The 144179-nt window shown below is 37.8% G+C and overlaps 2 long non-coding RNA genes and 1 pseudogene across 4 annotated transcripts; 2 read left to right on the forward strand and 1 right to left on the reverse strand.

Annotated features, from left to right (window-relative positions):
* Positions 1-11977: 11977 nt before the first annotated feature.
* Positions 11978-27931, reverse strand: LOC139356686 (uncharacterized). The gene is made up of 3 exons (XR_011608987.1): positions 27764-27931; positions 12662-12848; positions 11978-12023 (listed from the first exon to the last, which is right to left on the reverse strand). It is a non-coding gene; the product is annotated as an uncharacterized lncRNA (long non-coding RNA).
* Positions 27932-28032: 101 nt separating this feature from the next.
* On the forward strand, positions 28033-96659 carry LOC105483751 (uncharacterized). Of its 3 annotated transcripts, XR_011608986.1 has the most exons (6): positions 28033-28248; positions 30838-31024; positions 33536-33573; positions 89003-89084; positions 94626-94762; positions 96435-96659. It is a non-coding gene; the product is annotated as an uncharacterized lncRNA (long non-coding RNA). The 3 variants fall into 3 exon arrangements; XR_988548.3 differs by lacking the exons at positions 89003-89084; positions 94626-94762; positions 96435-96659 and having other exon boundaries at positions 28036-28248; positions 33536-33776; XR_988549.3 differs by lacking the exons at positions 89003-89084; positions 94626-94762; positions 96435-96659 and having other exon boundaries at positions 28039-28136; positions 33536-33776.
* Positions 64117-64579, forward strand: LOC105483750 (bromodomain and WD repeat-containing protein 1 pseudogene; annotated as a pseudogene).
* Positions 96660-144179: the final 47520 nt, after the last annotated feature.

Raw genomic sequence — 144179 nt, forward strand, 5'->3', positions numbered from 1 at the left:
TCCAAGTATCTTCCTTGTCAGACCTAAGTGATCTTAGGAACATGGTTAATGCCTTTATGTTTGACCGACCTTGATAATTACTGATTTATCTTGACTATTTGATCAAGATCCTGGTTTTGCCTCACAGCATATGCTCACCAATTTACCAGGAAATTTGGTACCACTATCTTAGTGGTACCAAAACCTGCTTTTCAGTCTTCTAACCCTTTGTCATAATGAGATAGAAGCCACAACCCTAAATTCTAATTGTCCTTTTTGACAAAAATAGTTTGAAGATGCTCCATTTCAGTCTCAAGGGTAACTCTGTTATCATCATCACTCTTATCATGAACAATGATGATAGCTGTGTACCAGCTACCACTCTGAAGAAGCAAACGTATTTGTTGACAGCTTCATTTCTCTTGGGTTATTCATTCACTAATTTATTTAACCAATAAGCATTTATTGAATCACTGTTGTGTACTAGGCATTGTTCTAAATGTTAGGGATATAGAGACTAATAAGTTACCATACTTCCCTTGAGTTGTTTATAGTTTAGGAAGAAAGATATCAAGGAAATCTATGAAAATGTATGCCATAAATCAATAATATAAAACATGTAAATCCAAAGTGCTCCATTTAAAAGGAAGGGATATGTATCTGGCTATCACTTCTGGGAAGCTGTAACAGCCTCATATTCCAGGTGGGACTTAAAGGATGCATAAGGCAGCAGAAAATTCATTCTTTCATTCAACAAATTTTTATTCAGTGTCTACTACATTCTAGGAGCTTTTCTAAACACCAGAGATTCTGCAGTGAAAAAAAAAAAAAAAATCCTGCTCTTATGGGACTTTTATCATACCAGGAGGAGACTAATTTAAAAAAATAACTAAATAGGTCAAATAAATGGTTTTTCAGATGATTATAAATATCATGTTTATGAAGCTTTTTAAAAATGAAGAGAAGGGATCAAGAGTGTCAGGCAGAGGTCAAGCATAGTGGCTCAGGCCTAGAATCCCAGCACTTTTGGAGGCTGAGGCAGGAGAATTGCTTGAGGTCAGGAGTATGAGACTAGCCTAGGCAACACAGTGAGATCCCCATCTCTACAAAAATAATTTAAAAATCAGTCAGGTATGGTGGTATACCTGTAGTCCTAGCTACTTGGGAGGCTGAGGCAGGAAGATCATTGGAACTCATGGGTTTAAGGCTGCAGTGAGCTGTGATCAGACCACTGCACTCCAGCCTGAGTGACAGAGCAAGACCCTGTCTCAAAAAAAAAAAAAAAAGAGTGTCAGGCAGGAGTGAGAGGAGAGGTTGCAATTTTAAATACGGTGGCCAAAGAAGCCTCCTCTGAGATAATGACAGAGCAGAATCCCAAAGGAAGTAAAGAACAATTCAGGCAGATATCAAGGAAAAGAGCCTTCAAGGCAGAAAACATTATGTGCAAAATCCCTGAGTCTGGGGCATGACTCTCATTCTTGAGAAACAGCAAGGGAGCCAGTATGGCTAAGGCAGTGTGAAACAAGATCATGAGGCTTATGCTGAGAGTTGAATAGGACCTTGGAGTTTACTCTGAGGACTCAGGCTTTCACTCTGGATTCTTCAGGAAGCCGGCAGAAGCTTGGAGTACAATGACTCCATCTGCTTTCCATACTGAAGGTATCGAGAATAGACTACCAAGGAGCGAGGGTGGAAGTGAGGGGCCCAATCAGGAGGCTACTGAAATAATGCAAGCTGGAGACGAGTCTTGATTCAGGAAGGCAGCAGAGAAGGCAGTGAGAATTGGCCAGTTTCTAGGTATGTTTTGAAGGTAAAACCTACAGGAATTATTGATAGAGAGGATGAAGGCTATGAGAAGAAGAGATTCAAGTATATCTCCAAGCATTTTAGCCAGAGTTAGAAAAATGGAGTTGCCTCTTTAAGAGCCCACTCAATTATGAGAGTGAGAGAAAATTTAAGCATCTCTATGTGTTAGGGTCTGCAGAGAGGAGAAAGGGTAACTGAACAACACAATTTATCATGACAACTTCCACCGCAAAGAGGCTTTTCTCTAAATTTTAATAAGAACAAAACTCCATCCTCAGCAGAGAAAGAAACAGAATCAAAGCTACATTTCTGATCAGGGGCTCACTGATTCAGGGCCAAGGGAGAGAAAATGCTCAGTGATGTCAGGAATTAGACGCAATCCTCCCTCCCTACATTTCCCGGTGATTCCAAACTAAAAGGTAAGAACTAAATCCTGAGGTTAGACTACAATCCTATAAGAATGAATTGGAGAAGTAGTCATAGCTCAAATAAAGCTAAGAGGGAACATAATGTATAAACAGAAAAATAACAATGTAGGTAAAGTTACTTACATTAGGAATGCCTAAAATGGAAGAGTGGGAGAAAAAGTTCTCAAAGTAGATTATAATAGTAAGAGGTAAATGCAAAAGAATATTGTGCATGAGAAGGAAAACACCCTCAGCTAGGAAGTGGAAAGTCTGGGTTTTTTCCTAATGTTGACAATGGGTCAAATTAGTGAACTCGTAACTTCTAAACAAAGATATTTTTACCCCCAGGGAATGTACTAATGTGCTAGAGAATAAAGGTTTAATATTGCATTTAAAATGTCATTTAAATTCTGCTGATGATAAAAGGTTTATCTTAAAAAAAAAACAAAAAAAGGCCAAGTATGACTATATTATGGAATAGAAAAATAATTCTTAGGGTTTTTTTTCCCATTCATTCATTATTTATTTATTGAGTACTTACTATGCACCAGCAATTATTCTAGGCAATGGGCATATAGCACTGAACAAGATCTAGCACTGAACATGATAGTCACACTCTGATTCTATGGAGCTTATTATTTTACAGTGAAGACAGACATTGGACAAGTAATTGTGGGACAAAGCATGAACTTCGAACAAATCTCTTAGCCGTGGCAGGCCCCAGAGCATCATGGGTGGAGAGTACATATTTATTCTTTTCTAACACCAGAAGTGTTTTGAGGAAATGTCTGATGAAAATTAACTTAAGTTATGAATCTCAGCTTGGAATGGGAAAAGTATTTAGAACTGTGTTCATTGGGTTTGCTATAAAGCAGCTCCCAAGAGCAGATTAAATGTGCAAGCATTTTATTCAGGGAAATGCCTACAAGAGAAAATAGGAAGCTGGAGGAGGCTGGAAGAGTCACTGGATCATGATGCAATCTGACCCCAGTGAAAGAGCCAGACTGGATGGAAAGTTGAGTGGAACCATCCTAGACTGCCATGAGGCCTAGGGAAGATTCGCCCCTAAGCCAAAGGCGAACTGCTTATTATTCCTGCTGCCCTCAGTTCCTGGCTGGAAGCTGCCTGTGGGAGGCATGGCCTCTGTGAAAAGTGGAGACAGTTGTGTTAAAAGTGGAGAGCACAGCAGCCACATCTTTGGCCAATGCTGCTTGGGGCTCTTTGGCCAATTATAATACTTACAGTAGGAGGTCTTTGGGGTGCATTGTCATGGCTGCTGAAACATTTTTTTTTTTTCTTAATGAGCATAGTCTTTGGAATCAGAAATAACCTTAATTGATTCCAGTTTCAGCCACTTAATAATTTTGTGACATTGGGCAAATTACTTAAAAGTTGATTATAAATGTTAAATGAAATAATAGCTGTAATGTGCACCATGCAGTGCCTAGAACATAAAAGATGATCCACAGAGGTTAGGCCTGCCTTCTTTTCCCTTTAGCTGTAAAACACTCTCATTTGTTCAACATGCATTTTTGAGGAACTACTATATGCGAAGTAAGGAAACAGTGATTATGCAAAGGGCCCAACATATAGTCTCTGCCCTCAAAGTTGAATTTATTTAAAAAATGTAGAAGCATAAGGCACTACTAAATACAAAAATGCAATGAGAAGAAAGGATCTTCAAACAGGAGAAAGGAACATTTTCATTTTACATGAATTATTATTTAAGTTGACAGCTTAAAAATTCTTAAAGACAATTCCACCTTCTCAAATGTGATTTTCTGATACTTGGATGAACATGTAGGTGTACAATGTGGGTTTATAAACGCAACTCTGGCAAGACCCTTAATGAAGTGCTGATGATGCATCCTCACTTACCCAGCCCCTTGCCATATGGATATCTGGCTTTTCCAAGCCATTATGTTGCACCTGCCAGCCCTCCTATCTGAATTATCTGCATGTTACGCTGAAGAAGGTACTGTGTGTCAGTGTGCCTCTCAGAATGCTTCCCAAAAGCCCTTTCAAGACCCTTTTACTGTCAGGGCAGAGCACTTGGCTCATTGCTCCAGGCATGTGAATTTGTACTTAGCACATCCAGATGGTACCCAATCAAAATCAATTTAGATATGGCTTGATTATACTTCAGTGATGTAAGAACTTCTTTCCAAGAATATGGATAACTCAGTGAATATTCTAGGAAAATATTTGTAATAATAATCAATCAAATAAGGCTCAGCTGGAGCTGAGAGAACCTGCTTCAATTTTTAAGAGGGTTATAGACTTGCTATATGACACCAGGAGAGTCATTTGCCCTGTCTTGGCCTGTGAAGTCTGTGTGTCCTAGACAGTGGGGGAAGCAAGGGTGGAGAAAGACAGCCGTCATTTACTGAACACCTCAAATGTGCCAAGTACTAAGATAGGATTTTTGCAGTCATCACCTCAATTAATCAACAAACAATCCTTTGAGGGAGAATCATTTATTCCTCTATGCATTCATTCACTAAATCCTCATTAAGAGCTTACTCTGTGCTAGTCACTGTATTAGGTGCAGAGTAGAAGACAGTGAAGTGAATAAAGTTGCTCACCTCTGTGTATTATGATCACAGTTTCAAGTGGAAGACTTTTGAAACAGAGAGATAAGCTACACTGGTGATTAGTGGGCTGAGACTCCTAATAAAGTCCTTCTGACTCCAAAAACCAGGACTTTTTCTTCCATAGCCAACAGTGTTTCCCAAACATTTTGTCATAATAATGAAAGTCTCCCTTACCCACAAAGCCTTTCTGAACAATTTTTTCCTATTCACCCCTATGAAATAAATGCTATATTTTGTAACAGAGGTTTCAGCTTTGGAGGGTCACAAACCATTTTGGCATCTAATGTATTTTCACCCTGCTCCCAAAATTCATTTTTTCACCTGGTTCCATGTGTTATTCCCCTGTTGAGACGCAAGCTCTATACCATTTCCTTTACATCTTTAGAGACACTATTTTTTAGGCTCTATGAGCTTTGCAGTAAAATTTAAAAAAAAAAATGTGAGATATTATCTCTACCCTCAATCACATCATCAGGCTTACAAAACACCCAGCCACAGGATCCCATAGCTCCAATTCTTGATATATTTAGGATTACTTAACATGAATTACAAAGAGAAAATGAGCTACCTATTCAGTAAACAAGAAAAGGTTTTGTCAGCACAGTTACTGAGTAATCGTGTAGTGACCTCTGAATTTGGAGCCTTTAAAAATAAGGTAGATTCTTACTTATCGTGGAAAGCCAAGGGAATGGATCTGTTAGCAGCCAGATTGCTACAGAGGGTTGCTCCTCTCTGTATCTTTTATATCATCACTATCAGCTAGAAGACCTTATTGAAATTCATTTGGCTCATGACTCAGCTCATCATAAATAATACAGATTCCTCTTGTATCGCTCACCTCCTCCACATTAATGACACAGAATGGGCACCATTAGGGGCTCTTCTTTAATTCAGAAGAAAGGATTTTGATGAATCCACTGCTTACAGGCAGAAGAAAAAAATAGCAATTCAAAAACCACATTTTGAAATTAAACCTTCTGTGGTCTGAAGAAGCATGATTGTCAGTTCTTTTATGCGTTTCCAACGTTGCCACAATTAATATTTTAAAAAGGAGCTTCACCAGTGACATATTTAGAAACAGAAATCTTATTCTTTTCCCGGTAGCCACATTCCATTGCTCAGCAAAGTGAAGGAAGCCCCGTGGAAGCAGCAGCAGCCCTGCCAGTGGAAATTGGGGATATGACTGCAAAGGCTTATACTTGAGCCTCTGCAAGTCCTCTCTGCTGCTCACCTCCGGAGAGATGCCCAGGTTGCAGAGGAAATAGGTCTCCTCTTCGCCCCTCCACCAAGCTTATGCCTGGCACCCACGGGATAACCGCAGTTATTTATAGATAATCCCCTCTTGGAAAGGTCAGATTTTATGATGTGTTTATGACCCTCTCTGGGCAAATATGTTCGCTTGCATTGAATTATCTGAGGCAGGGCAGGGGGAACTAGTTTTAAGCAGATTCAATTAATTTCCAAAGCTCTGTGCCTAGTATCGGCAAAGGAGGTTTGGCTCTGCAGCCAGCACCACAAACTAAGAAGGAGCTGACACTTTAAAGCCACATTAACTCCATCTCTCTTTTTCCTGTTTTAGAGAGATTTATCTGCCTCCATTCACTGACTTTTATTCACACTAAAAGATCCTGAGAGTTGACTCTTTGCACACCAGTCACTTGCCAAATCTTTACTGAGCAATGAAGAAGTCTAGTGTCACAAATCAGCCAACAAATACATATCAGGCGTGGACTGCAGTTTCCCGTTGGCCAGTCCTTTCTCAAGCTGAGTTGAGAACCAGCCCGTGGGACTGACTAACCCTGTATTGGTTCCTAAATGCCACGCCTTTGACTTCAACCTTCACCTCTAGGCAGATGATTTCCCTATGTTCATCTCCAGTGCCCACCTCTAGCCTGAGCTCCAGGGTCACATTTCCAACTCATTGCTCAAGGTTTGGGGAGTATCAGAATCTTTATATTTAAAACTAAATCTGCAAATTCACACCCCAAAAAGCAAATCTGCCCACTTTTATTTCTATAAATGGCATCATCATTCCTCTAAGTCATCTAAGCTCAAGAACTTGGAGTCTTCTTTGAATTCTCCTTTAACAGATTTCCTAACCCTGCTTACCTCCTGCTCAGCTAATGCTTTTGTTTCCCTCCTCTCCCCTCACATTTACCCTCTGTTGTCTGTGTTATTGCAGGACAGCAGTCAAAGACCTTCCCTTGTGCTGTTGTTCCAGTTCCTCTCCCTTCTCCTCCAGGGCTTCACTCCATTCATTACCCTCATCTCTTTACATTCTTCCTCTCCCACCAGCTCCCCATGAAACAGAGCTTGGAAGTCTCTATCTTGCTCTGCCATTTACTCTCAGAGTCCCTGCAAATTCACTAAGATTAGAAATAATACCTTCCTCACATGGGAATTATGAGGATAACCCCAAAGAGCCAATTCCAAGTGCCTGGCTCATTAGCGGCCCTTAAATTCACTCATTCAACACAAATCTTATTAGTTTCCAAACACTTAGCTAGGCACTAGAAATAATAATCAATAACATTTATGGGCCTTCACTACTTGCCAGCCACTAAGTGCTTTTCACACATTAAATCATTTAATAACCACAACAAATGGTTACAATTATTACTAATTGTAGAAGTAGTTACAATTATTAGGCCCAGGCATCTTGAAACCAAGACATCAAGAGGGTAAGATCAAAAAGGGGTCAGTGGTGATGACTAGAGTTAACAGTTTTAAGTGTTCTCACCACAAAACAAAACAAAAAAATAAGTATGTGAGGTAATGCATACATTAATTGCCTCAATTTACCCATTCCACAATGTATATGTCTTGCAAAACATCATGCTGTATATGATAAATTTGTAAAATTCTGTCAATTAAAAATAAGCAAAAAAACTTTTTAAAAATTTTAAACAAACTGATTATTAAACCCAGACAAATCTTAACCACTGCACCATATTTCCTGTAAGAGTGTCACACTTTCTGGCCTCTCATGTTCTATTGACAGGTAATAAGTGCTCTAATTCAAGGCATCCTGGGGTGTGATGGGAGCATGAAGGAAGGATGAATATTTGCTGAGTCAGCAAGGCTGAGCTTTGAAAAGCAAATGTTAGTTTCCTTTTGTCTTTTGATCTCTTCCTCATTCAACTGACTCTGATCTTACCGCCAGAGTAACCAAAGTACAGCTCCTGCTCAAACCCCTCAGGTTTCCAACACCTATTCAATAGTCTAAGCTCCGAAAGTTGGCGTTCCTGTCGTCTCTCCGGCTGGTCTCCAAATATCTGTCTTTGCTTCTGCACCCTCTCATCAACCCTTTGTGCTCAAGTCCTCCCGATTCTTCAAACTCAAATGATTCCTCTTCCTGTAAGCTTTCATTAAACTTTCAACAAAACATCATCCTCTCTCTCTCCCCTGAAATTTCATGACCTCGTATTCAAACTGGTATTAAATATTTTTACGTTCACATGTTGTCTGTTCTACTGGATGTGAAGCTCCTTGAGGACAAAGACAGTTTCTTTCACATCTTTGTGCAAGACACAATGCTGAAACTATTTTAAATGGAGATCCAGAAACTGGGAAAACCTACAAGATCCTTTTGTCTCTCACAGCTCTGCCCTTTCCTCCAACCCAATCATTCACCAAATTCTATTCTCTCTTCCTCCTCAGTACTTCCTGCCCCAGCGTTAGTTCAAGCCATTATATTCTATTACTTCGACTCATGCACTATTTAAATAGAGAAACTTTTACTGCAAAAGGTCAGATGGTAAATATTTTTGGCTTTGCAAGCCTGTGTTACAACTACAGTCAGCCCTCCGTATCCACAGGTTCTGCATTTGTGGATCCAATAAACCAGGGATAGAAAATATTCTAAAAAATAAAAAGTAAAAAAACAAGAAGAAATTATTCAAATAAAAAAATACAGTACAGTCATGTACCACATAATGTTTTGGTCAACAAAGGACCGCATATACAATTGTAGTTCCATAAGATTATAATGGAGCTGAAAATTTCCTATCATCTAGTAACATCATAACCATGCTAACATCATGGCATAACACATTCCTCAGGTGTTTGTGGTGATGCTAGTGGACACAAACCTCCTGCACTGCCATATAAAAATACAGCACATACACTCATGTATGGTACATAATACTTCATAATGATATTAAATAACTATGTTACTGGTTTATGTATTCACTATAATTTTAATCTTTATTTTAGAGTGTGTAGCTTCTACTTTTTTTTTAAGTTAACTGTAAAAACAGTCTCAGGAAGGTACTTTAGGAAGTATTACAGAAGAAGGCATTGTTATCATAGGAGGTGACAGCTCCATGTGTGTTACTGCCCCTAAAGACTTTCTGGTGGGATAAGACATGAAGGTAGAAGACAGTGGTACTGATGATCCTGACCCTGTGTCGGCCTATGATACTGTGTGTGTTTGTATTTTAGGTTTAAGCAAAAAACTTTTAAAAGTAAACATAAATAAATAAAAATAGAAAAACCTTATAGAGTAAGGATAAAAGGAAAAAATATTTTTGTACAGCTATCCAATGTGTATCCAAAGCTAAGTGTTACTACAAGAGTCAAAAAATTTTAAAAGAATATTTTAAATGTGTAAAAAGTTATAGTAAGCTAAGGTTAATGTATTATTGAAGAAAGAAAATTTTTTATAAATTTAACATAGCCTAGATATACAGTGTTTATAAAGTCTACAGTAGTGTACAGTGACGTCCTAGGCCTTCAGATTCTCTCCACTCACTCACTGACTCACCCAGAGAAACTTCCAGTCCTGCAAACTCCATTTGTAGTAAATGCACTTTAACATTTTTTTACTTTTTATACTTTATTTTTACTGTACCTTTTCTATGTTTAGATATAGATACTTACAAATACTTACTGTGTTAAATTGTTCTAGTATTCAGTACAGTCACATGTGTATGTACAGGTTTGCAGCCTATGAGCAATAGGCTACATCACATAGCTTAGGTGTGTAGTAAGCTGTGCCATCTAGGTTTTTGTGAATACAATTTGTGATGTTCACACAAGAATAAAATAGCTTGTCTCAGAATATATTCGTATTGTTAAGTAATGCATGACAGCATAAAAACTATTTACACAGTATTTACATTCTGTTAGGTATTATAAGTAATCTAGAGATGATTTAAAGTATACAGAAGGATGTGCAAATACTATGCCATTTTATACAAGAGATTTGAGCATCTGCAGATTTTGGTATTCCTGTGGGTCTTGGAACCAATTGTACTCAATTCTTTCCTGGTTGTATAAAGGCAAGCCACAGAAAACACATAAACAAATGTGTGTTGCTGTGTTCCAATAAAACTTTATTTACAAAAACAGGTAGTTGTGGACCAGATTTGGCCCTGGCAGTAGCTTATCAAGCCCTAATTTAAATAGATACCTAATTGGTCCCAGCACTGGCATTGGAATTCATCATCTAGGCTAAGTCAAAGTGATGTTTCTAAGTGCAAATCTGATCATGTTCCCCAACAACCCATATGAACTGACCTTTGCCTTTGTTACAAATCTCATTTCCTTCCTTTCCCTTCCCCACCATCCCACCTCCATTTTCCCTGTTATCTATCTGACAAATGCCTACTCATCTTTGTATTTTTGGTTTTTGTTGTTGCTGTTTTTGTTTGAGACAGAGTCTCTCTCTGTTGCCCAGGCTGGAGTGCAGGGACGCGATCTCAGCTCACTGCAAACTCCACCTCCCGGATTCAAGTGAGTTTCCTGCCTCAGCCTCCCAAGTAGCTAGGCTTAACAGGTGCCCACCACCACACTCAGCTATTTTTTTGTATTTTTAGTAGAGACGGAGTTTCACCGTGTTAGTCAGGATGGTCTCAATCTCCTGCCCCCGTGATCCACCCGCCTTGGCTTCCCAAAGTGCTGGGATTACAGGCGTGAGCCACCGCGCCCTGCTCATCTTTCAAGATCTAGCTCACAGAGCTCAACTCTTCCAGAAATTCTTCCCTATCCACCACCCTCAAAGCTAGTTACAGACTCTTTTTCTCTATCCTAAACTTAGTATAAGCTTCTTTTGATTTGAGAGTCTCACAAATTGAAATTGCAATATTTGTTTTGTTTTTTGGGTTTTATTTATTTATTTTTTTTGATACGGAGTCTCGTCGTGTTGCCCAGGCTGGAGTGCAGTGGCGTGATCTTGGCTCACTGCAACCTCCACCTCCAGGGTTCAAGTGATTCTCCTGCCTCAGCCTCCTGAGTAGCTGGGATTACAGGTGCCTGCCACCATACCCACTGTTTTTGTTTGTTTGTTTATTTTAATTTTTTTAGTGAAGACGAGGTTGCATCATGTTGGGCAGGCTGATCCTGAACTCCTGAACTCAAGTGATCCACCTGCCTCATTCTCCCAAAGTGCGGGGATTACAGGCATGAGCCACCACACCCAGCCTGAAATTGCAATATTTATTTACACGATGGTCCCACCTACTGTATAGGGAAATCTTTGCAAAGAGCAGAGACCATCTCATTTACTTCTGTATCCTTCAGTTCGTGGCACATATTGAGCATTCGACAAATGTTTTCCCCCTTGTACAATGGTTGTTTCCAAGAAAGAAACAGCCACTTCCCAAGACCCAAAGACATGCTTGCCTCAGTGTTGGTTAGATAACATCAGGAGAAGTCAGGGAGTGGCTGAAGATAAAAGGCAGTAGCTGAGAATTCTGTTCAGGGACTAGAGAAGAGGTTCTTTATGGAATACTCAGAACAGTGTGTGGCAATAATTGTCTTTTCATTCATTTTCACAAAGAATGGAAAATCTCACGTCTTGCCAAGTGGCCTTGCAGATATTTCCTCATCCAGATTACCTACTCAGCAAATTGTTGGTAGGCACGAAAAAAGGCCAGCTTGAATGGGGATGGCAAGCAGATCACGTATGAGAAGGAGGGGGTAGAGTCAAGGAAAGGACAATGAGTTAATGCAAGATAAAACAGAATGGGAGAAAAGCATTTTGTTCCTATATAAAGGCTGTAATTTTCTCCATGTACATTCATAAAAGGACAAGGAAAAGACAATGAGTCTCTCTCTCTCTCTCTCTCTCTCTATCTCTCTCTCGTGTGTGTGTGTGTGTATGTGTGTGTGTGTTGGATCAGTTGGATAAGGGCATGGTAGCATGACCTTGAGAGCAAGGTCAAGTCTCTTTATGTATGAGATGGATATATCATAATCTGGTCACAGATGTATTCCTCTTTCCTTTGAGAAATGCCTGTAAAGAGAAAAAGAATAGCCAGGGGCAAGATCAGAGGACCCACAGTGAAAACAGTCAAAACCAATTTGTAAACCATAAGCCCACAGCCCCTGAGACAGGTTCATTGGAAGATTTCTATCCATAGAAGTTACATTTTTGAACAGCTTTTCTTTTTTAAGTTATGAATTCTATGTATCTCTAAAATCTAAATGTCAAAACTTAAAATCTAACTCCAACACTGCTCTTAGATTACAGAAAGAAAAAAAAAGTCAGAAAAATAAAAAGTCATGTCTATCTTTGGGTATGCTTTTTTCTTTACGAATTGTTTGGTTTGTAGGGCATGGGATGTCCATGTTCTGCAGCACCTTCTCTCTGGAGCACTGTGAAGGGCAAGCTCAGCAGATGGCTCATCAGTTTGACCAGGACAGAGAATTGTATGGAGAATTCAAGCCAAAGGAAAGCCTACTCAACAGGCTGACATATTCTGACTGACTTTCCATAGTGGTTAAATTACCCAGAAGACTCTTCAATCTCTCTCCTAAATGCTATAAAATAGTGGTTAAATTACCCAGAAGACTCTTTAATCTCTCTCCTAAATGCTATAAAAACAGAACTCTGTCACCATTTTATCCAGCTTCAAAGGCGAGCTCACTCACTTAAATAAGCAATGTTTATTTCTTAATCTCTACTGCAAGCCAGGGAATGTGGTCCAAATTACAGGTAACCGACATGTGAAGGACTCTTGGGCATGGCCCATCTTTACTGTTAGATTCCACCAGAAGAGATATAAATCTTGAATGCATTCTTTGAGGATTACTGCAGAATTGAAGAAGCCAGCTTTACCTAAAACAAAGTGAGGAAAAGGGAAAGACCAGTACACAAGATTATATAATCATCTATCTAATGGTACGGTGATTAAGAGAAAGCTAGTTATCAGAGCTGATTTTTTCCTTCTGCCCTGATTAATTAACCTTTAAGAGGCCTGAAGTTAATTTATATTAACCTCAATGAACCTCTGTTTGCTCATCTGTAAAGTGGAGCTGTTTATTTCTGTGTCTCATTCACAAGCTTGAGGAGAGAATCAAACCATAAATATGTATGAAAGAGCACTGAAACCTACAAGATACAACAAAAGTTATATAAATTTGGAAATTTTTATTGTTTTGTTATTATTGATATATTCTAAAGAGCAAATGGTCACTGTAAACAAGAAAAGACAGGTGTCTTCTAGGTCTCTAACCTGAGTGATATCAGGAATAAGTTTCTTGTATACTTGGATGGGCAAGTATGGGCATAAGTATACAACTAGTTCATCCACTACATAAAGGTGACTGGTAAGATATCTTCCAACTTCAAGATTCCAGTAGAATTCCTGAAATCAGTGTTCCCTGAAATATCTTGTTCCCATTGGGTGGCCAGTCTACTTGCAAGAATTTTTTTTTTTTTAATTGAGTGGTAATAATTGCCTTTAATAATATCCACCCATCACTTACTGGAATGAAGATGGGAGAACTTACGTTACTGAAGCTTAATTACCTGTGACCTTCTCCTGAAGCATTTTAACTGCCACCTTTAGGTTGAAATTCTAAACTCTTTGGCTTCCATCTCCTACTCTTTCCTAACTCTCTGGTCACTCTTCCTCAGTCTCTTTCTCTGGTTCCTTTTCCATAAATATTCCTTAATTATTGGTGTTCTTCAAGCTTTGTTTTAACCTTCTCCCTGCTCACCCTGAATGTTATCATTGGATGACTGTGACTACAGACAGATATGTGATGAATACAACCAGTAGGATGATAATTATCAAATTATTTATTACCAGCCAAACCATCTCTAAATTGGCCTTGTGTTTCCAACTGTCCACTGCACACAAGGATCCTACTATCTGGCACTACCTAAATTTGAAGCCTTATCTCCTGCCATCGCCTATATGTAAACAAAGATTCAGATAGGAATTATGTTTTAGTGAGAATGCCTGAATATTAGCTCAAACTAACTCAGATTCAAATCCTAGCTCCACTGTTTACTTGCTGTGACCAAACAGCCAAATTTTCCATTCCATTTGAACCTCATATTCTTAATCTATGATTTTTGGGGGGAATTAAATAATTAAATTAATCTAGCTCAGCTCCTAACACAAATTAGTTGTTCAACAAATGTTGGTTCCTTTCTCTTCCTCTCCAGAAAAGTTACACTGTTTAGATTTTCTTCATCATGCCATGATTTATTTTCTACTTAACTTGTGTTATTGCATGTGCCATTCCCTTTGCCTAGAAGGCCCTCTCTTCACCTCCCCAACCCTTATGCCTGCCAGGTAAACTATTACACAACTTTAAAGAATGCAATTATCAGGAAATATTTCCTCAACAAGACCACACTGCAGTCAGAGCCAGGTACTTCTTCCTCCAGGCCTTGGAAGCATTTTATCTTTGTGTCTATCACTTTATATCACAAATGTTTATTTATATCTGTCTCCCCGACTAAGCTGTGAGCTCATTAAGAGTTCTAACTAATCCAAATTGAGCAACAGAATGTCATAATTCCGAAGATATTTCAAACCACTGAGTTAATACAAGCAATCTAAATACATAATAACAAATACTATGTTAATTAAACTATATTTTGTAGAAACAAATTATTCAATTTCCATAGTAGGTACTGGGAACACAAAGTATACCTAGATATTGTCCCCACCCTCTGGTGTTGACAGTGAATCTATTGTGTACAAATTTAAATTTTCAAGTGAAATAAAATGTTAATCTGTATTTACTTGTTTTTTACGGAAAGTGATGCAAATGTTTCATGAATTTTAAGTTTCTTTTTAGATCTACTATGTTCATCACCAAGACTTGTACTATTTGTGTATGTCATCACATTTTTTGAAACAAGTAATTAAAAAGTCAATAAGGAAATTTATTGAATCAAATAAATGAATGTACAGTGAAGAACAAATGTAACAGCTTCTCAAGCAAGTCAATAATATGATTGAGGACCTATATTCTTTCCTTCTCTCCAGTTTTGTGATTGCAAGATAATTGCCAGTAATAAGCCAGGCTGCATGTTCGTTCCCCTTTCTCACATCTAAAGGGAAATAATGTATGCCTCTTCCCCAACCATGGAACAAAAGTCCTTCCTCAATCTGATTTGGCCAAAAGGGCTCACGTATTCAACCCTGAGCCATTAACTGGCTCCAGAGGAAAGTCATGAAACAATTGGCTTCGTTCTGGGTTCTTAAGCGGGTGCTAGCAAGGGGAGTAGGATTCTATGATTAGATACAGCAAATCAAAGTTCACCTGGAAGCTGAGGTCAAACTACACTAAAGTCACATACTGGGTGAGGGTAGAAAAGATGTTGGGAAGTCAAAGGCAACATCCACATGCTACACTGTCGTAATTAAGTTGTAAGAGAAAAGGGTGGTGAATCTTGAGCACACACAGAAGCCCACAGAAGATTATTGTGTTTTAACAGTTTATTAATGGTTCTTTATTATGGAGAAAAATGAATGGCATTTATGTTATTTTACTTGATTAATTCATTTAGTATTTCTTCCTTACAATAAAATACATTTGCAGAGTGAATGTTTGTATCTTCCCTCCAACCAATTTACAGGTTGAAGCTCTGCCCTCTAGTCCTCTAAGGTGATAATATTCAGAGGTAGAGTTCTGGGAAGGTAATTAGGTTTAGATGAGGTCATGGGGGTGGGGACCAAGATGGGATCTGCACCCTGTCATTTAAGTGATCAATTTTTTTTTTTTTTTTTGAGAGACAGAGTCTAACTCTGTTGCCCAGGCTGGAGTGCAGTGGCTCCATCGCAGCTCACCACAACCTCTGCCTCCCAGGTTCAAGTGACTCTCCTACCTCAGCCTCCTGAGTAGCTGGGACTACAGGTCCATGCCGCCAAGCCTAGCTAATTTTTGTATTTTTAGTAGAGATGGGGTTTCTCCATGTTGGTCAGGCTGGTCTCAAACTCCTGACCTCGTGATTCACTTGCCTCGGCCTCCCAAAGTGCTGGGATTGCAGCTGGGAGCCACCAGGCCCAGCCTTAAGTGATCAGTTCCATGGTATTTTGTTATAGCAGCCAGAGCATACTAAGACACAGAATGTGTGAAGTGTTTCTTTTTTTAAAAAAAAAACTAAACTAAACTAAAATCGACTTTGAGTGTTCAACATCACTGTGGCTACAGGGTTATCTCTTTATTAATTATGTCAAGTACCTAAGTCACCCATCTTAATTTTTTAAACAAACGTCTCAATGTCCAACCCAGCTGTTACAGCTTATTCATTGGAAGCATTTTTTCAAAAACTTCAAAAAGAAGTTTTTTGTTCACTAGAAAATGTCTCGTTTTTTGCAACTGTCTCTCCTCTATTGTCAATACACTGACATTTAAAAAATATGATTAATCAGTTGCTTTGATTTCTCAGGAATACTACTAGTGAAAAGAAAAACTGTACTTTTAAAGAAATTAAGCGAATTAAATGATAGAATCAAAACAATAAAAATGTACCCCTAACATGGAGAACTAGCCTTTCCCTACCACAACCCACACCCTCCTTTACCTCCACCACCAAATATGCGCGCGCACACACACACACACACACACACACACACCCTTCTAGAATTGAGAAGAGAATATACCATTAGGAAAAAATAAGGTTTTCGTTCTCCAAATTAGACTTTTAGAATGTTTTACTGAGCAAATGAGTATGCAATTCTCAGTTCTTCCTTGGCAGAAGAGGCATGCAACATCAGGACAGTCTCAGTTACCTGATTTGACACATGTGTATTCCATGGCTGAGGTCCCAGGGTTACAGGGTTGAGGAGTTAGAATGAAGAGGAGATCAAATATCTCAAGAGTTTCTCTTTTCTATTAAATGTCTTTGGAAATTTGCTGTTAAATATAGGCTGTGACCTTCATTCACCCCCATAAAAGCCTTGATAAATGTCCTAGAGTTTATTTTTTAACTTTCATTCTCCCTATGACTGTTTAATTGTCATCAATTATCGGTTCTCATTGTTCTCTTGAACAATCCTTCTGTTTCTTAAAAAGAACTTTTACTGATAAGGTCAAAGGATGCCAGGTTTCAGGTTTCTGGCTGAGGGCTGTCACTCACTTGTTCCGTTTTCTGCTATTTATGTTCTACCTTGATCCAGGCTAGTATGTCAAGGAAGGGGTCATCTCAGTTTTTTCACGTCTTGAATGTAAAAGAGGCAGACTTAGCTGTGAGATTCATTCTGCAGTGATGTAACCAGGCTGCTACTGCTATAGAAGCAACACAGATCTGTGTTTTTGAGGAGCAGATTTCAACTATGGAGACTGCTAATCTTTCTTCTCCCTTCGGAAGAAGGAATGTTCCTTCCCACTGTTAATATCACACCAGGTTGGAAAGACTTTCCTGTTCCAAGCCCCCACCTCTTACCTCCAGTGTGCAGATTCATTAATTATAAAATTGAATGTCCTCAGAGAAGGTAATATCAAGCTAAGAAAAGTCTGCCAATGTGTGTCAAAGAACATCACTCTACTTCAACACACAGCCTAGTACTTCACAGAAGCAATAATACAGGATATACCTTGCAGGAGTTTGTTGTAAAGGCTGAATGAGCTAATTCATGTAAGCACTCAGAACAATGTGTGGCATCAAGTGCTCAGCTATTATTATCATGATAATGGTGGTGATTGAGGCAGCCTAGTGTTGCAGAAAGAATGGTGTTCTGAAGAGCAAGAGATCTGGGTTTGAGTCCTGATGCTTCTGCACACTATGTGATATTGGACAAGTCACTCAAGCTCTGAGCCTCAAACTCTTAATTTGAAAAACAAGAATAATTTTACCTCCCACGCAGGTTTATCAAGAGATGATAGAACCACATGAGTTAAAGGTTTTTAGAGCCTTTCATGAGCCATGAAATGTGGTACAAATCATAAGGCTCCTGGACTGCAAGCACATGAGGACAGAGACCACATATAGAATCTGGTCAGATGCTTATTACAGAATAGGCACTCAACAAAGTGTTTCACGGATAGGAGTATCCACAGTAGAATCACCATTATGGCTGTCATTACCTCCTCTCACTCAAATGTGTCCTTCCTTTACCAATACGTTTTCATTCATTCATTCATTCATTCAAGGCTGACATATAGCTACTAATGTTGCAAAGGCTGTACCCATTGGTAAACAGTAACAACTCAGGCTTTTCCTTATTTGAACACTTGTTTCATATTTACTACTTGAACATAATACTCATAATGCCATGTGGCACATTTCAAAGCAATTTGAAGTAAATTTTCAAAATAATTTCCTATGTATTATCTTATCTGATCCTCACTACAACTCTGTGAGGTAGGGATTTTATCATTACTCTTACTTTACAGGTGAGGGAACTGACAAAGAAAAGAAAAGAAAAACTGAGCCCAACAGCAAAATGGCTCCTGATGGCCTACAGAATAAAGCTGAAATCATTTCACAGTGTAGCATCATGGTCAAAAATACACTGTAAAGCCACATTCCCTGGAATTCAAATTCTAACTCTGCCAGGTACTTCTGTGTGACCCTGGGCAAGTTACTGAATCTCTCGGTGCCTTGGTTTCCTTACCTATAATATGGAGGTAATAATAGCACTTACCTCTAAGGTAGTTGAAAGAATTCAGTCAGTATACAAAAATCATTTAGAAAAGCCAAGCACTAAATGAATGAATATTAGTTATTATCATAATTTAGTCTGACATTCAGTATTGTCGGCAGTCTAAACTAAGCCTATCTTTCAGATGCTTCTCCTCTGCCTTTGGATATATTCTATTGTCCAGCCATCCTCATCCACAGAAGACCTAACACAATCATAGATGCTTGAGAAATGTTTGTTGAAAAATAAATGAAGGAGGCCAGGTGCAGTGGCTCACGCCTGTAATTCCAGCACTTTGGGAGGCCGAAGTGGGTGGATCACAAGGTCAGGAGATCGAGACCATCCTGACTAACACGGTGAAACCCCGTCTCTACTAAAAATAAAAAAAAATTAGCCAGGCGTGGTGGCACGTGCTTGTAGTCCCAGTTACCCGGGAGGTTGAGGCAGGAGAATCGCTTGAGACCAGGAGGCGGAGGTTGCAGTGAGCCAAGATTACGCCACTGCACTCCAGTCTGGGCAACAGAGCGAGACTCTGTCTCAAAAAAAATAAATTAAGTAAAGAAAGAAAGAAAGAAAGAAAGAAAGAAAGAAAGAAAGAAAGAAAAAATGACAAGAAGGAAGACAAGCCATGTTACACCTTTCTCACTTTTATGCCCTATTCCCTTCATCAAAGCCACTACTGGCTTTTTAGTTTCTTCGAAGACTGTATAGTATAATGACTTTTATAGTCAGCAAATCCAAGATGTTTTTTGTGTCTGGTCTGACTTGCTTTTTCTGAATTACTTCTGCTCATCTATATATTAACACCATAAAGGTTTCTCTTCCCCATCATAAACCACCTTTGAATATTTTGCGAGATAGTTTGTATACATTGCAATATGATGGATGGCATTAAATTTATTTAATTTTTATTCTTGGCATATATCTATAAACAGAAATTATAGCACTGAACGTATTTTTAAAAGTTTTCAAGCCTAGAAAATAATTGCATTCCATCTCCCTGCAGGGTTGAGGGTCATTGTGCTTCTCAGTGCTGAAAAACAAGGGAGGAAGAATAAAATTCCTGAACACTGTAATTTACCTACTCCTTCTGCCAATTTTTTAAAAATTTATAGCCTTGCAAAAACTGATTTTGATCAGATCCTTTAACATTTATAAAATTTTTATTATTATTTATTCTTCCTTAGTATAATCCCTGCCCTTTATGCAACATAGAACCAGTATGTCAATAAATAATGCTATTAGTGTTTTAAAATAAGATGAATGAGTATTTGATATTTTTGTACAGTGATTTTTAATAGCATGCTTGTATGTTTAACATATGTTGTGCTTATAGATACAAAACCTGACTATCTACTTGAATTTTAAAATATCTGTATTCAGACTATCAGTGAGAAGCTTATGTTACCACACTGTTTTCTTAGTATCTCAGACCCAGGCCTAGGTTTTGGTTTGTGCCTCTGTTTTAGTTGGATATTACATTACCCCCAGAAGAAAATGTCTCTATAGGTAGAAAGAAAGGCAGGAATTTCTATATTTTATTCATTTCCTCTCCCATATGTGAGATGGCATTAGTTTCTACTTTACTACCTGATACAAATTTGGGTACATGCACAATACTCAAGAGAGCATCCTAGAAATTAGTTGAAGGAAATCAATATAATGCTTTTTTTTCCTTTTTTTCTTTTTTTGGCAGGGGAGCGGGGGAGCTAGTATTTCTTATACCACAGCTCAGAAAAGTAAACATTCTTGGCCCAAAACTTGGACTTAAGACTAAAATCATAGTCACTACGTTCCCATTATTTCTAATTATAATATATTTTATTTTATGATTGTTATTTTTCATACTTTTCAAGCCAAGCCCCAAGACTGGGGTCTTACTACCATCAAAAACATGGGAGTTTTGCCCACAGTAAAATTTTCAGCTTGGGGGGAGGAATTTTTTTCTTTTTCCCTACTGTCTATGCTTTTTTTTTTTTTTTTTCATTCGTAAACCAAAATTTCAATGATAGAGCTACCCAGTATTTTGTGCCTAGCTATTTTCGAAAATGGGACATATTTGATCCTATAAAAAGACATTTTATTTATTCAAAGTGCTTATTTTAAATGGTCCTTCATTCGAGGTGGTATTTTTCTCAGATGCCTGAGAAATTAGGTAAAATTTAATCACGTTCCTACGGCAAAGGAGAAATTCTCCACTGTTGGCAGAATTGAAATTGTGAGTGTAAAATTATGATTGTATAATGACTGGTGATTCCATTGTTCTCCCAGTAGAGGGGTGGAACAGTGCTTTTTCATAGTCACTTCGTTTATTGACTAGTTAACATAGTCATAAAATCCTTTGGCAAGGAACTGATTTTCTTCCTTTAAAATTAGTCAAGAATCTGTGGATTTAAGTGGGCAAGAGGGGAGGAGAAAGGGTCACTTCCTGGAGGCCTGTCTGGTTGAACTGGTTAGGCAGTCTAATTTTTCCAACGGTAACCAGAGTGTGAAGGTAATAAGGTATCATGGTTCAGTAGTTCACACCCATGGCAGAGAGAGTTTGGACTTTTTCTCATAAGCTCTGTGCATTATTTGCAGGATACATTCAGTCATCTGAATTCAACTGGAAGAAGTTCAGTTCCCAAGTGTTGGAACTATCCTTACATATGAGGTGGGAGGTTTAAATGGAATTTTTCTAAAAAGTCGGTTTAAAATTGAATGTAATTTTTAATTTAAATAATATTTCTCATCCCCAGAAGTATAGCAGCTTCCTAAATTACAAAACAGAAGAATCACACTAAGAGACTCAAAGGGATCACATCACAAATTTAAAAACAAAAACAAACAAACATAAAGAACCTCAAGAACAGAGACTCTTGGGTCTTGAGTTGACAGCCACCTTTACAGAGCAGGTAAATGACTACTGGAAGACAATAGAGCTAGAATTTCCACTCTTCCTTTCCATTGGTAGGTTCCAATCTCCCATATACTCCTAACCCAATATGGGTAAAGGCTCATTCTTGTGAGTTTTTAGTGTGTTAACAGAGGTAGCCTGTCTCTTCCGGCCACAGATCTCTCAAGATGCACAAAAGTGCCCCATTTCCCCCCCCACCCCACCCCTATTTCAGATAACCAAGCACCTTCTACAGTCCTTCGGGGGTCTACCTGTCATTAAGTGCTGTCTCCGGAGTGCTACTGGAGTTTGTCGCCCAGGGTATGACGGCTCACAGAGGGCTTCCCGAAACACAGATCAGAGTAGGATTCTGCTCTTATGTTGGGACAGCCAGAACTACTAATAGGTCTCCAAGAAGGGGTATAAAGTTGTATTTTCTAATCAACTTGCTCTAGGCATTCATAAGAGGACCTACAATGCAGGCTTCTTCTGGAGTCAGTGATCCTGGAATCTCTGAAACCATTGAAAATATCAGAATTAACTTAGGGATGGGACTCAAGTATTGGAAGTGTCCCACTACCCGAGCTCTTCCCTTCTTTCCCTTCTCTCCCCAACCCCACTCCCCTTTCAATAACAACAACAAAAAATTGACAAAAACTTTCAATTCTCCTCAGAATCCAGCTCCTCTCTTTCATTCCAACACAAAAGAGATCATGCTATTTCTCGTCACCGACATTAGAACTTAAGGGCCCCTCAGGATGTACCCAGGCCAGGCCATAGAACATCAAAGACCTGTACATTCTTCAGAAGAGCAAGAAGGCATGCATGCCATTTCTTTCTGGCCAATAACTCCCTTTTCATCTACCTCCTATGACGCAAGATACTCAGGGAGACTTCTTGGTACAGAAAGGAAAACAAAACTCTAGGTAAGGTCTCAGCAAGTCACCCTCCTAGCTTAAGTTTTTGATAAGATGCATGTGACAGGAAAGGAGAGTTGCATCTGAAGAGAATCAAAGCAAAGTCCCCTCTTCCTTCAAAAAGGAAGAAAGGATAAAAGAAAGAGGAGAAGAGAGATGGAGGGAGAAAGGGAAAGAAAAAGAGAAAGAACAGAGAGGTAGGAAAAAGAAGAGAAGAGAAAGAAGAAAAAGAAAAATACAGAAGGGCTCTCAAGGAAGGAAAAAAGGAAAGGTGAAAAGAAGAATAAAATTTTAATTATGTGATAAAATGTTTGAAAAAGCAACTCTCTAAGTTATTGACATTTTTATAGTGGTAATATGATGGACAAGGCTTGTCATAAAATGTTAAGGTGACACTGTAAGTTTCAAAACAATAAAAGGTGCTCTTGCTGAAGCATGCGATAAGCCCCATACCCCATGAGCTGTAAAAGGGTACATTAAATCTGGTCACCCTGCCTAGGCAGTATAGGATTGCACACCCAGGACTGTTCTACTGATGACGATGTTGTTGAAACCCTGCCAGCTGACTTTTGAAAATGGTGCCTGTGTAACCTAATTCCTTATTCATTAAACAGTCTGCTTCCTCACAAGCAGTTTGTGTGCCCATTATCTTGATGGGACTCATGTAGGATTGCCTCTGTCTTCACACTTGAGTTTGCAACGTCCCTGATGACAACATGGATTCCTACCATACAAGAAAACAAAGCAAATTTATTGAACTCCCAATTGAAAAAGGTAGCATATCAAGCTTGCTAAATTTTGATTTAGCTAAATAAAGCTAACTAAAATTTTTCTCATAGAAGATTAGGTTATCATTTTTAGGGTGATGATCATGAATATTAATTTCTCTACAAGGACTGACTAGGAATGTCCCAGTTCCCTAATGGGAAATTGGCAATTCTCCAAACCAGCAGAAACCTATGTGGTCAACCATTTCAGTTTGCCAGGGACTAAGGGATCACCTAGGATGTGGGACTTTTAGTACTAAAACTGGGAAAGTCCCAGGCAAACCAGACAAGTTGGTCACCCCTAGGGAAACTCCCATTACTCACCATTCTCCTTTCGCCTTCCTCAGACTTGCAGCTCACAGGCTATCCTCAGAGTTCTCTAGGATTTAGCTTCTACTTTGATTTTCACAAACATCTATTTATGTAACCTGCCCCTCCACTGGACACAAGGGCAGAGAGATGGCTTAATCATTTTTATGTCCCAACGTCTGGCTTAGAAGAGCTTGCTGAACTGAGATAGCCAAACAACTGAGTTGATCTTCTGCTGAATGTCAACTGAATGGGGACTGTGATATCCTCAGGCAAGAACTGTATTTTCTGCACAGTGTACACACTCCCTGCCTCCCTAAATTAAACTTAGCTTGGACAGGACTAGAATCTCTTTTAAAGCTTCACTTTCTCACATTAAACTATGTGGTTTTCTGAAGACGCTTTCATACACTGGTAAAGAGTGCAGTTCAGGAGTCAGACTAACCTAGATTCAAACCCAGGCTCCACAATTCACCATCTCTGTCACCTTAAACAAGTCATCTAACATCTCTGTATATTACTTTCCTCGCATGTGCCTCTCATCGTGCTATTGGGAAGACCAAATGAGACACCTACATGTAGACTGTTTAGCTCTTAGCTTTATGGTAAGAACCAACATATGGTAGTTATCATTACTCTACTTGGAGTTTTCTTTCTAAGCACCAAGGGAGCAAAGATGAGACTAATTGGAAAACAATACGTATAATAAGATCTCCCAAGGTGTTTTTTTTTTTTAAGCCTGGAGGCTCCACCATCATGTATTTTTTTTAACACCAAATGTGCACTCTTACAATTATGATAATCTGTCTATGCCTATAATGAGCACAGTACTATAATATAAGGCAAAAATCACCAGCAACTCTACTATGTACACAGCAGGGAAGGGGGAAAGCCTCATCTCCCCACCCTATCCTCCATTTTATTACTTAAACTTCCCATTATATGAGCCATTTATTCAATTTTTACTGAACTTTTCACAAACCAGAAAGCCACTGGAGTTGGTCCAACCACTATAAAATTTTACTGCTCTCTTTGTTATTGCATAATAATTCCTAAGAGTTAACGTTTTACTTTTCTTCTAAAATAAGGGATTTGCTTAAAGCAAGAAATCTCATTATTACTACTAATGATACTAAACCCAGTACTTTATTGCTCTACTAAGAACTGATAAATTATCACAACAAAGTTTAAAGTTATGAGTAAAGCACAAGTTATTGGTATAATATTATATTTTATCTTTCTCCTCCCCCTTCTCTTCTTCCTCCTCTTTCTTCTTATTTCTAATTACACATTTATGTTTATGTACGCAAGGAGTATATCATTCTCTGGGGATTCAAATTGATATAACACAGAAATAATACTTATTCAATCATAAGTGCTTAACGTGCTTTATAATGATGTCTCTTTCAAAATGCTCTGTTTAAGTCTGTTTATAAGATGCTGCCACATTAGGTATTTCTGATAAAATATTCCCCAGAACAATACATTCTGCAAAACACGCACTAAAAATAATGCAGCTTATATAAAATAAGGAGTTAAGAGAAAATCACTCAACACTCACGCAAATTTGAGAATTCTGAGAAGGTGGTGGTAATAGTATAGTTTTTGAAGCCCCCTAAATAAATCTTTCTTCAAAACAAGAAGCAATTAAGCTACCAAAACATATACAACAAAATCAAATGACAAGATGTCCTCTGAATTCCAAAATCCAAACAGGAGAAGACAAAACACCATATATATTCGCAATCTTATGACGAAGTCTGTAAGAAAAAATATATATAGTATATAATTATATTTGCTATGACAATATACCTATATTACAACTATAAAAATGGCAGAATGGGGACACTATCAGAAAAGTAGAATAATCTTGATGATTATCTTACAGTTACTAAAAGAAATTAAATCCAATTATTTTAATACTGATTAAATTGATGCAGAATACTAGCTAATATCAATATATCTCATAGAATGGACTCAACAGACAACAAACGCAGGGTCAGAACAGTAATGGGTAATTTTTTTCAAGTTAGTATAAAAATTAAAACAAAAGAGCAAGCCTTTATTAATACCGAAAATATGTACTTTAAAAATACAAGAAACAAATAAAATGAACCACCTAGAGAAAGACACATTCTTCAGTGAAAAAGGCAGAGCAGAGAAAATTGGGTAATATGTGCAATATTTTAATTAAATTGTTTCTGACAACCTTGAGAACCAGGATTCTCAGCACGGAAAAAAAGAAGACATAAGTGTAAGGTAGAAGAAGTTAAATTTAAAAAACTTGTGTTCCTAAATTTGAACTGGAAGTATCAGTAATATAGCTTATCTTTTTAAAAGATATATTTCTTAAAATATGTATATTATGTATATATGTATATACACATAAATGCACACACATACATACATACATGATATACATACATCCATTAGCATTCCTAGGTCTGCATTATAATTTCTAATACCATTCTCAAAAGACTAAAAGAACTGGGATAGAAAATATACAAGATGAGTCTGCAGCATCTTGTCAAACCAGATAGCAAGGAAACTATCATAGACTACAAGGTTTGTATCAGCAGGATGCAAGAGTCAACTTGAAGAAACTCCTGTCCCATTTCACAAAAACTGGGACAATTTGAGCATTAATAATTTTACAAAAGGCAGAAAGTTTAATAAAAAATATGTTTGAATTCATGGGGCATAATTATACTTACAAAAACATATACTTGGTGACCACTGGTTAAAAAAAAGGCAAAAAAAAAAAAAAAATCAAGCTTTTATCCAGGATTTCATATGTGAATTGAATTACCATATAATCAATAAGGAAAATTTCACTTATAAAAGTGTTTCAGGTAATAAGTGAAGAAGAAATCATAGAATTAGAATATCACAATTTTGCAAATCGTAGTGAATTAATGGTTCATCAATTGAACATCAGTAGCTGCTAAGATCACCAAAAGAGAACCAACTAAACATCTCATGCCTCATGATAGAAAAGCACAGAATCAGGCCAGGTGCAGTGGTTCATGCCAGTAATCCCAGCACTTTGGGAGGCAGTGGCAGGGGATCACTTGAGGCCAGGAGTTCAAGACCAGCCTGGACAACATATCAAGATCGTGTCTATACTAAAAAATTAAAAATTAGCTTAGCGAGGTGGTGAGTACCTGCAGTTCCAGTTACTCAGGAGACAGGGGCAAGAGGATCCCTTGAGTTCAGGAGTTCAAGGCTACAGTGAGCTATGATTGCACCATTGCATTCCAGTCTATGCAAAAGAAACAGACTGTGTTTTGGAAAGAAGAAAGAAAAGGAAAGGGAAATGGAAAGGGAAGGAGGAGAGGAAGTTCATAGCATCATTATGAAGTAGTCATATCAAAAAAAGTATCTAACCTGAATTTAATCAAGCTCATATATACAACTACCAACTTGCAAGAAATATGAAAGATGTAGAAACTTGTTAATATACCCTGCAGGCATGCAATCAACACAGTCAAGACTGTGGGAAACATTGCAAGACAAACAACCCAGTTTGTTCTACAAAGAAACCAGAAGGGGTAAAAAGGATGAAGAGAGAATCTATGATTTAGAAAACATTTAAAAGACATATCAACCAATCACACGGTGTGGCTTTGGTTTGGATTTTAATTTTTAAAAAAAGAATCACAAAATAATTATGGCATTGATAACATAACTGAAAACTTGAACACTTACTGGATATGAATATTTTATATCAAGGAATTATTTTAATTTCTGGCTTTGATGATGGTATTGTGATTATAATAACAACAAAAAACCTTTATCTTTTAAAGATACATACTTAATACTTTATTTTATGAAAAAAATCATACTATGTCCAGGACTTGCTTTAAAATAACATGGAAGGTGAAGTACATAGGGACTTAGATGAAAATTTACTGTCTATGCATGGATAATTGTTGACCCCAGATAATAAGTAATGGCAATCAATTATACAATTCTACCAACTTTTGTATAACTTAAAAATTTTTCACAATGAAAGGTTTTATTTTTAAAATGAGGTACACCTTGACATATATTATCTAGGTATACATGTTCCAAGTTCCAGGTCCTACAAATACCTGAAAATATAATACAGTATAACATTATTTATCACAATATTATTCACCCTTGTGAAAAACACAGAAATCTCTGCCAAATTGTGTGATATTATCAGTTTAAAAGAAAAAGAACCATAGAAAGCAATGTTTCTATAGTTGGTCTCTGAACTTCAGGAGAAAAAAAAAAAAAAAGTGGTTTTATACCTTAATAGCTGTGCCAGATAAACTCACTTCATCTTTTTGGGCAATCTGTCCTGGAAAGAAAATTTAGCAAATAATTCCAGAATGTATATAATGGACCGTTCCCACCTGTATCCTCTTAAAGGATGTGGATTATGTTTCTGCACCTTTTACCCTAGAGCTTCCATGACCTTAAGCTTCCTTGGGAAAACTACGGCAATTTAGTTCTGCGACTGAGGAGACTTCTTCAACAATGGAACTGGCATCAGCAAGGTTTCCATGACATCTGAGTGAGAAGAACTTAAGGGCAGTGGGTAGTGTTTGTGCCAAGCCAGATGGGTACTCTCAGGAAGCCTCATGGTGTCCCTGCTGCCTGTGTGCCAAGAACTGGGGGAAGGTAATGCAACAAATGCCCTGAGAGAAAGCCACAGGCAGGAAGCTCAGCAGAGTCACCTAGTCTGCTCCTATCAGCAAGGGAGATGCTGAGGGCCCAGGAACACTTTCCAAAGGTCTCTAAAACATGTGTCCATATATATAAAGCATTTATACAAGGAAAATCTCTTTTATAGGCATGTTTTCTTAATACTGATTCTGTTTCCATAGTTTCATTTACAGTTCAATGATATTCTAGAGGGGAAATAAAATTCTGTGTTTTCTATATTTGAGTTTACGGACCAGAAAAATACATAGAATATTTGGCTTATTCTGTATGTGGTTTTTACGGCAAAACATCTCAATGAAACACTGCCAGGGTTGCATTGCCAGTAGCATTATTCCAAGGCACTTTTCTCATCATCATCATCATCACCATTATCATCATCATCTTAATTACTATTCACTTAGCACTAACTACATGCTAGGCCAACATATATTGTTTCTAGGGAGATATATTCTTCCACAGTGTTTCCACTTCCACTTCTTTGCAGGGAAAAAAAGCATTGTGGACTATAAATAAATGAAAGTAAAATTATACTATTACCTTCAATACATTATTTAAATTTAAAAATAAATTTTTCTCAGGCTTTAGTACCATAATGCTTACAAGTTATTTGGAAACTAGTGCATCTCACTGTATTGTAATTAATGTTTGCATGTCTGACATTTGCCTCCATGATTCTGTACTTCAATAAGGATAGGGACCAAGTCTATCTAACACAGACTTGTAGACTCAGAATCTAGCACATAGCAGGGGCTCAATTCATATTTTTCAAATGAGTAAATAATTAAATAAAAAAAGAGCAAATAGAGCTCACAATTGATCACATACAAGTTGCACCAAGACATGATGTTCAGTCATTCTATAATACTAGAAATAGTTTACTTATTGTCTCATTTAATCCTCATGAAAACTCCTACAAGGAAGACACCATTATTATTTTTATATTACAGATAAGGAAAGTAGGTCTCAGAGGGCCTATGAGACTGACCCAAGGTCATGTAATGAAACAGGAAAGAGTCAGCTCATCATGGCTGACAGATTCCAGAACTCTTGGTCTTTCCACTGCCCCAGACCCCTTCCTCAGAGTCTTAGGCTGTCTCATTAAGGGTGAAGAAAACTGGAGACTGGTAAAAGATTCCCACATTTACGAATTGGATAAGGTGACCTCACAGTCACATCCCAGAGCAAGGGCACTGTCCCATTAAGCAGAGCAACTGCCATGAAAGTCTAATTTTAAGAAAAATGTTAAAATGTGTTCACATTCACACACATTTGCCTGTGTGTGGCTTTGGGCTGTGTTCTTTATTTTGTTCTAAACAGATCTTTTCTCTCTTAGTCACATTTCTGGAATAACAGAACATTGTGTTCTGTATCAAATCTCATCACAGCTGCACATTAAAAAGTGTACCTCAAAGTTTCTTATTTAAAATATATAAATGCAAGATTATAATAAAATTAAATATTTCTTTATTATGCCCTTGAGTGGGGAGAAACGGTTTATTCATTTCCTTCTTCTTCTCCTAGGGCTTGGTAGTAACCCTGTCCTCTTTTAAGTTCATGGCTTTTCTGGAATTTCAAATTGTCCATGGAGCCAACCTCAGGATTATCTATCCTTCATAGGATACATTTGGCAAAAATTGACTCATTTTCAGTGGGATGAAGGGGAAAGGAAAGAAATGGTAATGATTTAGTCCCTTGTTAGTGAGGTATTTTTTTAAAAGCAACTTGCTTTTTACTAGTGATGAATGTTTCCAAGATATTTTTGTTCCCGAAATATTTTTTAGGCTTTAAATGCAGATATATTATTATAAAAATATCCAGAATTCATCACTATCATCAGCTGGTAAATTATTTGTTACCTACACCCAAAGCAATCAAACAGGTGCCCCTAAAGATGCAAAAATAATCCTGGATTCAAAAATTAGAAATTAAAAACCAAATACCCATTTGTTCTGAAGTACATGAGTATCTTTGAACATTTGAATTGGAAAAAGTTTCTATTCACAAATAGAAGTTATCACCAAAATTTTATTTTCAAACAGATAAAGATAGATTTTTAAAGGTTTATTTACAATTGAGTAGATGTTTGTCCCTGATTGAAGGATGAGGAAAGGGTTTCTGTACATAACAAACATAATGTTATTCCTTTTCTTTATTTTTTAATGAATAAAACAGCCTCAGAATTATACTTTGGCTATCAAATGTATTCTGAAATTTATTCTATAGCAATTGGACAGTTAAATGAGCATACAAAAGTACCAGAATGTTACCAAAAATGTTCCTCTTATCAACTCCTCCATAAACTACCATCATCATCTGGTAATCATACTATTTTCTAATTATTAAACTTGTACAGTAATCAAAGGACCCCTTTGGGTATTTATATGCTCTATCTTTGGTCCTCTTTCTTTTATAACCTTCTTTCAATTTCTAGCCCGCCGTGAAGCACTTTATCAGATAATAAGAAAATCACTCTCCCACATAAAATAATTATCTTTAAAAACTATGGCAAAGTTAATGATCCTTATTTGCTCTGTCAGATCCTTTATACTAGAACTATATTTTGTCTGTTTTGCACAGTACTTTTGCCAGGCACACAGGGGAGCTGAAGAGATAGTAGTTGATGGTAATTATCATGCACCCTTTGTTTGTTCACAAGGGACATTTGCTGAAGATGAAAAATAAATTCACAACTAATTGACTGTCGGCCATAAGCTGTACTGCTGGGACTTCCAAACTACCAACCGGAGAGAAAACAACTGAGCAAATCTTGCCAAGGGCCAACCCAAAGATTAAAAACTGCCTCCCTACTTAACTTGCCTACAGCACAACTCATCAGATGAAAGGTAACTTCAGTAGTTCTGCAGTTCCCCAAAGGGCCCACTTTGGGAAATAAATTACAAGTGCTATAGCTGGGCCCCCTAAGCTGCCCCTTTCAAGCCACCAATGAACAATTGTCTACTGAGCACTACCTGTTTGCCTGGTACTTGTAGACTCAGAATACAACGATAACTAAGATATTCACAACTCTTTCCTTTGTGGTATTCAAACCTGGCAATGAAGGAGTATAGTTAGAGACTTTAAGTAGTGAGAGAAAGATGAAGAAGAGAGAAATGATGCATTCCAATGGCAAACACAACTCTACTTCTTAGTTTTATTTATTTGTCACACCTACCTAAAGTTGAAGGCAGGAATCTTCATAGTTCTATACCTCATGCATGAGAGACAATCCAGGAAACCTTAAAAATTGTCTGTCCCAATGAACTATGACCCACAATGGTATAAGAACATCAACAAAATATGAACAACAATGGTAAAATATAGTCACCTCACTAATGAGTCATGTGCATGATCTGTCCGGAGGCACAGGTAAGACAAGACTGGTTTATTTAAGGGCTTAGTTCTCCCTTAGAAATGGAGCTAATCTTATCAGAATAGCAGTTGAGCTATTCATCTCTCCTTTCCCTATCTATCTTTCCCCCTCCCAGATCTTCTCTCTCTCTCTTTTTTTTTTTTTTCCCTTTGGCTTTCTATCTGCATCTACCTTCTTTCTTTCACAAAGCCTGACTTCATAGATGATGGTTGTATGGTAGGCATTGTTAAAGTCCACCAATTTCTAATTATTTACTTTTGGTTAGATAGGAGATTACACTTCCACGTTCCCTTGAAGTTAGACGCTGTCATGTGACTCATTTTGCCCGAAGGCATGTGAACGACACTCTGGACTAAGGCTTCCATGGCTTGTGCTTGACTTGCCAGCTCTTTCTCATCCCCTGCTGGGGAGAACCTTGAAGCTTGGGGTCAATAGATGACAGCGTCATAAAATGACAGAGTCTCCTTCAGCCTTACTCTCTATGTGACAGTGATAAATAAAACTCTCCCTGACACCATGAATGAGAAATAACCTGAAATTTTAGAGTTGTTATCGCAGTATAACCTGCACTGATACAAGTAAAAGAAGAAAGATACTAACCAGCACATGCAATCATAAGGACATTAGCAACAGGATTCCTTTAGCACACATTTACTGAATTGGCATATGTAAGTGAAGGAATCCAACAGGGGAAAATAGAGAAAAAATAAAGTTGTTGCCCTCAAAGAGAGGGCAAAAAAAGAAAAAAAAGAAATAAACATTGACAAATGTAAAAACAATTATGGTAGAAGTTTATGTATCTATTTTTTAAATCAGCCAAATATGGTAAGGAAAAGTTTGGGAAATCTTTGTCTAAAGAGTGTGCAGCTGGAAGCTAGGAGTCCAGCCCTGCCATGTTTTTGTAAGTCATTACCATTGTTATCATCATCAACCCATTTATTATTATAGAGCATGTGTGACTTTAGGCAAGACACTGAACTTTTGTTTGCATCTTCAAAGTAGAGGGAAAATATTCTTTCTCTTTTTTAGATTATTGAAATGTGATTAATACCCAAGAGGATAGAATGTCTATGTACTCTGAGTTCTTACGACAAAACAACATCCCAGGTAGAGTGTTTAGTGAAAAGCCCCTGGCTGAGGTTTCAATAGTTGTGTACAATTGAGCAAAAGTCACTTCCCTGAGACTTGGTCTTTTTATATCTCAGCCAAAGGTGTCTATTGAGCTTTCACTGTGTGCCAGCTACCATGCCAGGCTCTAGAGATGGGCCAGTGAACAAGGCATTGTGCTTGTCTCAGTCTATGAGCTGGCAGAGAACATGAACATTAAACTTTAAGTATTATGATCATTAATTGCATAATTACAAATGTTCTAAGAGCTCCACAGGATTCCAGTGGGCCATTTGACTGACAGACCTAAGTGGCTTATCAGGGATGGCGGATAAACTGAGTTTGGAGGAATCTGTAAAATTAGTATCACAATTTTAAGGTGGCTATAATGGTTTTTAAAAATAAATGTAAAATTTTGGCAAATAGTTGGTTCTCAATAGATGTTAGTTATTGAACAGTGTCATAGAAATCTGTGCATATGTAATCAAAGGCAATGTACTAAAAGGAAAGAAAAAGGATGCAGCTTTTACCACATATTAATCCATATACTACTACTATCATTATCACAATCAATATTAACACATCCCACTGAGCTGTTTCATAATTGTATTTTTATGTTTCCCCTGACAACTCTTAATTCAACCACTAGGGAAGCCCCTGTCTTCCTGTCTGCCTTGTTTTGGTTTTGTTTCATGTACCTTTCCTGGCAACGGGGTCCATTTACTTCACTGGTTACCATAGAAGCCTGCTTGTTCTGAAGGGCAGTAAATGTTCTAGGGAAATCAGCAAACTACAGGAAGGGAAAGACTAAAAGTCTCTTGCCCAGATTATGAGTCAACCAGTAAATTCAATTCACTCTATTCCAAATTTCTTCTAGGTGGGGTCCAATCTGGGGATGCAAGTGGAAGCTTAAAGGTTGTATTACTTCAGTATCTGTGTTCTATAAAATCATTTTTATTTTTACTTGAAAGATTGTAAACAGTCTGAATAAGTAAGTCCCTTGATTTTACCATTTTATTTTATTTGATGACTAACTTTCTTTTATTGCTTCATAAAATGAACCTCATGGAATGTTTGCTTACTTCCCATTGCATGAGGAATAAAAAGGAATTGCTTAAGTGTGTTTGACGATCATTGTAAATAGTATATAGAACAGGACTGAAAATATAGACCTGCTCAATAGTGGGCGTAGATTTATATTCATAAATCACAGTAAAATTTTCAAGATGGACTTATAAAAAGAAAAAAAAAGTTAAGTATTACTGTATAATCCAGAGCTGAGGTTCGGCCAACATGGATTTCAATTGAGTAAATCATTTCATTCATTTGTACAAAAGGGACAACTAACATATACTCTGTCAGACACATATGATTTCATTTACCCCTCCCAATAAACTTTGAAGTAATATTGTTATTGTCATTTTTGAATGAGGAAATTAAAATTAAAATCACAGAAAGACAGACAGCAAGTGCTTTTTAAAAGGGCCCTTTGTCCCTCAAGAACAGAAAAATGGGAATTTTATTATTTCAGTTGTTTATGAAGTAAACTAAAATGTATACAGTTCCTAGCAACTTAGCAAAAGTATGATTTTTAAAAACATAAAGAAGAGGACAACTGTGCCATTCATTGCAGCACAAAAGCAAAGTTACATAGAGACAAGAGTACAAAAACAAGGGCCTTCGCTCTGTTGTTTGTTGAAAAGGAAGTGTCATTATATTGGTAAAAACAGCCCTGTCCTTTCATTCAGTGGAAAGAAATCAGAAATCCAACCTGGAACAGGCTTGGGCTCAGTGGAAAAATATGTCCCAGTGCAAAAGTAATGGCTGTTGTAGATTAACAACCATTTACAGCTTTTTATCTTGGTTAAACTGCTATCTTCCAGACTGTAAAAGATAACTTGGGCTTGTTGCAGAGCTTTTTAAAGAAAACACTCCACCTCTTAGGAAATCCATCTCCCTGTGCTTTGCTCGGGAGTTTGAAGTCATTCTGTCAATATCTTGGAAATAACATTTCTGAAAAGCAGATTGTTAGCCCGGAGTTACATCTTCCACCAGTGAAATATTTGCCTTGCCTAAATAGCAGGTGGGGCTTAAAAGTGAGAGGATATCTCTGTAGAGAATTTCTGAGCTTTCCAGGCCGGGCGCGGTGGCTCAAGCCTGTAATCCCAGCACTTTGGGAGGCCGAGGCGGGCGGATCACAAGGTCGGGAGATCGAGACCACAGTGAAACCCCGTCTCTACTAAAAATACAAAAAATTAGCCGGGCGCAGTGGCGGGCGCCTGTAGTCCCAGCTACTCAGGAGGCTGAGGCAGGAGAATGGCGGGAACCCGGGAGGCGGAGCTTGCAGTGAGCCGAGATCGCGCCACTGCACTTCAGCCTGGGCAACAGCGTGAGACTCCGTCTCAAAAAAAAAAAAAAAAGAGAATTTCTGAGCTTTCCATTACTGAAACACAAAGACGTATTTTAGGGAATTGCAGAACTGCTCCATCCAAATCAATTCAACACTTAATGAGAAAAATGCAGAATCTATCATTATTCCTATTAGCAATTAGTATATATGAATAGATTTCACCTTGGAGATTTTCAGAGCAAAAAATTTACCATCTCTTCTCTATATACAACAAGATTTCACCCACACTAATAACTGGAGACTTCATCAACTGTAAGGCACACAACCTACCACAGTATAGCTGGCGAGATTTTAAGATCAAATATAATTATTCAACAAGCAGAATCAAAAGGCTCCATGTCTATACACACTTGGTAAACAACCAGCATGTAAACTGTCAGCCCCAGGATTCAGTGTTTCCCTGTATCTTGCATACTCTACGCAGTTTGCTCTGAATCTTTGTTTAAAAAAAAAAAAAAAAAAATTCCAATGATTCACTCTCCTCTAATCTTAGTAGAAAGCATTTCCACACCAAAGTGGACTTTATTTTTTCTTCCACTCTCAGCCAGCATGCAGTAAGAGGAAAAGGTCAGGGGCCTTTATGCTAATCCTTTCTCTGCCACAAATCACAAATCACCTCTAAGACCTGGTGTAAGTAGCTTCTCATCTCGGCCTTCCTGCCTGCCTTCATCTGTGGAGTGTGGGGGTTGAGCAGGAAGATTTTGAAAGCCCCTTCCAACTTGAGGATTCCGTGGTAATATAAAGCTGTTCCCAGGTGTCTGGCAAAACTCCTAGTTTCTGTCTCTCTTGTTTCCCGATGTACAGTTAAATTACGGGTCCCTCAACTGAATTTCAATTAAAAAAAGGCTCTTACCCAGGGTTAATTGCAAGTTTTGAAAGGGAGAAGGGAAGAGCCCACATGAAGAGTTGCTGAGAGCCCAGCAATTGCTACCAGGACTAGAATCAGCGTATCTGTTCTGCCAAAATTCTTCTCTGAGGTCACAAAGGCCAATCCTCTTAATAAAAGAAGCAGGTTCAGCTAGAATTTTCCCACCCAGTCTAACAATGACGGAATTTCAAGACATTGTTCAGTTGCTGTCATAGGAAATTGAAGTTTTTAGATCGAAGCTGGTATTACTAGCATCTCTTGTTAAGAGGCAAACCAGAAACAATAAACTTTTATCCAGGAAAGAAAAAGTGTTTATTTAAACCCAGAAGTATCCATCGCTGTCTCTCAATATGCCCAGCCGCAGGGCCATAGTAAGAGGTTCATAGGCTGAGCCTTTCCTGCTCTGGAGTTCCATCCCACATCATATCAAATATGTTAATACATACATATCCAATCTCATCCTAAATATAACATTTTTCTTTAAACTGCAAAAGGATTTTTATAATTTTGTTTCTGAAACTTTCATTTTGCAGTGTATTTCTCTTATTTTGTAGCCTATAATTTTTTCCAGGTTTTAAATTTTTTCATCAGCTTTTAAAAAGTTTCATGTCTATAGTGCCCAATAAATTAAAATCTCCCTGATTAGCCTTACGTTCAACATTCTTCGGAAAATACACCAGACTATCAGAACTGGGCACACAGTAAAAGTCACAATCAATGAAGCCTCTTCCAGATACCCCACAAGGTGGCTACATTCCCTGAAACCAAACTATATTCTGGAGACTTCAACGTCAAGTAGGCTGGGTTCCAATTTGACACCAGGATCCTTAACCTCTGGGAAGACCAAATTCAGGAAAAGAAACAAAAGTAGTAAGTTTCCCTTCAGAATATAAGTTTGAGGACCATTCAAATATGGACTTCATACCCTTCTAGAAGTTGATTCTTCCTATCTCATTATACATTGACCTTTGAAATGGAGCTTTGCCCTGTATACTGTAGCTGTACTGAATGATGCTTCTGGTTCCTGGGATGGGAGTTTTCAGGCAAAGCAACCTGGCACCAGGGAAGACCGGGACTGTAAAGCAGAAACTTTGTACTGTACTTGGTATTGGAAAAATAATCAGTCTGCCAGAACAGACATCTTCTGTATTCCAATACCTAGTATCTAATCTAGAAAACATTTTAATTGTTCTCACTCATTTTTTTCCATGACAAAACTGTTGGCTCAAGAGGGGAAAAAAGTCCCTGGCAATCTTGATTACATTAAGGGGTCAAAGATCCATTTAGGACAGCTATTCTTGCCCAGCGTCATTTTCAACATCAAGAACGTATTTCAATAACGCTCTCTTTGAGTGTTTCAAAGCAAAATCACCTTGAGCCTTCATGCAATGGACTAAGTCAATGAAGTCCACTGAAAATTGAGATGGCAAACCTCTCTAAGAATGTGTAGTTTAGAATCATATGTATGAGAAATTTCTTCTGAACACGTACTGGCCCACTGATGAATGCTACATCTTCCCCAGATCTTTCATGGCTGGGTCTTGGTTAGCACCCAAAAACGTACTATGGTGCTTAGAGACCTGACAGGAGTAAGTGGATATTCTACCCCAACCCAAAACCACACCCCATGCCTGACAGAGGAATAGAATATGTGAAATTCACACTTTCCTGGAATATCCAAAACATAAGATCTCCATGCCAGAGAAGAATCCTCTATGAAATGACACTTCAGGGACAAATGGTAAAATGCTCTCCACAGCCACATTCAGTTTCTACTGATAAATCTGCCTCCTCCTTTTATCCAAGATGGAGGGAAATGGCAGAGAGGGGTGGGGGTACTGGGAACCAGCATTGTCAGCCTACACAACTCTTCTCTTCCCAGGAAAGAACATCACAAACTGCAAAGAAAGGAGAAAGACTTGTGGACAAACTAATTTCAGTTTTTCCACATCTATTCATTCTTGAGATGAAAATCATAGCATATTGAGCCAGTTTTATATTTCAGAAATGTGCTGCCTGGCCTTTTCCTGAGTTGTGTATTATTCCATTAAACAAAACAATAGATATTTGTATAATTTAAAAGTGACTGGCCCAACCTACCTTTTTTATGGTGATGGGGTTTTTTTATTCAATTGGAAGTAGTACCAGGTAAAATAGTAGCTCTTATTCCTGAGTTAATAGCAAATGGATAGTAGCCTGCATATTTGTTTTGTAAGTTATTTTTTAAATATTTACACTCATACAGTCTTATGTGGATATCACTGACCATGTGATACATTAATTGCATCATGTCTTTTCTACTAATTGTGCATTGGGTTAGACAAAATTCCTGGTAAAAGAAAACACTGTGGTTAGGGTATTAAAGCTTTCAAGTAGGATATGACAAAAAGCAGGTAATAATATTCTCCAAGAAGAGGATTATGTTGGAAGAAAATTGAGTTAGGTGGCTTATTAGGATTCTTATTGAATTTTAAGAACTTTCTGATTTGTTTTGCTCTTAGAAGGGGCCCATGTACTGTCCTTTGAAAGCATATTATGTAGTCTGTAACCATATCTGCCATGATTAACATTTTTGAGAGAGTTTAACTTTTAAATGAACTTGGGAGACTTACCACTGAGACTGTTTTGAAAACCAGTTAAGTATTTCACAAGCTTATAAAATTATAAAAATTTTAGCTATTTTCTCTGGCTTCTGATTAGAAGTATGTATAGAACCCCATCATTTTAATTAACATTTTTCTTACTAATTTAGAAATTGAGGCCCAAAGTTATGAAATGACTGGCTTCACTGCTACTTACTGGCAAGAGACCTAACATAAAGAGTGCTTTCTATCCCATTCTGGTATTTTGACTTATTTCAATAATTTGTATTAATTTGGTTAGATCTTTGGAAGAAAACTAAATGTCTTTTAGTGCAGCTATTCATGTTTGTACTCGAATAAGGTATTTGAGAATCTTGAAATTAATCAGGTATTCATTCATTCAACAGACATTACTGAACCAATACTATATACAATTGATTTTAAGCAAGTAAGGTAGAAGGAGAGTACAAAGTATATAACTCTCAAGAAAGTTTTGGTCTTGCAGAAAATAGATTATGCCTTTACAATTCTCAAGGCCGACTCACCCAGTAGGAACAGTGTCTAAGGCCTACAATATTTTTAGGGGCTATGAAAGGTTTTAATATTAATATCTCTTTAAATCAGAAGAAAAAATGGATATATTCAGCCTAGATTATATTTGTCTTTATACCAATATAATCATAAAATATAACTGTCACTATTTTTTTTTTTTTTTTATGGAAAAGGAGTCCCACAAAGGGAAAAGTGCCTGGTGCCCATGAAAGTCGTATTGTAGCTCTGAAAACAATACTCCAAATATCTACCTCCAAAATTTTACCCTAAAACATTGAGAAAGCTAAATTTTCAGAAACAGTCTCAGAAAGCTGAACATATCATTTACTCCAGTTACCATCTTAGAAGCCTTATAAATCTACCACCTATCTCCATTTCTGAATAGAACTCTTGGGAATTATACTTCACACTAAAATTTCCTTCACAGAGGTCAGGAGACAAAGATAGCTCACCAGCAGATAATGGTTTTCTGATCTCTGGAACCAAGCAGGCTTTCTACACAGACCTCCCAGAACTAAAACTCCACAGCCTCAAGTTTATGCCATTTTATGATCCTGGCACAGCCTTCCAAACAGATTAACTTAAGATTTTCCAAACTATATGACATTAATTGATGTTGCTGGGAAAAAAAAAAAAAAATTCTATGACCAGATAATTTGGGAGCATGCTATATATAATATACCCTGCTCTTGTAGGTTATCAATTAGCATGGTAAATGTTATCAGATGTCCTACTGGAAAGAAACCCTGGTTAACTTTAATTCAGCATTTTCCAAACGTGTCTGAATACAAGGCTGTTGTTCAAGCAAGTTTATTAACACTTCACAGGAAACCAGTGTGTCATGGAACATAATTTGGAAAACATTAGCCTATACAAGGCATAAGCAAACTTTTTATGTAAAGAGGCATATCATAAATATTTTAGGCTTTTAGAGCCAGATAATCACTGTCACAATTACTCAAATCTGAAGTTGTGGCAGGAAAACAGCCATAGACATTACATAAACAAATGGGTGTAGCTGTGTATTCCAGTACAACTTTACTTAGAACACAAGCAGTGGGCTGGATTTAGCCCAACGGCTCTAGTGTGCTAACCCTTGGTGTATGCTTTCCTTGAAACCTTTTCAGAGTAGCTATAGCTATACCAAAAATGTTACAAAGTCATCTTTCTTCATGTTAATATTCAAAAACAATCAATCCAATCTAAAGTTTTTTGCAAAGTATCTTTTTGGCCTGAAACTAATGTCAACTCCCATAAATGGCTACTCTTTCCATCAAAGTTCTTAAAAGTGTTTGCCAAAGACAGGAAAGATACCCACTAAAAAATAAACAGTGGATATCATTGGATGTGAGACCACAAAGGATTTTTGTTTTCTTCATTGTACTTTTCTGTAACATTTTTGTAATTAGAAACTAAAACAGTGGAAGTGAGGTAGGAGACGGGACTTGACTCCAGAGACAGGGCTCAGACACAAGACCAAATTGAGTACTAGCTAAAACAGTATCCCAGGCAGAAGTACCTCTCAATAACACAGGCCCATCGGTGTGCCATGTGAGTTTACCATTGCCATGGCAACACCCAGAAATTACTGTCCCTTTCCATGGCAATGGCCTGACAACCTGAAAATTACCACCTTTTTCCTAGAAATTTCTGCATAAACCATCCCTTAATTTGTATAGAAGTAAAAGTGAGTATAAATATGACTGCAGAACTGCCTCTGACCTGTGCTCTGGGCACACTGCCTATGGAGTAGCCCTGCTCTACAAGGAGCACTACCTCTGCTGCTGCTGTGCACTGACGCTTCAATAAAAGTTGTTTTAGGCCACCGGCTCACCCTTGAATTCTTTCCTGGGTGAAGCCAAGAACCCTCCTGTGCTAAACCTCAATTTTGGAGCTTTCTTGCCATGCATCGAGGGTTATTTTTTTTAAATAATCTTCCTATAGTTCAGCATTTTTTAAAGCCCTTCTCCATAACACCCCTTTATATTTGCATGGCACTGGGCAGTTCCCACAGCCTATTTATTTATTTATTTATTGTATTTATTTCCTCTCCCCCTCTCAGCTGCCCTTCTAAGTAAAATAGGACAAATATAGGTTCTGCTCTCAGTTTTCCTCAGTCTCATCTCCAAGTTCTAACTCTTTCTGACAACTTAAATTCTCACCTCTTTAAGGCTATTTCCTAAATGTACATTCCTAGTCCTAATTCATCTCATCATAATCACCTTGGAATTTACTTAATATGCAAAACCCTGGCTGGCTCCACCTGAGACCTAATTAATCAAAATATTCAAGGATATAGAACCTGGGTGTATTTCAAAAAATTCCATAGGAATTTAGATGTGTACTCTTTGTTCGTAAAAAAAAAAAAAAAAAACAGTAAATACTTCTTTTGAGAGACTTAATCATGATACCTTTTTTCTTGGTTTATCTTCTGCACCAGATTCTTAAAACCAAGGAATATGGCTTATTTATCTTTTTACACTTTTTATAACTATTTAGCATCTCTATGCTCATTGACGTGCAAGATGGATTTTATTTTGGCCAGCAAAACAAATAAATATGTGGTAAACTTAAAAGATATATCTACATTTACTCAATTTTCTTACCTTTTGCGTACTCCCTAAGTTACTACATTTGGGTTTCTTTTTGCTGCCACACCACTGCCATTCTTTCCAAGGGCACCAACAGTTCTTTGGTTGCTAAATCCAAGGAACACATAAGCACTCATCTTTTTTGTTCTGTCTCCAGCTTTTGACACTGACGACCATTCCCTTGCTATTGAAATGCTGCTATTTGATATCTACATAAATGTCCCATAAATACTGCTAGTGCAAACTCCAAACTGAACACATCTTTATGGCTTCAAACGTGCATTTTCTGCTTTGTCCCCCTCTCTCGGAATGGTGCCATCATTCAGCTAGCTTTCTCCCAAAAAATACCCAAGTAGCAGCCTGAAGTCACTGTTTTGTTTACTCCATTTGCCTTATACAATCATCAACAGTTACCCACAATTCCAAAACCAGCTGCTGGCTTGGCAGCAAAACCTCTCTGAAGTGATTGACAATTACTAACAGTCTTGATAGATCTAATTTATTGTGAATATGTGACTTTTACTGTGCAAATATTGATGTCTTGATTACTGCCCAGCCCTCCCTGAGGTTGTGATATAATATACTTTATATACATCATATTGCCTTTCTAGGAATATCAAAAAGATTTCTAAACCCCAAAACATTCCATCTCAGCAAGTCCTGGAGATTGTGGACTTGTGCCTCCTGTATCCTAACTAGCTCTCAAGGTCTTCCAATTTTATCCATCTCCTTGGAGAAGGCAACACTAGTATCTCTTGCCTGGATTGCAGTGGCAGCACCCCAACTGCTTCTGTTGTCCAAAATCTTGCCTCCTCAAATCCTTTTTCCACTTGCAGCCAGAATAATCAGAAGAGTTCAATCTTCTCTCCCATTTTGCTTCTATCATACAGTCCAAAGGCAGAACATGACCTAGAAAGCCCCAGATGTTTAGGACCCTGCCTAACTCTTCAACCTTATTGCTCATCACTTTCTATTCCCAATTCTGCCATACCAAGCACCTTTAAATGCCTCCATGTCCTGCTCTCTTTCATGTTCAGCCTCGAGGACTGGACTCCTAAGTATTTGTTGAATCAATGAATAAATTCTTACTTTCAGGGCTACTAAGAGAGAACTGATAGGTATTTCTTCTGAGCAGAGTCCTGCTATTTTTTAATTCTTCTCCTTTTGGTGCAAGAAGTGGGAGGTGGAGGTAGCAATGGCTATAAGTAATATTTTTAGTTAATAAATATAATGGTATAGGGCTGCAGGGCATGGTGGCTCACACCTGTAACCCCAACACTTTGGAAGGTGGAGATGGGAGAATTGCTTGAGCCTAGGAGTTCGAGATCAGCCTGGGAAACATAATGAAACTCCATCTTTACCAAAGTAAAAATTAAAAATTAGCTGGGTGTGGTGGTGCACACCTGTAGTCTCAGCTATTTGGGAGGCTGAGGTGAAAGGATCAACTAAACCTGGGGAGGTCGAGGCTACGCAATGATTGTGCCACTGCACTCCAGCCTAGACAACAGAGTGAGACCCTGACTCTAAATAAATTAACTATTTAAATTAAATAAAAATATTGGTATGAATGCAAGCAACTTAAATGTTATGACCAGACACAAATGTCCTGTTGCCCTAATAACATTTCAAAAGTATTTCCTGGAATTTGAGCAGTTCTCTACTAACTGACATTTAACATTGGCAGCAGTTGTATCTCTAGTTCAAATTATTAAACATCCACCATGCACACAACATTTGATATACCTTGGATAAATTATTACTAATCCTTGTAATAAACATATAAGGTGGGCATAATTATCTCAGTTTTAAGGATAAAGAAACTGAGTGTCCTAGAGTTTGAATGATTTTCCCCAAGGTCACAATTTTAACAAGTGACAAAAATATTCTTCATCTGCAAAACCTTTTCTACCCTCCACACTGAGAATGGGCCACACTGCTAAGCAAGCCCAAAGAGATGATGAATCATGGGTGACAGGGAAGGGAAAGCAGTCAGGGAGGCAAATGGGAGAGTCAGAGTAAACTGGAAAGGAAAAGGGAGGAGGAAAATGGATAGAACTTATAAACTCCTTAATTATTAACATATCTGGCTAGATTGTAAATTCTATCAAGGAAGGGTCTAAATTCTTTTACTTACTTCTTTATCTCTTATACTGCCTGGGATAAGGCTGGAAACAGAGTGGGTACTTAATGAACACTTAGGAACTAACCACTTATTAATAAGATGTTGACTAATTATTGCCAACATTAATCAGTGCCTACTTCTCCCCACCCTTAAGATAGAATGTAGAAGAGATCAGAGCAAGGTGTGGCAAGTGTAGTGAGGCTTATCAGGAGAAGGAATTGCAGTGCCTATAAAGACTTCCTCATTAAACCTTCTAACCTAGGATAATTCTGAAAAAGTACTAGTTGCCAAAGAACCAAAGTCCTGAGTTTGACTTTCAAGGAACTGAGTTAATGAGGAACAAGTTGGATTTCCATCAATGAACTGTTTAGACATTGGTTCTCATATTTACAAATATTTACTAAGCACTCTGTAGCCAGGTAACGGTAAACACTATGCATGGAGATATTCAAACCTCCAGATATAGCCAACTGGTATAAATATGCCTTAAAATGGCTTTTTGTTTGCCTAAAAAGCCCAAACAAAAATTTCCTAAACTATCAGATATGTAAACAATTACCATTTTACCTCCAATATGCCTGAAAAAGGCCCTGGAGAATGTGCTTGACCAAAATGAGGAAGCAAAAGATGGAAAGCAGAGAATCCGGTGCAGGAAAGAAAATAAAGGAACACCCAGGGTGACGATGAGGGGCTGTCTCAGGATGCTAGCTGCATAGCAGGTCTGGAGAACAACGAGTTTAAATTTTAAACAAGAGAAAGGAGAGCTCCGGGGGGATACTTCTATTAAAAATAATAATAACAATAAGACATAAGCTTACTAATGTGTTAGAAGATACTGAAAAGAGGTAACCAGAGTTGGAAGGTTACTATGTGATAGGTACATAGAAAAACTGAGCAAATGAAAACTTTAGCAAATTAAGTTCAACAAAAACTAAAGTTGTTCAAAAAAGAAAGTAAAATCACAGTGTACTAAGTGGCTCAGTTGAGAATAACATGTACATAGCCTTCATAAATAAGGAATATTTATTTTACCATAAAATAGAGCCTTTTTTTTTTTTTTTTTTTTCAGTAGAGATAGGGTTTGGCCATGTTGGCCAGGCTGGTCTCGAACTCCTGACCTCAGGTGATCCACCCACCTCTGCCTCCCAAAGAGCTGGGATTACAAGTGTGAAATTACAAGTGTGAGCCATTGTGCCCATGCAATAGAGCTTTTTAGAAAGAAAAAACTTTAGTACAGGTTGGAGAGGTAAACTCAAAAGGGTATAACAGAGATTACATCCTCGAAAATATATTCCTTATCACATGGTCAGAACAATGTATATGCCCAAACTTCCAGATAAGACATTCAAAGACCTGCTCCCTTCTCTCTTCTAGGTACACAAACTAGGGAAAATCATATGACTACTACCTAACTCCTTAAATATATAAATAGAAACACCTACCATGTCTGAAACATAGGTGTGTTCAATGTGTTTAAAGCTGCCCATGCCTCAGTTTTCTCATCTATAAAATGGAGACACTCACATTAATCCCCTAAAAACTGTTTTTCCCATTCTGGAAGTGGAATTGAAGGAAGTTCTTTTTCCTCACTTAGTGAGGAAGCCTTTACAATAGAGACACTGGTTCATTAAAAATAAATAAATAAATAAGTAAAACATGCAAACTTTGGCCTGCTGTCCTAACAGAGACCCTGTGAGGGAGAAAGTGATTCCTATTCAAAAAGAGTTTGTGTTACACTTTCTCCCCATTCCAGGCTCAGTTCATTGTACAGCAAAGCAGGAGACAGGTGTGTTTTGGGTTGGTTTCTGTCCTCCCACAAAAGATATGTTGAAGTCCTAACTCCTAGAATCTGTGAATGTGACCTTTATTGGAAATAGGCTCTTTACAGCTTTAATCAAATTAAGATGAGGTCTTTAGGGTGGGTCACAGCCCAATATGACTGTGTCCTTGTAAGAAGAGGGAAATCTGGATGCACAGAGAGAGAGGAGGATGGCAGGTGAAGACATCCACAGAGGGAGAAGAATGCAGCAGTCGCAAACCAAGGGACGCTGAGGATTGGCAATCGCCACCAGAGGCTAGGAGAGCCAGGGATGGGTGCTAACCAGGGTCTCAGAGGGAGTGTAGCCCTGCTGACATCCTGATTTCAGATTTCCAGCCTCCAGAACTGTGAGACAGTGAGATTCTGTTGTTTGAAGTCACCCAGTTTGTGGCACTTTGTTACGGCAGCCCCAAGAAACTAAGTCAGTGATGTCTTCCAGATCCTCAACAAAACCAAGTCCTTCTTGTCCACTTCCATCCGCAGTGGTGCAGCTTGGGGACACATCCTTCTGATGCCCAGAGAAAGACACATCAAGCCTTCCCAGAGTCCAGTCCTGACACCTGAAGGGGCCAGTTGGCAGGCACCTCAGTCACTGACCGCAACGAAGGTGGCCAAACATTCCAAAGGTGGGCTATCAGGGACAAAGTAACTCTCTAATCTATTAAAAGCAAAACAAAACAAAACACAGAATTAAAAGCTGTAACACCCACCTATTTCAAATACAATAATTGTACTACTGGTATCTACAAATTAAAGCGCTGAATTATACTCATCTCATCTGTTAGCTTTCTGTTTAGAAAGCTATAAGCTTCACATATCTTATGGGACAATTTGGTGCCTAAAAGTTTATTACAAAGTGACATGTTTGGGACGACCAAGGCCTCATAGGAGAAATTGTGCCAGGAATGCCTTTCCAAGATATTGCCTTGCGGTGTTCCTCTAAAGATAAAATATTAAAATGGCAAAAAGCATTACTCTCAATGTGGGCATTGTTGCTTGTTTCTTATCAACATGGTTTTGAAAAATAAAAATAAGGAAAAAAAAATTTTTTTAATCCTCATTAGTTCACCGGTGGAAATTAAATAACAGAGCCAAGAGAAAAGCAATGTATATTCTGACTGCCAGATATGCAAATGGAGTGTGTGAAGAACTGTCCCCATTAGCTGCCTGTCTGCCTGGAGAACCAGGCCTTGCATCTGACATGCCTTACAGGTTAATTGGGGACAGCTGCTTGTTTGAAGAGTCTAGCAGTTATTCTGAGGAACTGGCTAGCCAAATCTATCCTATTTGATTATGAGTAAAAATGCAGAACTTAAGTCTTCTCAAAAGAAACAACAACAAAAAATAAATAAAATAAATAAAATAAAATAAAATAAAATAAAGCGTATTTTGAAGGTGGGAGGAAAGAAATCTGAATTTTTCCCAACAGTTGATGCTGACATTTAATATTGTCAAGAATACTAAATTGTCTCATTCAGACTGCTTTTTAAGCCTTATATTACAAATAGGTAAGCTAGGCACTTAATATGATGCAGTTTCTGAACCAGCTGGGGAATTCAATGATTCTAAAATATTCTAGGATTATCATTTACTTCCCTGTCCCTGTAGAATTTTCTGATTGAGGAGGCCCAGAAATACAGACATGAAAGGAAGATTTTATTTTTAGTTGTTGCCTTTGGCAAAAGTTCTCTGCCTAAAGGAAGGGAATTTATTCTGAAAAAAAAAAAAAAAAAAAAAAAAAAAAAAGGAGTTTTCTTCCCTGCCACATAAAGAAATAAAAATAGCAAAGGCCTCATAAATTACCATTCCACAGTGTCAGGATGTCTAGCTGTGGAGCTGATGGTTAGGTGAGGGCTGTTATAAAGTCACTCTGCAGGCAAGAGTCCCCTGCCTACTTCCTAACACTAAAATGATAACTGGGAACAGGCGAATAGGCCTTTGGGCAAAAACACATATATTTTTTTTTTTTTCCCATGAACAAGTACAGGTTTTAGAGAAGGCCAGAAATGATTAGATTTCCTCATCATTATCACACACCTCCATTCCAGCCACAAAATTCTCAATGTCAGGAAGTAGTCAAACATCTCTCATACTATTCGTAAAGGATGTCAGAAGTGAATGTGTTCCACATGGGTAAAAAGCTTGGGCAACTTTCTCCTCACTCTCCTAAGTCACCTTGCCAGTGAGCCGAGGCTCACGATGGGTCAAGATTAGTGATTTGGCTGCAGCCACCCTATGTCCATAGTTTGATCTTATTGACCTAAAGCAAAAGAAGTTTAAATAGTTCAGCACACCGGAACTCAGAATCCCCATTTTTGCCTTTTCTCAAATCCTGATAGTTGCCTTGCCTTCTAGGCTGAATTCTAATATGTCCCCACTCCAGAGGCCACAGTCCCTACTCCCCAGGACTGTGAAGATGATGATGTATCATGTCCCTGATTGTGTTACTTTACATGAAAAAAAAAAAAAAGTGATTTCAAAATGCAATTAATGGGTAGTAATCAGTTACTTTGAAACAGAGAGATTATTCAAGTGAACTTATTCTAATCACATGAGCCCTTTTAATCCAGCCAGTAGCAGAAGAGAAATCCAGACAGATTCAAAATGTGAGAGGAATCTGATGCAAAGGAGGTTTGCATTTTCCCATTGCTGAGTAGAGGAAACCACAGGGCAGGATCTGAACACAGACTCAAGGAGCTGAGGTTGGTCCCCAGATAACAACCAGCAAGAAAATAGGAACTGCAGTCATACAAGCACAAGACCTGGATCCCACCACCAAGGTGAATAAGCCTGGAGGTACACTCTTCCCCAGAGCTCCCACGAAGAGACCAGCGTAATCAATATTTTAGGCCTTGTGAGATCCTAGGGAGAGGACTCAGCAGACCTTGCATGGACTTCTGACCTCCAGAACTGTGGGTGTTTTTTCAAGCTGCTAAATTTGTAGTAATTTGAATTACTGTGGCCTGTCCAATTTCCCAATTCTTCTGAGGGTCCCTCCTTCCTCTTACCAGATCCTCCTGCCTCTTCACCAAAATTTCCAGCCAAGTAACTGGGTCCCTGTTACCTGCTCAAAAGACTCTCCATGTCTTGAAGGATTAGATTATGGGCCTACCTAGATTCCTGAACTCCCTGGCCTCTGACTTACATACTCTGAGGATAACTAGTCACTGGGCTCCCCTACCTCCTCCTACTATGTGCCCACATCCAATGCCTATTAACCACACACATTTATCAAAAGAGCATGAACTTTAAAATCAGTCAGTATTTTTCATCTCAACTCTACCATTTACTACTTACATGATATTAGGAAACTAATTAAACCTCCAGGGACTCATTTTGTCACATTGTAAAATGGAGATACTACCATCTAGTTTGTAAGATTTTGTGCAGATTAATCCTACTGCGCAAAAAGTATATAGCAACTTATTGTCATTACTATCACTTTTCATATCCATCTACACAACTAAATCATGTGTTCTTCCTGTCAAAATGGACATTCCCCCAGAGCATTCAAGCCAGGCCTTGTCCTACAATTTCTGCTTTGGCGGGTGGCATAGTTCCAAGTCCTCATCACTCCCAGTTGGCGTGGAATGCTACCGTTACTATGGCCCAGAATAGGACCATTCATTCATTCATTCATTCATTCAATAAATGGTATCAGGGCCCTGCCTTCTATAGTACTTCCTAAATACTGTAGAAGACACAAGAATATATTAGTAAGTCAAACAGGTAAAACCTCAGACTTTACATTCTAGTGTGAGCCTTGCATGAAAAGTCATTCCATAAGATGTGTGAATGTATTGCCATTGTGAAGTTATCTCAGGACCTTGAGAGTCATAACCACCATCATTGCCCCAAAAATGTGTGGAAATGTGATCAACATTATTCTTGCATAAAAGAGCAGCAAGAATTGTGTTTCATAGCTGATAGCTAAGACTTAACATTCCTTCTGCCAGAGAAAAGAACAAAGGTAGTAACTTTTATGTGGTAGTGGGTAGTGAAATGCTCGTGTTATGTTTCAGCCAGTTAATGAAAAAAAAAAAAAATCACTTCATTTCAGAGATTTGGGTAATGAGTCCATAAAGAGAAAGCAAGGCTGTGGCCGAGACTGGGAGTACTGTAGAAGTATGTGAACAACTTGCTGGTTGGATCTCAGACTAGCTGTCTAAAAGAAAAAAAAAAATCTACTTCACTTCCCATTGGAAGCAAGCCCTGACCCGCTTTATTCCAAAGAACCACTGAATTTATCTCAACAGCAGTTCATCACAGTGGGTGTCAAGCCTGAACAGCAGAACTGCATGAAAAGCCTGTCTGTATTGGACCCATCCAACACCACGCGTTTTATTAAAGAGAGTCCTTCACTGAGGTGTTGGCCGAACATCATCAATGTTACCGTTTACAGTTTGTGTTGCAAAGAAGTAAATAAAAAGTGAGGCTAAAAGGAAAACAGAGTCCTCATTGAGTTGCCTCCTATTTACCAGTAATCACACCAAGTGTTTTTTGGATTGGCAAAACCGAGCTCTTTATTTTTATACTGGTAACATTTTCCAGTAGGCTCTACCAAAAGGTATCTGAGCACCTTGTGTTGTGAAATTCAGAGAAATGGAAAACATTAAAACAAATAAGCCTTGTCTTCCAGTACAGCCTACTGGAAAAGAAATTCTGCCTTTCCAAGGGCATTAGCCTAAATGAGGCCTCGGTTCTTAGATTCCTTAATCAGTTGCCTTAGAAACCATGAGAATGTGGTGAGTGCCTCCAGTCTGCAAGGTAATACTGTGATAGGTTTAATCACCTGTTACTGTTCAAGCACATACTTGAGTGAAGGTGAAATTGTAATTCATTGTGACTGATGGGCTGCGTTTTGTAGATCCTTTTGGCGCTGAAATAAAAGTCTGTCTCCTGCATCAGAAGGAATGTTAGGTCCTCTAGTATTAGGAATTCTTGTTGGTCAGCCTTTGGTGATTTATCTCAGCTGGAAAGCACTTTTGAAAAAAAAAAAAGTGGAATTCAATCCTGTTCAACAAATTATTTATTTAATTCCTACTATGTGCAAGGCACATGGTGAAAAACAGTAGCAAATTATATTCACTCTGATTTCTGAAGAACACCAGAAATTTACAAAATAAAAAATGATACACCATGATGTAAATATTAAAATGGTGAGAGAAAAATGTTCTTCCGATCATTTATTTCATCTTACCAGATAAATACAGACTTTGGATTTTAGGTAAATTTAAAAATTATCTTTTTTAATATTAATTATTTGAGACCTCCAAAACATTATCCAAATATATAAATTGAAAGTAAAGATTGCAGTGTGGGTTCTAAAATTAGTCCAAATTTCTGCTATGGAAATTAGATTTAACTCTTAACTAACATAGCTAAATGGAAGTTCTGGTAGTTTCCTAAATTCTCTTCTGTGTGTGTGAATCTAGGTCTATTCCAATCCTATAATGGTATCTTCTTCTATCAGGGAATTTAATTCCAAGCTATTAGAAATTTTTGTTTCTTTGCTATTGTTGTTTTCCTTTTTTTCCTCATGTTCTTGCTCAAAGTTGACTCTTTATATATTGCTTTCTTTCCTGCTTCTCCCTCTCTTTTCCTTCTTCCCCTTTTCACTTCTCATCTAAATAACAAATGTTAAACATACAGTGTCACATTTTTCCATACCCATAGACACATGCGGGGTAAAGGGATCATTGTCATTATTTGTTTTACCAAAATGATATTATATGCAAGAATTATATCTTGCTTTTTTTCACTGAACAGTACAGAATATCCATTCAAGTTAGATGATACAGGTCTAACTTATTCTTTTAGTAGATTTATAATGCTCTGTGTTACAAATATACCACAGTTTATTCACCCATTCTTCTATTAATGGTTATTCACTTTATTTTTCAGTGTTGTGCTGCTAGAAACAGAGATGAAATAAACACCCTTTATATGCTAGCACTTTTATTTCTATGGTGCAGAATCATAGGAATAGAACTGCTGAATCAAATGATGTGAATATATTTTTTAAAAAATATTGCCAGGTTGTTTCTCAAAAAGTACATTCTTTGAACAATGCATGTGAATATTCTTTTTCACAAATGTCCACCTACAGTTGGTATAAATCTTCCTTTAACATTTTTCAAACTGATGTGTAAAAAGAATGGTTTCGTTTTCCCTTTCATCTGTATTTTCCTAACTAGTAAAAAATTTGAACAGCTTTTTACTTGTTTATTGTTCATCTGGGCTTATTTCTCTATGAATTAACTTTTCAAATTTTTCATTCCTTTTTCTGTGGTATGCTTGTCTTATTGTTATCAATTTGCAAGCTCTCATTGTATATTACAGGTAATAACACTTTGACTGCCATTTGTGTTGCAAATATTTTCTCAACTGTTGGTTTTTACATATCGCCCCCTGAATTTTCTTATTCTATTTTTTACAAGTAGTGATTTAATCTACTACTTGGCCCAGAATTGACAGGGCCAAAGGTAAGGGCTTTATTTTATTTTATTTATTTTATTTTATTTTATTTTATTTATTTTATTTTCAGGTAGAAAGCCAGTTTTTACCAGCATCATTTATGAACAGTCTTTTCCCATTGAATTTTAAAATACGATTTTTTTTTCCTGCCCCTAATCAGTTTGTCAATTTCCATGCCAGTTGCTTCCCCATTTGGTTTATGGTAATTTTATAGAATGGTTTATTATCTATTATGCATAATCCCTCCTCACTATTCTTGTTTTTTAAATTTTATCAGTGATACTGAATATTTATTCTTCAATATGATTTTTTAAATCATCTTGTCAAATTTCCCCCCTGAGTACACTCCAGGTTTTTAATTAGCATTGTGTTGAATTTGTGTATTAATTTTGAGCACATGGATGTTTTTACAATTTTAACTGTTCTCATCTAAAGTATGGCATCTTGATCTATTTGGTTAGGGAGTTTTATCTATTTATATGAAAATGTATGGGTTTTTCATGTAGGTCCTATATATCTCCTGACGAATTTAATCCTAAGTATTTCATAGCTTTTTTTTTTTTTTAGCAAATAAGTGGTTATTGTCACACACACACACACACAAAACTATTGCTTTTTAAATATCTCTTACATCATCAATTCTGAAACACACATTTTTAACATCTTTGAAAATGGGACATATTCTATAATAATGACACCTTAAATCTGACTTGTTTTTTCCTTCTTGGTGGTTCATAAAGTAACAGATATCTTAAAATATATAATATCTTAGGTTCTTTGAAATATTACATGCCCAGTCAACTTACCAAATTTTCTTCTTCTAATTCATAATAGTGGAATTTTTTTTTAGGTTTTCTAATACAGAAGTATATTATCTGCAATACGATGTCATTTTATCTCTTTTCCAAATTTATACCAATTATTTTACTTTCTTATTGAAGGTAAATATTGCTGTCTTCTTTTTATATTATGGAATGATTAGCACAAACGATTTTAATTGTTTGCTGTTGGTTTTTGGTAGGTTTTAATCATAGATAAGGAATGTTTTCATTTTTCCTATTTTACATAGTTTTTGTTAGGAATGCCTGAAGATTTTTAACAAATTCCTTCTAAGAATCTTGTCTTTATTGATGAAACATGATTTTTCTCTTGCAACATATAAAATCATGCTAATAATTGTCTTGATTTTCAAACATTCTTGCATTCCTGGAATTAATCCTACTTAGTGACAGTATATTATAGTTTCCATTTTTTGATACAATGCTGGGTTCCATTTCATTATATTTGAATTTGAATTTTTGCCACTATGTTCACAGGAAGTTGGACTGTAGTGTTTTATCAGCACTACCCTTACTAAGCATTAAGATTATGCTGGCTTTTTATGAGGTTTACTTAGCTTACATGATCTCTAAGGATTTGATCAAACTCAACCACAAAGACATCTGGTCCTATTAATTTCTTTAATGGTTTATTTTTATTAATTTTTCAGTATTTTGTATAGCATTTAGTAAACTAAAGGTGTTCTTTTAGATCAATTTGAGTGAACTACATTTATATAATATTCATTTTCTGTTACCAATTGTGTTACAATCGAGTTTCATGAAGTTTTTCTCATGACTTTTACTATCTTCCATATCTGTTATTGTCATTTTTCTCTTTTTTCTAATCTTTTATTATTTATTTTGCATCTTTTTTGTTTTTCCTTTAACCAGGCTTATGAGAGATTTATCTATTTTATGGTCTTACCAAATAATCAGGTTCCAGGTTTATTTAGTCTTTCTGGATTTTCCATTTATTGTCTTGTTCATGAGTTTTTGATTTTATATTTATTAATACATTCCGATTTATATTATAGGTCCTTCAATTTCTTTTTTTATTTTTTTTATTTTTTTTTGAGACAGAGTCTCATTCTGTCGCCCAGGCTGGAGTACAGTGGCACAATCTTGGCTCACTGCAACCTCTGCCTCCTGGGTTCAAGCAATTCTCCTGTCTCAGCCTCTCGAGTAGCTGGGATTACAGGCGTGTGCCATCATGCCTGGCTAATTTTTGTATATACATTTTTTTTTTTTGTAGAGATGGGGTTTCACCATGTTGGCCAGGCTGGTCTCGAGCTCCCGACCTCAGGTGATCCACCTGCCTTGGCCTTCCAGAGTGCTGGGATTACAGGTGTGAGCCACCACGCCTGGCCTTATGGGTCCTTAAATTTCTTAGGATGAGTACAAAGAACCCTTATTTTTACCTATCTCTTAATAATGATGCCACATATTGCTATAAATTGCATCTAAGTATAATGTTTCCTCAGTTTTACTATGTTTCATGAGATTTGAGTTACATAGCTATTTGAGAACATGGATTGTAAAATCTCCACTTTTGTTTTTAAGATTTTTTGTGTTTGTTTTTGTTTGGCTATGAACATGATCAATTTTTGTGAATATTCCAGAGATATTTAAAAAACAGTAGTATCTATTTGAAGGATGAAAAATTCTGTATTTGGCTAGTAGTCAATTTTATTGATTATAATATTTATTTCTTCTGTGTCATTACTTTTGTTTTTTCTACTTGATCTGATTTTGAATATGTATATTGGAATCTCTTTTTTTTTTTTTTTTGCTTTACAGTTTTTGCTTTTTTGCTTTACATTTAGGAGATACGCTATTTGGTGACTTCAGATTTAAAAAAATAACTGAATAAAAATATATTGCCTGGCTTGGGAGAGATCATGGGCAGGGGTGGGGTTCTGATCACCATTTGACTATTATCCAAGGATTATATTAACCCACAGAAAATATTCTACTGAGTACTGCAGAGCAAGTTCAGCAAATATGCCCCACTCTATCTGAGCAATATAAGTAGACAAGAATTTGACTATCTGTCCAATTGTTTTTACAACTGCCCATGCTGAGGAGGGAGTGTGTTTAATGGTTTAGACTGGGGGCTGTTAAGGCGAACCGTATGCTCTTGAGTCAGACTGTAGCTCTTGAAATAGCTTTGTTCAGCTGTTTTCACACCTGGTAAATAGGAGATGACAATAACACAGCCTACTCTATAGCATTGTTGTGATAATTCAGTGATGGGATTCATGTGAAGCTCAGAGCCACACAAGCATCAAACACTAAAAAAAAAAATCTATTAATATTATACTACGTTCTTGAGGCTCTCCTAGAACCATATACATAAATACGCTTTGAAAAGAACATGGTATTATATATGAATATAAATCAGCAATAGCATTATTAAAGCAGATGAGAGCAATGCAAATGCTCCAGAAATATAATTATAGAGAGTAAAATTATATGAAATAACATGTAAAACAATGCCAAAACTTAAGTGCTAGTAAAATACAGTAAGTTCTTAAAACAAGGATCGTGTTCCATTCCTTTGAAATAGATCCACAGTTTTAAGCACAGAGATAGACACACTGCAGATTAAATCAAGCTATTTTTTGATTCTTTGTGAATAGGTACTGTTCTCAAATTCTTGGATTAAATTTTAAAAAATTCTAATTTACTATCTTATGTCTCTTTCTTACAAAAGGGACACCCCTAAAACATCTTATAAAAATACTTTTTAAAATATCACTGTAGTAGTATCAGTCAAGGTTCACCATTCAGAACCTCAAAAAAAATAAATCAAAAACCATGCAACCTGACAAACTTTGAAAGACTTTAAAACTCTACCTTCATTTTCTCATACAGAGAATAGGTTTAAATTTTTAAAATATTAAGTATCTCAATTTCTTTGGTACTTTGAATCTCTATGAGTCAATAACTTGGTAGCACTATGCAAAGTTGTCTAAGGAGAAAACCAGGTGTTACAACTCCTGCCTTGAATGAGTTTCCATGCAGCTTCAGATGCAAAGCACACACTTAAAAACCTTTCTGAACCAATATATAAAGAGTACAACCTAATATTATGAAACTTGATTACCTGAGCACTGAGGGGAAGAAAACTGAAGAAGCTAGTAATGTGAGATAAAATTCACCATTGGTCATCTGAACTCTCCATCACCAGTAGTTCTCCAATGTTAGAATGCTAAAAATCACCAGACTCATTTGTTAAAATGCAGATTTCAAGTTCTAGTTCCAGAGATTCTCATTCAATAGGCCCACAATACCATCCAGGAATCAGGATTTTAATTAAATTCATAATCAGAAGAATGACATAATGTATCTTTTTCTTCCCCTACAAAAGTGAAACACAAAATAATGCTTGACATGCAAAGACGCGACATGCTCTTACTTCATGGTTATCTGCTTACCAGGAAAGAGGAAGTGAGACAATCTATGAGGACTCTTTTAGCTCTAGGAGACATATGTTTGTAAAAAGTCAAGCCATGTGAATAACGCAAACAAATTTAAAATGTACTAAACATCTCTACTATCTGGATTTTCCACCTTTTTTTTTCATAGATAAGTCTTCATGTATAGTAGACTATAGTATAATAACATAATATTCCTAATACCATTAAATATTGTCATCATCACAAATAAATTAAAAATCTACTAGCCAACCAGAAAATATTTACCGACCATATCACATTAAAGGACGATACAGACCAGGTGCGGTGGCTCAAGCCTATAATCCCAGTACTTTGGGAGGCCGAGGTGGGCAGATCACCTGAGATCAGGAGTTCGAGACCAGCCTGGCCAACATGGTGAAACCCCGTCTCTACTAAAAATACAAAAATTAGCCAGGCTTGGTGGCAGGCACCTGTAATCACAGCTTCCCGGGAGGCTGAGGCAGGAGAATTGCTTGGGCCTACGAGGCGCAGGTTGCAGTGAGGCAAGATCACTCCACTGCACTCCAGCCTGGGCAACAGAGTGAGACTCTGACAAAAGAAAAAAAAAAATTATATAATTAATACATAGAAAACACATATAAATCAATACCTAAAAGCTTTAACCATCTAATAGGAAAAGATGGAAAAAGACTATAAGACAATTTACAGTATAAGACATATAATTGACTCAAGGAAACTCTTCAACTTCACTAATGTTTAAAGAAAGGAAAGCTATGAACAACAAGAATTTCAATTAGCAAAGACTATTTTCAATGACTTTTAAATAGTATTATGAAAAATGGACATTCTCATTCAGTCCTGTTATTTTTTTTAATTTTCTGAAAAATAATTTGTAATACATATTAAGAACCTTCAAAAATTCAGATTGTTGCAGTAATTCTTGTTTAGAAGAAAATGCCAAGGAAATAGTAAGAAATTCAGATAAGAATCATTTCTAGAAATGTCCATTATAGCATTATTATAAGAGAAGTAAGTTAAAAACCATCTACATATAAAAATGAGAAGGTGATTGCATGATTATGGTCTACTCATATTATAGAAATAGTATATAATCATTAAAACTGTTTTGAAGAAAAATAACATAGGAAAATGTTCAGTATAAAATGTTAAGTGGAAAAAGGAGGATTAAAATTACATATTTGGAAAACATCCCAAATATTTGTTGTTTTTGTGTGTGTATAACTAGAAAAAATATGCTGAAATATTGCATGCTGTTTCTAAATAATGAAATTATTGGTAATTTCAGTTTTTCTCCATACATATATATATATATATATATATATATATATATATATATATTTTTTTTTTTTTTTGGATACGGAGTCTGACTCTGTCACCCAGGTTGGAGTGCAGTGGTGCAATCTCGACTGGCTGCAACCTTGCCACTGGGGTTCAAGCAATTCTCCTGCCTCAGCCTCCCAAGTAGCTGGGATTACAGGCACCCGCCACCATATCCGGCTAATTTTTGTAGTTTTTAGTAGAGACGGGGTTTCACCATCTTGGTCAGGCCAGTCTTCACCTCCTGACCTTGTGATCCACCCAACTTGGCCTCCCAAACTGCTGGGATTACAAGCGTGAGCAACCACCTCAGCCTTCTCCTTATAATTTTGTATGCTCCCCAAATATTCTAAGAGCTTATTTTTTAAGCTATTCTTTTGAGAGCTTAAAAAAGTTAATACCATAGCATGTCAAAGATTAATAGGGTAGAATCTGTTCCCAAAAATCAATTAAACACATCATTTCCAAGCAAAGGCAATTGAAAAGCAATTTTTCACAAGTATATGTAATCGGAACAAGGGCTAAATCAAGTCAAGGCACTATATCATTAGGAGTAATATAATCAGTTATGAATACTGCCATAACTTTAAATTAAAAGCCATATGCTTTTAATAATTATGTATTTGGGAAAACTTCAAGCAACAACTCTTTAAAGCTAATTTGTTTCTCTTAACAACTGAGGAAGAATTGATAGCTGAGAAAGTTGGAGGCCACCCAAGGAGAGAATTCAATGCCAACGAGGAAATCAAATTACTTGATTCACAAAATTGTTTTTTATTAAGCTTTTCCTATAGTCCAGATTGTCACTTGAAGGCTGGGAGAGCAACCACCTCCATAGTACTTAAAAGCCTAGTTGAAAGTAAAAAACCTGAAAGAGACTTCAAATCCGCAGGCAAGGAAGATTTGGAAAGACTTCACTGGTTTCTAAACCCAGTTACTACCCAGAAGCACCTACAGAGCTTGCTAACCCTAGATTCCTGACCCCATTCCTAGCGATTCAGAAGGTGGAAGGAAGGTTCAGGAATGTGATTTTAAAGATATATCCCTGGTAATTCTAATGAAGTTCAAGTCCTGAGACCAGCATCTGAGAACTGCTAATATAGAATCAACAAGGAATTTAGGCCCAAAGAAGTAAAGATCAATTACATAATTTAGTTAGTAACAAAGCAAGAAATGCATTTGGATACCTTGACTAGAAAACAATGCTTTTTCAATTACATTTTATATTCCTAAATCACTCTCCCAACAACAGAATAATAATAATGTAGGTTAGGTATAGGTATAGGACCAGGCAGCCTCAGTACCTGAGTTTCAATCTTACAATGAAAACTGGGAGGACCCACTTAAACCACAAAAGGAATTTGTGTGGCTCTTACAAAAATCCTAAATTTCAGAACATTTTCTGTAGTAGCTTAGATAACTCAAAACCGAGTTTGAATACTAAGTAGCAGATATAGTGAGACTTTTTACTAGTTTACACTTTTTCGTTTTTCTTTTTGAAGATCACTCACCAAAAATCAGTGCATATTTGTTGTGTGATATTACAGGTACAAAATAAGCAAATGTTGATTCCTTAGCTCTTTTATCCTTGGATGTTTTCACTAGTTGAGATTTTGAAATGGGGAATTATTAAAAGAAGTCATACAATTATGTCATATGAACTTTCACATCTGCAAGTAAAGGGATATTCTCTTTTTACTAGGCACCTACTATGCACCAAGTACACTTAGTTAATCTGCACAAACCTTGTTAAGCAATCATTATTGGTCCTCATTTTATTAGATCAAGAAATAAAAGGAATAAAAACTGGAGTAAATATTTTATTCAAGGCCACAAAACCAGAAAGTGGCCAAGTGGGAATTTGAATTCAGAACTGACAGTAATCTCAAGCTCTTTCTGCTTCCCCCTAACTCTCCCTTCCCCTTCATAACCAAAAATGTCTTTGTCAATAGAGGATATTTGAATAAAAGAGACAAATGTAAATGTTACTCTATATGCTAAACCTTTTCTGTACTTTACCAATAACTGTAATTCTTGATGCATTATGTTCTTCCCCAAGAGAAATAAAAAAGTACACTCTGCTTATTCTTTTTAAGTTATTATTATATAACTTTATAGGAAGACATTACAGATCTAAAATCATCTCCTTAGTATTTTAGTCCTTGAGTGACAACCTAAATTGTGCACTTGTTCTTTTTAAATGGCCATTGATTGCACAGTTGAAAAGGCTTTGTTATATCAGAGTGGTCTAAATTTTTGAAATTTCCCTGTGGGTCACTGTATTCTCTCAAGTGACACAACCTTTTCTAGAGAATTATGCTGAAATTGCAATGGAAGTTACAACAAGAATTTTACCAGTTGCCAGTTTATTTTTGGATCCAAGAGCTACCTAGGAAATTGTCCTCTTGAAAATTAATCTAGTTTGAAACGGAAGAAGGCCAGTGGCATGGTGGCTGTAACCAAGAGGGTATGAAATGGGGACAGTGCCAATATGTGTTGTCTTATCAGACTACTGCCTCTTCCCAATCTAAAACAGTAGCATGTTCTAATTAAAATGTGGGAGAAGAGTAGAGGAACAACTGTATCATCAAGGAGACAATTTCTAACACATAGGACTATTATTTATAATTATTAGCTTCATTATCCTCATCACCGTTCATAAAATATCTGAGTTCTAGAGAGGAGTTCTAAAGCGGGTTTCTTTGCAAGAGCAAGAGTCACTTCACATTAACACCAGATTCCACAGATTTTGAATTGGTTCCCAATGGGCTATTTTTACTGGAACTAAAGACAATAAGCTGCCTGCGTGTGGTGTGAGATATCTATAGATATGCATCCCCTGGGCCCTCTCAAATTTTTCTCATTAGTCCTGACTAGATCTTTTGAAACAGAAAGAGGGGTGCTGTCTTCAGTCATCAGATTAAAAAAACAAAAAGAAATAAAAAAGATGGTGAGTTTAACTGTCCACTGACATAATATACTACCCCATCCAGAGGGATTCAGGTCTTGACATAGAAATACAATGAGAATTTACCCCAAATCTAAGTATGCAGAAAATAGAGTGTGGGGATGGGGAGGAATAGGAGGAGAAAATCCAGGAGATGTCATCTATTCTCCCCCCCGTACCCTTGACTTTCCCATTCCACTTTCCCAAAGAGGGAATGAGGGAATTCTAATGAACCAAAGCTCAATGGAGGATCCATGGAGAAAGAGGTTATCTTTCCTAGTTTAATATAGTGTTAAATTAACCAAACAGGCTGCCTTTTGGGTAAACTAGCATACATCCTCCAATTTCCATTCAGATGTAATGAAATCTTTCAACATAACTCGAGTGGTCTTAATTTCCCATTTCCAGTTATTTTCTCTCCGTATTTCCATTCTTAAGAATGCATCTATTTCCATTGCTTAAGTTCTCATGTCTACCAATCCAAACTTTGTAACTCTAACACTAATTTTTCAGTCAGGTTTGTTCCATATTTCCAGGATGTTTCCACCAGAACATCCTGTTTTAATTCTATAGGGGCCAAAATTCAAACTAAGGCACATTCCCACCTGAATAAACCTTTCTTGCTTTAAGTTCAGCTTCACTGCTTTCCATTACATTTCCAAATCACTCAAGCTTAAACCTTAGACCTATCTTCGAGTCTTTTCTTTACTCCTCCCCTAATAATCAGTACCATCTTTTCTTGTTATGATCACTAGTGTTCATTTCTACACCGCCATTCCCTCAAATTTAGAGTTTTATTCTTGTACAGACTTGCAGTTTCCAACAAATTTTCAGCCTCTCTCTGTCTGTCACAATTAATTCTCTGACACTAAAGCTAAGTAAGTCTTTACAGAACCTCAACACACCATTTGCTTGAACATGTATGCTTTTTCACTGTAGCCTTTCTAATCAAGCCCAAACTTTTTAGCCCAGCATCTGAGATGGTCCATTCATTATCTGACCCTACCTTGCCTATCCAACCAGATAACACTCATTAGAACATAATTCCTGAACCCATATCTTTTGCTTTAGTCAAAGAATTCCCCCTAACGCCACCTTCTTTCCCCAAAGTACACCAAGTATTCAGAATGTCTGACTTTCCATTATCTAGATGCTACACAGCTTTCTGGACTCAATTTCAATTTCAACTTTGCAGTGAAGCATTTCCTGGTAACTTCAGAATTCTTATCCACTTTTCCAAATGTCCACAACATAAGTCATGTGAATCTAATTATACGCTATCACTTTTAAATAATTTTTTCCCACTGCTTTGTGTTATAAAGTTGCCTCCTCCTGCATTGCAAGTAGTTGGAGGATCTTGATAATGAGAAGTGGTTTTATTTGTTTCTTTAGCCAGAGAACAGTTATAAAACTATACACTATGTTTGGTGTTGAGTCTTAATTGTCACTATTTAAAATCTCTTTTTATAACTTTAAAGGTCTTAAATGTGTAACTGCATTTCTAAGAGGGAAATTTCAATGCCCCTGTGTAAGGCCTGAGGTCATTTAGTTGAAGACAAGTTGAAACAGAGTCACAAATTCTCCCTTAAGTATGTCAGTTTTGTTCAGTTCTTTGCATACTTTCCCTGTGCTGAGTTCCCCACCAGCAGACCCTGAGACAAGGATTTATATGCAGGTGATAGGAAGAAAGTGCTGCAAAGACACTTGTAGAGAGGAGGGCCAATGGGACAGTGAAGAGGAAATCAAACAAGGGTGCAATTTGAGGCAAAGTTCCAGCCTCAGCCAAATCCCAGAAGAGCTCTGGAGGTGAATTCTTCATGCACCAGTCATTAACTACAGACTGATCTAGTGGGACATCAATTCCCAAGTACTTCCATCCCCTATGCACTGCAAAACTCTTCCAGGAGCCCAAGGACAGACAGACTTACAGCAAACACACTGAGGCTGGAGGATGAGCCCAGAAACAGCGCATAGACTCCAAGGGAATCTGGGTGGAGTGCAGTGTCTTTATCAGGATCTTCCTGGTTCTGTAACAGAAATAACATGAAGGGCTCTTTTATTTCAAATGCCTGTAGGTACATAGAAAAAAATGTTAAAGGATACAAATCTAATTATTAATAGTCGGCTGTGAGATTCGTGAAGGGAGACTTTCACATTTGACTTTCCACATTTCTACATTATTAGACTTTTATAACAAGCATTACTGTTGTAAGAAAAAAACCTGAACAGATTTTTCCACCAAAAACTTAATGATGTATTGTTTTATTTATTATGACATGTTTTGTTGTTTGTGTTGCAAATAACTCTCGGAAAGTAACACCATCTGAATAAAAATTGATTTATCTAGGCTGTTAAAATGCTCGAGTCCATTCATTAACAAACTGCATTCTCACCAAGCATAAATGATTACCATGGTAAGCCCAGAAAGAAATAAACCTTGTTAAGACTTCCATAAGAAGTGTTATTTAACTGGTTTTGTAGTCTGTGGCCACTAGAATTTTGGCTCTCATTCTAAAATATGGTCCACTAATCATATATAGCCTAATCTATATTGCAGCAATAATTTTAAGTTATCTTTAGAAGTGTAATTTAAAAGTACTCTGGAAATACAGATGAAAGGTAGAGTCACATTTGGTTATAAGGAATGTCTTGACCACTTTGAATATAATTGGGTAATAGCAATTGGTCAGACCTGTGCATTGAAAAGACTAATCTGATAGCTACATGTAATATAAATTGGAAGGGCAAAAGAATGGTAGAAGTCAGAACTCTGCCAGAATAAATCAGCTAAAAGGCAGTGAAGATGATAAATAATGAGAAAGAATCAAGCACTTGTCCTACCTTTCATATAGAAGCTGTACTACTGATAATGAAATAGTGGATGAGGACAATGGTGATTTAAAAACATTAGAGGACATATGATGGTGATAGTGGAGATAAGAATGAGCAGAAACTACTTAGGGGCTGAGGAGACAGCACAAAGATGACCGAGATAGTTCTTGTTTCAGGGATATAACGTTGAATTTTTAAGAAAATACTGATTTTTTTTTTTTTTTTTTTTTTTTTTTTGAGATAGAGTCTTGCTCTGTTGCCCAGGCTGGAGTGCAGTGGCCGGATCTCGGCTCACTGCAAGCTCCGCCTCCCGGGTTCACGCCATTCTCCTGCCTCAGCCTCCCAAGTAGCTGGGACTACAGACGCCCGCCACCTCGCCCGGCTAGTTTTTTGTATTTTTTAGTAGAGACGGGGTTTCACCGTGTTAGCCAGGATGGTCTCGATCTCCTGACCTCGTGATCCGCCCGTCTCAGCCTCCCAAAGTGCTGGGATTACAGGCTTGAGCCACCGCGCCCGGCTGAAAATACTGATTTTAAAAAATATATACAATTTTACATTTTATATTTGTTAAGTATACCTCAATAAATCTGGGAGAAAAATAAAAGCGTCCCAGTTGATTCTAATGCGGAAAAAAAAAAAAAAAAAAAAAGAAGAAGAACTAGGGCTGCGTGCACGGCATGATGGCGGTGGAGTACGTGCCTGAGGAGAAGGGACGCCGGCCGGTCAGGCCTCGGCGCGGCCCACGTGCTTGGCTCCCGCCTCCCGCCTCCCGCCACACGCCAGCCACCGCGGAGGCCTCGTCCACCAGAGGCCCAGTGCGTCTCATGGAGTTGGAGCTGTACTTCCTCATCGCGCGGTACCTCTCGGCGGGTCTGTGTTGGAGAGCGGCCCAGGTACTCGTGCATGAGTTGGAGCAGTACCAATTGTTGCCGAAGAGGTTGGACTGGGAGGGCAATGCGCACAACACGAGCTACGAGGAACTGGTCTCGTCCAATAAGCATGTGGCTCCTGATCATCTGTTGTATTGCCGGCGCATTGGTGCTATGTTGGATAAAGAAATTCCACCCAGTATTTCAAGTCACTTCTTTACTTACCGCAGGAAGGCAGTCTTTGCTACGTACAGCGAAAGGTACCTTAATTTGAGGAAGTGCTCTGCTTCATATCAATAGCTTAATAATTATTATAATTGTGAAGTAATGTAAGCATTGTGGAAGAAAGGTGATAATGTAACTATAAATCATGCTGTGGACTATAAAATTCTCTGCATTTAGCATAGAACATTGAATTTTATTACCTAAGTGTTTAAAATGGGTCCTTATGCATTAAAAAGTTGATAAAGATATAGATGCTAAGCTAAAAAGCTTGAATTTATTCTGAGATGTGTTTGAGGTTTTATCAACGTGAGTTCCTAATTTTCCATTTTGTAGCTCACACATAATTTCATTGATGTAATTGTATGTGTCTAATAAACTCTTTAAATGCTAGAATTTCATTTGATATTTAGATTCTGAAAGCCCTTTGTTATAAAGGGAAGTGATTTTCTAAATTTGGTAGCAGCTTGAAAACAAGCATCAAAAAATGTAAAATTGCATGGTTCTTTTTTTTCCTAATTTCATTTTTTGCAAAGTTATGTGCTAGCAAAATGTTTGGAATTGCTATTCTTTTTCTGTTAGCTTGGTGATATATGACTTGGACTAAGTGTTTGTATGTGATATAATCTTTGTGTACATGTGACTAAACTGCTAATAGCCAAATACTGTTGGTTTTTCTGATCCTCAGCATACACCAAGTTCATTCCATGATTTTGTTTTTATTATTATGAGCTATTGCTGATGCAACGCTGTCTCTTAGATGCACCACCAGTATTAAGGTTAACTGGGAAAGAACAACCGTCCCTCTTGGTTCTGTGCCAGACTGGTTTGTTAGCTTTAGTTGTTTCTTAGTGCCCTAGTCATGCCACACTGTGGCACTAATCAGGAAACTGTTTATATTATTCCTCTTTGTGTCCCTATTCACTTTGTAATTATTCTATTTTAGCTGGTTATATGGTAGTTATTTAGTGGCCTGTTTTCCTTTGTTTTCTTTGCTCGTGTCAAGTTCCATGTCTTTGTTTTGTGATGAGCCATGATTTAGAGGTGGCAGACCTTAGAAGACGCTTCAGCAAGCTGCTCCAGGGTAAAGGCCATATTTTCTATTTGTTTTGTACTAGTACCACAAGAGGATGCCTTGTAACCGCTCTTTGGTCATGATTGTGGTAATGAATCCATCCATGTAAAATGCAATATGCCTGTTAGTTTGGGGCACCCGAGGCTCAATAGAGGTTTAGTATGATGCCTTCCCTCTCTCCTCTGAGTTGTGAAGAAACTAATTTCTCACAGGGTGACTGCTTATAACCTATGTTCTGCCGCTATCTCCTATAGAGGAGAACAGACTTTTTATTTTCTTAGTGCATTTGCTGGTAGGTCAAGGAGGGATGGACTTTGAATTAGTGTTCAGATTCACAGATCCTACACATGTGCTCTTCAGTAGAGGACTTCCTGTGATCTTAAAACAAAGGGAAAGCTATATAATTTATCAGTACTTCCAAAAGAGAGAGACTAAAGTCATGGCAGTGTTGGCCAAATTAATTTTGAAACTGAACAAGTCATGAATTTTCATATAAATCAAAGACATTAAATTTTTCCTCATAAGAGCTTCCGTTTTTGAAAAGTGGGATCAGTTGTAAGACCTTTTATTTTTAATACTGCATGGTATAATTCCACATTGAGAAATAAACACTTGGCATTAAATGAGACTTGGCGTCAAAAGATCTGGTTTTCTGGTCCATTTTTACCAATCATTTGCTGGGTATATCTTTAAAGGTCCTGGAACCTTTGAGTCTCAGTTACCTCACTTGTAAATTGGCAAAAATACCTACCTCAACTCTGGTTGCTGTGAGGATTCAATGAGATAACGTATGTTGAAAGCACCTTGTGAATTGTAAAGGGCTACACAAAAGTTTGTTGTTGTTGCTGCTGTATCTGAGATGTGTTAATTTTTTTTTCCTTCAGAAATAGTCTAACAAACTTACAGGGCTTTTCTATTAAATTATATTAGTTGGTAAACAGTTTATTACAATGTAAAAAAAGAATTAATATGTGAATACAAAATTTTGATATTTTAAAAGCACAGTTGCAGCAGCATTGGAAACTAAAACAATGGCATAGGAAAACATGGCGAGAGAAGAAAAAAATACCTAGAAGGGCAAATATTAACAGAATCAAACTTTATCAGAGAAAAAAAATGGCCTCAGATTCTTACTTTGACGTTTCTGACTGAATTTTATACCTTTTCAATCGGCACTTCTAAGAAGTTTGGCACAAATTTGAGGAATGCCAAATTTGTCAAAGACTCCTCAAAGACTAAGCAGTACCTATATCCGAGTTTAAGTTAGCCAGAAAGCAGAGTTACCCATAATACCACTTTCTTTTACTTTTCCCTTCCAACTTTTATTTTAGATTCAGGGAATACATGTGCAGGTTTGTTATATGAGTAAATTGCATGTCACAGGATTTGGTGTGTGTACAGATTATTTCATCACCCAGGTAATAACCACAGTACCCGATTACTTTTTCTATCCTCACTCTCCTCCCACTCTCCACCCGCAAGCAGACCCCAGTGTCTGTTGTTTCCTTCTTTGTGTCCATGTGAAATAGTAAATTTTAAATATAGGTGGATTTAGACATAAGGATATTTGGCAGGCAATGGAAATAGGTGCCTGGGGCTTTGAAAAGGTTGAAAATGTAGATTTGAGCCATCACTAAAAGGGTGATAGAAGCTACAAGAGTACATAAGATAAGCAAAGGACAAACAAAACTGGAGAGAAAGAACAGGGAATGCAATCATGGATAGTACTTGGAAGACAATTGGGAGAGGTTACTTAGGGGTGGGGAGGATTTAAAAAAGTAAAGCATCCCTGAAACCAAGAAATGAAGCTGATCTTCGAAAATGTAAGGGAAGAATATTTTGTAAATGCAGAATATTTTGTTGATTTTTCACTGTAAAAAGTTGACTTATAAAACAACTCTATTTTCCATCAATTTTCACAGCTCGAGAATCAGTCCCAGAAAAGATAAAAATTATTTTTCTACCGGACACAGCGGCTCATTCTTGTAATCCTGGCACTTGGGAGGCCGAGGCGGGTGGAACACAAAGTCAGGAGATCGAGACCATCCTGGCTAACACGGTGAAACCTCATCTCTACTAAAAATACAAAAACCAAATTAGCCAGGCGTGGTGGTGGGCGTCTGTAGTCCCAGCTACTCAGGAGGCTGAGGCAGGAGAATGGTGTAAACCTGGGAGGCGGGGGTTGCAGTGAGCCAAGATTGCACCACTGTACTCCAGCCTGGGGGACAGCGAGACTCCATCTCAAAAAAAAAAAATATTTTTCATTCTACATTATTGAGAATTAAAATTACTCAAAGAAATATATTGCATTTTATCTGGCTAAATTCCCCCCAGAGAATACAACTCTTGTTCAAAATGTATTCAAATTACCCCTTTGTCATCAATGACAAAATTTCGAATTCTGCAACCTTTGGTCTACCCAGGAAGGAATTAAACCTTTTCTTTTGAGTTACTAAAGATTTCATGGTCTTAAAGTATAAGCTAACATAAACACACCAAATATAGCATGCAATTGTGAGTCAAATAATTTGAGTCAAGTAACCAAGCTGGAAAACACAAACTGGGGTAAGCAAATATAAGAAATTATATGAGGATCCAGAGGTGTGCACCAGTTGACAAGCCATGTTTAGGTACAGGAAGGATACAGACTTGAGAAAGAAGGGAAAATTTCACAGGTTAGAGCATACAAGCAGAGTCTAGCACATGAATGATATTCACAGCCTTGGGATCATGGTATCCTGTTGCTCTCGCCTGATCTATTCCTCACTCAAGGGCTTACTACAGAGCCTTGACCTGAATTGTCCTACATCTTTTAGCATCTTTAGATGCTAAAACTTCCAGAAACCTTTAAATTTAAGTATTCAATTTATTACTCATCTTCAGATTACTAATATTTGTTCCTGTCTCATGTTTTTTCCTAGCAGCTCATACCCTGATCCAAAATTCATATTATACATATTTTTTTCTTTTGGCACTTTACAGATTGTGCTATTAGCTATTTTCAGAAATCCGATTAAACCTTAGACCCTATATTTAAAGTTTAATATTTTTATCATCACCACTGAATTATTCTGTGGTATGAAAGTGACCCAAATTTTCAACATGAAATATATTTGTTATCCTGCCTATTTGCAGTTTGGGAAATCATTTTCCCTGCTCAATGGCTTGTATCATATAGGTGCTACTTGTATTATTTTAAGCACCTATATACATCCCTGTTATTAAAGTGATTCAAATAAATATACTTACTGAATGTTTGAAGGAACTTTATAACATTTTTCCAGAAACATCTGTTCAATGCCACTAGATTCTATGTTTGCACCACCCAAAGCACGCTATAGTATACTTGAGAGTTGAATCGCGCCTTTGATTTGGTATAGTTTTTGTACATGGACTGAGAAGTAATTTTATTCTCCTTGTCATTCAACATTTTCAAGGATTCATCAGCAATAGCTTTGTATAATTTGCTCTCTCTTTTTGAGAAGTAAAAGAAAAAATTGGACATGTAGGTGTTGCCATCCTAAATAGAAAATTCATTCTATGTAAATCTGATAATACGTGTCAGGATAATAATTCTTAAAGTATCTAAATTATTGACTGTTTTGGTAAGGACTATGTATCAATTTTTCATAAAACATATTGACATGTTACTGATTTATATGCCAATCCCCTGTTACTTGGCACCATAGAAAAGTTCTTTGTGTAAGATAAGGAATAAGGAGGAGTATGAAATCAGAGCCTGCTCAATATGCTAAAACTTCAGTTGATCTATTTATAGAAGTAAAGTGATTCAGATCAAACAGCAAATCTCTGCTTATTTTCTTCCCTTGCCCACTAACAATCTCACATACTCACCAGCATATATTCCACCTTTGCATATGTGACAAATTCAGGACAGTTTAATATAATTCTGCAAACATGGATTGAATTCATTGTATATGTGCATTGTTCTTTGCACTACGAGAAGGCAGAGATAATTGGTACAGCCTCTACCCTCAAATAGCTTATAATCTTATAAAGGCAGATGGATAGCTAACTATATATAATACCAAGCAGAATAAAATAAATCTTTACACAGATGTAGAAACAAAATAAAAAACAGAAACGGAGATTAATTCTTGTTGAGGAAAAGGAATCACTGTAGGCTGTCTAATCATTGAAGAGTACTTGCTTTTCTAATAGGAACCTTCAATATTGATTTTTCTGTAAGTCATTGCAAATGACCAAAACAACATAACTGATTTTATATATTTCACTCGATATGCCACTGATCCCTGAATTCATTAATTCAACAAATATATATTAAGCGTCTATTATGTGACAGGTATGTTACCAGGAATGCAACGATGGAGATGATTCGGGGTTTTTTTGTTCGTTTCTTTGTTTCTTTGTTTTGAGATGGAGTCTCACTCTCTCACCCAGGCTGGAGTGCAGTGGGGGCAATCTCGGCTCACTGCAACCTCTGTCTCCCGAGTTCAAGCAATGCTCCCTGCCTCAGCCTCCTAAGTAGCTGGGATTACAGAAGCCCACCACCACACCTAGCTAATCTTTGTAATTTTTAGTAGAGATGGGGTTTCACCATGTTGGCCAGGCTAGCCTTGAACTCTTGTCCTCAGGTGATCTGCCCACCTTGGCCTCCCAAATTTCTGGGATTACAGGCATGAGCCACTGTGCCCAGCCTCAGTCTGGCCCTCAAGGAGACTACATTCTAATGGATAGAGAAAAGACATGAAAACTAATAAATCTTGTAAATCTTAGAAGTTTTGGAGTAGAACATAACCAAGACATAAAGGGAATAAAAACATATATAGCAGTCAATTCTTTTTCCTAAAAGTGTGAAGTCAAACATCACTAATTATCAGGAAAATGCAAATTAAAAACCACAATGAAATACCACCTTACAGCTGGGTGCAGTGGCTCCTGCCTGTAATCCCAGCACTTTGGGAGGCTGAGGCGGGCAGATCACCTGAGGTTGGGAGTTTGAGACCAGCCTGGCCAACATGGAGAAACCCCCTTTCTACTAAAAATACAAAATTAGCCAGGCATGGTGGCTCATGCCTGTAATCCCAGCTACTTGGGAGGCTGAGGCAGGAGAATCATTTGAACCCAGAAGGTGGAGGTCGCGGTGAGCCAAGATTGTGCCATTGCACTCCAGCCTGGGCAACAGGAGTGAAACTCCATCTCAAAAAAGAAAAGAAAAGAAAAGAAAAAGAAAAAGAAATACCAACTTACTCCTGCAAGAATGGCCATAATTAAAAAATCAAAAAATAAATGCTGGCATGGATGTGGTGAAAAGAGAACACTTTATCTTACACTACTAGTAGGAATGTAAACTGGTACAACCACTACAGAAAACAGTATGGAGATTCCTTAAAGAACTAAAAGTAGAACTACCATTCAGTCAAGCAATCCCACTACTGGGTTTCTGCTCAAAGGAAAAGAAGTCATATGAAAAAGACACATGCACATGCATGTTTATAACAGCACAATTCACAATTGCAAAAATAAGGAACCAACCTAAATGCCCATCAACCAACGAGTGGATAAAGAAAATGCAGTAAATATATACCATGGAATACTACTCAGCCATAAAATGGAACAAAATAATGGCTTTTATAGCAACTTAGATGGAGGTGGAGGCCATTACTCTAAGTGAAGCAGATCAGGAATGGAAAACCAAGTATTGTATGTTGTCACTTATAAGTAAGAGCTAAGCTATGAGGACACAAAAGCATAAGAATGATATAATAAACTTTGGGGACTTAGGAGGAAGAGGGGAGTGGGTGAGAAATAAAAGACTACATATTGGATATGGTGTACACTGTTCGGATGAGTGGAGTGTACCAAAACCTCAGAAATCGCCCCTAAAGAATGTATCCATGTAACCAAAAAACAACTGTTCCTCAAAAACTATCAAAATTATTTTTTTAAAGCTGAAAGATAACAGCGACTGTTTATTTCATTCCCTTTGGTTGACTACCAAAACTTCAAACTGGCAGGACAATGATCGCACAAAATCGAAGGTACAAGTGAGCACAAGCTGCTCCTGATGCATTGCTAGTTCCTCAAGAAGTGTCCCTAAAGCTCACTGTGCTTGGTGGGAAGAAACCGAGGTCAGAGGATTCAGAACCCCAGGTTCTCAGATATTCAAACTTTTAGGCTGTGGAAGGGACTATGTTGTCACCCACAAGTCTGCCTATTTAGCAGACAAGAAATTCTTGCTGTACCACAACTATATACCTGCTAACTGCAGCATCAGGCCTATAGCAGACTTGCCCCTGGCCTACCAAGAAAGGGTTCACAGAACATGGTAAATTAAACACACACACACACATACACACACACACACACACACACACACGCACTTACTTATCACCATCACCACTCAAACTTGGCCAGAATAACAGTAAAGAAAAAATTTTAAGTAAAATATAAAAACAAAAACAAAAAACACACACAAGGACAAAGAGAGAAAATGGAGACAACAATATATAAGGCTTATCAGCAAAATTTTGGAAAAGGGAAAGAGTATATGTTATGGTTTGAATGTGTCCTTCAAAATTCATGTGTTAGAAACCTGATCCCTAATGCAACAGTGGTGGGTGGTAAGGCCTAATAAGAGACAACTGGGTCATGAGGTCTCTGCCCTCATGAACGGATGAATACAGTTATCTCAAGAGCTAGTTAGTTACCACAACAGCAGGTGATTTATAAAAGCTAGCCTGGCCCCTCCTGCTCTGTCTCATGCTTGCTTCCATCTTCCATCATGAGAAGGGGTAGGGGAAAAGTATATTTAGACAAGAATTGATGTGGGCCTGATCTAAGGCAATAGCAAAGGGGAAGGAGATATAAGGACTGATTTCCAGGCAGTTTCAGAGTTAGAATCACCATTACATGTCTGAGTAGATGTGGATGTTCAGTGAAAGTATCCAGGATGACTCCCAAGTGTGCACCACAGGGAACCGGAAGAATGATAATGTCTTTCCCTAGCAAAAGGGAAGGGTCCAGGGAAAAGAAGGTATCTGTTTGGAACATGTTGAGTTGTCATGACCCTACATGCAACTTTCTTTCAACCTGAGCATCTGTACTGGTTCTATACTCTGCTTGGAACTCTACCTAACCCCTCCCTGGATCATATTAATAAAAGCATGGATGAAAGTAAGAATAAATAATTTACAACTACAACCAAATTCACCTTTTACTGCATTTTTGTGTTCCCTTCCAATCTCTACCTATATAATTTTACTTAGTGATGCAATTTTATACTCAGCTCTTTTCACTTAAAATATTTTTAAGTATGCTTCCCTGTTATTCCATAGTCCTTATAATTACTGCTTTAGTAGCTGCATAATATTAAATCAGGTGGTACATTTTTATTTTACTTATCATCTCCACTATTGTCAAACATTAGGCAGTTCAAATTCTTTGACTATTTCATTGGATAATGTTGTAATGAGAATCCTCGTGCACATATCTTTGCATTTTGTCTTTGTGGATATTAGGAAAGTGATTTTTCTTTAGTGCCAGTCTAGTGCAATAACTCAAAAATATAAGAGAATTTTATGGATGCCTTTGGTTTGCACAGTTTCTGGAACCTTTTTTCATGTCAAATCGATGTCCCTTCTGGGTTCCTTTGTGCTCACTGCCAATGCCACCACATAATAAATGATGGCACTGCGTTCCACTGACCCCGGGCCTTACTCCAGGCTCTTTCACCCACCTCTGCCACCATGTCCTGCTGTAGACACACATCTTCCCATCCCTCAGCCCTTCAAATCGATGACACAGCTAACTATCCACTTGGTTTGGTTCTAGTGTTTGGAGGTGGGGGTGTGTGGGCAACACACTGGTCTACAGATTGCCTTGACTCTAGCCAGCCAGGAATCCTAACCTGCACCTAGGCCTAAGACATCCTACCGCGTGCAGGTTCAGCTACCTGGAATGCAGTATGTTTAAGAGGAGGAATCAGACATAACGAAAACAGTGAGGCTAGTTCAAACTGTTAGGACCACTTATTTAAAACTGCCTTTCCTACATTTCTCTCACCACAGTGGTTCAGAGCATGAACTCCACAGTCAGATTTGAAGATGTGTCCCCTGGAGAATTTTGCTTAACCTCTGTGTACCTCAGTTTTCTCATCTCCTAATTGGGGGTAAATACATATATATATGTAAGTGCTTGGAGTGTGGCACAAAGGAAGCCTTCATAAAGGTTTACTATGATTATTTTCCTCACAACTCTGGGGAAATTAATGTAATTAGCAAGGTCTCCTAGAAAGACATAACGCTCAACAGAAAATAATAATAACTAGATACGTAGAGCACATATGAGAGATGTCATTCTAAGGACTTTACGCATGTCGTCTATTTAAATGTCTCAATACCACCTGGTGCAGATGCTATGACTCCCATTTTAAAGATGAGCAAACTGAGGCACAGAGTGTTAATCACCTACCTGACATCTCACAATAGGATCAAGATACTGGAACTCAAACCTAGGAATATGATTCCAAGGATATACTCCTAACCACTAGCCATACAGCCTCTCTGAACAAAGCAGCAGAAATTTAGTGGCTCATGGAGAGGAAAGTGGCTAACAAATTACCTAATTTTTTAACAATTAGATTGCTCTGTTGCTGCTCCAAGGGAAAATTTAGTCGAGTTCCAGGACACTAAAAACTATTTACAGCCTTCCACCTCCCACTTTACTTAGTGCTTTGAACAATGTCCAAATTGAATTCAGCACTTATGATCTTTCTTCTAATGCCATTGTGAGTTAATGGTTCTTTTAATCTACATCTTATCTCTCAGCTGTTGTCTTTGTGGCTGTTCCTGATTCTTAAAGTGTCAGATCAAGGGATATGAGACTTCAGTAATTCCTTCAGAGTTTAAGATTAATGAGAAAAAAAAAACATGTCTGGTGTCAGTTAGATGATAATGTTCCATAGTTCTGTTTTAAACTTTAGGATGCAGAAATTTGCTTCTAAATAAAAGGGAAAAAAGAAAAAACACTTTGTCTTGTGCTCATTATGCAGATCAGAAACAGTAAGGAAACAGCTGTATGAGTGCCCAGGCAGGACCTCTTAGGATAAAAATAAAATTTATAGTAATATTCTTTATATCTAAACATATTGTTACCAAATCACCATTGGTAAGGGCTATGCTGTGACGGTGTTCAGTTTCTCATACTGATAATGTGAAAAAAGCAGAAAATGCTATCACGTGGAGAAGACAGATGATCGAGATAAATTTGGGGGGCATTCTGCCTTTGAAGACAGCATCTCAGAAGTTCAAGAATATACTGGAAGTGGGGAAGGAGAGAAGAGAGAAGATAAAGAGGTAAGGAAAGGTCATATGATAAAAGGTCTTTAAAGCAATCCAATGTGCTAAAGAATGTGACTAGCTTTTTCTGTAGACAATAGGACATCACTAAATGATTTGACACTGGAGTGACCAGCATTTTTGTTTTTTAATGGATTTCTGGTTAAGAAATATATTTCTGGTTTCCTAGGTAGGATGGAGGGAGGGGCAAGGACAGAATGAGATTAGATACCAAAAGAGTGTGGAGACTGTCTGCAAATAGGGTAATAAGCCAGGGAAAGGATACTGCCGAGGGACCTGGCACTCCAGCAGCAGCAACGGAAATGGAAGGGTGGGAGATAAACTTGAGAAAGATCTGGAAGGCAGAAAGGACGAGTACTAGTAGAAGGTTACATATGCTTTTTGAGAAGTTGGGGGTATTCTAGGAGAATGTTTCTTTATTTTTAAACCCATGATCCCTTCTTAATAAAACCATCACACTTCCCCTTGGAAACATTCTTATGTGTGCCTCTAGCAGAACATGCCCTATCCCACCACACTTAAAAAACACTTCTCTTTAGTTTATCCCTATTAGTCAGGAGATAATTTGTCAAACTTTATTTCTGTAATGTGTATTAAAAACAAAAATTGTTTCCAAATATAAAATTACATTTAATGTAAAATATAAATATTCACTCTACAGAGTAATCAAGACAGACTAATCTACTTCCCCAGGAGCTATCCCAGCACAGTGACTCTAGTAGGTTAACAAGCATTAACTTATTTCTCAACCTACTAGAGTCATGTCCTGGAGTAGCTCCTAGGTTTCTGGTTTGGGCAGAAAGCTCAATTGTGGTCCTTAAATAAAATGGTGAAAACAAGAGAAGAGGTTTAGCAAAACGAATACTGAGTTTAAAGTGAATCAATACAACGCACTAAACTATAAAGCACTGGAGATAAGAGACCATTTCTTAGCCCTGAGTTACCTAAAACAGTAGGTAAGTGGCCTGTAACTTCACAAAAGTGCATTAATCTGAACTAGGGTGCCTGCGAGACCTCTGGAAGCAGATGCAGAGACTGGGAAAGGCAGGATTAGAGCTAAGGAGACAGGTCTGAAGGGACACGTTACTTTGGGGATGATAATGGCATAAGTAATGATGGCTTTAAACTTTTACTCCCGATTCATTTGGAAAAACTAATGACAGTTATCAGTTTTTCTATATATACATATGTGCACAATAGTGCATACAATCTCTGGGAGATTCATCAACACTCTGAAGTCTCCTTGGATACTTTAAGGGATTGTAGAGCCTAGATAAGAATCTCTGTACCAGTGATAGTTGAATCCTGGCTTAGGTCAGCAAAGTCCAGGAGTGAACAGGAAGAGAAGAAAGGTAAGAACAGAACCCTGGGGGAACCAATGCTTAAGACACAGACAGAGGGGGATGATCTCCCAAAGATGGGCACAACAATCATAGAGGTACCAAGAAACGGATGTAAGTGGTTTAATTAAATGAAGAAATGAGATTTCTTCAAAGAGGAAATGGGGTCACATAATGCAGAGAGACTAAGCGGATTATTAGTAGGTAGCACTTGGATTTGGGCACTTGTGAAGGCTTGCTCTTTGTTGCCCAGTTTTTATTCTTCTGCCTTCTGGTAAGAGAATTCCAGATTTTCTCTGTTCCCAGGAAGATTTTCTGCTTTACTCATTCTCAGCCATATGAATTGTGTAGGAACTAACCACAGCACTAGTTCCATAGGGCTGTGTCTCCCTGCCATGAGTAACGGGTTCATAGATGGGCATGTAAACGTAAGATGGTTTAGGTGAACCTCAGGATTTTATTGGAAATCCTGGGACATAGATGTTCCAGATTGTGAACAAGGAAGCAAATGGCCATGGGAGTTGATGGCAGCCTTCTCAAGACAGAAAGTCAGCAAGAAACCAAGTCATCAGTCACCCTGATACATTACCAAGTCAAGCCTTTTCTAAAGCTAGATCTACCTCTGGACTTTTCAATTTCATGAGCTCATTTAAATAAGATCTGCTGATAGTTTTAGCAGAAAGCATCCTAGCTGATAACATCTCTTTGCAAGAACTGTCTCAGTAAAATGATGGTGACAGAAAAAAGAAAGTTGTCAGCTAAAGAATGCTTGGGAGATATAATGCTTCAGTTGCCCAAAATACATGTATTATTCTTGCGGCAGATTTATTGTGGTCATTTAAAACATAATATTAGTGTCTTTGTTTTAAATTTCTTTCCTCATATGGGCTTTTGGGAACATCAAAGAACAGTGTATTCTTTTTTTAATCCTTTTCTAGGACATAGGTGATAGAAGAACAGCTTAAGTGGGGCTTCCCCCAGTTTGTTAACATACGTTGGTCAGCCAGCATTTAACTTTTTATCCACCACTTTTCCTTTCTCCTTATGTAATGTTATACAGTGTAGCCCTGTTGACTCTAGATTTTCCAACTCAAAAAAGCACAGGTAGACATTCTAGTGGAAGTTCCCTATCCAAACCTCAGCTCTCCCCTGGACCAATGAAACAGCACGCACACCAATATGCTTCTTTATTTTCATTCTTGCCCACTTTCAGTTGCTCTCTGCACAATAGAGTGATCACTCTTTAAACTGGAAAGAGGTCATATTCAGAATTGCCCAGCTACTTTCCCCTGAACTTGGAATTAAATATTTAATAGGATTTTTTGAGAATCAAATTAGGTTATACTTGTAAAGAGCCAGGAGTTGTGGCTATGCCTGCAGTCCCAGCACTTTGAGATCCTGGGGTGGGAGGATCACTTGAACCCAGGAGTTCAAGGCTGCAGTGAGCTCTGACCACACCACTGCACTCCACAGTCTGGGAAACAGATACTCTGTCTCCAAAAAAATAATAATAAATAAATAAGAGAGCTTAGAATAATGCCCATCATGCCTAAAAAAGTGTTAGCCTCATTATTACCTGCTGTTTGCTCTGCCTGAAATAACCTTCTCCCACCTTGTCTGCTTAATAGCATACATCCATTTCAAGGCTCAATTCAATCTCCTCCCCTTTCCTTAGCAAAGCTAAGGAAGTTCTCCTCTGCACTCCCACAGACCCTAGTTTGTAGCTCTGTAATGTAACTTCCTGAATGGAGGTGCAATTTTCTATTTACTGGTCAGCATCAGGAAGCTCTGGAGAACTTTGTGTACCCAACACAATGTCTATCATTATGTGACTAACATGTTCTATGAATAAGTGGAATTATGTTCACTACTGTCTCTTTGCCCACAGCTTCTAGATCCCAAATATTAGCAAATTATCTTGTCCTCTTACAAAGCCCACATTCCTATTTATTGTAATGAATTGGTGATCATTTTACTTGCTGTTATGGTTTCCAACAACTGACCAGATGTAAAGATAATCTGCTTACCTGTCAGTAATAGTAATATTTGTTTTCTAGAGCACCTGTTGTGCTGAAGAGACCCCAAAGGGATATGGAGCTCCTGGCTATGAGTAACTGGAAGGTGGTATACCTGAAGGAATGTGTCTCTGCCAGGATTTTGGTAATGCACTTAATATCACTAATCAGTTTCTTCGCCTTTAAAACCACTCTCAGAGTTGCTATGCAATTCAAGTGGAATAACAGAAACAAGAACTATTTATAAACACCAAAGAACTATAAAACCTATATCAGCCATTCTGAAACTTGACAGTCTAGTGCTATACTGTCCAATATGGTGGACACTCACCACATGTGCTACTGAGCACTTGCAATGTGGCTGGTCCAAAATAAGATGTGCTATATGTGTAAAATTCATTACCGGTCTCAAAGACTTAGTATGAAAAAACAAGTGCAAAATATTTCATTAATAATTTTTAAGGCTGGGTGCAGTGGCTCACGCCTGTAATCCCAGCACTTTGGGAGGCTGAAGTGGGCAGATCACCTGAGGTCAGGAGTTAGAGAACAGCCTGGCCAACATGGTGAAACCTGTCACTACTAAAAGTACAAAAATTAGGTGGGCATGGTGGCGGGCACCTGTAGTCCCAGCTACTCGGGAGGCTGAGGTGGGAGAATTGCTTGAACCCGGGAAGCAGAGGTTGCAGAGCTGAGAACATGCCACTGCACTCCAGACTGGGAGACAGAGTGAGACTCTGTATCAATAATAATAATAATAATTTTTACATTGAGAATATGTTGAATATTTTGGATATAAGAGATTAAATAAATATATTATTAAAATCAATTTAATCTCCTTTAATCTGGCTGTTAGAAATTTTTAATTACGTATTTGGCATACCTTATATTTCTTTTCTACTTCTCTAGACAAGAACTCTCAACTTCTTATGCATTTACAAACATATTGTCATGGACCTTGGTGTCAAGTATGCCTTGCAAAAAGGCATTTCAGATGACTTTTCCAACTCTTTGACCAAAGGGGTTGAAATATTTGTGATTTTTCATACTTGTAGGGACCAATATTACATTTTTTAAAAAGCCAATCAAACAATGGTGGTACCATGAAAGCCAACCCGGAGTTGACCTCATTTACTTACTAATGTTTTTACTCCCTTCCTTGGTTTCTATAGTATTTCTATCACGTCTATGTCCTTGATGCTATAAAATTATTTCTAATTCAGAGTAGAGAATTATCTAGGTCTTGTTCTAAATATGCACAATTAATATTACAAATGTTGGTATGAGTAGCAAAAGTAAAGTTTATTTCTTATTCTACCAGAACTACTTAAAATGTCAGCTGAAACAGATTTGTTTTCTGGTGGCTACTTTGGGAATTTCTCCATGAGCTACCTGCCTTTCATACTCATACAATCTCTTCTCAGAGCATTAACTTGTTTCTTAACCATAAATGAAATGGAAATCTAGTCACTTCTCCATTTCTCTGTTGGACACAGAAGTGAAAATAACCTTCCTATAAAAGCAATGGGATGATGGTGCAAAAGAGAGAAAATCAGTTACTCTGTGGTTTGAGCCGTAAAGGGTAAAATGTGGGGCCATTCTGATGAAAGGTAGGGCCTCATCAGCTGTCACTGCAATTCTACTTTAAAGGAATTATAATCTTTTAATTAAAATGTAAGCAGAGAAGCATGACTACAGAGGAGCTGATGGCATCTCAATGGCCAAAAAAAAAAAAAAAAAAAAAACAATGCAGGCTTTTAGTCATCTCTGTTATGACATTATTACCTGAGCCACTGAGGGGAGAGGAGATTAAGTGTGGCAGGAGATGAGTATGTGTTCTGGGTGTTTTGGGTTTGTTTTGGTGTGTGTATGTGAGTTCTTAAAACTGGGCCATTTCATTCATTGGTTCACTTAATAAATATTTACTGACATCCTCTATGTACCAGGGCAGTGTAGTAAGCCTAGGAGACACGGTACTGAACAAAGTCCCCAACCCCAAGGACTTTACATTCTAGTCGAAATTCCATGGAGAAAGCCATTTACCTATGCCTATAATTTAAATTTCTCTTAATAGCCTGCTCCAGTGGCCTGCATTTTTCACCTTCCATCAGCTCCACACCAACACTGGGGCCATATGAATTAACATGACATACACATAGAATCCATTTTTAGAATTCACAGGGAACTGGGGATGATGGAGATTTAATTCTGGAACCCCCTTCCCAACTGGCAAAGCCTTCAGAGTTTTATAAATAACTCCTACTGAAAGGAACACTCTGTCCTTTTCTTAGGGCTGATAAGAAAAGGGAGCCCTCGTTACCTTTGGGTAAACAGCAATCGCCTTGTTCTTTGTCATCCTCCCTCCTCTCCTATTCACTCTAATTGCTCTTTTTGGTGCCCGCCTCCCTGGGAGGGAAGGGGGAGGGAACAGAGTGCTAGAGGATACAGCGTCGGCGTGGTGATGCCTCAGTGTGAAAAGGGCATTCTATATGTGAGACAGAAGTCCACTTAAGGAGGTCAAGTCCTGATCCTATCATGAACTAACTAGGTGACATTGGGCAAGCCACTAAATGTCCTTGGGCCTGATTTCTGTAAAGTGAAGGTATTGAAGTAGAAAAACCTCTAAGACTCTTCTCAGTCTTATTAGGCCTTTAAATAATTTATGTAGCACAAGAATAAGTGAAGACAGAGAAATTAGAAAGTAGAGAACTAGGCCAAGAAGGAATTTGTGGGCCATATTTAATATTTATTGATAGCAATGGAAGATCAGTAAGGAGAGAAATCCAGCGTGCCCTCCAAAAAGCGACTTCAATAATGTCACCCAGTGAATAAAAGAACAGAATTTTTCCTACAGCATCTCTTAGCTATATTTTTTAGTAAGACTCAACCTATTACACAGGGGCAATTTCTCAACTGGAAGTTTCATATCTGTATTATTCCATTTTCATACTGCTATAAAGAACTGCCCAAGACTGAGTAATTTTTAAAGAAGGTTTAATTAACTCACAGTTGAGCATGGCTGGAGAGGCCTCAGGAAACTTACAATCATGGCAGAACGCGAAGGGGAAACAAGGCACCTTCTTCACAAGGTGGCAGGAAGGAGAAGTGCCAAGTGAAGCAGGGAGAGCCCCTTATAAAACCATCAGCTCTCATGAGAATTCACTTACTATCACAAGAATAGCATGGGGAAACCACCACCATAATTCAGTTGCCTCCACCTTGTCTCTCCCTTGACATGTGGGGACTATGGGGATTACAATTCAAGATGAGATTATCAATATCTGCAGTAGTCCCCCCACATATTGTTATAGTCATTCTATTTTATTACTAGTTATTGTCATTAATCTCTAACTGAGCCTAATTTATAAATTTAATTTTATGATACGTATGTATAGAAAAAAATATAGTATATATAGGGCTCAGCGCTATCTTCTGTTTCAGGTATCCACTGGGGGTCTTGGAATGTATCCTCCTACACATAAAAGGGGATTACCAAATATAGCCAACTGTTTTGTTGGAAGTAACACAATCTCTGAGCCTATTTTCTATCAACCAATATAAACCCTGAATCTGGTATTTTCCAAAAACAGCTTTTTGCCCTGAAACCACAGGCCTAAGCTAACACTGCTGTCCTTAAACATAAAATACACACGTACTGAGGGACGTTTTACCCTGGAAATTTTTAGGGTGTGACCTAAAGACTGGATTTTAAAAAAAAAAACAGCAGGAAAATATCTTCTACATTTTTCCTTTTCCTCTGCTCCCAAATTGGAAAATATTCACATGGGGAATCCTTAGAAACCAAAAAAACAAAAAAACAAAAAAAAACAGTTTTTTCAAAATGCCTAATTTTTCCAGTCCTTCACATTTCTAATAATGGTGGGCCTGGCAGGTTCCACAAATGTTTTCCAAACACTACACAGACCACATAACTGATATAAATAGAACTAGGTCTAAATAACTAATGAAAATAGCACTCAGGGCCCCTGTGGAGGCCATCTGGGAGATGATCCCTTCCTAATGAGCCTGTGACTTCAGGGAGTCACAGATTCACCCATTTCAATCCAAACCCTTTTGGAGAGATTGGATGACACTTTCTTTTCTTGGGGGTGGGGGGTGGCGACATAATTAAAAGTGTGTGTAGCTCAGTGGGGAGAGGGCAGGTTGATGAATGGAGAATGACAAAGATGATGCATATGTCTAAATTCCAAAAACTAAAGCATGGTAAGGAATAGGGATAGTTTTTGCGGCTGAATCCCTCTACTGCTGAAAACATTCAATTCAGTGCTCCTTTCTCCCCAAATTCTCTGTAAATACTCCACATTAAACTCATAGCATTTATTAAAATATCCTGTATTTACTTAACCATCAGTTCTGTTTATTAGGCACATTCCTGATGGAATTTGCTCAGCATTTTGCTTCCCACCCCTGTTTATTATGTCTACCCACTAGCTGACTGATGCGAGAATAAACCTGGAGCCTAAGGGTGGATGGGGAAATGAGGAAGGGGTAGCCTTGTAGGGCAGTGAAGATTACCGGGAGGAGAAGCCTGGAAAAGGTAGCTGAAATTGGAGTTGCTCTCTTAGAGTGGATTTAAATGGCGAAATCAATGGAGTCATTCAAAGCTAAAAGAAACCATTTGAAACATCTTTAACAACTGAATCATTCATTTAACCATTTCGTAATTTTCCATCCATTTTGCTACTTTTCAAACTCTGGGAATTTATCATGAAACAATCCCATCAGATAAATGTAAATTTTAAAATTCCTCTAAGAATGCTCACTACTCAAAGTATCCTTAAACGAAAGCATTTAGAATCAGCCTTGTTAAATGTTTCTGAAAATTAGATATTTCAATGGACTGTAACTATACCAAGATGGGAAGTGTCTGTGGGCATTTCCATATGGTTTTGGAATTACACACTAGCTTCCTGGAATTATACACACAAAGAGGCCACATTGCTCTCTGATTATTGGATGTAATTTAAGATAACATGCTTTTTAAAATTGAAAATTCTAAAGCCATAGTAAAGTTCAACAGTGAATTAAAAAATCCATGTGATGTGCACACACACACAAATACATTTTAATTTTCAATACCTTGAAAAGTAGTAAAGAGAGTTCTACATTCAACATAAATGTTAACAATTTAAAATGTAAAATGACTATGGATCCTCAGGAAACAGGCACAAAACACAACATTTTAATATTTAAAACATTTAATTTACAAATTTTTTCTAAATTTAAAAATGATATAGTTTGCAAAAATGTATCATAAATTAGACATTACTCTAGCAGAATTCAGAACTCTTATTGGAATTATTGAGGCTACAGAGCTGTGTAAAAGTGTAAAAATAGAAAAATCTATGTAAGATTTTTTTCTTAATTCTTGTTTTATCTTTTTTACGGCTCTTAATGCCCTTCAACCACTGAAACACATTGCCTACTTTTCTCAAGACACATAAGTTTGCCGTTCCTGACCATGCTCTGCTTTTTCTTTCTTATCAAATCTTTCTTAACCTAGGTCTCATCATCCCAGGGACCTCTGTTCCACTTTATACAATGGTACTGAATCATCTGATAAGCGTATTCAGGATATCTAATACCTTTTATCCCAAACTTGCCTAATAACAAAAATCAGATCATTGGCTAATTAAAAACATCAGTTCCTGGACTTCAACCCACACCTTCTAAATCAAAATCTGTAAGAGCTAGGCTTGGCAATCTGTGCTTCAGTCAAGCATGCCCATGTGAACCCTATTATCTGACAGGCGTGGGACTGCTGGATCAGTGATTCTCAGCCCTGGCTAAATAATACATTCACCTGGTGGTACTCAGGCATTCCCTGGAACAATCACGTCCGAGTCTCTGTGGGTGATGCCTGAGTATCAGTGGATTATAAAAGTTCCCTGGGTGAATCTAATGTGCAATCAGAGATGTGAACAGCAAACCCATGTTTCTCAACATTTGGTCCACAAAAACTCTGCATCAGAATCACCTGGAGTGTTCTGGAACAATGCAGATTCCTGGACCTCCATCCCAGACTTACTTGATCAGAATCTTTGGAACCTGGGCATCTGAGTATTTACCAAGTGCTCCAGGTAATTCTTATTTACACAAAGTCTGAAAATTCTCTCCTTAGAGCAGATGTTCATGTGTAGGGGAGGAAAATTTCTCCTCCACCCTCCTAGGATTCCACCGGGGCATAGAAATTAAACTGCCATGAGACATGAATGAGAGAAAAGCATACAGATTTTACTAACATTTTACATGCACTTGAGGGCCTTACAAGAAAATAAAGACCTGAAGAAATGAGCAGAACAGAAGGTGTGTATACCTTTATGAGAGGTGACAACATGCTAGCAGCCCTCACTCTCCATGCCTCCTCGGCCGCGGGGTCCACTCTGGTGGTGCTTGAGGAGCCCTTCAGCCCACCACGGCACTGTGGGACCCCCTCTCTGGGCTGGCAGAGGCTGGAGCCGGCTCCCTCTGCTTATGGGGAGGTGTGGACGAAGAGGTGTGGGCGGGAACCAGGGCTGCGCATGGCACTCTGGCGCTCGCGGGCCAGCTCGAGTTCCGGGTGGGCGTGGCCTCCCATGGCCGTGCTCAGAGTTGCCGGCCAGGCGCCACTGGCACAGGCAGTGAGGGGCTTAGCACCCGGGCCAGCAGCTGCAGAGGGTGTGCCGGGTACCCCAGCAATGCCGGCCCGCCGGTGCTGCGCTGGAATTTTTGCTGGGCCTCAGGTGCCTCCCTGCAGGGCAGGGCTCTGGACCTGCAGCCCGCCATGCCGGAGCCTCCCCTACTCCGCCCCCGACGTCGGGGGCTCAGGTCTGCCCCTAGCCTACCTGACAACTGCCGCCTCCTGCCCGAGGCACCTGGTCCCATCGACCGCCCAAGGGCTGAGGAGTGCCGGGCGCACAGCGCGGGACTGACGGGCAGCTCCGCCTGCAGCCCCAGTGCAGGATCCACTAGGTGAAGCCAGCTGGGCTCCTGAGTATAGTAGGGACTTAGAGAACCTTTTTGTCTAGCTAAGGGATTGTAAATACAGCAATCAGCACCCTGTGTCTAGCTCAAGGTTTGTAAATACACCAACCAGTACTCTGTATCTAGCTAACCTAGTGGGAACTTGGAGAACTTTTCTGTCTAGCACTCTTGTCTAGCTAAAGGATTGTAAACAAACCAATCGGCACTCTGTGTCTAGCTCAGGGATTGTAAAGGCACCAATCAGCATTCTGTCAAAATAGACCAATCAGCTCTCTGTAAAATGGACGAATCAGCAGTATGTGGGTGGGCTGCCTGAGCCGGTGGTAGCAACCCGCTCGCGTCCCCTTCCACACTGTGGAAGCTTTGTTCTTTTGCTCTTCGGAATAATAATGCTCTTATTATTGGTCACTCTTTGGGTCCATGCTGCCTTTATGAGCTGTAATACTCACCACGAAGGTTTGCAGCTTCACTCCTGAAGCCGGTGAGACCACGAACCCACCAGAAGGAATAAACTGTGAAGGCGTCTGAACATCAGAAGGAACAAACTCCAGACACACCATCTTTAAGAACTGTAACACTTACTGCAAGGGCCTGCGGCTTCATTCTTGAAGTCAGACCAAGAACCTACCAATTCCGGACGCATTTAGACAAAGAAATGATACATTTGGATTAGCAGCAGTGAATTGTGGGGAAGTGACTAAGAGACATATTGGGGAAATCTAGTGGAAGATAAGGGTTATTCAATAACTTGGTTACTTATCACCCCATCTCTGGGGATAAGGATGTTCTTCTGGTACAGGGAAGCATCTTTCTTACAGGAAATGTTATGGCCTGCTTTTCGGCAGAAAAAGGGAGATCAGAAAGTCCTTCCTGCACCTGCTGTTTCTTAAGTGACTTCAGCTTGAAAATAATCAATATGCCATCCACACAGCCAACAGATACATGAAAAATGCTCGACAACATTAATCACTAGGGAAATGAAAATTAAAACCACAATGAGATTTTCACCTCGCATCTGTTAGAATTGCTATTATCAAAAAGAGGAAAAATAACAGTGTTGGTAAGGATGTGAAGTAAAGAAAACTCTGGTATACAGTTGGTGAGAATGTAAATTAGTGCAGCCTTTATGAAAAACAGTATGGAAATTCCTCAAAAAACTAAAAATAGGGTTATCATATAAGCCAGCAATCCTACTACTAGGTATATATACAAAGGAATTAAGATCAGTTTGTCGAAGAGATGGCTGCACTACCATGTTCACTGCAGCGCAATTCACAATAGCCAAGATGTGGAGTCAACCTAAGTGTCCAACAGTGGATACGTGGACAAAGAAGATATGGTACATATACATGATGGAATGCCATTTGGCCACAAAAAGAGGAAAATTATGTCATTTGCAACAACATGGACAGACCTGGAGTACATTACAATCAGTGAAATGAGCCAGACACAGGAAGACAAATACTGCATGTTCTCACTCGTATGTGGAAACTAAAAAAATTGAACACATAGAAGAAGCAGAAAGCTAAATGGTGGTCACCAGAGACTAGAGAGTGAAGAGAATAGGGAAATGTTGGCCAAAGAATATAATGTTTCAGTTAGGGGAATAAATGATAACTATTTGAGGTGAAAAAAAGCAATATGCCACAGCTCCGTATTCTGGGGTAGCATGTCCTGAATTCCTTCAATAATTAGAGTACATATCAGAATTGTGAAGAGATGATCCTTGCCCACCACAACCTCTGCACCAGCCATTCTGCCGTAAGAGACGTGGTGTGGGTCCGGACAAGCCCTGTCCTGCCATGCTCTTTTATGTGATTTTGATACGTAGTTTCAGTTAAACACAATTATACTGAATTTTAATAGATGAAAATGTTATCAAGGCGAATAAGTTTGAGAAATGCTCAATCGTATGTTCTCTTTGATTTTCACAGTACACTTTACCAGCGTGGAACACATTCTGGGGAAACCTGTTTCAATTTTAAAAGATATATATCGTTGATTTTTTTTGTACTCTTTTATAAAGTACACGTACATTTTCTCAATGAACTCTCAAATCACAGTTTAGAACACTAGATTAAGAAATGTGAAGTAACTGTCTAAGAACTCTGCTAGTAAATGACTGAATGATCTTGACTACAATTCTTTGGATTCTTCCTTCTGAGGAGATCCCATAGTCTTACAGCCCCATACCTGTGATCTAGGTAGTACAAGAACCACATAAAAATACAGTGATGAATAGCAGGTTTCATGCATTTTTTTGCAGCTGTTGTTATTTTTTCTTTTGAAATATTTCCTTTGAACTGATTTCCCTACTACTATGAAGAGGAAGGGAGGGAAGATCACACCCCAGAACAGGTGTTTGTTATAATGGCGGCCTCCTACTACCAGATGACCCATATTATCTCCCATCTGTCACAAACCTAATTCATAAAGAATGAGAAATAGCACATTTTTTTAAAATTCTGTATATGCAATCCTTTGTTCTGTTGCATTATTTCACTGATACTTTAACTGTATTTTTGATGTCTTCTTAATCTAGATGCCATACAATAATATTAATTTTAATTTTTAAACAATTTTAATGGATGCCAAATAGTCAAGAACACAACTATACATGCAATATTCCAACTAAATGATAAAACCCATTGAAAGGAGTGCCATAATACTCTTCACCTTCAGCCCATCTCTGTGATAGTCATTCGGGCCAAGTAAAATTATTGAATCCATTTGAAATGGTAGGAAAGCAATTCGAACGGTTACTTTTATTTTTTGAGACAGGGTCTTCCTCTGTCACCCAGGCTGTAGTGCAGTGGCACAATCACAGTTCACTGCAGCCTCGACCACAGAGACTCAAGCCATTCTCCCACCTCAGCCTGTCAGTCGCTGGGACAACAGATGTGAGCCACCACTCCCAGTTTTTTTTTTTTTTTTTGGTAAAGATGAGGTCTTGCTATGTTGCCCAGGATGGTTTTAAACTGCTGGGCTCAAGTGATCCTCCAGCCTCAGTCTCCAAAAGTGCTGGGATTACAGGCACAAGCCACCTTGCCGGGACCCCAGATGGTTACTTTTAAAGTAAACAGCTAGTAGCAAGTCGAGTTACCAGCTTGCTAAGTAAATGACTTTAGCCATTATTTTCAAAACATGAAAAATAAATACAGCCTTTTCCAGCTGAAAAAAAAACCTTCCAACAACCCAACAACCCTGTGAAAATTAGACACCCAAATAAATTGTCTAGAGTGAGTGACACACCAATATTTAATGCAAGTTCAGTGACTTTATCTCTACATCCTTTTATCTCTGTAGAGACACAAGTGATTATATCAGTGCAGATTATTTTAGCAACTTAGTAAAGGAGAGAACATTTTTCATTTGAAAACATTACCTAGCTTTTATTATATGTCTCCCCTAACATTTAGTTTCCTAGTAAAATATTTGGGGAGTGTATCTCAATATTAATAACATTTAAAAGTGAGGCTATTTTGTTTCATCTCTTACGTTGGGGTTTAAATGAGTTGGTGTCAAAGAAATCTCTTGTGTTATTACATCCTGTTTTCATCAGCTATAATGTCCTAAGCATGTTCACGCTAAGGTGTGCTCCTGAAAGTTGCTGGGAATTTTTGAAAAATTGAATCATATTGCAAAATACTCTAAAAATGTTTGGTATGAAAAAGAGACTGAAGATGACTCATTTTATAAAGCAATATGTCTATTTTTTCCTAGGAGTTCTGCAAGACTGGCCCAGAAAGACTGACAGCAAACTGGGGATTACCGAGGGTGATGTCAGAAACAGACAAAATGCAGGGTATGGCATTAAGTAGGCAGGAAGGAAAAAAAAGGTCAGATAGGCCAATGTTGATTCACTGTGAAGGCTAGAGAATGGAATTCATATAGGAAAACAAATTGGAAAAAGAAAGAGTTCGGTAAGAACATGAAATATTTAGTCTCCCATTTATTCACTGAGTATTTATTGAGATCATACAACGTGCTGGTCAGTGAGCAGTCAACTAACTGTAGAGATACAGCTGTGAACAACAGAAACACAAGTCCTGTCTTCATGGACATTACTGTGTCATCTAGTGTTGCTCAGATTTGGGGAATGTGAGTCTCATTCATATGGACACAAAAACAAATCCTCCCAGACAACTAGTGCTAACTTAAATTAATTGTATCACAATGGTAAATAAAAATATATAAGCATACAACTAAATATTAATAAATTATATATCCAGCTCTTATATGGTTGTATTAGTCTGGTTTCATACTGCTATAAAGAACTACCTGAGACTGAGTAATTTATAAAGGAAAGAGGTTTAATTGATTCACAGTTCAGCATGGCTGGAGAGGACTCAAGAAACTTACAATCATGGCAGAAGGCAAAGGGGAAACAAGGCACCTTCTTCACAGGGTGGCAGGAAGGAGAAGTGCTGAGCGAAGGGAGAAGAGCCCCTTATGAAACCATCAGATCCCTTGAGAACTCACTCACTATCATGAGAACAGCATGGGGGAAACCGCCTCCATGATCCAATTACCTCCACCTGGTCTCTCCCTTGACATGAGTGGATTATGGGGATTATTGGGATGATAATTCAAGGTGATATTTGGGCAGGAACACAAAGCCTAACCATATCAACAGTCATAAAAAGGTATCAGAATTATAAAACAGAGTTTCGACACCAGTAAAATTCAAGTTAGCCTCATCAATTAAGTATAATGGATATTTTGTTGAAAACAACAGTAACTCACAATATACTCCACTGCCCTAACAAAGTGTACTATCTCCAGCACGTCTTTTTAATATAAGTACCTATAAGTCTTCAGTTACGTGGCACACTGTGACATAAAATTTTCACTTGATACAAATACTCCATTTACTTGTGTTCACCTCTGTTCCACTCTTACTAACCCATGACAATTAAAGGGTCACGATTTGGTGCCAACATAATTGAGAATATATATATATATATTTTATATTATAACTATATATAATGAAAACACAAAATTTAGCTAAACTTGTCTAAACTTGCAGATAATTGATAGATGTCCCCACCCCTGGCCAAATAAATCTCTTCACCCCTTTTGCAAGGAGATATAGGATGAGAAGCTTGATTAAAAGAATATTGCTCTGGTGAGGATGCAGACTCTAAATATATAAGTTATTATAGGGGTGCTTGGCTTTACTCAGTGACAGTGTTATGAGGGCAGAGCAGAGGGATCTCCAGCCCAGTCCTTTAGGATACCTACTTGAAGAAGTAATATTTAAACAGAGACTTGAGGAAAGAATTGGTTTTAACCAAGAAAGGAGTACAGGAGAATATGAGGGCTAAATTTTTCAACATGTTAACACTAGAGTATCTGTGTACCACTTTGGATCAGCCACTGACCTTGTGGGACTGAATGTTAAGTGTTTTGCATGTATCCAGTAGCTTGAAGAATCTTCATCTATGAAATAAGGGCTATCATACCAACCTTATAGCAATCCTGGGGTCATTCAATGGGTTGCAGTATGTTGGTACTAGGCACAAGGTCTGGTGTGAAGTAAGTAACTTTACTGGAATTGCAACAATGGTGGTGATGATTGGAATGATTCTAAGTAATCTAATCAGAATCATATGTTGCTAAGACTGATGGTATATTTGTTAAGTATAAAAGCAAAATTTTATCTGTGCCTAGGGCCAACTTTCTTATCCTCTCCATGGATGAGAAAAAGAAACTGGACTCTGCTGTTTTTGTTTATTATACACATCCCAGAACACTCCTTTGCAGCATTTGAGAGGAAAAGAAGAATACTTTTGGCCCCTCAGAGGACAAATAACTTTGAAGATTTATACTATAACTTTTGTAGGACAATATATTTTTTAGTCTATATAAAACAATTGTCATCTCTTCCCTGCACATTTAAAGGAGCTACTAAAGGACTCTGACATAGCATGGCCTCTGCCCCGCAGACATTTGTGCCTTTTAGCAAAAGATCAATAGTCTTTTGCCCTCAAAGAAATCCCTTCTCTCTGAGCATCAAGAAAAAATTGAAGTTCATACTCTCTGAACCCCCAGTGGCAAACCCTCATTTCCGCCCACACTCATGAAGCCCTACCTTATTTTGGTTCATAAAGGATGGTTCAAGGACACTATGCCCAAGCTCTTCCCCACACCCAATAATCTGGGTCCAGAGTAAGAACAAGAGTTGCTTCCATATTTCTAATGTCAGTAACCACAGACATCTGATTTTCTAATGGTTTCTTATAGACTAGAAGTCAAAAGCCCATCCAACCATGAAAACAAACTGACTTATAAGTTCAAGACGGAAATAAAAGCAGTATTCAGAGTCACAAATAGATGAAATCTCAGATATAGAAAAACTCCAATAATAATAAGATGGGATTCTGTTTAGAATTTGAATACATAATTTATAGGCCAGTTGTCCCAAAGGCTCCCCTTTGTGGAACACAGCACATATTCTAGCAGTAAGTGGACACCTAAAATCAATTGTTGGTACAATACGACCCCTTGATTGTACCAGTCCTTTCATTTTGCTATTGATTTCTTGGCATAAAATAACTTACTAAAGGTCACTTGGCTAGCTTGCCTCTAACCTAGGTCTGCATTGTTGGCCTCTCGATTCTTAATCCAGTGATCTTTCTGGTATTTATTATTGCTTCCTCTTTTTCCTCAGGTTTTATTGAAAACCACACACACACACATTTAAAATTATTCCACCACTTGTACCAGTTTGCACCCAGGAATCTTTCCAAGGTTCCCTTCCCAAAGCTGACCTGTCAGTCTTTCTGTTGCCATCCCTTTATGCAAATCACATTCTTGCTCTCTGCCTGCTTCCCTTGAACTGACACTTAACACTTCCCTTTATTACCTGTTCTGTCTTTACCTAATACTTTAGCACCAGTACTCTTGGCTTAATGCCCTACACCAAATGGCAATACCCTGGAGATCTGACTTTTTACTCCTCCTTCTTTTGGGTTAAACAATAACCTCACCAGCTTTCTAGCCAGTTTCTTCTCTTGGAACCTGATAACTACTCTGCCATAAAATAGACAGAGAAATGAGGACCCATAAAATTCAACACCAGCCTGAATGGCTCTAGTCACATTATTGACCTTTTACCTAATGCCTGCAACCCAGGGTTAATTCTGCTAATTTCCACCAGGGTTGAGGCTATGTCTATTATCTCCTGACCTTGACTCTATCCTGACTCCTGCTACTTCCTTGGCAACCTTTCCTCTCCAGAAGGGACGTGGCAGCCAAAGGAGCCCAAAAGTAACTGGCACCTGACAGGGTATTGGCAAATGCATTTTCTACTGGCCCATCTAACTGGTGAGCAACAGAATCATCTTGGGAGGAGAGTGAGGTGGCATTCACAAATATGGATGTGAGTAATGAGAGCTTGTCAGGCCTTATGCTTCTAAAAAACAGATTTTTGTGACAGAATTAGATAAAGTTTTATTTCAAACTTGCATAACTCAGCATTATGCTATGTAAATCTTCATGCTTTTAATTTTCTGCTAAATTTCATGGTCCAAAAAAATCAACAGATGCTGAAGAAAATTATATTTATGTAAAAAAGCTTCTAATTCAATATGAAAATAATAAAAGAATGAAGGCTTACTCATGCAACTGAAAAAATCTGGGCAGAATTTTGAAGTCCAAGAGCTTCCCCTAGGGGGTACTGGCACGTTACAGTGACCAGATAATATTGACGCAACCTTTTCGCACAAATATACACCCCTCTTCCCCAATACCAATCACAGTCTTCATAACACTTAACTTCACCTCTTCTCCAGTGATTTAAGTAAGTATGGTGCTTTTGCTGCCACAGCCCCAACTTTTATTTTTATACATTCAAAATAATTACATTTAGAGAAAAGATGTTTCAAAAGCACAGATACCACCCAGCCAGACATCTTACAAATAAGTGCCATTGGGCTCAAAGCAAACTTTAAGAGAGTGTTAATGTCTCTATGTGTTTTGATCAGCATAACAAGTCACTCTAAAACTTAGTAGCACAGAAAGCCCACAATGATTTTTTTGTCTCTAAAGATATATGGGTTAACTAGGCTTAGCAAGGCAGTTCTGCTTCATGTCCTCTTGGCTAGGGCAAGCAACAGAATCAGTCTGGCCCCTCCTCCAGAGGCCAGACTGAGCTAGAATCCACAATGGCACCCACATGTTGTTGGAAGTTCAGCTGGTACTGTTACTGAAGCACCTCCATTCTTCTTCCAGTGGACTTTCCATGTTACTTGAGATTCACACAGGTTTTCAAGAATTAACATTACACAACATCACTTCTACTACATTCTGTTGCCAAAATATGTCACAGGATCAAGGGGAAGGGAAAAAGACTCCACCTCTTTACGATCCATCACACTATCCAAATATGTTATATCTATCCATATATATGGAAGAAAAACAAATCGAAGATTTTATTGTTGAGGCAGTCATCTCACTGCTTATAAAGTACCTTCCCTTGGTTGACTCAATCCCAAAAGGGACCCAAGAAGCTGACTCACTGCTTTTGAATTTTCTTCAAGGCAGGAACAGAGTGAGAATTTCTCAAATTACCCATATTGTAATCTGACTTCAAGGCGCCCTAGGAAATCTTGAGGCTATTTAAAAATCAAAGGCCACATAGGCTTGAAAATTCCTGTGATTTATAACCCTGCTTGGGATTTACCTTGAACTCTATAAATGTAAAAACAGCCCAAATAATACTCCAACAGATTCTGCCAAATGAAAACATAGTGGGCCACCTAGGTATGATTGTTAGGAGGGAGAGGACTACAATGGTTCTGCCTACCAAAGGGTTAAATTTAAAAATTTTTAAATCAATACTCATTTACATTGTGTTCCAGCTCTATTAAAATACAGGGCTAGAGGTTGAGCATGGTGGTTGGCTCATGTCGGTAATCCCAGCATTTTGAGAGGTCAAAGCAGGAGTATCACTTGGGCAACATAGTGAGACCTCCATCTCTACAAAAAAAATTTTTTTTAAATAGCCGGGCATGGTGGTGCATGCCTGTAGTACCTACTAATTAGGAGGCTGAGGTAGGAGGATTGTTTGAGCCCAGGAGTTCAAGGCTGCTGTAATTCATGTTTGTGCCACTGCACTCCAGCCTGGGTGATGATAGAGTGAGACTCTCTCTCTCTCATCATGTATAGAATCATATATATATATATATATGATTTGTTCTCTCTAGTCCTATATATAACATATTATAATATATTATAATATATGTACTTAATACATAAGTGTAAATATATAGATATAAATATATATTATAATATGTACTTACATATATAAGTAAAAATATATAATATATTTTTATATATATAGGACGAGAGAGAACAAGACGATGAACTGAATTCCAATGAGAGAACTCAAGCTTTGCATTTACCATACCCCTAAGCCAGACTGGTCATTTCATAAACTTGCATCTTCATTTACCAATGGATCTGGAAGAAAGGAGACAGGTCAGTGCTCCTCCATTCTTGACACTGAGAACACATAAACCAGTGGGCCTTCTCTTGAATATTGAACTTCTTTCTACTTCTCTTTATCTCAACCTCCTTCCCTCACGAAAAGTCAGGAAGAAAACTATTTAGCTCTTACTATGTGTAATCCACTGTACTAGCTTTTTAAAAAATTTTCTTCTTTGTTAAACCAATATCATGTAATTTAATTATTACCATTTGGAGTTTTGCACACTACAGGTATTTAATAAAAAGTTATCATTTGACTTGCTAAGTTATGTGGCTGGTAATCAATCACGGCATAAGCAGTGCTTCACTCCATGAAAAAATCTCACATATTTTTGAGGACAGCCTCCTTTGGTTCTCAAGTACAGAAGCTGAGTATCCTTGCCAGGCATAAAAATATATTATTTTTTGGCTCATATCAGCTCAGGATATGATATTAAATTTGCAAAACATGGTAATGAAATCCTGAAGAAATAGAAGACATTTTCATAATTGTACTTTAACCTATGTAAGATATTTTATTACTGAATATTCGTACAAAATGCCATTTGACCATGAGCTGGAGACATTGCTTATTGCAAGCATTTTACAAGCTAATTTTGGATGAATGTACTACTTTAGCAAATTTGCACTTCTCAAAAATAGGAATTTCATCTCGAATGGAATGGCAATTTTCCCTCAGGACATGAATGATCATTCTCATTTTGTTAAAATATTTCAATATACTGAATTTAATCAGTATGGTTTTAATTATCCCCTCCTCTGCCCCTTGTTTCCAGTTCTGCTTTTATCCTTAACTCCCAAATTTTTTTGGCAGATGATTAAAATCTATACATTTTCCTTTGTACAATAATTGTTAATTTAGTCTACCCTGAAGTTAAAGTTGAGAAAGATTTCAAATCAGAATAAATCATCACTGGAAATCGAAAGGCATTTTAATGATAGTGTAACTTATCTGACCTTTAAAAAATGAGATCGCTCTAAAGAAATCTTCTTATCAAGAAGTCAGAATGAAAAGTGTTTAGAAGATCTTTTACCAATTTTAAGGGTATAAGACAAGATAACATGTGAAGAAAGAAAAGGAAAGGATGAAACAAGCATCGAACTGTAGAAAGACTTAGCCATTACCAAAAAAAAAAAAAGAAATTTGAATCTGATCCTATGTTGTATAAAACATTAATATTATTTGCTTATTTAATTAAGATTTATTTTCCAAAAGGATCTTTTCTCTCACTCACTTTTATGTCTAACAGTATCCTGTTTTCTGGATTAAAATGCATAGTTCTCAGTAGCATAGATTTTATTTGGTAGGTATGTTACACAAGATTCCTAGAATATTGCCATGCAATGTAGGTAATTAGTACAGTTCAAGTGTATAGACATTTTCAAAGCAAAACTGTTGTATCTTTTTGTATATGTATATGTGGGGGTATACATATATATATGTATGTGTGTATATATGTGTATATCAAGATATGTGTGTGTCTTTATATACACGTATATACATACACACACATATATACACACACACACATATATATTGCCAAAAATTTGATTAAGTGTTCTGCCTCTTTTCTCTTTTAAAAGGCCATTAGTTTTAAATTCAATGTTCTATCTCAACAAGAGTTATCCAACTACCCACTATTTCTATTCTGTGTCTTCACAGGTACTGATTGTCACACCTTGTAAAAAATTGGAGCCACCAAATTTCATAACTGACTCCCTGTTCCAAGTTTTCCTGCCTTCAAGAATCTGACCTTTCAGATCACACTCAGACACAGATGTGCACAGACCACTGGTGTGATCGGTAAACTTTCCTATTCCCTTTAAAGAATGGTGCACTTTGAACCCGGTCTATGCAAACCATCTATGTGAGTACGGTGAATTTTCAACGGTGTTTTATAATACAATATATTGGAATGATTAAACAAGGTTCTCTGTAGTGCTTTCATAATAAATGATTTCAGTTCTTTAAGTTGAATCTCATTTCTGAGAGTTCACATTCATAATGAAAATCTATCATCTAAGAATTAGTAGCAGCCTCATAGATGTCTCCAAAATGACTACAACTTACCCATTGGGATCTCCTAAAATAGGCATTCAGGTGCCAGAAGTTGATCATGTAGCCATGCTGTGACGAGTCTAATTACGCCAAAGAATGCCTACATTTGTCTTAAATCTACTTTTAGAAACCATTGTCAAAACAATCCACAATGTGTGGATCTGCGGGTGAACTTCATAAACAGGTGTCACTATATTTTTCTGTCTTGAAAACTACATCAAGTAGTGTCTGCTAACTGCCAAACAAAAGATTACATAGAAATACTGTTGGAGAGGCGGGGCGCGGTGGCTCACGCCTGTAATCCCAGCACTTTGAGAAGCCAAGGCGGGCGAATCACGAGGTCAGGAGATTGAGACTATCTTGGCTAACACAGTGAAACCCCGTCTCTACTAAAAATACAAAAAATTACCCGGGCCTGGCGGCGTGTGCCTGTAGTCCCAGCTACCCGGGAGTCTGAGGCAGGAGAATGGCGTGAACCCGGGAGGCGGAGCTTGCAGTGAGCCGAGATAGCGCCACTAGACTCCAGCCTGGGCGACAGAGCGAGACTCGGTCTCAAAAAAAAAAAAAAAAAAAAAAAAAAAAAAAAAAATACTGATGGAGAAACAGGACCAATAAGACATCAGCTCATCCTTAGCTCGTGTGTTTAAAATCAATCAGCTTTATAGAGTGTCCCATTTACATTCCTCATATCACAATGTCTATACTCCCTTGCAGAAAAATTTCTTGTCAGGATTTAAAAGAGGCCATCATTGATAAGATTAATGAGCTCCATCTAAGAAAATGAGCCCATTACCATGTTTATCACCAATTTTTCCCCCAATAGCTATCTCTGTAATATATAATAAAACTCTGCAGACAAATTCTTCTACCCTCTTACCTTCTGCCTTTGTAAATTTGCCTTGTAATGACAACATTTATTCATAAAGCAGAGTGCTTAGAAAAGTATGTGTGGTGTTATGAATGGCTGCCACATTTTATCTCAGCAGAGTTCCGTTCTATGTTAGCAGGCAGAGCAGTCCTCTTTCATTGACAGTGTCAAAATAGATACATCCTCGAAAAGTTCAGAGGTCTGTGGTTCATGCTATTAGGGTTAACCTCAGGTTCGATGAGCTACTATAGTCCGAGAGGAAAATGGACTCCAAAGTAAGCTCCCAGATCCAACAGGGTATTCATCCCCTCCATAAAAAGCTCCCAGATGAAGATCCGAAGAGGCGTTTATAAGCTGATCCCCAGGGTCCCTGGGAAAACAGTGTGAGGTCATCTATACAAGGTAATGGGTTATGACAACATAACAGAAGATAATACCAAAACAAAAATACTTCTCCCAATATTATCTAACATCTGATTAGAAATGATAAATAGAAGAAATATTTAAATGACTTCTATTTTGATAGTTAATAGACTTTCATTCTATATCCTCAGAAGAAACAAATTTCTCGGCTATGTTTTTGCACTGAAATAGTTAAATCTGAAAGACAATATTTCTCTGAAATCTTATATATCATCAGTCGGGCTAAGATCAAATATCCTCTTATTCCCTCTCTTCAATTGTGTTCTGTATTGCAAAAAAGTTTAAGCTCCAGATGAAAAGGAATAGATAAGTATTTTGCAGCATAAAAATAAACTGCCTGTTAAGTATGATCTCTTAAGGAGTATAAAATTTCTATAAGCTAGTATACGTGTTGCATGTGGCTCAAAGACTATCCTTCATTTTCCACCAGTCTGTTTTTTAACTGGCTGTTCCAAAGCCATAAACTCTCAGAGGGAAGCTCTCTGTAATTTGATATGGAATTTCATGATTTCGAGGCCCATGGCAGGAATGATGGAAAGGGAGTTTTCTCAACTCAAAGCTCCTATAGGGAGATCAAAGCTAATTATCTGAATCTTGGACTAATTTATTTTACAGAGCCAGAAACTAACATAAGCTTTGTTAACTCCTTCAATTTTATTCTTTGGGTGAAGAATTCTAAACACTTTCCAGAAATGTATATTAAATGCCAATGGATGGAGGCAAAGAAAAGCTAAGTACATCCAATATGTTGGAGGATAAATAGTGGGAAATCAAAAGTTAGAAGATTAGCCTAGTTTTTCATAGAGACAATCCTTCAAGCTTTCCCAGGAAATAAAAGGCTTCCAGCGAGGGAAAACAATAGACCTGAACAGCAGGAGTATTTGGGACAGGAGCCAGTGAGCAAGAGTCACTAACAGAGAGTGGTAATTTGGAATGAATTGCTGTTTTGTGTTGTGAAGCACCAGGACACAGCTGGTGTACTGGCTAACCTGAGGATTTGTAGTGACTGAATTGAAATGGTAATGAAGTTTTTATTTTATGATTGCAGATGTTTGTAGATTATTGTTATTAAGCTTATTAGAGAAACAGTACAAATATGAGATTTTTGTCTACTTGGTCTCTTATTTATGGGAACTTTGTTAGTCTTTTTAACCCACGTCAAGAAAACATAAGGCATGCAGTAACCAAAATGTGGTAAACCATCAGGCAATCCTGTGTGTGTGTGTGTGTGTGTGTGTGTGTGCGCGCGTGTGTGTACGTGTGTGTAGGGCTCTCCTACATTTGAGGCAAATCTGAAAGTTTCCATGATTGTTGTGCCTTAAGTAATATTGTCAAGTGATCTGCTCAAAGGTAAAACAATCATTATATTAACAGTGTTTAATATCACTGGTCTGGAGTTGGACCGCCTAGCCAACTATGCCATGTACAAATTGCGTAATGTTAGTTACTTGACTTCCTTATGTCTCAATTTCCTCCTATGTAAAACTGGGGTTAAGAAAAATGCTACCCCTTTCATAAAGTCATTGTGAAGATTCAATGAGATAATCTGAATAGAGCCCTTGGCAATTAATGTTCACTGTCACCTAAAAGGGTCTTTAGATGTGGAAGAAAGTTTAAGCATTTTATTCAAAAGGCTTGAGACAAAGAAATTCATTGGAAACTCTATTGTCTTGCAGAGTGCTCTGTTTAATCAAGTAATCCAAAATACACATACATGTTTTATGTGAATAACTAGTTTTAGAAACAATAAAATAAATAATATTTAGTTGTTTTATTGTTAGGCATAGATGATCTCCTTTTAATAATTTAGAAACTGCTGAAGAACCTTGAAATCTCTCAAGAAACTGTCATCAGTGACTACCAAGTAGTATCATAAGATATACTGACAAAAGCGTTGGAGATTCCAGCTATAAAACCCCCAAATGATTTTGCTTTCATTATGGTTCTCTTCCTAGCTGGCCAGAAGGACACAATAAATACACAGGAAGAGAAATGAGCATTCACCAGGGAATTCAATTTCTAACTTGACAGAACAATTTCCTTAGGTTAAAAAATTCAGAATCCCCCAAAATAACCCATATGTAAAAATAAAGTCATTATCGTTATACATTTCAAAATGAAAATAACTACTAGTTGGCCAATTAAAGTGAAACCTCCTTCATATTGACTGCTCACCAATTCCTTCCAGTGTTGTGATGCTGATGATTTAGTACCAATTTGAGAAACTAATGAAGAATCCTGTGATTCAATGAAATATATTTGGTGTCTAGTCATACATTTTCAATAAGTTGAAAACTAATAAAAATTTTCAAATAGGTATATATTTTCTGGAGTTTTCTAACAAAATTCAATTGAAATTGGTTCATAGTCAGAGGTTATAGAGTAATAGCTTAAGATATTTTAAGGGTTTATTTTAAGTACTGTAGTATAGAGTTTATAAAATTGTATGTTCCCCTCAATGTATCGATAACCTATTTCATTAACCCAAGGTACCCATTTTGGGTTACGACCTTGGAAGTAATAAAAAAAAAAAAAACCACTGTAAATTATAAAGCACTAACTTGGAGTAGGGTGAATGTCAGGGAATTGGGAAGACGATCAACTTAAATACCTCTAAATTCAAAAATGATTCATTTCAGATAAGTTCCATTCTCTAGTAGATATTTTTCCCAAGTGGAATTTGTAGATTTAAAAATGATGTAAGCCTGGAGCTGCCAAGGATCAACACACAAGGAAAGATTGTGCGAGAATGAAACTAACTCAGAGGAAAGCTAAGCCAAGAGACTGAGGGGGACAGTCCCTGGTGACATCATTTGAGGCCTCAGAATTCAACCATGCCTGGGCTTCTTAGTTCTGTGAGCCAGTAAGCTCTCTTCATGGCCTTTGCCTGTCAGAGCTGGATTTCTGTCACTTAAAAACAGAGAGAACCCTGACTTACACGGAGACTGTGGTCAGAAATTTTGGGGAAATGCTTCAAATGTCTCTTGCGGATTCTTATTGCGCACTAACTTATTAAAAGAGCTGGGGAAATCCACTGTAAGGAAACTTGTTTATCTTTTTTGACCAGTGTTTTCAGTCTTGGTTGATGATGGAACCTCCTTTCACCCAACACCTATGAACATGTTTGGGAGTGGGATATACTCTTCTAGGGCATGGTGGAAAGACAATTGTCAAAAAAATATGTGCTGATCGCTCCCGTTTGACCTCAGCAGCATTCCAGAGAAAGAAAGCCATTAAGTGAAGTAGTCTCCTATTTATTAGGTGAGCAAGTCTAAATGAGTAGGGAGCTGAGGTTCATCCTCCTTTGCATCCTATTTCCCCACTGCACAAGGGCAGGATGGTGGACATCTACCATCTCTTCAAATGGCAAATTCTAAGGTGCTTACTATAACTTGCTGGTCCTTCCCTCTGATGTGCTCTAATGTGTAAGTGGTTTTTCCTGACTTCACTTCTCTCTTAGTGTTGGTGCTGCCATAACAAAATGTCTGATATTGGATAATCTATAAGGAACCTAATTTTTTTTTCATGGTTCTACAGGCTGGAAAGTCTAAAACCAAGGCATTGACAGGTTCAGCGTCTGGTGAGGGCCTGGTCTCTGCTTCCAAAATGTCACCTTGAACACTGTTCTCACATGGCAGAGCCCTGGTGACCTAATCACCTACTAATGGCCTTACCTCTTAAGATTGTTGCATTGGAGATTAACTTTTAAACTGAATTTTGGTGGCAACACAAACACTCAAACTATAGCATGCTGCCCCTTATCCCCCAAAATTCATGTTATTCTCACATAAAAATTAAATTTGTTGTATCGTAATAGCCCCACAAGTCTTAACTCATTCCAGCATAAACTTTAAGTCTAACATCTGATCTAAATACCACTTAAATCAGATATAGGTGAGACTCAAAGTATGACTCATCCTGAAATAAATTGTTCTCTAGCTGTGAACCTGTGAAATCAACAAGTTATATGACTCCAAAATATAATGGTAGGACAGGTACAAAACATATTCATTTCCATCTCTGAAGGGAAAAGTAAGAAAGAAGAAATGGGTAATAGGTCCTAACACCCAGTAAGGCAAATAACACTGAATCTTGAGGCCTGAAACAACCTTCTTTGACCACATCCTGTGAGGCTTGTGTGCCCAAGACTCTAGGTGACTCCACCCCCATGGCTCTTCTGAGTGCAGCCTATGCAATAGGTCTCATATGTTTGAGTCAAATGCCTGCAGCTCTCCCAGGCTGAAACAGTATTCTAGAGGCTCTACTGTTTTAAGATCTCAGAGATCTTAGACAGTAAGATTCCCCACTCCCATGACTCTGCTGGTCGTGGTCGTAGCAGGACATCCTGTGAGGCTTTGTCCCCAGGACTCTAGGGAACTCTACCCTCATGGCTCTTCTGAGTGCAGCCAGAGTATCCCACTCCCAAATATGTTCATAGGTGTTGGGTGACAGGAAGCCCCATCATCAACCAAGATTGAAAACAGTGGTCAACAAAGATAAACAAGTTTCCTTACAGTGAATTTTCCCAAATCTTTTAATAAATTAGTGCACAATAAGAATCTGCAAAAGACAGATTCTAGTTTGTGCTATAGATAAATAGTTTGAAGCATTTCCCCAAAATTTCTGACCACATAAGCAAATGATATAAAATTTACATAGTAATCTGAGTTCTAAAGGAAGGGATTCTTTAATAATTTCTTTTTTATTTTCATTCTGAGAGTAAAAATCAGCATACTCATGACTCATATAAACTTGAGAAGAGCTCTTCATGAATTCCCCATTCCATTATTTTATCTTTAAATAAAAGGTGAATCATGTTAAGTATTTTAATCTGCTGTTTGGAAAGCCATCATAAATAAATGCTTCCCTTTATGAGTAACATGGAAAATACGCACTGACACACGATAATCCTGAAGATTACTGCTGTTCAATAGTCTTGTGTACTTCACTCTTTGGGTGTTTAATAAATATTTGCTGCCTGATTAAGGAATAGAAAGATTCTCTAACTAGTGTGAATATCAGAAGTGATTGTCACACACCCTGTGTTCTGATTTTATTCCCTTTCATTTTTTTTTTCTTATGTCTGCCAGAATAAGAAATTTTTAAAAATACAGAAGTTCATGTGTGGAAAAATATGAGAACTTAACATGGATATGAACAAATTGTTACCAAACTGCATGTAGCATGAGTATATAATATTGAGTCAAAATTAATGTAACAGAACTTAAAACTGGTCAAAAATTCACTATTTTTCCTAGCATTTGGAGAATCTGTCAAATTTTACTAACATTTTGAACATGTAACCATATTTGAGTAATATTGCTTTCATTAGAAATTTGTTCTTTAACCTAAAATGCATGCTAAATTTTTTTTGAACCCTTAAGTGTGCTTCCATTATCTACAAGATAATTTTTACCACACTTAATTCACTCAATGGGTATTTATTAAACACCCCCTATCTACCAGGTACTGTGTCTGCAGTGAAAAACCCACACATGGTCCCAGCCCTAATAAAACTTGTATACTGGTAAACAGTCTCAGATTGTATAATATAAACCATTGGCAAAATGGAGTTCTGCTTTCAGAAGGAAAAAAGTGCACTTTATAGCAAACTTGGCTAAAACACAAATATTCCGGTAAATAGGGCATAACTGCCTGTGCTGTTTCAGAGCCACAAATCTGAAACCAAACACAGACTTTGAATGAAGTAGAGCTTAGTTCAAATTCAGCTCTGCTCCTTTTTGGATTCATGACTCTATCTATAAAATCAGATTAATAACCCTAAATTCACAGGCATAATGTGAAAATTACATGGAATTCGTACAAGGAAGATTAAGTAGTAAGCCCCCCAAAAGTGACAGCTCTTGATACTGCTACTACTTCTGCTTATATCTTACTTTGTAAATCAGAAGATTGAATTGAAATCAGAAAAACCTCAATGCTGGTAGAGGGCATGTCCTGGTACATTTACATATATCTGGAATTTTTTATTTAAATATACTTGTTCATAAAGCCTTTCTAATTACAAAAGCCACTGTTTTCCCTTTTAAAACTCTTATATAGTCTTAGAATAGTCCAGTACTTTTCAAACTTAACAACTTCTGGACCTTAAATTGAAGAATACTGCATTGTATATATTTGAACCAATGACTCTCAGTAAGTGTGAGTGTGCGTGTAAGTGCGTGAGGGTGGAAGACACTTCAGTGCTTCCTTCCCAGGATTATTAATATGAATTAACTATTAACTGATCAATAATAAAGATGATGCAGTGAGTGAGAGTCAAGTTGAAACTGGACTGACTTCCAAGGTTATATCCTAATATCAGTAATTGCTTTATAACTCTTAGGAAAACCCCTAATTTGACTTGTCGCGTAGGCTGGAGTGCAGTGGTGCGATCTCTGCTCACTGCAACCTCCACCTCCGGGGTTCTCGAACTCCTGACCTCAAGTGATCTGCCTGCCTCTGCTTCCCTAAGTGCTGCAGCTGAGTTTTCTTACCACTTCTAAATAACACACATAGAAACTTGCTTCTCCTTCACCAAATGTTTGAAGAGGACATTTAGAAACTGTTACTCCTTGATAGCAGTGGAAGGATCACTTCAAATTGGAGTTGGAGAGAGTCTGATTTACAGAATGATAGTCTTAAAGCATTTAAAATGAGGATTATTTTGCAATTATCTAGGAAAGATTAAATATGTAGTAATAATTTTATTATTGTTTGCATTACAGGATTTACTGCTGTTTGTGTTTTTGGTCACATGTTCTCTTTTTCCAATAAAATATTTGTGTTTTAATATGACAAAAATTGATCAATTATAAATTTGATTAAAATAAAATTTCTAGAATGATTTCTAGCATTTCCTTCCTATGAATAAGTATTTGATAAATCTTTAAAATCACACATAAAGGCCTGTTTCCAAACAATAGGATTTATTTTTCCATTACATATGATGATACCCTTGGCCAGGGCAGCCACATGTCATTGTTTATTCATTTATGCAAGATTTACATTTCATAGATGTCCATGAACCCTTTTATCCTTAAATAAACAGTTTTATAAAAAGATGCATTACTTGTAAATCTATATCATGAAAAGAACTTTTTCCTTTTTTGATCTGGCCTCCTCCTACCCTCACTTCCGTCATTTAAAAAAAAAAAAAAATTAAAAAGAAAGGGTCAGAGGAAATAGCTGGAGTTGGAGGGAGCCTAAAAGAATAAATAAGCAGTTTATCTGGCAGCTGGTGGTTGCTTATTTGACACAGAAGTGACCAGACTCTTTCTAGATGTTTTCCTCCTGTACACTGTCTATAAACTTATGAAAAACTTAGAATATAAAACACTTATTATAGATAACACTTATAATAATAAATATAAGTAAGCACTTTATATGTGACAGATATGATTACTGTCTATGAGGATCTCTCAGTGTTTTGCAGGTCTTTACTTTTTAAATAAATAGTTTTTAAAAATATTACTGCAAAAAGAGCATAAGTCAGATATTTCAATTTTTAAAGGCTAGGGTAAAAAGTAAACATGAAGAGGCTAAGTCAAGGAAAGTGCTCATGAAAATTCAGCTCTGGCACAGAATGCTGGGGTGTGTGTGTGTGTGTGTGCGTGTGAGTGTCCATGTGCACATGCACACATGAATGTGTCTCCATTTTTGTCTTTGCATCTCTATGTCTTAGGATTTTTCTGTTTCTATGTCTCTCTAACTGATCTCCTTTCTTACTTGCTTTATCAATCAATCCTTGGCAAAGCTGATTTTCCTTTATCTTGTCTGGAACTTATGAATTGTTCTATTACATTTATCTTATACAAGCCGTAAGTTTCAACCCTTGCCCTAAATCTTGGTGTCTGCTCCACTAAAATATGGCAAATGTGGGTGAATACATGTGATACAACACATTTGAGGATTCCAAATGCCCTGATACATGTGGAGAAGGGAGTTGGGGAAGCAATGCTGACGAATAGGAGAGAGGGGTTGCAGATATGTGGTGGAGATTTTTATATGGAGAACGTGATCAGAATCCTATAACTTCTACCATGACCAAGGTAAAGGTATGGTACTGCCCCCTTAACTCCTACACAGTCAACAAACCCCTACTGGGCATAGATGGGAGGCAAAAACAAATGAGGCCATGCTCTACCCTCTTGAATTTACAATTTTTTAAATGTAAACATTCCCAATTATAAAGTGAAATATGTTACAGTGAACTACAAGGTTTTTTTTTTTTTTTAAGAAGCTCTGGGAGTATGGAGGAAAGAGTAGTCATATTCATTCATATATATAATTTATCTTCCCCCTTTAGGCTGCCTTAAAGTTCAGTCTAATCTGGTATCATCTTTACAAAATTTCAGGCAAAGAAGGACAACAAGGAAGATCATAAAATATAATTTGCACTGGATTATTATTATATCCTCAATTCTGCCCCCCCGCCGCCCCTGCCATTTGAAGGCTTCTTGTCCTGTTACCTAAGGACAATCTTGGGCTTGCTCCCAAAACCACAAAAGTCCCATTAGTAATTGCAATGGTAGACTGAGCCAGAAGTGTCATAGTTACATCCTTCTCAACAAATACCCTAACAAGTCTTTTTGCCTCTGAATAACAGCAACAAAGACAAACCCCAGCTACCTAGGTCTGTGGGTTGGTAGTTCCCATCTTCAAGTCATTCTTTAATTGAAATATATTTTTGATTTGTTAGAAAGAAAAATGGCAAAGTTTATCAGGAATATATTAGAGTAAAATGTCAATTCTTAATTTGTAAGTAATAAGGTGGAAAATGGCAGACCATTAATTCCTGATTTGGTCAGTAATCAAAAGCTGGGAGACATTCTGAAATGCCTGATAGTGGATCTTAGGCAATTAAAACATCTCCCAATGTTCCTAGAATATTTTCACTCAGACTCTTGAATATGTCAAACTGGTTGGCCACATGCCAAAGTCAGAATAGATCCATACCAATAAAGCACTTGGGAACCGGGATGCAGTTTCTTAGAAAGCAAAGACACCAATCTGGTATTGTACAACTAGCAAGACATAAATTTCAGCTGAAGGAAGGAGAATTTTCTCAGCTCCTGCAAAGTGAGGTACCAAGGTTGATATGGATAACTTTGCTTTTATTCCGTTTCCAAAGAAGCTACTTTTTCAATGCCAGTTTTTCAGTGTTTTGGCTACATTTCTAATTCTGAATGTTCACAGAGGATTCAAAAAAGTATGTTATCTACAGAAACACCAAAAAAGACAAAAAGGGTTTGTTTCTAGTAAAAAGTTTAGCAAGTGGTCAATTTGATATCATAAGATGCAATAAATTACCATGACCTTAAATTTTCAAGCACCAAGTAGATTTTTGCCCTAACCAATATAACAATTAATTGTTATTCTATAAATACCTCTTAAATTCCAACAGTGCTCATTGTGGCACAGTGAGAAGGCACTCCTCGTTATTGACAATAAAATCATCCTGAAAACGGCAATCATGTGACGGTCTTATACTATTCCTCCCATGTGTGAGAACCACATATTTATATGCAGCATACCTCTTCTTTAGAATTATCAGTCTAAATGAACTACATGGAGAAGAAATTCACAATATGAGTAAAGCAAAACGCCCCCTCCCCTCTATTGCCCCCCCCCCACAACACACACACACAACTGATTTGAGCCTGACGAGAACTTGAGGTGGGTATGACAAGAAAAGTAATTTTCATACTTTTGAATATTTCACCAAAAAAATACCTTGAATCCATTTGCAGCATTATAAATGGGTCTATGAAAAAGATTATATATTCATTGATCATAATATATTTTCCCTTTTTTAAATTGGCCTAATGACCAAAATCTCATAGGCTCAATCATTAAATAGTCTGTGCTCTCTCAATGGTTTTCAACTTATACAAATGGGTAAAAAATCAGTGCAGCACTGGTGTTAGCATCTTCAATAACAACATCGCTGCTGGCATTTACTTACAGCCTTTTATGCACCTGGTACCATATTAAGTATTTTATATGCATGATCTCAATTAGTCCCTCAACAATTCAGTGTGACTAGTACTGTATAATAATTGCATCCATTCTCCAGATGGGAAAACTAAGGCTTCAAGAAATTCACTAAGTTGCCCAAGATCACAGGGTAAGAGGCAGAGCAAGCATTAAGCACACAGGCCTGTCTGATACCAAAAGATCATGCTCCGAGCTCCCAATTCTCAAACTGCCCATTTTCAACTTGAAAACAGGTGGTGGACTATTGTAGGGCACTCTACATGAACTATATGTGAAAATCGAGATGTATTAACGTATCTGTAGACTTTCTTCAGTGGAAAGGTTTTATTTATTTATGTAATATTCCCTATTTTGTCTTGAAGATAAAACAGATTTGAAACAAAAATAGAAAGCAGTTGTTCAGAAAACTAATCCAGCAAAAACAGAAAATGTCTGAACCAGAGTTACACTGGCTGCCTGAATGCCTGTCACTCTACACCTTCTTCCTTCCCAGGGCCTAATGGGAAAGCATTAAGCTGACCTAAACTCCAAGTTTCCTGGGGTTTGGCAGGCTGTGTCTTATTGAGGGTTGGTATGACCACACAAGCAGTCTAAACAGCTGCTCTGGGACCAGGCCACTCAGGGTGTGGTCATTTAGACTGGCGTGGGTGGTAAAAGCGCGCTGACCACACGACCACGTTCCTGTAATGGCCCCTTCAGAATCCAGGTGGTCAAGGGAGGTCTCTGTGTTCTTCCCCAACCCCCTCAAATGCTCTGCTTAATCCTGAAGGGTTGAGTGGATAGAGGGAACCTTCCACTCCAAGCAGAGGAACAAGTTGAGGAGCCAAAATCCCTTGCCATCTGGGGGCGTGCCAGGCTTCCAAGCAGCCATGCGCCAGTTTGCAGGAGCACTTGAGTATTAAACCGACCTGTCAATACACCATGTCAGCCTTCATCCCACTGACGTGACTAAGCTGGGAACTTGCTCTGCCGTGGGGGTGGGCCTGTCCTTTTCATTCCTCCTAAGGATTTCCTGTGAGTTGAAGGATCACGAGGAGCTGCCAGAATGAGCGTGTGCAGATGGCAGGTAAGGTTTCACCTCAGCAAAGAACTAGCACTTTTGTTTTTTCTCAGGAGTGACAAGTCAAAAGCTAGCTATTAACACAGGGGGCCCGCTGGGGGAGTCCAAAAGAAAAGCATATTGGCATTCGCATTAGGCATTAAAGAATCCGCAGAGATGTTAGAAAACCCAGAGGGAAATAGAAGTCAGAGAAGTTTCCCTACTTACACACTAATGATGTTTATCTGAACAGAAGACTGCTTCTGTGCTAGTACTTTATATACAATTTAGAGGCTATTAAAATTTAATTTAAGGTAATTCATTATAAGTGTATTTTCTATTGGAAGTTTCAGAATAGTAACTCAAGCATTTCAGAAATCTCTGTTTTTACTTATACTGTGTTTTGCCCTCACCACTGAATAAAAAGCTCAGGTACAGTAGCCCACCCAAAATAATTGACTCCTCCCTCCAACCTTGCTTCTGAATATTCAGACACAGCTGTGGGAGTGAAGTGAGAGGCAGAAAACCTGACAGCGAAGAAAATCTCTCTGTTTTACATAAACTCAGGCACTTTGGCGGTTAGGAGGTGTGTTTTCCAGAGTGTTAGACACACTTCTTCAGTCCTAATTGAGAATGTTGTTATCAGCATCCTGTAATTGCAAATGCCAAATTTAAATATCAATTTTAATCAAACAGGAGTGAACAAAGAAAAAAATTCAAAAGCACCCTGATAGATAAAGTTTCAATTTCCTGTATTATCTGCATCAATGTGTATGGATACTTATCTAGGTCCGTATCTAGATATTGCATTATCAACATGAAGTAATGGAATAAATATAAACATTAGAATCTAGGCCCTATCCTTTCATATGACATTGGACAAATCATGTATGCATTCTATGCCTCAGGACCCCGTCTGAAAAATGAGGGAAAATTATAGCTAGGTATTACAGCATAATAGAAAATGTAATCTACCATCAGTCTGTAAACTTCACAAGAATAAGGAATCCAAGTTTTTTGTGTCTTTCATTAATCCTGATCTGACTCCACCTTCATTCCCCCCATATTAATTCAAATGTTTAAGGCTGAATTATTTTGACTCAAAATGGTGCTATAGGTTTATGTTCAGATATTCTTACACATTTCCACTATGAATTAACTTTGACTACTTCTTTCTTTTAATCCCCTTATCAGGTCCATTAGCAAGTACTGTTAATTCAACCTCCAGGACTTATTTCAAAACCATCCATTTCTGCCCACCTCCACTGCTGCCATCGAATCCAAGCCACGATTCCCTAAATGGACTCCTGAAATAGCCTCCTAACTGGTCTTCTCTCCCATTCCACCACACCTTTACAGTCCATTGCTGGATCTCTAGTCTTGTCTTGTACCATTTTCCCTCTGCGTAGCCTCCAACCATCCAAACCTCCTTTCTTTTCCTCACTTACCAAGCTCATTCTGGTCCCAAATCTTCATGTTTATTATTAGCTCTTTCTGGAAATGCTTTTACCCCAGCTCTTGTGTGGATGGCTCCCATACATGTACTAGGTCTCGGCTCAAACATACCTGTTCAGAGAGGTTTTTCCTGATTACTGCATTTTCTCTACTATGTTTCATCATATTCCTTATGTATTTGCTCACTTAATCTAGACTAAAGGCTGACGCCACCATTTGCTGGCTATGGGAACTTGGGCAAGTACTTAACCACTGTTATCCTCGATATCTTCACCTGTAAGATAAAGGTTATAATATTATCAGCCTCACAGAGTTGTGATGAATAAATGAGATGTCATGTGTGAAGAGTTCTGAACATTACCTAAATATGTACTTACTTAATATTAACTGTTTTATTATCTTATTGTTATTTTCATCTGTTGAAATACAGGTTTCTCAATGTCAGGGGCTACATCTGTTTTTATTCATCAGTGTATTGTTACTTGCTAGAACTGTGCTGGTGCCAAGTCATCAATAAATGTTAGCTAAATGAATAAATTATATCTGAACAGGCAACATACATTTCTGCTGAAGAGGCACTCATAAATACACATGGAAATTTAAGCAAATATAGGTTAATTTGCTATAACTCATGATATAAGAAAGAAAAGAAAAATTGTTATCTGACCATTTCTCACCAACTCTTCCACCAACTATCCTGGCCAAGCCACTGGGATTACTTTAGTAGCTTCTAATAGATCTTCCTTCTACTCTTACCTCCCTCCAATCTGTTCTCTACACAAAAGAGTAATCATATCAGCACATCAGATTGAGTCATTCTTTTGCTTAACAACCTCCAGTGACTCTCCATTACACTTGGAAGAGAGTTCAAACTCCTTCCACAGCATAAGGCTTACATGATCTAGCTCCTGCCTGACTCTTCAAACTCATCTTCTACCATTCTGTTTCCTGGTACCACCTTTCTTCATGCCTGACTCCTTCTCTGCCAGTTCCACTAATGTTACTCCAGTTAGGAAGGAAGTAGAACGTTTAAGTCAAATAGAAATTAATATAAAATTGGACTTATCAAGGAGAATAGACATAGCAAAAAATATAGTAAGAGATGTACAGGTAAGAAAGCAAACCAAATGAATAGGAATAAAGATCAAAGAAGTATTTGACAGGCAGACGTGGTGGCTTATGCCTGTAATCCCACCACTTTGGAGGCCAAGGAAGGTAGATCACCAGAGGTCAGGAGTTCAAGACCAGCCTAGCCAACATGGAAAAATCCCATGTCTACTAAAAATACAAAAATTAGCCAGGCATGGTGGTGGGTGCCTGTAATTCCAGCTACTTGGGAGGCCGAGGCAGGAGAATCACTTGAATCCAGGAGGCAGAGGTTGCAGTGAGCTGAGATTGTGCCATTGCACTTCAGCCTGGGTGACAAGAGCAAGACTCTCTCAAAAAAAAAAAAAAAAAAGTATTCGACAAAAAACAGAACTGAAAGACTGACAAAGAAGATCCAATATTTGCATACAGGGAGTACCCAAAAAAGGAAAATACAACATTTTAACAAACAAATATTTAAAGTTACAATTTAAGAAAATTTTCTTACAATATAAATTTGAATTTCTGTATCACAAAGATACACTACGCTATGACAGAAAAAACCTGACCCAAAATAATCAGTAGTCATATACTAATAAAATTCCTTAATGGTTAAAATAAAGAATTAGACAACGAGGCAAAAACATCAAGTTACTTATAAAGAAAGGAAATCATATTGGAATCAGGTTTTTTCACAACAATTATCAATACCAGAAACATAAAGCAATGTTTACAAAATATTCCCTGAAGAAAGGGTGAATCAAGAATTCTATACCCAGCCAAACTGTTCCTCTGGAATAAAAATTACAGATGATTTTAAATACACAAGGATTTGTGGAATACTGTTCTCATGGACACTTCTCAAGGAAACTACTTGAAGAAAAACTTCTGCCAACCAATAAACAACTAGTGAAGCTATGGCAAAGTGACTGCTAGTGATTATTGAATATATGTAACTGTACAATTAAGACTAATGCAAAGTGCAGTTTATGGTGAAGGAACATAGTGTAAATTTTAAGTGCCTGACAGGGAGCACTCAACTTTTAAAAAATTGGAGAGAAAATGGAAAAAATGTGAGCAGAATAGAAAGCTCTTTCGTCTGCAATAGCCTGGAATCAAATGCTATTATTTAAAACTGACTTATAATCATTATAACTTTACAAAACAATAAGAAAGATAATTAACTAAAATTGGCGAAAGAAAGAGAAATGAGGAAAGAACAGTAAACAAACCACTTTTATCATTGTTCATAAAAGGAAACTAATGGATAATATCTGAAGACTAGGAGTAATGGTATTATACAAAGACATAATTATAAAAACACTAGAATAAAAATGTAAACCTCCCCAAATACCAGGAAAACTCCATGCTGGATACAATAAGCAGACAAAGCAAACAGACCATGTAGTAACAGATGTTTGAAAGTTATAAACCAGAAACATTGTATGAATTAATATAACAAAACAAAGACCAACATTTCTTTCATATCAGTAAATGCAAGTTGCCTTGATTTATCTATGTAAAGGAAAACATTTACACATTGAATCATGAAGCAAAACCGAATTGTATGCCAAACACAAAGGAAAATCTAAGATAAAGTGATTCGCAAGGGCTGAAAATAAAAGGATGGTCACGTATCTACAAAACAAAAACAAGAATATAAAGCAGAGGTCACAATCTTTATGCCAGACTGTGTGAAATTCAGAACAAATAGTATTAAATAAAACAAAGAATAGTACTTGATAATGCCAAAGTGTGCAATTCATAGTGAAGATATAGTGATTAAATTAGCACCAAATAATATAGAAATGACATTCACAGAGCAAAAATTACCGGAGATATAAGCAGAAGTAAATACAAACACACTAATCTTGGGAGACTTCAGTTCATCTGTCTAGTACATAACTTATCAAGTGGACAAAAAGTAAATAAGACTGAAATGACTTAAGTATCAGAATTGATATAATACAAATGATTAATATATTATAAACCCTATAACCTGAAAATAGAGAATACACCATCCTTTCAAAGAATGGCCCAGTTGAAACCTTTCATAAATTCTAAAAAATATAATCATGTAAATAATATTCTTTGATCACACTAACTAGAGACTAATTATACTATAAATAATAATGTAAATATTCTAAATAATGTGTTAGCAAACTGAATCCAGGAGCTCATTAAAAACAACGCCACAACATTAATACCAAATGGGGTCATAATTGTTCATATTAGAAACTCTATTAATGTAGTTCATCATATTGACAGATCTAAAGAGAACACCGTAAGATCTGTTCATAAGTGCTGAAAAAGCATTGGAGAAAATTCATCACGTTTTTCTGATACAATAAATAAACAAAACAATAAAGAAAATATTTACTGAAATAGAATAGACAGAGGCTATGTGATCATGATAAAATGTATCTTTCTCCATTCAAAACCATCAGACTTCTTTGGCTAGTATTCACTAATACTACTACTATTTAACATTGTGCTAGAGCTACTAGTCAACACAATTATCCAAGAGAAAGAGATTACGGATATATATATTTATTTATTTTATATTTTATGTAAATGAAACATATGAATAAAAGTTTCACTAATTATAGATTACATGGTAGTATAACTGAAAGATTCCAGAAGGTTTTCTAGTAACTACTACAAACAGTAATAGAATTCAGTAAAATAATGAAGCACGAAATCAATGGACAAAAATCAGTAGTTTTCATATCATGATGTTTGAACATCAGTTAGAGTATTTAATGAAAGAAATGATTCTGTATATAATAGCAATGGAAAAGAAAAAAATACATAAACGTTGTTATCAAGAAAATGTAAGTTCTATTAAAAATGAAATTTAAAATACTACTGACTGAAGGCCACAAAATAGTATTTCTACAAATAGAAAGACTATGTTATTGGTTATGAACACTCAATATTGTGAATGCGTCCATTCTCCTTAAATTAACTTTTAATTGAACATAACCTCAGTGAAAATCCAACAGTTTTAAGCTACACACCTGATGCTAAATCTAATAAGAAAAATAAACATAGAAGAGGGGCTAGTACTAAAGGTTATAAAAATAGGCGGAGCAAGATGGCCGAATAGGAACAGCTCCAGTCTCCAACTCCCAGCGCGAGCGACATAGAAGACCGGTGATTTCTGCATTTTCAACTGAGGTACTGGGTTCATCTCACTGGGGAGTGCCAGACGATCGGTGCTGGTCAGCTGCTGCAGCCCGACCAGCGAGAGCTGAAGCAGGGCGAGGCATTGCCTCACCTGGGAAGCGCAAGGGGGAAGGGAATCCCTTTTCCTAGCCAGGGGAACTGAGACACACAACACCTGGAAAATCGGGTAACTCCCACCCCAATACTGCGCTTTAAGCAAACAGGCACACCAGGAGATCATATCCCACACCTGGCCGGGAGGGTCCCACACCCATGGAGCCTCCCTCATTGCTAGCACAGCAGTCTGTGATCTACCGGCAAGGCAGCAGCGAGGCTGGGGGAGGGGCGCCCGCCATTGCTGAGGCTTAAGTAGGTAAACAAAGCTGCTGGGAAGCTCGAACTGGGTGGAGCTCACAGCAGCTCAAGGAAACCTGCCTGTCTCTGTAGACTCCACCTCTGGGGACAGGGCAATAACAAACGCAGCCAAAACCTCTGCAGACGCAAACGACTCTGTCTGACAGCTTTGAAGAGAGCAGTGGATCTCCCAACACGGAGGTTGAGATCTGAGAAGGGACAGACTCCCTGCTCAAGTGGGTCCCTGACCCCTGAGTAGCCTAACTGGGAGACATCCCCCACTAGGGGCAGTCTGACACCCCACACCTCACAGGGTGGAGTACACCCCTGAGAGGAAGCTTCCAAAGCAAGAATCAGACAGGTACACTCGCTGTTCAGAAATATTCTATCTTCTGCAGCCTCTGCTGCTGATACCCAGGCAAACAGGGTCTGGAGTGGACCTCAAGCAATCTCCAACAGACCTACAGCTGAGGGTCCTGACTGTTAGAAGGAAAACTATCAAACAGGAAGGACACCTACACCAAAACCCCATCAGTACATCACCATCATCAAAGACCAGAGGCAGATAAAATCACAAAGATGGGGAAAAAGCAGGGCAGAAAAGCTGGAAATTCAAAAAATAAGAGCGCATCTCCCCCGGCAAAGGAGCGCAGCTCATCGCCAGCAACGGATCAAAGCTGGACGGAGAATGACTTTGACGAGATGAGAGAAGAAGGCTTCAGTCCATCAAATTTCTCAGAGCTAAAGGAGGAATTACGTACCCAGCGCAAAGAAACTAAAAATCTTGAAAAAAAAGTGGAAGAATTGATGGCTAGAGTAATTAATGCAGAGAAGGTCATAAACGAAATGAAAGAGATGAAAACCATGACACGAGAAATACGTGACAAATGCACAAGCTTCAGTAACCGACTCGATCAACTGCAAGAAAGAGTATCTGCGATTGAGGATCAAATGAATGAAATGAAGCGAGAAGAGAAACCAAAAGAAAAAAGAAGAAAAAGAAATGAACAAAGCCTGCAAGAAGTATGGGATTATGTAAAAAGACCAAATCTACGTCTGATTGGGGTGCCTGAAAGTGAGGGGGAAAATGGAACCAAGTTGGAAAACACTCTTCAGGATATCATCCAGGAGAACTTCCCCAACCTAGTAGGGCAGGCCAACATTCAAATCCAGGAAATACAGAGAACGCCACAAAGATACTCCTCGAGAAGAGCAACTCCAAGACACATAATTGCCAGATTCACCAAAGTTGAAATGAAGGAAAAAATCTTAAGGGCAGCCAGAGAGAAAGGTCGGGTTACCCACAAAGGGAAGCCCATCAGACTAACAGCAGATCCCTTGGCAGAAACTCTCCAAGCCAGAAGAGAGTGGGGGCCAATATTCAACATTCTTAAAGAAAAGAATTTTCAACCCAGAATTTCATATCCAGCCAAACTAAGTTTCATAAGTGAAGGAGAAATAAAATCCTTTACAGATAAGCAAATGCTTAGAGATTTTGTCACCACTAGGCCTGCCTTACAAGAGACCCTGAAGGAAGCACTAAACATGGAAAGGAACAACCGGTACCAGCCATTGCAAAAACATGCCAAAATGTAAAGAACATCGAGGCTAGGAAGAAACTGCATCAACTAACGAGCAAAATAACCAGTTAATATCATAATGACAGGATCAAGTTCACACATAACAATCTTAACCTTAAATGTAAATGGACTAAATGCTCCAATTAAAAGACACAGACTGGCAAACTGGATAAAGAGTCAAGACCCATCAGTCTGCTGTATTCAGGAGACCCATCTCACACGCAGAGACATACATAGGCTCAAAATAAAGGGATGGAGGAAGATTTACCAAGCAAATGGAGAACAAAAAAAAGTGGGGGTTGCAATACTAGTCTCTGATAAAACAGACTTTAAACCATCAAAGATCAAAAGAAACAAAGAAGGCCATTACATAATGGTAAAGGGATCAATTCAACAGGAAGAGCTAACTATCCTAAATATATATGCACCCAATACAGGAGCACCCAGATTCATAAAGCAAGTCCTTAGAGATTTACAAAGAGACTTAGACTCCCATACAATAATAATGGGAGACTTCAACACTCCACTGTCAACATTAGACAGATCAACGAGACAGAAAGTTAACAAGGATATCCAGGAATTGAACTCATCTCTGCAGCAAGCAGACCTAATAGACATCTATAGAACTCTCCACCCCAAATCAACAGAATATACATTCTTCTCAGCACCACATCGTACTTACTCCAAAATCGACCACATAATTGGAAGTAAAGCACTCCTCAGCAAATGTACAAGAACAGAAATTATAACAAACTGTCTCTCAGACCACAGTGCAATCAAACTAGAACTCAGGACTAAGAAACTCAATCAAAACCGCTCAACTACATGGAAACTGAACAACCTGCTCCTGAATGACTACTGGGTACATAACGAAATGAAGGCAGAAATAAAGATGTTCTTTGAAACCAATGAGAACAAAGATACAACATACCAGAATCTCTGGGACACATTTAAAGCAGTGTGTAGAGGGAAATTTATAGCACTAAATGCCCACAAGAGAAAGCAGGAAAGATCTAAAATTGACACTCTAACATCGCAATTAAAAGAACTAGAGAAGCAAGAGCAAACACATTCGAAAGCTAGCAGAAGGCAAGAAATAACCAAGATCAGAGCAGAACTGAAGGAGATAGAGACACAAAAAACCCTCCAAAAAATCAATGAATCCAGGAGTTGGTTTTTTGAAAAGATCAACAAAATTGACAGACCACTAGCAAGACTAATAAAGAAGAAAAGAGAGAGGAATCAAATCGACGCAATTAAAAATGATAAAGGGGATATCACCACCGACCCCACAGAAATACAAACTACCATCAGAGAATACTATAAACACCTCTACACAAATAAACTGGAAAATCTAGAAGAAATGGATAATTTCCTGGACACTTACACTCTTCCAAGTCTAAACCAGGAAGAAGTTGAATCCCTGAATAGACCAATAGCAGGCTCTGAAATTGAGGCAATAATTAATAGCCTACCAACCAAAAAAAGTCCAGGACCAGATGGATTCACAGCTGAATTCTACCAGAGGTACAAGGAGGAGTTGGTACCATTCCTTCTGAAACTATTCCAATCAATAGAAAAAGAGGGAATCCTCCCTAACTCATTTTATGAGGCCAACATCATCCTGATACCAAAGCCTGGCAGAGACACAACAAAAAAAGAGAATTTTAGACCAATATCCCTGATGAACACCGATGCAAAAATCCTCAATAAAATACTGGCAAACCGGATTCAGCAACACATCAAAAAGCTTATCCACCATGATCAAGTGGGCTTCATCCCTGGGATGCAAGGCTGGTTCAACATTCGCAAATCAATAAACATAATCCAGCATATAAACAGAACCAAAGACAAGAACCACATGATTATCTCAATAGATGCAGAAAAGGCTTTTGACAAAATTCAACAGCCCTTCATGCTAAAAACGCTCAATAAATTCGGTATTGATGGAACGTACCTCAAAATAATAAGAGCTATTTATGACAAACCCACAGCCAATATCATACTGAATGGGCAAAAACTGGAAAAATTCCCTTTGAAAACTGGCACAAGACAGGGATGCCCTCTCTCACCACTCCTATTCAACATAGTGTTGGAAGTTCTGGCTAGGGCAATCAAGCAAGAGAAAGAAATCAAGGGTATTCAGTTAGGAAAAGAAGAAATCAAATTGTCCCTGTTTGCAGATGACATGATTGTATATTTAGAAAACCCCATTGTCTCAGCCCAAATTCTCCTTAAGCTGATAAGCAACTTCAGCAAAGTCTCAGGATACAAAATTAATGTGCAAAAATCACAAGCATTCTTATACACCAGTAACAGACAAACAGAGAGCCAAATCAGGAATGAACTTCCATTCACAATTGCTTCAAAGAGAATAAAATACCTAGGAATCCAACTTACAAGGGATGCAAAGGACCTCTTCAAAGAGAACTACAAACCACTGCTCAGTGAAATCAAAGAGGACACAAACAAATGGAAGAACATACCATGCTCATGGATAGGAAGAATCAATATTGTGAAAATGGCCATACTGCCCAAGGTAATTTATAGATGCAATGCCATCCCCATCAAGCTACCAATGAGTTTCTTCACAGAATTGGAAAAAACTGCTTTAAAGTTCATATGGAACCAAAAAAGAGCCCGCATCTCCAAGGCAATCCTAAGTCAAAAGAACAAAGCTGGAGGCATCACGCTACCTGACTTCAAACTATACTACAAGGTTACAGTAACCAAAACAGCATGGTACTGGTACCAAAACAGAGATATAGACCAATGGAACACAACAGAGTCCTCAGAAATAATACCACACATATACAGCCATCTGATCTTTGACAAACCTGAGAGAAACAAGAAATGGGAAAGGATTCCCTATTTAATAAATAGTGCTGGGAAAATTGGCTAGCCATAAGTAGAAAGCTGAAACTGGATCCTTTCCTTACTCCTTATACGAAAATTAATTCAAGATGGATTAGAGACTTAAATGTTAGACCTAATACCATAAAAATCCTAGAGGAAAACCTAGGTAGTACCATTCAGGACATAGGCATGGGCAAAGACTTCATGTCTAAAACACCAAAAGCAACGGCAGCAAAAGCCAAAATTGACAAATGGGATCTCATTAAACTAAAGAGCTTCTGCACAGCAAAAGAAACTACCATCAGAGTGAACAGGCAACCTACAGAATGGGAGAAAATTTTTGCAATCTACTCATCTGACAAAGGGCTAATATCCAGAACCTACAAAGAACTCAAACAAATTTACAAGAAAAAAACAAACAGCCCCATCAAAAAGTGGGCAAAGGATATGAAGAGACATTTCTCAAAAGAAGACATTCATACAGCCAACAGACACATGAAAAAATGCTCCTCATCACTGGCCATCAGAGAAATGCAAATCAAAACCACAATGAGATACCATCTCACACCAGTTAGAATGGCGATCATTAAAAAGTCAGGAAACAACAGGTGCTGGAGAGGATGTGGAGAAATAGGAACACTTTTACACTGTTGGTGGGATTGTAAACTAGTCCAACCATTATGGAAAACAGTATGGCGATTCCTCAAGGATCTAGAACTAGATGTACCATATGACCCAGCCATCCCATTACTGGGTATATACCCAAAGGATTATAAATTATGCTGCTATAAAGACACATGCACACGTATGTTTATTGCGGCACTATTCACAATAGCAAAGACTTGGAATCAACCCAAATGTCCATCAGTGACAGATTGGATTAAGAAAATGTGGCACATATACATCATGGAATACTATGCAGCCATCAAAAAGGATGAGTTTGTGTCCTTTGTAGGGACATGGATGCAGCTGGAAACCATCATTCTTAGCAAACTATCACAAGAACAGAAAACCAAACACCGCATGTCTCACTCATAGGTGGGAACTGAACAATGAGATCACTTGGACTCAGGAAGGGGAACATCACACACCGGGGCCTATCATGGGGAGGGGGGAGGGGGGAGGGATTGCATTGGGAGTTATACCTGATGTAAATGACGAGTTGATGGGTGCAGCACACCAACATGGCACAAGTATACATATGTAACAAACCTGCACGTTATGCACATGTACCCTACAACTTAAAGTATAATAATAATAAATAAATTTTTAGAAAAAGATTATAAAAATAGTTTTTAAAGCCTAAATACGGTATCATACTGGTTCATTAGCCAAATAGAAAGCCCAGAAGTGTACCCAGATAATTCAGGAATTAATTGTGTAAAAAAGACTCCATCTCTGATCATTGGGAAAAAGTAGGACTAGTGAATAAATGGTCTAGGGATAAGTGAAGTAATACCCATGTCTTTCTTCATTTGCCATAATAAATTCCAAATATATCACAGATGTAAATGTTTTTAAGTGCAACAATAAAATAATAAGAAGAAAACTTGGAAGTTTTCATTATAAATCTTGAGTTAAGAAGGTCTGTCTAAACTTTTATGACTCAAAATTCCAAACTCATAAATTGATATTAATATATTTTGTCATTAAAAAAATCAAATTTTTTTCATGAACGAAGCATTGTAAACAAAGCTTTAAAAAGAAAAACTGAAATATTTGCAACTCATATCACAAAGGACTAGACTCCCTAATATTAAAAATTGATAAGACCCATTCAGAACATAGAAAAGGAAATAAAATTTCTCCTAAATAATAACAAGATAATTGACTTTGCTCTTTAAAAAAAGAGAAGTGAATTAAAACTACAAATGAATATCATTTTTGACCTCTCATTTGGCAAAAATCCAAAGCTATCTAACATGATCTGTTGAAAGGACTCTGAGGGAAAAGTATTTTCTCATGTATGGGCAATGTGCTAATACCTATATCAATTACAAATGCATATATTTCTCAGCCTAGAAATTTCACTGCTAGGAAATCCCAGACATATATAAGGAATATGTGAAATATTGTATGTACAAGATTACTCATTGCATGAAAAATTTGGAAAATCCTAATGTCCACCAATATATATCTAGCTAAATAAATAGTGTATATCTATGTCATATATTTGTAGTTAGTTATTAAATACTGAATGCAGAAAGTCTCCATGTACTGAAATTGAGTGGTATCTGAGTTATATTAAATGAAAATAGTGTAACTAAGTGAAACATTATAGAACAGTGTTTGTTAAGTGTAAAGAGTGTGTATAGTATGTAATCTTTTGAGTAGGAAGGAATAAAATTATATATATATATATATATATTTGCTTGTATATGCATGAAGAAATTCTAGAATACTACTCAAGGACTCAATAATAGCTGTTACCTATAGAGTTAGAACTAGGGGCTGAGTTAGGAAGACATTTGGATGTAAACAACACTTTTCATTGTATAACATCTTATGTGTTTTTGAATCACAATAATGTCTTAGCTATTAAAAATTAAATTTAAAATATATAAATAAAAAACAATTTGTTATGAAGCTAATACTGGTTTGTGACTTTTTCATTTTTCTTAAGTTTATTCATTATCTGATATAGCTAATAAAATTTTGAAGGTCTTAGTTGAGTCTACATCTCACTCTACATCATTTCCTTTTTAATAAAATTGTAACATTTGCATAATCCTCAACATTTCTAACAGAAAATTACGTAGGAAAGACCAACCATAAAACTGATGACTTTTCAACAGCAAATGGTTTCATTTAAAATAGTTTGCCAAGAGTGTATCATTTCCTGACCGTTTGTTCTGATTGGTAGAGTTCATAGGATCAAAGAATTTTTTTAGAAAAAGACATTTTTAGAGCAGTTTTAGTTTTGCAGCAAAATTGAGCAAAAGGTACAGAGATTTTCCATATAACCCCTGTCCCCTACTTTCATAGCCTCCCCCATAAATCAACTTGCCCTGCCAGGGTAACAAATTTGTTACAATTGGTGAACCTACATTGACGCATCATTATCACTCAAAGTCCATAGTATACGTTAGGGTTCAATCTTGGTGTTGTACATTGCATGAGCTGGACACATGTATAATGACATATATCAACCATTGTAGTGTTAAACAGAGTAGTTGCACTGTTCTAAAAAATCCTCTGTGCCCTGCCTATTCATCTCTCCTTTCCTGACAACCACTAATCTTTTTTCTGTCTCCAGGGTATTGACTTTTCCAGGACGTCATATAGTTGGAATCATAAGTATGTATCCTTTCCAGATTGGTTTCTTTCACTTAGTAACGCACATTTAAGGTTCCTCCATATCATTTGATGGCATGAGAGCTTATTTCTTTTAGTGCTGAATAATATTCCATTGCCTGGATGTATCACAGTTTATTTATCCATTCACCTACTGAAGGACACCTTGTTGGCTTCCAAATTCTGGCAATTATGAATAAACCTGCTATAAACATCTGTGTTCAGGTTTTGTTTGGACATAAGTTTTCAAGTCCCTGGGTAAACACCAAGGAGCACAATTGCTGAATCGTGCTCCTTAGTATCTAAACCTATATGAAAGTATGTTTAGTTTTCTAAGAAACTGCCAAACTTTCAAAGTGGCTGTACCATTTTTCATTTCCACCAGCAATGATAGAGCGTCCTTGCTGCTTTACACCCTCACCAGCATTTGGTGTTGTAAGTGTTCTGAATTTTGGACACTTTAATAGGTGTATGGAGGTATTTCATCGTTTCAATTTGCATGATCAAAGTGTTTTTAATAATAAACAAAAATGCACTTAGAACACAAATACTGACAATAAGTATCAAAGGCAGTTAAATCAATAGTTATAAAAAGATTCTAGGGTTGTGACATGCTATTTAATACTTAATTGATCACTTCATAGGTGTATTAAATATAATAAACTCCCTCATATCTGTGTATTAAAAGTAATAAACACCATTTATCACTCACTCATCCCAAAGTCTTTCAGGAAGTTTGATTGGAAACAGTAAGAGGTAGTCAATTCCTCCTGCTCCCGTCCCCACATGCATGGCCATCCAGACTGCAGATTAAGCAGTTCTCCCACATTCCCCTTCTCTCATGAGTCAGCCAACCAATGGAGCCACTTCAGTTCCCATGTCATAGAGCTCTGTCAAAGATCAGAACCGGCCTTATCTCCTTCTGATAAAAATAAGAAATAACCCAAAGAAGACACTATTCCTTTTTGTTATTATATCTCTACACTTAATTAATTTAGAAAATAATATTCAGATAGGTAAAAAAAAATACTTCTGAGGCAAAAATAAAGAAGGCTGTGAAGATTTAGCTATAGGCATTCAAGTTTCTATAACAATTGCAATACAAATAGTTTGTTTAGCCAAAGAATGCCTCTTCATGTTTCAAAAGCCGCCTGCAAAACAGCCCCAGGAACGCATTCGAGGACTAACTAGTCAGTGGCCATGGTAAGCACCACAAATGCAAAGGGAGTAGAAACACACACGTGCTTTTGATTCAGCTTAAATTTCAGCCTGAACTTGAGTAGCATCATTGCTGACACAATACATTAATAACAAGAGGAGAGTTTCCTGATCTTCTTTTTACAAAGCTTTGTAACCTTGGTTTCTGGGTCTCCTTGTTTCGGAAAAAAAAAAAAAAATTACTTCGTGATGACTTTTCTGCTGAAGAAAAATCTGACTAAAACATAATTAAGAAAATAAACACTCTTTACATAAAGATATGTGATACTTTTGTATTGTTTTTGCCTCATCTTAAAATCTGACCACACATTATTGTTTTTCTCTCTGTAAGTATGCACAAGAAAAAAAAAACTAAAACACACCGCTTTCTGGGTGCTGCTAATAGGTGTTCAGTATCACAAAGATCGAACAAACCACATAATTGTGACAATTACTATGGCAACTAACAAAATTTTCAAATCAAAATACCCACTGTCAAGGCCGCCCACACAGAGCTCTTAGAGCTAGCATCCACTTCCACTTCAATGTACAGTGTGCAAATTTGGAAGGCCCTGCCATCTTGTAGCCACAGCGAAGAAAACTGCCTACGTTAACTCTGCTACTTTATTTTCAGTTGACTGTTTCGTATGTCAGACAGCATCTCTTGCAGCACTCCATTCAAAAATGGAGACCAAAGAGTCGGCTGCCCAGTCTGTAGAAAACTGCACATAGAGCCTGAAGCAGACACGGTACTAAATTAGCAATACCATCCATATGTTTTCTCCTCTGGGCACTCAGAGTCACGAAAATAAGTTCTCCAAAAATAACTCTTCTATCACATAGTGTATCTTCTTTCCTCTCGTGAATCAGATCGTCATTTTAGTCTGTCTGATTTAATTTTCTAAAAGCAACTCCCTCATATCCGAGAGAGCCTTTCCTCAAATAAATGCCACACAGGAAAGCTGATATGTAATAAAATTGTAAATGGATCTGTTTAAATTTGGTTGGAATGTTCTGTTTTGTTTTGAGAGACAACAGAACTTTAGGAATCTTTCAGCTCACCGTCGTGCGCTGATGAGGAAAGCCTCAGGATAGAGATCAAGGCCTCTTGGAAAAAGCTGAAAAGATGGGGAGAGTGTAAAGAACAATCCACGTCTTGCCCACACACCCTCCTAATTGGGGAAAAAGAAGTCACTGGACAGAATCTTGCTCTGCTCAGCAAACATCACTGTGTCACTTTCTCTTCCTGCTTCTGCTTCAGCAGAAACAGGAACTCTTAAGGCAAGAAAGCCAGAGGAAGTGACCTGCATTTTCTTGGCAGGACAGGCATACAAGCAGATTTCTTCTGCTAGGACACATGAAGTTAGGTGAATCCACTATTGAGATGGAAATTGTTCTAACTGGCAGCAAAGACATCATTGTAATAATAACAATTAACAACCAGACACTCACTGGTGCTTACAATGTACCAACCATTGTTAAAGGTGCTTTACAGAGACAAATTCATTTAATTCTTATGTTCAGTGTAGCCCCATCATGCCATTTTACAGATAAGAAAACTAAGGCACAGAGTGTTAAGCAACCAGTAAGGTATAGAGTGGAGCCAGTATTTAAATTCAAACAGCCTGTTACAGACTATTAAACCTGAGAAGATTTTAGGTGTCTGGAAAAGTCTACAATGTTTTATCTTGAAATTTGTTGGCTTTCAAAATCTGTACACACCACCCCCCCCCCAAAAAAAGTACAATGTGATGTTTGATGTTACCAGTGTTTAATGAGAAAGTATTTCTATATTTGGCAGAAAATGTAATTTGTGTATGCCTCAGACTTGGACATAAGAACTACCCACCCTCTACACCCCAACCAGCCTAATGCAGAGCACCTGTGTGGCTAGAGCTGCATTTTTAAAAGTGAGTAAGCCTAAAGTTGTTGAGAAAGGAGCATGCGGTAAACAATGGCAAAATACAATCAACTCGATTATTGTGAGTTATAACCGGGAGCACAGGTCATTCAAACAGTTACTTAAGTCAGTAATTCCAACTTTCTGCCCATGAAAACTTTTTTGTATTCATTTTATTTTACTGCTGGAACAGATTACTACAAACTTTGTAGCATAAAACAACACAAATTGAGTATCCTATTGTTCACTAGGTCAGCAGTCTAGCATGGGTCTCAGCAAGGGGCTGTAGGCTGCGTTTCTTTCTGAAGATTCTAGGGGAGAATTCTTTTCCTGCTCATTTGGGTTATTTGCAGTTTACTTCTTTGTAGAGGTAGGCCTGAAGTCCCTGTCTTCTTGCTTCCTGTAAACTGAGGCTCATTCCCAGCTTCTAGAGGCTACCACTTTGCTTGGCAAGTTGACTTCTTCCTCCATCTTCAAATCCAGCAATGGCAGGTTGAGTCCCTCAAATCTCTCCACCTTCTTCTGTCTCATCTCTCTGACCCAACTGAGAAAGGCTCTTTCCTTTTAAGAGATCATGTGATTACACTGGTCCCAAACCATTAATCCAAGATACTCTCCTGATCTCCAAGTCTACTCCTTTAATCACTGTACACCTGCAAAGTTCCTTTGCCATGTAAGGTGACATGTTCACAGTCCTACACAGTTCCACATACTTATGTCTCCAGAGATTAAGACATGCACATCTTTGGGGTATCATTATTCTAACTCCACACTTGGGAATAAGAAGCCAATTCAAAGATTTTCTTTGTTTCTCTTTTTCTCTTTAGCAGCTTTATGGAGGTATAATTGATTGAAAGTTGATCCTTGAATAATATGGATTTGAACTGCAAGGATCAACTTAAATGTGAATTTCTTCCTCCTCTGCCACCCCTGAGACAGCAAGACCAGCCCCTCCTCTTTCTCCTCCTCTTCAGCCTACACAACCTGACGACAAGAATGAAAACCTTTATGATGAGCCACTTCTACTTAATCAAGAGTAAATAGACCAGACGCAGTGGCTCATGCCTGTAATCCCAGCACTTTGGGAGGCTGAGGTGGGCGGATCACTTGAGGTCGGGAGTTCAAGACCAGCCTGGCCAACTTGGTGGAACTCTGACTCAACTAAAAATACAAAAATTAGCCGGACGTGGTGATGGGCGCCTCTAATATGAAATTACAAAAATACAAAAATTAGCCAGGCGTGGTGGTGGGTGCCTGTAATCCTGGCTACTAGGGAGGCTACGCAAAAGAATTGCTTAGACCCAGGAGATGGAGGTTGCAGTGAGCCAAGATCGCACCACTGCCCTCCAGCCTGAGCTACAGAGCAAGACGACTCGGTCTGAAAATAATAATAATAATAATTTTTTAAAAGGAGTAAATATATTTTCTCTTCCTTATGATTTTCTTAATAACATTTTCTTTTATCTAATTCACTTCAATGTGATAGTACAGTATATGATACCTCTAACATACAAAATATGTGTTAATAGACTTGACATTATTTGTAAGGCTCCCAGTCAACAGCAGGCTGTTAGTAGTTATGCTTTTAGAGAGTTACAAGTTGTATACAGATTTTTGACTGCACAGTGGGTCAGCACCCCTAACCCTTGAGTTGTTCAAGGGTAAACTGCACATTAAACTACATATCTTTTTTAAATGTATCATTTTAAGAGTTATGACATATATACAGAGTATACACCTGTAAAGCTATCAGCTCAGTCAGAGTAATGAATATACATCACCTCTAAAAGTTTCTTCATGCCTCTTGGTAATCTGTCCCTCCCTTCCTCACCCCATACCCCGGCAACAGCTAGTTTCCTTTCTTCATTATAGATGATTATACATTTTCTGGAGTTTCAAATAAATGGAAATATACAATACATACTCTCTTTTTGTTTATTTGTTTAGGTCTGGTTTCTTTTGCTCAACATAATTATTTTAAGATTCAGCCATATCATGGCATGAATCAATAATGCTATACAACCCAGTTATTCTATTTCTAGGATACTACTCTCTTTTTGTTTCTGTCTGGAACAATGTGTTAGGAAGGGAAAAGAGACTAAGAACGACTATAGCTTTTCTGACCTATTGCAGCCAAAAGTCCCAGAGACAAATACAAACCCCCAGAGAAGTTAGACATTTGAAATCCATGACACTCAGACAATGCCTTTTTTTGTTATTATTTTTATACTTTAAGTTCTAGGGTACACATGCACAACGTGCAGGTTTGTTACATATGTATACATGTGCCATGTTGCTGTGCTTCACCCATTAACTCGTCATTTACATTAGGTATATCTCCTAATGCTATCCCTCCTCCCTCCCCCGACCGCATGACAGGCCCTGGTGTGTGGTGTTCCCCACCCTGTGTCCAAGTATTCTCATTGTTCAATTGCCACCTATGAGTGAGAACATGTAGTGTTTGGTTTTCTGTCCTTGCAATAGTTTGCTCAGAATGATGATTTCCAGCTTCATCCATGTCCCTACAAAGGATATGAACTCATCCTTTTTTATGGCTGCATAGTATTCCATGGTATATATGTGCCACATTTTCTTAATCCAGTCTATCATTGATGGACATTTGGGTTACACTCAGACAATGTCTTATTACATCAGTTGGGTTTTGCTGTGTAAGAAACTACACCCATAACTGAGTGTCTTAAAATAATAGTCATTGTTCTGTGAATCAATAATTTGGGCTGGACTTTGCTGGGCAGTTCTGCTAGAATTGGCAAGGCTCACCCATGCAGCTGCAGTCAGTGAGCAGATCAGCTAGGGAATGATTCAACATCTCACTCAATGTTTGGTGGCTGGTACTGTCAGTTGTTGTTGGCTGCCAGCAGAGTGACAGAGATGACTGGTCACAGGTCTCCAGCAAATTACTCCAGGTTTATATTTACCTGGTTGCAGTCACAAGGCTCCCAAAAGCAGCAAGAGTGGGCAAGCCCCAATACACAATCACATTTCAAGTTTCTGTTTGTATCGCATTTGCTAATGGCCCATTGATCACAATAAAGTCACATCACCAAGCCCAGTTCAAAGGGTGAGGAAATAGACTCCACCTCTTGATGGGAGTAGCTGCAAAGAAATGTTGCAAAGGGACAGGCAAACAGGTAGAAGATTTTGTAACCATGTCTGCAGTCTGGCACATTTTTCTCTCTTCTTCCTTCATTAGCTTCACTTTTTCACTACCTATTCATGCCTCAAGCCACACCTCTGATCCAATTTCTTTACCCATCACTCAACAGAATCTATTCTATTCTCTCCTAAATTACTAATGACCTCCTTGTTTCTGGCTAAGTCCAGGGGACCGTTTCTCTCATCGTCTCATTTGGAGTCTCAGTATCACTTGACACTATCTTCTCCACTGACTTTGATAGTACTACTCTTTTCCTTCTTTTCCTCTTAGCTAGCTATTTGTTCACAGTCTCCTGCATAGAAAAAGTGGGTAGCAGGGTGCCTAGCACAAAATATGCATTTAAAATTGATTTGTTGAATAAATGATTAAGTGAATAAATTAGTGAACAAATTAAATGGGATTACGTTCTACCCACTGATTAAATGTTGGAGTTTGTAAAGCTTCAGTTACTACCTATGTGCTAACAACTTCCAATTACATGTCTCCAGCTCAAATCTCTCTTCTGCACTCAGGCATGTGTATGCAACCTCTGAATAGACTCTTCTCACTGACACTTCAAACTCAATGTATCTGAATCTGATCTCATTAATCTCACTTCCAGACCTGCTTTTCTTTCAAATTCTTTCACAATCTGCACAGTCATCAAAGCCAAAAATTTGAGTGTCATCCTAGGCTCCTTTCTATGTGTCACCAAGTCTTACTGCTTTATCATTTTGTTTTGTTTCATTTTGAGACAGGGTTTCACACTGTCATCTAGATTGGAGTACAGTGGTATGGTCGTAGCCCACTGCAGCCTCTACCTTGTGGGCTCAAGCAATTCTCCTACCTCAGGCTCCTGAGTAGCTGAGACTACAGGCATGAGCCACCACAACCAGCTAATTTTTAAATTTTTATCTTGGAAGGATGAGATCTCACTATTTTGCCCAGGCTGGTCTCAAACTCCTTCTGCCTTGGCCTCCCAAGGTGCTAGGCTTTAATTTTTTTTTTTTTTTTAAATTTGCTGCCTTCTCTCCAACCACACTGTTTCTACTCCTCTTGTTTAAATCCTCATTATTCCTCACCTAGATGCCTACAACCTCCACCTAACTCAGTGCAAAATCTGAAAAGGCAGGAATCATCAGAGTTGCTTGTTCAAAACATAGATTACCCAACCTGCTCCAAATCTTCTGAGTCAGCATCAACTGTAAAGGGGTCTGGGGATCTGCATATTTTAAAAGCACCCCAGATGAGTCTTGTTATCAGGCAATTTTTGGAAACACTGTCCTTATTTGCCTCCCTGCCTCCAGGAGTTGCCTGCCATCATGCACTCCACTCTCCACACTGTTGCCAGACTGACCTGCTTAAAATGCAAATCTAATCTTTTCACTTCTTTGCTTAAAATATTTCCAGAGTTCTTCATGGTGTCTAGGAAAATAACCACATACCTTACCAAAGCCTTCAAGTCTCTCAGGCCTTATCTTTTGATGCTCCTCAGTCATGGACCCTGCGTTCTATTCTTTACTGTCTTCTAAATGCAGCATGCATGTCGTTTCAAGCTATTGCACCAGCCGTACCTGCTACCCAAGACACTAGCCATCCTCCCCCTGTATTTATTCATCACACACTTATGTAATACTTAAGCAAGACACACTGTTTCAAGTACTTTGGAAATATCAACTCATTTATTCATCCTTACAAACCTGGGATAGGTAAGTGGTAGGTACTATCGTTATCCCCACTCATGGAGAAATTGAGGAATCTGAGGTTGAAGAATTGAGAAATTGACATTGAAATTGAAGAACTGAGAAACTGAGTTTAGGAACCTTGCCTGGAGTCATGCATAGTTACTGGAAAAAACAAGACTTGAGCCCATACAGGCGGGCTGTAGAATCCATGCATTTAGCAACCATGTTCTCATGCCTCTCCTTCATCTGGCTAAACCCATTCTTTTTCAAATCTCAGCTCATGAATTAATACTTCCCAGAAGCCTTCTTCGATTTCCCAGTCTGAATTGGCATTTTGAATGGGCTTATTTTTATCATGGCACTTACAGTACTGTACAGTAAAAAAAAAAAAAAAAAAAAAAAAAAAAAAGTTCATTTTCTTCCCTGACAAACTAGACTACATTTCTTTATTTTTTATTTTTTATTTTTTCGAGATAGAGTTTCACTCTTGTCACCCAGGCTGGTGTGCAATGGTGAGATCTCAGCTCACTGCAACCTCCACCTCCTGGGTTCAAGCAATTCTCCTGCCTCAGCCTCCTGAGTAGCTAGGATTACAGGTGCCCACCACCATGCACAGCTAATTTTTGTATTTTTAGTAGAGATGGGGTTTCACCATGTTGGCCAGGCTGGTCTGTCTTGAACTCCTGACCTCAGGTGATCCACCCGCCTCGGCCTTCCAAAGTGCTGGGATTATAGGCACGAGCCATGGCACCCGGGCTAAACTAAGTCTCTTAACAGAGGGAGAGACATTTTTTGTGTCTCCAAAGCCTAGCCCAATGCCCAGCATGAATAAGTAACTAAGTATGTGTTGAATTTTTTTTAAAGAATGAATAAATGCATGAGTGAATGAATGTGTACATGAATTTACAAGCAAGCAGCAAGGGACATCAATAACAAACAATCTGAACAGTCTGCCACTGAATCGCCAAGTCACCTGTATACAATTTTATGAGGCATTTCAATTTTTGGCATAGGAGATGGCCTATCTTGTACCAAAAATAAACTTTGGAGTCTTTCTACAAATTTGACAGATTTTCATGGGAATTCAGATTAAATGCACGATTGGACATTTATTTGTTTAATCTACTCAGTAGGTTTCTTTTATTTTTCTGTGTCAAGCATGAAAGTTAAAACTATTCCTAGACCTTTCATCTTAGCTCGGCTTTCCCCTTAATTTCTTTGCTCCAGAATGTTGAACAAAACAGGTCCCTTTTTGTGGTTGGAAAGTTTGGCTTTACATAGAACCTTTCAACACACAACTGTCAGCACCTGATTATGGGCCATTTTTTAGGCTATGACTTTCACTTCCTTCCTTAAATAGGTCTTTCAGATGAATCATCTTTAACCACTCTGTGATTACTCAGGGATCAGATACACAGTATAGAAATGAACAGGATACACTGAAGTCCCTTCTATCTTGTATCATTTTGTGCTCGGATTTGGAGGGTTTCATGTTTTATGCAATAAAAATGTGACTGACTACTGTGTGCTGGCTTTTGTTCCAGCCGTCAGTCCGTTAGCACTTCCAACTAGAGTGGGAAGAAGCAGAGAACTGGATAAAGCTCACGTCCACCAGTTTTGAGCTGTTTAGCATTCCTAGTTTGGAGACATATTTGGTGGGAACAGACTTGGATGAGACTTATTTGTCCAACTCTTTTTCTATACCCCATGTAATTATTAAACTGTATGCGTGTACATGTGTGTGTAAGTAGTCAAACAGCATAGTTGCAGAGCCCCTTACCTACTCAAAAATTCCTCCCTCAACCCATAACTTATGAATACTTCATCAAATTCATTCCTACAATACACATGCTGATGGTCATAGCTATTTACTTATTAGATCAATTTTAGAAAATATTATATTTGGGTAAATAATCTCTTTAATGGTGGTTTATTGTGTCACGTGTATATGTGGTCTTGAATGTTAATATGAAAGAACCCACTTTTTTTCCTATGAGATAAGAAAAATCAAAGTACCAAAACCTACAATGCTGAAATGTACTAGAATGGATTAAGGAAAGAAGAAATTTGCAAAAGGGATTCTTGTCTTTTATCTCCCATATGAATGACATCCTAAATATATATGATGCTGACCTACATTTCTACAGTTGAAGGCTATTTCCTGAGTGAAATCAGCTACAATGAAATGTGCAGTAACAGACATACAGAAAGGAATAGGCAACAGAACTCAAATTGAAGAATTAAATGGGCAAGAGATGAACGGAATAAAGTGCAGAACCTCAGATTTGGTAGACTTTAAAAAAGACTTTTACCTCTTAAGGACAGAAAAACTACTCCTGCAAGAGTTTTTCCAAGTCTGCAAAACAAGATTCTGGCTTTGTGCAGCTTCTTCCTCTCCTCTGTCTTCAGAGAAGAGAAGACATGTTAAAAGAAAGCAATGCTTTTGGCATCGGTGATGGAGAATTGTCAGAGAACCAACAGAAAGAAGCAATGCCTGCAAGGTGGTAGGAAGAAGAAAAAGACTTCACAGGAGAGGGTGGGCAGAGGAAAGTAAAAACAGCCCAAGCTGGAGGCAGAGGAAATGGCTCAGGGGAGAAGCTGGGAGTGAGAATAGCTGTGGGGTGTGAAGGCAGCTTGTAGGAAAAAGAAAAGAAAATTTTTGAGGAAAATTTCTGAGAGCTATGTGTCCCTGATATGGTTTAGATGTTTGTCTTCTCATTTCAAAATGTGATCCCCAATATTGAAGGTGGGGCCTGGTGGGAGGTGTTTGGATCATGGGAGCAGATCTCTCATGAATGGTTTAGCACTATCCCCTTGGTGATGAGTGTGTTCTTGATCTGGTAGTTCAGGTGAGACATGTTTGCTTACAAGAGTGTACCACCTACCCACCTCTCTCTTGCTCCTGCTCTCATCATATGTGTGCTGACTCCCCTTCCCTTTCGCCACAACTGTGAGCTTTCTGAGGTTCTAGCCAGAAGCAGATGCTAGGGCCATGTTTGTACAGCCTGCAGGACCAAGAGCCAACTAAACCTCTTCTTTATAAATTACCCAGCTTCAGGTATTTCTTTACAGCAATGCAAAAAAAATGCACTAATACAATCCCCTTCATGATATGTGAGAAATACAAGTAAAGTATTTGAGATTTGCTAAAATTATTATAGGCGGCTGAGTTCCTTTGAATGTGACACTGCCTTGGATCAGAACTACATGGCTCATCCCTTTATTAATATTACACATCTTTTGGAAAGGGAAGACAGTGAAATATTAGGAAAACCATCTTCACCATATCCTAGTAGGATTTTAGGCCTCTGGAGGACTTGGTAGAAGTCCTTGGAGTCTTTACATTAACTCATTCTATACTCAGAGCGCATTGTTCCTCCTCCTTTTCCCATTTTCATTTACTGTTGTATCCTTGTTGGTATACAAACAACTTACTAGACTAAGGTTCTTGATGCCAATAACTGTGGTCTTTTTTATCATCGTATTCCATGTTATATCCAGCAGAACACCAGGCACATGGTTAGATATTCAATTAATTGAAAAATCAACCCATTGTAGGATAAACATAAAGTTGTGCTAAATAAAGCAAGTCAAAATGCAATAAGGGGTCCATTTTCAGAGGCCAAGGCAGGCGGATCACTTGAGGTCAGGAGTTCAAGATCAGCCTGGCCAATATGGTGAAACCCCACTTTTACTAAAGATACAAAAATTAGCCAGGCATGGTGGCTCATGCCTGTAATCCTAGCTACTCAGGAGGCTGAGGCAGGAGAATTGCTTGAACCCAGGAGGCAGAGGTTGCAATGAGCTGAGACACCACCACTGCACTCCAGCTTGGGTGACATAGCAAGACTCAAAAAAAAATTAAAATTAAAATTAAAAAAATTTTAAAAATAAAATAAAAATTCAATGAGAGAAAGCCCAGTAGATTTGTTTTTGTTGCTGGCATTCCCATAATTATCATTTCATTATTGATCTGATCAAATATCCTGGTTCAACAATATACTTAGAATCTAAGAACTACAACTTTTCTTGTTTATCTTACCAAAATGTCTTCATTGCGGCAATATATTTACAACTCAATGACTATTACTATACTTTCACACTTCAGAAAATATCACTAATTTAAGACACTCTTCTGCTAGTAGCAGTTATATAAGTAGCATTAATAATGCATGCATTTTCCAATCTTCTTGTCTAAAAATTAACTATCAAATAGGCCAATTTTAATTCTCTCTATTTTATAAAGATACACATGAGATCATAGCTACAGCTTTCACACTCATTGTTTCAACTGTCTGGAAATCCTTGTTGTCTCATTATCTCTTATCCATCTACATCTAATACTAACATAATGAAACACACCAAGCCATCTCTGAACCCAAAATAGCAATGTGCTGTGTGTGGTATATAACACTAAGATTTAATGGCTTGGTAGGAGCACCTATTGAGAATCTGGATGGAAGGCACTGTGTACTAGTAACTGTAGGGAGTTAAAAAGGAATCAGAGGCCCAGCGCAGTGGCTCACACCTGTAATCCTAGCACTTTGAGAGGCTGAGGAGGGTGGGTCACTTGAGGCCAGGAGTTTGAGACCAGCCTGGACAACATAGTGAAACCCCGTTTCTACTAAAAATACAAAAAAAAAAAAAAAATAGCCGGGCATGGTGGCATATGCCTATAATCCCAGCTACTTGGGAGGCTGAGGCAGGAGAATCGCTGGAACCCGGGAGGCAGAGGTTGCAGTGAGCCCAGATCACGCCACTGCACTCCAACCTGGGCGACAGAGCACGACTGTCTCAAAAACAAAAACAACAAAAAAGGGATAAGAGCATTTCACTCTGACAACAGGGAACTTACATACAATATGCATAAAATGTCACTGTGACATGAAATAACAAACGTTACAGAATGCATGTACACAAGTATTTCTGTCACACATTCCCAAACTTACATTGTAAATTGTGTGGTTGCTCTCTACACGTGCACACGTTACCAGATAGACTTATTTGTGACCAAGTAGAAGAATCAAGGCGAGAAGACAAAGCTGGAATAGGTAGCACTTACTGGGCTGTGTGACCTATGACAAATCGTATGCCCTCAACTGAGCCATTATTTCTTCTGCGGAAAGGAGTCCATCTTCGTCTCAGGTAGGTTATAAAGAGTAAATGAGGTAACAGAAATGTGCCTAGCACAGAGCGTTTCATTACTCATCCTCTTTCTATATTGCATTTTACTTTGATTTCTGACTGTCAATCTATACTTCCTTAGTAGTTCTGCTTCTGAGACACCAAGATTTAACAAAACCAAAACATATTTCTGATTACTATATACCAACCAGCTCTATATATTGTTTATAAAAACATGAAACCATACACACAAGTAATAAGAAAGTAGCTTAAATACATAACACTAATGAGAGCTGTCCATATGTACATATAAATGCTTAGTATTTAAAGATACAAAGGGCAACAAATAGAAAGGAGAGGAGGTTTCTGGGAAGATCACAGAATTAGAAGATGTAACTTGAAAAGGTATTATAAATAAGGGGTCATTAAGCAAAAATTTCACAATATTTATGTTTTTCATTATGATGTAATGTACACTTTAGAAAATTTGGAAAGCATAGAAACATGAAAAAAAATATGTAATACAATTCATAAACTTGTACCAGATATAAACTCTGTTAACATTTGGTGTTTTCTTTGTGATATTTTTGTTTGTATATATTATCTATTTTTTTTACCTACTTAGAATTATACTACATATATGGTTTGCATTTTGCTTTTCAGTTGTATAGTAAGGATTTTCCACACTATTAAACATTTTCTGGAACCATGATGTTTAATGGTTGCCTTTTATCCATAAGATACACTCTGAATTTAACCACCGATCTATTATGAGTCTTTTATGTCATCCCAACATTTTTACTTTGAGCAGAATTTTAGATGATGGGAAAAATGTATTTTAGTTAAAAATAACATTTTAACCAACATGATATAAACCTTGCATACTAGACAATGATGAGAAAGAGATGGAAGGGAACAGCTCAGCATAGAAAGCCAACATGGAATTATGTTATCTTTAATATACTGTCAGATAGTATAACAATGCAACTGTATTTCTAAGTAAGTCAAAACCATCTTTAAAAAGTAAGAGAGAATTTACTTACACCAAGGAATAGATGGGAATTAAACAGTGAAGAAGGCTATGTTCTTCCCAAAACTGGTCAATCTGTGACATGAATTGGCTTTTGCTGTCACACCTGGTCTCTGGAAAGTATCCTTTGTGATAACAAGATGCCATATTTAATCAACATCAGGTAGCAGGATGACATCTGGGTAATAAAGCAGATATAGAGCCCATCTCATGAGCAGGTTGATCTCAAGCAATCTCTGGCATAGCCTTCAAAGAGCGGAAGGAGGGTAGGCAGAAGGGAGAAGGCCTGAAGGGAAGATTCTTACATTCAAAGCCATATAATCCGATCTAACCAAGCATTTTCTAGTGGCCTCCTTCTCCAGCAGCCCCCCTGAGCACAAACTCGACACACTGTAGGCTGGCATACACTGTCAGTTCTTGGATTTAGCTGTTACAACAGCATAAGGACATGTCAAAGAATAAATTCAATGTTCTTGATTGTCATCCCTCTACCCCTCTTTTGCAAAACACTTAGTCCTTTTTTATGTCCCATGTCATTCTGATGTCAGACCCTCTTCCTTTGTTGTAGCAAATCTTGAGCAGCTAAAGGTTAAAATTACTGTCTGTGTAGTTATGAAATGAAGGATTGTTAACCAGCACCAGGAGAACTCTGGCAGAAAATGAACTAAGGGAGAAGGAACCAGATTGTAGGAATATGTTGAACAGAAAGCCTGGAGACAGAGATAAACAAAAGCCAACAGAAAGAAGAAAATGGGAAGAAAAAGCCAAAATATCAGAAACCAGAGAGATCAGATCAGAATAAGGCATCAGGGTAGAAAGAAGTCAACACTCAGTCAACACTGGAAGACCAGGAACCATTGCAGAGTTTCAAAGACAAACAGTGCCTTAAAACTGAAGTTAGGACTGCCTCAAATGGGAGGACATTATTTGCTGCTTGTAATAAATCAAAATCCACAGATTGGCATCCTGGACACAGAACCAAGAGGTTAAGATGACTGCATTGGGTTTAGTAAACTAGCACCCCATTCAATCCCCCTGAAACTCAGCAAGTTGTCTAGCTTTGCAATTAGGGTCCTTTTCTCTTAGCTTCTCTACTTTCTGTTTTCCAGCCTCATAGCAAGTCAGACTCCTTTTTGATTACTAGCTTCAGCTTAAGCTACATTGCTCCACAGAATCCTTTGATTTCTGGTTAAAATTACTGTCTGTTGTAGCTACCTCCTTCACCCATGCAGGAGACACCTTGCTCCTTTTTGTTAGGAAGGAATTGTGTGCAGGACTGGGAAAAGATCTACATGTCCTCAGCTCATTGTAGATGAAGACAGATGTCCCCTTTCTTTCATTCTCAGAGTTGGAAGCTATGGGATGAGTTTGAGCCGCTCAGGACTCTTCCTCCTATTTCTCTTGGAATTGATGGAGAGGGGAATACCGGAAAAAATAAGGAGAAACACATACTCCAACGGACATCCAAAAGCACAGAAATGCTCCAAGAAATGCTCCTTTCCCTGAGTAGGATTACACAATTCTGTACTAGTCTGCAGGCCCACATGCAAGGTGTCAGCTTTGCTGAGCTTCACCTCCCTCCATAACCCTTCCCAGATACTCAGTACCTGTTTATTTTTTATCTAGTGTTTTATTTATAACAAAAAAGCACTTTTGCTCTCTTCTTGTTCTCCAGGCATATATAGCTAAAGCTTTCCTCTTCATACCATATTTTTATTTAAAAATTTATCATTTTGTGCATTGACAATAGATGTTTACATGTGAAAGGCAACCTCAAGGCAATTCCAGTGTATATTTAAGGCTCTTAAGGGTAAGTATTCACAATTTATCATGAATAATAATGTAATGTATATTTATTGAGCCCTTGCTAGATGCCAGATGCTTTGCTAAGTGCTCTACAAATATTATATAACTCATTGTTTCCAATATATTCAACATAGCATTGATTCCTTCCAATACAGCACTTATGCCCATTTTACAGATGAGAAAACTGAGGACAATACAAATAGTACATGATGGAGTCAGGACTCAAATCCAAACCAACGACTCCAACATCCATGCTCTTGCCATCATTCTGTATGTTTCTTGCCCTGGATAATTCTAGCATTCGTTTGACAGGGAGGGTGGCACTTGTCAACATCCTGCAACGAGGACATACAGCCACCATACAACATGAGAGTTCAGTCACAAAACAATTTAGCTGGTGTAAAATGGTTGCGTGTAAGGCTAGCTAGGCTAAGTTTTCATCCTGGACACCTTTTTAGGTAGGAATAGAAAAGAAAAACTGTAAAATCATCCCTCGACTGCCATTCTGGGAAGTAAAATGGTGTTTTGAGTGGTCATTCAACAGCTTCCAAAGCCCTTATCAGAGGAATTGAAGGTATTGTTTCTATCAAAGAGTCCCTTTCATTTCACTGCCCTCTCTCAAGATGGGACATCCCACTGCTTATCAACAAAATTAAAGCTAAGCACTTTGACTGGACCTCAGGACTCTGCAAGCTCCTTCCACAGTCTTTTTATTTTAATTATCTTATTGATTGATTGATGATTGATTCATTGATATTTAATTGACAAAAATTGTATAAACTTATGGGATGTAGTGTGGTGTTTTGATATATGCATACGTTGTGTAATGATTACAACAAGCTATTCACATATCTATCACCTCACATCCTTACCTTTTGTCTTGCAGTGAGAACATTTAAAATCTGCTCTCTTAGCAATGTTCAAGTATACAGTACACTTTTAACTACAGTCACCGTGCTCTACAATAGATTTTCAGAATTTATTCCTCCTGCCTAACTGAACCTTTGCTCCCAGTCTTCATAGCCATCTGCTCTAGTTCTGAGTTCTTACAGCTGCTGGGGTGCCTGCTGTCCCCTACCCGCAGCTTGTCTCCCGCCTGTGCCCTACCTCTGGCTGCAAGGACTCAGACTGATCACTCCTCTCCCCGTGCCTCCCTTATCAGTCATTCACTCAGCACTCTCTTCACTCGCACTCACTTCATCAGCAGACTACTTTGTAACCATTCTAAAGTCCATTTTAGATTTATGGATGGTGTGTGTCCCCAGCCAGAAAGCACGGACTGTGAGGATGAGTTTCAATTTTTCAGATAATGAGGGAGTTAACTTCATGAACAATGAATTCAGGAAACATAGATTGTGCAGTGCCTGGCACAAGTAAGTGTCCGTATATTATAATTTTCATACTAATATTAACAGGTCTTCTTTTTAGTGCGTTTCTTCATAGAACTATGTTCAAGGCACAGTGGGCCTTGGATACTTGTTTTAAAGGTATTGGAGTCTCACAACTCTGGTACCATGTGCAAGGTTAAGACAAGAGGCCAGAGAAGGCTCGTTCACTTTAGAGCAGTGATTCCCAATGGGGACAAATGTCCAGAAACTTTTCTGGTTGTTACAATGTAGGAAATGAAGATATTATTGGCATCTAGTGGATAAAGGTTGGGGAAGCTACTATACATCCTAAAATGAGCACCAGAGCACCTCCCCACCAACAACAGATAACGATCCATCCCAAATTGTCAATAGTGACAACGTTAAGAAACCCTGGTTTAGAAAAAACAAAGCTATTCTAAAGTCAAATTGCTAGCTAACATTTCCCAATGTTTTCAGGGGTTGTTCATTGTCCCATGTGCAGAATATAGATTTTTTTTTTTTAAGATTGAGAATGCCACCATTTTCAATCACAGTCTTTCAGTCATTTTAACTAAATACAGTGTGCTACAACCTCTTTCTTCTCCACTTTCAAAATGGCTATCAACTTTTAAAATGATTTTTTAACTTTTCCATGTGTGTGTGCAATATAAATTAGTTTCCAAATTGTTAAGTGAAATCTTTGAATTGGAAGAGATCTTAGGGATTATTTGGCCTAACCCTCTTATTTTACATGTGAAGAAACTGAGGCCCAACATGGTCAGAAGACTTCTTAGTAGAAGAGGCAGGACTGGATCCTAAGTGTCCTGATCCACATCCTAGGGCTTATCCAGTATCACATGACGCAACCACTACTTAAGTGAAGGGGATAGATTCTTCTTTGGGAGATTATTTCTTTCTATTGACATATTTTAGCCTTTCTGGATTAACTGTGCTCCGTAACTAGATTCACTAATCATACATTAGAAAATAATTGCTACAGTCATATATGATGAAATATTTGTCCCCTGGGGAGACAAGATCCAGTACAAAAATTCCTTTTGGAAGTGAAAATTCTAAAGCCATCTGGCATTTTTTGCTTCTAAGCTCATTTAGGTAATACATTTCAGAATACTTTCATGATTGCTTCAAAGAATCATGTTTTAGTCTTTATCTTTGTTAGATATTAGTTAACTTTTTTGGTAGATTGTTACTACAAACATTTAAATGAGGAATCACACTGAAAATCTTTGAAGAACAATCTTAGTATTTTTGTCCTGTGCAATAACTTTGGTTTTCACTTCATTGACAAGGGAATTACTTGACTGGGGAAGCTAACTAACTTATTTGTAATCATGCAGCACATTTGTGGTAAAGAAAAGATTATAGACTACTCAGGTTTTTTGTTTGTTTGTTTTGGTTTGATTTTTGTTTTATTTTACAAAAAAAAAAAAAAATTTTCCTCAAAATCATGAATTAGTTGAAATTCCCAGTTTGTTGTTCAGGCTACATCACACGTGAGGGAGAGTCACTTCTGAGCTCTGTAACAAATGTGGAAAAAAAAGAGCAATAAAAACTGATTTCATTATTTCTTAATATATTGAGCTCAGTTTGTTGAAATATTTATAATGTGAGGGTTACAGATCAATTTGCACTTTTACCTCTCACCATTCAACTTTGAATTTGTGCCATTTACCCTAAAGAACTTTCGGTGGAAATGCATGGAGCTATCTGCTTGAATCAAACCCTTCAACTCAAGGAATAATTCAAAACAATGCTCCACTGATCAAGAAAAATGTCACTAGTTCCTATTTTGATTAAAAATAAGGAACAGAAAGGAGTTTGGGCAGACTAGAGCTTCTTGCAATGACTTTCTTCAGATTTATAACAGAAGGAGGAAGTTACTTTCCAGAAGTTGTGTTTGAAGTAGAAAGAAATGTGTTGCTGGCACACAAATACCAGATAGGCTGACAGCATTATTAGAGGTAGGAATCATGTGCAGAATAAATAGCCACTAAATGTATTGACAACTTTGAGTGACAGATAAAGAATAAAAATGAACAATTTCCCTGATAACATGTCAGGGAACAAATGCCTTTCTCTTTCAGCAGAAAAAGATATATATGGTTGCAAATTCAAACGGCCTTCCATCTGGTGAACTTCTTATACCCTTGCAGAGCTATAATTTTGGCCCAAAATGGAACAATCCCTTTGTAGAAATTGTTACCTCTTCACTTCATTGAAGGTTTACAACAGCTTATTCAGACTGTTTCTGTCCAGTTTTAACAATGTGTTTTATACTAACATTGTCCTGTCTACTGCATAATAAAATCCAAGAATAGGTCAGACATTCTGTTTTCTATAGGCCAAAGATCATCATAAGTTCAGATGTACTACTCAAAACAAATTAGCGTGAGTTTTTGCACCAAAAATATGTTGCATTTTCGAAGCTATCTCTTTACACAATAATAAGATGATAAACTTTTTATCAGTTTAATTTTGTCAAAAAATAACTCGAGACTTTGTGAGAAAAAAACTTTAAGATTATATAATACATGTCTGTACCAACAAAATCTTGGCTTTGCTAACAAAATGAACGCAAATGAATATTACTTAAACTTCCCAGAAGTGAAAACATTTAAATTTAAATAAGATTCAGATCATTCCATATTATTCAAACTTTCCCAAATTTCTACAGTGGATCAAAGAGCAGAAAAGAACATAATGAGCCTCTACCTCTGGCTATTATGTATGCAGGTTCCCTGGGTAATGGAAATTCCATGGTGACAGCCTTTCATCATGAAGATGAATCTTTCTGGAGAGACATTTTCATAAAGGTTCAACTGCACTTAGGACAGAAATAATACTTAGACAATATGATCTGAAGGAATCACTTCTAATTATCCTACATCATCTTGAAACACTTATATCCAGCATCAGACCAATCATTTTGTTTCAGCTAAGGAGAATGATGCCTGTTTATGTGGCACAAGAATCTCTGGGCCCCAAACAATAAAGAAAGCTGAACAATATTACGATGTTAATCACTCCAGTTCTGAGAATTCCCTAGCTATAATCAATGCAGTTTGAATCAATAGATCTCAAGGGAACTTTTCGATTTTAAAAAATAATTGCTTATGACTGTGTTTACACGTACGATTATTGAGAGGATTCTCACTTCTGCCCAGAAATTCCAAGAAATAAGTTGAAACATGACTCTCACATGCTATTACATTCCACCATTTCTGCATTGAGGTTTCATATTATGCTTCATGGCAATTGTTGCTTCCACTTAGTGAAATGATCAGAAAGTCACTTTGCCCAAATTTCAGTTTTGATATTTGCATAACGGCAAAATTTCTTTTTGAAAAATGGTAGATGGATGGAGCTGGAGGTTATTGTCCGTAGCACTAACACAGGAACAAAAAAACAAATATCACGTTATTGCTTATAAGTGGAAGCTAAGTGATAAGAACTTATGAACACAAAGAAAGAAACAATAGACACTGGGATCTACTTGAGGGTGGAGGGTGGGAGGAGGGAGAGGAGCAGAAAAGATAACTATTGGGTATTGGGCTTAATACCGGGGTGATGAAAAAATCTATAAACGAAACCCCCAGGGTACATGTTTATCTATGTAACAAACTTTCACATGTACCCCCCAAACCTGAAACAAAAATTTTAAAAAACAGATAATAGTTTAAAAGGAAAAATGATAAATGATAAAAAATGGATGGCTTTTGTTTTATGTTTCATACTCAAGTGAAAACTATACCATTTATAAGGCAAAGCCTCAGCCAAGAATTCACCTCCTAATCATCAGAACTTCCCCTTACCTTCTCACCTCCTCACCTCCTCAGCTACAGTGATTTCTCTTTGATCCCAGCTCCCACTTATTTCTATATGCTTGGCAGCTGACATGACAGGTCATCATCTGATTCACTTCGGGGCTCACGCACAGCACCTAGACCATGATGTTTTT

This window comes from Macaca nemestrina, chromosome 10, assembly GCF_043159975.1.
Source record: "Macaca nemestrina isolate mMacNem1 chromosome 10, mMacNem.hap1, whole genome shotgun sequence".
In the NCBI taxonomy this organism is placed as follows: Eukaryota; Metazoa; Chordata; class Mammalia; order Primates; family Cercopithecidae; genus Macaca; species Macaca nemestrina.